At 41.8% G+C, this 121,896-nt stretch overlaps 8 protein-coding genes across 9 annotated transcripts; 6 read left to right on the forward strand and 2 right to left on the reverse strand.

Annotated features, from left to right (window-relative positions):
• Positions 1-18,596: 18,596 nt before the first annotated feature.
• Positions 18,597-34,518, forward strand: LOC311353649 (desmoglein-2.1; the record flags this gene model as incomplete). Its single annotated transcript, XM_084473548.1, has 17 exons — positions 18,597-18,606; positions 19,316-19,323; positions 22,984-23,103; positions 23,263-23,418; positions 23,710-23,848; positions 23,996-24,165; positions 24,663-24,797; positions 25,080-25,265; positions 25,420-25,653; positions 25,915-26,084; positions 26,593-26,735; positions 27,083-27,304; positions 28,615-28,761; positions 29,308-29,441; positions 30,043-30,123; positions 30,558-30,752; positions 34,459-34,518. 17 exons carry the CDS (start codon positions 18,597-18,599, stop codon positions 34,516-34,518), a joined length of 2,310 nt encoding a protein of 769 aa, XP_084329674.1.
• Positions 34,519-36,528: 2,010 nt separating this feature from the next.
• On the forward strand, positions 36,529-45,331 carry LOC311353650 (uncharacterized protein; the record flags this gene model as incomplete). The annotated part of the gene is made up of 2 exons (XM_084473549.1): positions 36,529-37,252; positions 44,694-45,331. 2 exons carry the CDS (start codon positions 36,529-36,531, stop codon positions 45,329-45,331), a joined length of 1,362 nt encoding a protein of 453 aa, XP_084329675.1.
• Positions 45,332-62,810: 17,479 nt separating this feature from the next.
• LOC311353652 (transthyretin-like) lies at positions 62,811-65,743 on the forward strand (the record flags this gene model as incomplete). The annotated part of the gene is made up of 5 exons (XM_084473550.1): positions 62,811-62,822; positions 63,306-63,461; positions 64,529-64,664; positions 64,799-64,821; positions 64,932-65,743. 5 exons carry the CDS (start codon positions 62,811-62,813, stop codon positions 65,034-65,036), a joined length of 432 nt encoding a protein of 143 aa, XP_084329676.1. The 3' UTR covers positions 65,037-65,743.
• A 2,455-nt stretch (positions 65,744-68,198) lies between these two features.
• On the forward strand, positions 68,199-82,472 carry LOC311352972 (uncharacterized protein). 2 transcript variants are annotated; one of them, XM_084472813.1, is made up of 14 exons: positions 68,199-68,695; positions 70,506-70,625; positions 70,732-70,887; positions 71,168-71,306; positions 71,453-71,622; positions 72,145-72,279; positions 72,545-72,730; positions 72,883-73,574; positions 74,083-74,225; positions 74,497-74,718; positions 76,030-76,275; positions 76,709-76,842; positions 77,466-77,822; positions 77,963-82,472. In XM_084472813.1, the coding sequence occupies exons 1-14, from the start codon at positions 68,651-68,653 to the stop codon at positions 81,833-81,835; spliced, it is 6,618 nt and encodes a 2,205-aa protein (XP_084328939.1). In that variant the 5' UTR covers positions 68,199-68,650; the 3' UTR covers positions 81,836-82,472. The 2 variants fall into 2 exon arrangements, with proteins under 2 accessions (XP_084328939.1, XP_084328940.1); XM_084472814.1 differs by lacking the exon at positions 68,199-68,695 and adding an exon at positions 70,137-70,330.
• Positions 82,473-83,856: 1,384 nt separating this feature from the next.
• On the forward strand, positions 83,857-87,732 carry ttr (transthyretin (prealbumin, amyloidosis type I)). The gene is made up of 4 exons (XM_084473092.1): positions 83,857-83,996; positions 85,028-85,167; positions 86,034-86,169; positions 86,913-87,732. Exons 1-4 carry the CDS (start codon positions 83,931-83,933, stop codon positions 87,015-87,017), a joined length of 447 nt encoding a protein of 148 aa, XP_084329218.1. The 5' UTR covers positions 83,857-83,930; the 3' UTR covers positions 87,018-87,732.
• A 1,215-nt stretch (positions 87,733-88,947) lies between these two features.
• On the forward strand, positions 88,948-94,898 carry lrrc41 (leucine rich repeat containing 41; the record flags this gene model as incomplete). The annotated part of the gene is made up of 10 exons (XM_084473551.1): positions 88,948-89,342; positions 90,147-90,233; positions 90,651-90,709; positions 90,802-91,573; positions 91,871-92,107; positions 92,276-92,440; positions 92,844-92,942; positions 93,252-93,380; positions 94,285-94,357; positions 94,679-94,898. Exons 1-10 carry the CDS (start codon positions 89,204-89,206, stop codon positions 94,896-94,898), a joined length of 1,980 nt encoding a protein of 659 aa, XP_084329677.1. The 5' UTR covers positions 88,948-89,203.
• Positions 94,899-95,344: 446 nt separating this feature from the next.
• rad54l (RAD54 like) lies at positions 95,345-102,341 on the reverse strand. Its single transcript, XM_084472437.1, has 18 exons — positions 102,123-102,341; positions 101,937-102,020; positions 101,751-101,861; positions 101,590-101,650; positions 101,375-101,510; positions 101,223-101,292; positions 100,686-100,974; positions 100,295-100,419; positions 100,044-100,194; positions 99,809-99,935; positions 99,384-99,458; positions 99,172-99,302; positions 98,718-98,828; positions 98,314-98,437; positions 98,145-98,223; positions 97,856-98,035; positions 97,220-97,383; positions 95,345-96,885 (listed from the first exon to the last, which is right to left on the reverse strand). Exons 1-18 carry the CDS (start codon positions 102,123-102,125, stop codon positions 96,684-96,686), a joined length of 2,223 nt encoding a protein of 740 aa, XP_084328563.1. The 5' UTR covers positions 102,126-102,341; the 3' UTR covers positions 95,345-96,683.
• Positions 102,342-110,714: 8,373 nt separating this feature from the next.
• Positions 110,715-121,691, reverse strand: artn (artemin). The gene is made up of 3 exons (XM_084472835.1): positions 121,631-121,691; positions 115,248-115,437; positions 110,715-111,140 (listed from the first exon to the last, which is right to left on the reverse strand). Exons 2-3 carry the CDS (start codon positions 115,432-115,434, stop codon positions 110,731-110,733), a joined length of 597 nt encoding a protein of 198 aa, XP_084328961.1. The 5' UTR covers positions 115,435-115,437; positions 121,631-121,691; the 3' UTR covers positions 110,715-110,730.
• Between the last annotated feature and the right edge of the window lie 205 nt (positions 121,692-121,896).

Raw genomic sequence — 121,896 nt, forward strand, 5'->3', positions numbered from 1 at the left:
GGATCAACTGGGGCGTTGATTTAACGGGAGGTTTTTGTTTTTTTTGGCGTGACATTTGTTGCGTGTGCGTGAGAGCGTGAGATTGATGGTGAAAGCGTGAGTGTCACGCCAGATGCGTGAGAGTTGGCAACCCTGCATCTTCCATGTCAACACTGCCAGCAACTGACTGTATGGGTGTTAGATATTGATATTTTATTCTCCTGTACAACGTGATCTCTAATCTAAACAACAGAATAAGTTTGTATAGGTCATCATAAACAAGCCATATGAACGTCTAAGCCCTCTATCCACTCATTGAAGAAATAGCAATAGGCCTACGTCACGTATGTCAAGGTTCTGTCTGCCAAAACAAAATGGATGACAATCAATATATTCTCAGTGGAAAAAGCAACATTTAAAGATATATTTTTTAATTTATTTCTTTGACAGCATTTCTAGCAATAAATGTGCATTTTATTATCATAATCTTCAGTCGTGGAATGTATATGATGTTTAGCTTGGTGGATGTTTTCTATCATTGGTGATGCAATGGTGATTTATGTAGACGCTGCTGTCCCTGAAACCACGCAGCTTGTATTTTGTTTGAATCATTGTCTTTGCATTATGTTCATGAGTCACCTGAGCTGCTATGTTACGTGTTCTTTTATGTCACTGATGTTCTTTCAACAAAAAAGTAGATTTTTGAGTGGCAAAAGGATGGATTGGACTAGGACGACGCATTTTAACTGAAGTTTATGTCCACTTTGCTTCCGCAGAAAAATCGATTCCAATAATTGTATATATAAATTTTGTTTAACAGGATAATCAAGAAAATGAATACCACTGTTTGATTTTTCTTTCTTTCAATAAAAAAGCGTAGAAGAATAGCATATTTATTCTTTGGTACGGACTAGGCTGACTTGTTTTTGTGGGCCAAACCGGAAGTTTATGGCTGCTTTGCTTCCGCCATATAAATTTGATATATATATATTTTGTTGTACAAGATAATCATGACATGGCATTGGAAGTAATGGAAAGTAATGGAAGAAATGAATTAATAAAGTAAAAGGAAGACAAGATTTTCAAAAGACTACTGAAATGATGAACACAGGGGTCATAGACCTACAGGAAGTGATGTAAACATACCATTCCCGGGGTTACAGAATGACTAATAATTTATTTAGACTTCCACAATATCAACAGATGAGTGGAAAGAAGAAAGAGGTTGGAAAGAAGAATGCAGGCAAGAAGAGAAAAGAACGAAGCAGCTACACATTTACATTTGCATTTACATATACATTTAATGCATTTAGCCCACGCTTTTATCCAAAGCGACTTACAATAAGTACATTTGTCATAAAGTGAAAAAATATATCACTGTTGGTGCAGTAAGGATGTTCATAGAACCAAGTGCAAAGCACCAACAATCGCTAGGTTAACCCATTGTCTGTATGCAACAAAGATAGCTAGGATATGATACATATCCTAGCTATACCTATATATATATATATACATTAAGTGCCAGGACCTACAACACCATAAAACAAGAAGGAGGGGTGGGACTTTTGCGGAAGCTCTGCAGTCCTTACATTGGCAGGGAGCTCATTCCACAACTGTGGTGCCAAAACAAGAGTTGTGACTTTGAGGATCGACTTTTACTTGCTCTTAGAGATGGCTGTGCCAGATGTCCAGCTGAAGTAGTTGAGCGGAGCGCTCGAGTTGGGGTGCGTGATTTGACCAACGCTTTTAGTTAGGCAGGGGCAGTTCCACTGACCACCTTGTATGCCATTACCATCATCTTGAATCTAACACGAGCTACTACAAGGAGCCAGTGGAGGCTCTGGCAGCACGGAGGGACTCACCACAAGGAGAGCTGTCTCACGGCGGGAGTGTGCAGTCTTGAAGCCTGACTGATGCAGGTGGTTTTTTGAGAGATAGGAGGACAGTTGGTTAGAGATGGCATGTTCCAGTGTTTTAGAAAGGAATGAAAGAAGAGATATCTGTCTGTTCTGGATGTCGGTGGTGTCAAGGGTTGGTTTCTTGAGGAGCGGCTATATTCTGGATAGTATATTCTATAGTCTTGAAGGACGCTGGAACAAGGTCTGAAGTGAGAGGGGAGTTGATAAGGGCGGTGGGAAATGGCAGGATGTCGCTCCAGACGGCCTGGAGGAGTGAGGAGGGGATCGGGTCGAGGGGGCAGGTGGTGGCGTGGTTATACATAACTATTCTGTTGACATGTTCAGAGGAGAAAGGGATAAAGTGAGTAAAAACAGAGGTGGGATAGGATGTGGGAGAATGGTGGCAGGGGTAAAAGAGTAGCTGATTTCCTTCAGCTCCTATCAACCTGAAGGCTGATAGGTTGATAGAAACTCCATCAATTCGTCAGCAACACGCCCAGTTCGCCAGACTTTACATTATGACCTAGGGCTCAAGGACACTCCCAAGTGCCCTTGTGGACCCTAGGTTCTGTAATTAGTAGGTCCCCTACTAATTAGTAGGTCCCCTACTAATTACAGAATTTCCTGTAGGGATAGATTTATACTATATCATCTACAAAGTGTAATAAACCTAAATGCCCTGATTCATATAAAAGAGACCAAACATATCTCTCTCACTCCCAGTTCATTCTGTGCCCAAACATACAATAATGGGCCTTTCACACACTCCGGATTAACTCCGGAGCTATCAATACTGCATTTATTTAGACGGATCCACAATATCAACAGAAGAGTGGAAAGCAAAAATAGTTTAGAAAGCAAAATACAGGCAAGAAGAGAAAAGAACAACGCAACTACACTCTGTGCTCCCGGTTGCATGATAGAAACGCCATCAACACGTCAGCAACACACCCGATTCTCCTAAATCTATACTGACATTTGTGTTAACACATACAGGCTAGAGGCCTGCAAGCCCGACGGGCCCCGACACAATATGCAAATTCGGGCCGGGTACGGGCCTTAAATTCAATGAATAGCACGGGCTCGGGTAGGGCTCGGGCTTGGCACAAGTAAAGTTGGTTTTATGTATTCATGATTTTTTCAATTATGATGTCAGAATTCAGGTCAGAAAAACATTCACCCGCACAGCTTTTTATTTCTCATTTTCTATTTTGGATCATCGCATTTACAGCGTCATCTTGACAAAGGATGCGCCGTGGCTACTCGCGCTACTGTAGAAAGTCAATTGCGCCGGGCGCAAGATTTGCATACGCGCACAGGACTGTCGGAATGGGAACATGTCGGACTGGCAGCATTACGGGGGCGCGATTACGGGCTGGCGGAGTTACATTTAAAAATCGCGTTAAAGTAAAAATAAATAAGAAAAGCGGAATCAATTTGTGGCGCTCGTTGTTCAATCTGTGGCGCAGCCCCGCACATTGGCCTATGTGTGGGAAACACTGCGGAGTGTTGTTATTTTATAGTGTTGTTGTTGCGGAGTGTTTGTGCGGAGTTATTTAATAAATGCGTTGTTATTTAATAAATATTCAATTCAAAGTGATTTAATTCCTTTATTTCATTCACTCACGGTGCTTACTAAGTTGGCTATGGACAAGGAGCTCATGTGTGCTGCTCATTTATCTACTCCCGCGGCGCATAAGATTTACCGATGTCATATATCCTGGCTGTCCGTTTCATGCTGCTATTGCGACATCCCGTTATTTCGACATTGATGTCTAATTAAATTCATGAAGCTTGTCTTTGCAAGGGTTAATCGTGTGTTAAAAGTATTATTTGTTTAATTGTTCAAGTCGGCTTTCTGAGAAACTATTACGCGACCGAAGTGTCGGGAAACCGGCATGTCTAAATAGCGGACCCTTTTAGTCGGACTCGGGTTCGGGCTCGGGCTCAGTAATTGCTTAATTTGTCGGGTAGGGTCGGGTAAGGGCCTGATTGCCAGGGGTCCGGGCCGGGCCGGGCCTGAAATTTTAGGCCCGTGCAGGCCTCTAATACAGGCCCAGTGTACGGTGGCCGAGAAGGGTCACAACACGTAGGCTACAGCAAACACATATTTTCTTGACCCAGACATCGTGTACAAGCCCATTACTTTATGAGTATTTGATCGTGAGAAAACATAGTTTTACCGCGAGTGAGTGTTTAAAAGAATGCATGAATGCGAGTGATGCTTGGTGTGCGCGTGTGTGTGCGCGCCCATCTGTCTAAACACACGCAAATTAAACACGTAAGTGCATGAGAAGGAAATCGAGTCTAACGCATTTTTAATCAATGAAATGTTAACACAACAGTATATATCTGACCATTTAATTTTCGGTTTTAGGTGAAGCCGAGCTTCCCTTGCAGTAGAGAAGTCGCCACTACGAAAGAATGTATCCAACTAGCGGGATCTAAACAAACTAAGCTCCAGCGAATTAGGCTACTACAATGCAGTAGTGGAGAATGGCGAAACACGGCAACTCTAGCCTACTCTCAAACCAAATAAAAATAAAACTAATCGCAAACCTAAGTTAGGTTACTTTTTAGCAGGATGGAAGTGATGCTGATGCGGCTCTCAGCTGTGCCAGAGCGTTCACAGTTGCTAGGGAGACCACCTGCCGTCGCCGCCCGGTGCAGCAGTGTGAACTGCCCCGTTTTTAGAACGTCTCAGCCCGTCTCGTCGCAAGGAGTCGCAAGCAGTTGCGTCGCGAATCTTTGGTCTGAACGCCTTATTTTAAGGCAATATTCAAGCGGGTTGGTTTCTGACATAGGTCAGACGTGTAATGATAGTAAAAAAAATAAAAATAAAAGTATTTAAAATTTATTTTTACTAGCATTACCACAAACACACGTTTGACCCGACCCGATTAAAGATTTCCTAAAAAAAAAAGGCATTTATTCATTCAGTTGGGTGGTTACCCCGCGGTGAGATGGCGGCGGCATTGACGTATATGTTCCACTGAACAGCGCAGCTCAGGCGATATCTAGTCAGTATATATATCTATGATATCTAGTCAGTATATATATCTATGATTGGATTGTGCTACAATAGGTATGTGTTTCTCTTTTATGACAGACTTGTCGATGTGCCTTGTCGATGCTCTGATAACGAAGTGGTTTTGTGTTTTCAACATATTAAGTCATTGTCCCCATAACGTATTAGTCCATGCAGATAATTGTTGTTATCAGAGCACATCGATAAGTCTGTCATAATAAAAGAGAAACACGTACCTCTTGTAGCACAATCCAATGACTGAAGACGTTCGTAATTGAATAGAACCGCCAACCGGATATGGGTCCGTCACTGATTATGGTCCCCCCGGAAACATTTCCGTTGTCATTACTTGCAGTTCGTTTCCCTATTTGCTCGTGTTGTGATTATGTGCAACGCATGTGTTGTGAAATCATCGCAGGTGTTTTCTGAGTTTGCAGTGGGTTTAATCTGGAGATATCCGATTTACGGTGCATATTTTCAAATGTATTTATAAAAGGAACCTTTGGAATGAATTTCTTTCGGCAGACATTTTGGTCCAAACCCATATAGCCATTAGGATATTTTATTGCATAGAAAATAATACAATGACGATTTTGAATCGTAAAGGCAGTATTTGATTTATATTTAATATTTTTGAAAATGCATTCAGTATTATTGTATGTGATGTATTAGGTGTCCTTGACATATGTGTATTTACATCATTAACATTAATCACATTAAAATGTTACGACTAAGGTTCCGTTGCAATTCATTTTCTCAGACCCAGGGGGTACTACAACACCACTTTGGGTATGCCTGAAAGGTAACGTTTCTAAACAACAAGGTCCAATATTTTATGTAATCAAACATACTCCTCCCATCAGGGCCGACGGACTGCGGGTGTAAGGGGGAATGGCTTGGGGGGGCTAAGGCAGAGGGGGGCTCATGAAAAAAAAAATATATATATATATATATATATATTTTTTTTTTTTAAAGTATTTTTTGATTGTTGTTCAAATAGTTCAATAAATTGAAGTCTGGCTCTCAGAAGAGAAAGGTGAAGAAAGACAGGGAAGGAAGACAAAATTGAGGAAGTTAGGTTCTAAGAAAGGTGAGCACAAACGTTTAAACACAGAAGATGAAACCCCATTCTTAACTCAGTTATCGTTGCTAAAATAAACAAAGACAACCCAAAGCAAGAGCAGACAATAGGCTACACTTTCAAATGATGAGGCCTTGGTTATTAAGGTAAAGGATAAATATAGTGTAGGCCTACGGTAGGCTAATATTGCAACAGCAGGCTACTGATTTAAAGCAACCTAATATAAAATTAATACTAAGCCGTTATTAGGCTAGGCTACATGATAAATAATAACCTATGGCATATATGCTAGGGGGAGGGGGGGGGGGCATCAGGACTTCTTGTATATAGGGCCCAGAATTTGGTGCGACCGACGCCCCTGCTTCCCATTACTGCTGTGATGTTAAGAAGACATTTTATGGATGAGTAAGGTAAAGCGACCGAGCTGCCGCAGGGAAGCTTGTCCTGTTTGGTGTCCGGTGGACTGTGTATGATCATACAATGAATTATAATAGGCCTAAATAACAAAATCAATTTAGGATTAATATTCTTACTGCTATTCTGTACAACTAAACTAAATAAAACAAGAATAGTAACATTTTGTTGTTGGATATTACTTTTAATGTTGAGAAGAGAATTATTTTAGAAATATAATACTATTGCCTCGCTATGTCTATGTCTATGTCTATTCTATTCTTTGCTGAAACCCAACACAATGTTCCAAATGAGTTATGTCTGGTGACATGTCTCTTTTGCGTGAGTTAAAAGCTTTGAACGAGCTGGGGAACTAGCAGAGGAAATGTACATTGTTTGTAGGCCTATTGTAAACGCAGGTTTAAAAATATATTTTGCAGTGGTCCTTTAAAATAGCCATTCTCAACCTTGGGGTCCCGACTCTAATTGGGGTCGCGAGATGATTTCTGGAGGTCGCCAAATCATTTTGGAAAAATATAACTTTATTTATTTATTATTTATTTATTTTATTTTTATCAAAATGAATGTTGCGTCCGACCGGACGTTAGAAGGACGACGAGCGGTTGGGCTCAAACAGGCATTTTATTACTCAAAACCAGTTACTGTCGGCCGTAACTACACCAAAACGACAACCACGAACCTGTCCACTAGTCTCATGTCTGCCCTTCTCATTCACACATACAGACACTAGGGCTGTCAACGAATATTCTAAATTTGAATATATATTCGGATAGTTTTGAAAAACAGACATTTGAAGGTGAAAATTAATATTCGAATGTGGAAAAACACACACCCGCGGCAGCCGCGGCGCGGCTGTCTGCTTTACGAGTGGGCGACCAAAACACTACAAGACAACAGACAAGAGTCGGGACCTTAAATTGCTTGCAGAAAACTCTTGATCAGCACTCAGCATTTGTTTATTGTTGTTCTTTATTTAAACCAGTACGCAGAGAGAGTGTTTTTTCAGAGGGAATATTCAAACGTCATTTTTTTTTTAGCAATTTCGACAGCCCTAGTGTGTGTGTGTATGGGGGGGGGGGGGGGGGGATTGAACCGAGAGGTATTCATTTGACCTATAGCTGATAAACGTGTTTGTGTCCTCTGCAGTAAACTGTGTAACCTGTGTAAGTATGCACAACTTGGAGCTTGAAGTTGAACGCTTGTCTGAGTTAAGAAAAGAAGACCTGCCTTCTGTAAATACAGACATCCACTATCCTAGGTAGTGGTTTTATGAGCTGAGTGAGACGTGTTCCCACGGCATACATTGGGTTCCTCCAGGGTTTCCCTTTCCCACAGCACTTTGTAAATATTATACAAAAGTATAAAATAATCTAAACTTCATTCACTCACTATGTGTATAGGTCAGGCTGCAGGGCAACAGTCTGACAGCCTGCATGAAACCCTGTCCTCCATAACAAAAATACATACATAGGCTTATACTCAAAAACATACTGCATAATCGAAAAACATAACTAAGAAGAAGCTTTTCTCAGGAAGGGGGGTGAAAAATATTTTAGAAAAGCCTCACCTATTTTATGGCCAGACAAAGTTATGTTAGGAATTAATGTGATAGTAATAACCTTTACTCCATGAGGCTGTCGGACAGCCCATGAACCACCAAGCTCATAAACCAACATCTGAAAGACAAATACACAAAATACATCCTAAAAATAACATAAAGATTTATAAAACATAGAATTGATTTCTAAACAATGATTTGCACATACTTCTTTATAAGCACTCCAGTTTGTTGTTGTTGGCATATCATTTTGAATGATGCAGATGATCAAAAGAGCCAAACCTTGAAGTGTCACAACCCGAGGGCATCGCGTTGCACCTGCATCAGACATCACAGACACACCTTCTCGAAGCATGCAGGGGTGTTCCATGGAACGATGAAAGTTCCATGGAAAAGAGTGGTGGGAAGGGTGGGGATTGAACCAGGGTGGGTGAATACCTTAGGGGGCTGTACGTGAGGAGTGGTTGTAGCCTCTCCAGGGGGAGGCCAAGGTTGACATAGGTGTGTCTTAAATTAAGGTGACATTTATTTAAGGCTTTAGACTCCGCGCTTCGTGCTATTGATCACCCATTCCCCAGAACACAAAAACAGGATTTTGCAGAGCCGCTGCACCCAAAAGCAGCGGAGAGAAGGTCTGGAGTGGTGGATGTTAAGGTGTTCTGCACAGGACGATGGCGAGGGTGTTTGGCTTGCTTCTTCTGTTATTCTTAGCCGTGGTAAGTACACACACAAAAGCACACAACAAGCACATAGCTTCTTTCACATATGACCTCCGTCTTTTCTCTGCATTTGTGGAGCAGGAGGTTCGACCGTGAGGGTCATTCACACTTATTCACACTTGATGCCCGATATGCGGAGATTGGTGTCAGTAGAATCTCCGGCTGCTTAGCGTATTTTTTGGCTTAATTTCACATCTAACAAACACTGGGACAAATGTAGTTGATCTCTGTGTTTAACTGAGAAAACAGGGAGTGGAAGGACGGGACCCTATAATGTTCAGCTAACTGTTAATTAACTGTCAATAATAATTGTTACAAGAGTAGCGCATGTGTGTGCGCGAGAATGGCAGTGTGTGTGTGTGTGTGTGTGTGTGTGTGTGTGTGTGTGTGTGTGTGTGTGTGTGTGAGTGGACGAGCGAGGAGAGCCAGTGGTACCCAGATAGCAAAATACATCAATTCAATGTTGGATTTTGGTCAGATTGTTTATTTTTGGTTGAGGTTGTTGATTCAATGTTCAATTATAGTTACCATTTCAACGTTTGAAAAACCATTGTTGAATCAATGTTGTATAGATGATGATTTTTCAATGTTGAAATGCCCTACAATGAATCAACATTTTTTCAATGCTGATGGAGTGCGGGGAGGGGGGGGGACAGGGGGGCTCACGGGACTTCTGTGGCGGGAATTTAGGCTTTTGTGGACAAGTCGGCAGTTGGAAAGGCAGTTGGTCCTTCTGTGTGTGAGACAAACTGGTAAGTCCTTATGGAATATAATTTATTATCCCATTCAGATATTATATATTATATATATATATTATTATATTCACCTGACTGTCATCGTATGACTAAATGTTAACTTTATGAATTATTGCCGTGCCGTGGCAACTTAGTCCGGAGTCTGTGTGTCATCTTTTTTTTGCTTGTATTAGCAATGCATGTAATATAATTATATTAGCTAGCATGCTAGCTAACGTTATGTCCACCATTTCGCTAGCGAGCTTCGCGATTAAAACATATTATCTATCTGTGTATATAAAAGTATTATTGGCGTTTGTAACAGCTACATAAGTCAGTTAGGACGGTTAGGGCCTGTGATTGGTGCATTGTTCGTTGTTGTGGGGCGCCGGTGAGTGAGAGTTCTCCGACGTTTCTGGTTCTTCCACTTCCACGTCAATCTTGAGTACAGACTGAACGGTGACATGGAGGAGAAAAGGATTTTTGCCCGCGATTGTCCGCCGGAGCCCCGCTGCCCAGCGTGCAGCGGGGCTCCGGCTGGAGACAATCGTGGGCAACAATTCCTTCTCAACCATGGCCAAGATAACTCCCGCCACTACGAGTCTCGTTGTGGAAATACCAGAGACGTCAGAGAACCCGACGCAGTCTATAGTCTTTTTACCAAATGGGAGCTTTATGCAAGCTTGCGTTATTGTGTTGCGTGTTATGCGCCAGAAAACCAACAGCAGAACGGTTATCCAAATAGCAAGAAGTGTACAACACTTGCGTTACCAAATCAGCGCGTTTGAGCTATCATTTTTTTCAAAGGCGGAGCAAGATATCTACTGCTCGTATTACACCTAACGCCATTTCTAGCTACTGGGGGACCCTAGGCAGGCTAGGGGAACTCATATTAATGTTAGCAAACCTCATAAAGTGAAATGTTCATGCCATGGGACCTTAAGATATTTTAAAATATTTTGTAATAGCCTGAATAAGAATTAAAAAATTGGCTGATACATATATGTTTATGTTAGTTTATGCATTGTTATTTCTTTTTCTTTGTTTCCCTCTTTTTTCAGGGTTGTGGTAACTTACAAGAGCAAGCAATAATAGCAACACTGTGCCATCAGAGCATGCAAGGAATGGTATGTATTTCTCATCTTAAATGTAGAAATGTTGTCTGTGCTATATGCCCATTTACCCCCCAATACACAATGACCTAATGTGCAATGCAATGCAGAGCTGCCAACTCTCACGGTTTCACGGTTTTGCCTGTTTACACACGCGGTTTCTTAAAGGTTCAGCTCCAGAAACACCACAGGGAAGATTCCATGGGAGGGAGCCCAGCCAAATGTTGCAAGGCAAGTATCATTTTCTGATCAACTTCTTAACCTTACTGATGCCATCTGAATTGAGAAACATGTCCCTTGTGACATGACTCTTTGTTAGGCTTAACATTTAAGTGCTTAATGGTTACTATAAGTTAGGGGTGCAAACATCAGTGAGTTGCTTAGTGTCATTCTAAATTATTGAAAATGGTCAATCTATCCTCAATCTATCCCCTATCTATCTATCTCCCAATCTATCCCCAGCAACTAGCAGGAACTAATTTCTGCAACACTGAAACCAGGCCAGAACTCAGCTCACGGGACACAGTGGGGGAAAAGTCACTGCTGATGCCCGACACTGATGGTGAGGATGTCATACAACCTTGTGTCAAAAAATCAGAACTATCCCTTTAAATGCAATATGCTGTCCATTTGACATGGCACATTGTACACTTTGGCAAACTAACCATTTTCTCTCTAATCTGTTAAGATTACACGCTTGGCATTAGTCGGAGGGACCAATGCCGAAAATATGATCCGGCGAATGCTATCCGCTACCATGGCAAACCGTGTAGCATGCATTTTCAACTGGGCGGGAAAGGGACCGAAGAGGGCCTTCAAGGACACGTTAATGCAGGACTGCATGTTTGGTGAGTCTGCAAATCAAAATACGAGGTTTACTACTTTACAACGGATTTGGAATTTTTGATAACGGATGTTGAATTTAATTAGGTATTTTAATTAAGTATTAAGTATTAATTAAGTATTTTAAACTTCTTCTGAAGTAAATAAGAATGGATGCATTTTCCTCACCATGGAGGGAGCCTGATGAATATATAATAAATAATTAAAAATAAATGAATTAATAAATCACTCAATACCTAAATATATTCCATGAATAAATACATACATTTTATTTATTTATTTTTAATTATGTAGACGTCTATAGAGGTACTCTTATTCTGAAGAGATCGTACGCCAGAAGTCTATTTGCTAGTGGAACATAGGCCTGATTGACACCACAGGAATGATTGTGTTCAGTGAATTTGTCTATATATGACAATTTGGCCAGGTTTTATAGTATAATTTGTTGATTACTTTTGATGCATTAATGGTATTATTTCTTCTCTTTATTTTTTTCTGAGGTATTAAAAATTTCTTAAAAGTCCGTAAATTGCCACTTTCCTGTCATCTGGGGACAGCCCCCAGATTCATGTGGGGGTCCCGACCCACAGGTTGAGAACCACTGCTCACAATAGGATGGCACCACTTCTGTCTACTCGCTCTGCGTCTCAGAGGGGTTCTGTGCCTGGGGACAGTTCTGAAACCGCCCTACCAGTGACATAATTTCAAGCTAATGGACATTGAAAATAACCACTGCGCTCCTCTGAGACACAGAGTAGACATAAACTGTGCCATTGTTTAACTTTTTTTTTGTTTTTTTGTTATAGCGGCTGCTCGTCAATTTGACCGCAATTTGACCGAATTGCAGTACAGGGGTGCACTGCAGAAGTGGCTGCGTTACGCTCCTGAGAGGAGTGGCGGGGTACCAAGAAAAAGCACTATAAGAGTACGATCATTTTATAAATAGTCCTAACTAATAATTAATAATAACTAATAATTGAATAAATAAATAAATAACTTTTTAAATAATGGTCTGTTTTGTTGGTGGTTTTTTTGTTCATAGATCATGCAGTAAAGCAGCTGTTCTCAACCTTATAACGTAATAATAAAAATATTTTTTAAACCATTCAGCGAACAAAAGGCAATAGGCTGATTATCGATTAGGGTGCGGGTGCCACTCAATGACATGCAAACGTAGACCAAAGCGTCATCAACACACCCACTCAACTGGTGTGAAATGTCGACATCCTACTGCTCATTCACATATAAGGTAATTAGCATTTGCTCCAGAGAACATACTACCTCGGGGGTAGTATTTTTTCAGGAGGTCCAACGTCAGGATATGTCATTCACATATACGGCACCTCCGTAGAATTGACGGAGAACAGACGGATGCACGTCCATATGTGAAAGCAGCTCAGAGCTGCTTTCACATATGGACGTGCATCCGTCTGGAGCTCCGACGGTCGAGGAGCTCCGTCGATTCTCTCAGGAGTAACACCCTTCACTTTGACCGGCAGTGGGTCTGCAGTGCTTATAGGTTTGAATATGGTCGGAATGAAGTGGCCACCGATTATTGACAGGCTGTGTACTTTATTCTTAGTTTCACTAACTTTACAGTAGGGCCTACACGTTTGCACAGACACAACCGGACTCGTTCATTACCTCACTAAACCGACACACGCTACTGCTCGCTCTCCTCGCTCGTCCACTCACACACACACTGCCATTCTCGCGCACACACATGCGCTACTCTCGTAACAATTATTATTGACAACAGTTAGCTGAACATTATAGGGTCCCGTCCTTCCACTCCCTGTTTTCTCAGTTAAACACAGAAATCAACTACATTTGTCCCAGTGTTTGTTAGATGTGAAATGAAGCCAAAAAATATGCTCTCTTCCTCCGGTAACGCAGTCGTTCGCGACGCATTTCTTGTTTGTCGTTTCTTCTATTTGTCTGTAACTCATGCTCCAGTCTTTCATCGATCGATGCAGATGTTGTGGATGCAACGGAATATATGCATCACTGCAGCAACATTTGACATGATTGCGATGAGTTCTGCCCGTTCTGCCTGCGTGCTGTCTGCGGTCAAACCAAAACAAACCCGATCCCGCCTCTTGCGACCCTACGTCATATGCCGTCCCTTGCAAGCCCGCCCCCCTTAAGCAGCCGGAGATTCTACTGACACCGATCTCCGCATATCGGGCATCAAGTGTGAATAAGTGTGAATGACCCTCACGGTCGAACCTCCTGCTCCACAAATGCGGAGAAAAGACGGAGGTCATATGTGAAAGCTGCTGGAATGAAGACTGTGACCGCAAATTGTTGTGTATTGTCAATGGTGTTAAAGGATAATGGTAATGATTAGGGATTGCATGGTGTTAGAGTTACAGAGTTACAGTTACAGAGTGTCAATGATCATGATTGTGGTATTAAGAAAATGTAGTACTAGTAAATGTGTCTGTGATTTAATTAAAAACATTGTCTGTATGACCAGACAAAAGTTATAATTGTTTATTTCATAAAATTGCCTATTATTATATTGCCTGTAGCAGCCGATTGTCAAACAGATAAAAGTATCAAATCAAACTTCAAATTATACTAATCAAAGGGCCACTGTTGCACCATGGGTTGTGGTGTACGCGGATGGGAAAAACATAATGTCCAAACAGATGTCCAGTTTCAACAAAAAGCGTGGTTTATTTAACCAAACAGCGAGCAAACAAAGAACAAAGAAAATTCCTGTGCCTCTCCCGCTCCGGTAAAAAACCATTTGCCCACCCAGGTGCATGCTGGTCCCTTACCGACAGCCTACCTATATAACTTCAGGTGCCCCCCTACCGTGCCCAAATGAAACAAAACACAAATAATAAACAAGAAACACCTAAAGTAAACAAATAATAAACTAGAATACTAATAGAAATCTAATCATAATGAAATCAAGCAAATTGACTGAGAATAACCAAAAACTAAATACTCACTAAACAAAATAATAAACTAAACAGCACTAAGTACTACAACTAAATAAATAGCTCCAACACTCCGGCCCCTAATTGTGCACTAAATCACAATTACTTTAATTTATCAAAGGAGCTATTCCCTCCACCCAATCTATGACTAGACAGTTCATGCATTAGCTTCAGTTCACTTTCTTCTTTATGATGTACCTGAAACAACAAAAGAGAGAGAGAGAGAAAAAGAGGGAGGGAGAGAGAGAGAAAGTCCATGGTGTCACATTCCTGCTTCCAACAGCAGGCAGAGCTTCGTCACAGGCCTCTCCAGAATGCTGGTCCTGGTCCGAAGGCGCACAGAGCGTACCAGGCCCTTTGCATCTGCTCTCACATCCAAGATTCTCCCCATCAGCCAAGATCCTCTTGGGGCTGCAGCGTCTGCAATGAGGACGATGTCTCCAGGAACGAGATTTCTCCTTGGTCTTGTCCATTTCTGTCTCTCTTGCATCATTGGTAAGTATTCAGCAATCCATCTCTTCCAAAACAGTTCTGCCATGTATTGTATTTGCTTCCACCTTTTCCTGATGTACAAATCATTGCGATCAAACAGTCCTGGTGGCATGATTGGCTTGCCCTTTAACATCAGAATGTGGTTAGGTGTGAGTGCCTCCAGGTCGTCCGGGTCATCAGAGACTTTAGTGATGGGTCTGTCATTCAATATGGCCTCAGCCTCACAAAAAACAGTTTGGAGCCCTTCATCATCGAGAATTTGCTGTTTGAGAACTGAAGTCAGAACACTTTTCACAGAGCGAATCAGGCGCTCCCAAACACCACCATGATGGGAAGCTGCTGGTGTGTTAAAGCTCCATTTTATGCCATCCTGGACCAACGCTCTCTGAATTTTGCCATGATTTAAACCAGCCAGACTTTCCTTCAGCTCCCGGTTAGCTCCAACAAAGTTTGTGCCGTTATCAGACCTGATGGTGGAGATTGGGCCTAGTCTACAGATGAACCTCCGGACAGCATTTATACAGGAATCTGTATCCAACATATGTGCCACCTCCAAATGCACAGCACGGCTAGTCAGACAGGTGAAAAGCACTCCATACCTTTTAAGAAGACTTCTGCCTCTTTTAACCTCAATGGGCCCGAAATAGTCAACTCCAACATCTGTGAAAGGGGCTCTATCAGGCACCACTCTTTCCTCAGGCAAGTCCGCCATCTTCTGTTCAATGAGTTTCCCTCTGTTGCGTCTGCAAACAACACAGTCAGATATAACTTTCCTTGCAGCAGAGTTTGCATTGATGATCCAGTACCTCTGCCGCAGCCTGGACAGCATGTGATTTCTTCCTGCATGTCCCAGTTGATGATGAATATGACGCAGAATCAGTACGGATACATGCAAATCTTTGGACAAAATGACTGGATGTTTGGACTCTGTTGGTAATGCTGATTTATCCAGCCGACCACCTACTCTGAGGATTCCATTATCCATCACCGGATCCAGTCTGTACAGAGGACTCCCTTTTGCAACATTTTTACAACCATTCTTCAATGAGGAAATTTCAGCTTTAAATTTGTGTTCTTGTACATACTGAATGACTGACTGTTCTGCCTTTTCCAGATCTTCAGGAGTCAAGATTTGTCCTTTGAGTGTGGCTTTAAAGCTCTGAATTTTCCTTTTCACTTCCTGCTCTTTTGGCTCCAGCTTGTCTTGGCTGAGATATTTAGAGGCACACAGCTCCTTTCTCTTCTGTCCCAATAACACAAGAGTTCTCTTGACCTTCAGCAACCAGGCAACAGACCTTTTTAGTCTCGTCCAGGATGAAAAGTAACAGAGCAGGCGATCTGTGGCACTTTTAGAATCCACAACAACAGAATTTACAGTCAACTCCCTTTTGACCTCTGGGTCATCTGCAGGAATAACATGAAGATCAGCATCCAATTTAGGCCAAACCTCCTTTGGCTCACAGAGAAACTTCGGCCCATTTATCCATCTCCTGCCTGTCAGGAAATTATCTGCCGTCATTCCTCTTGATGCATCATCTGCTGGATTCTCCTTAGAACAAACATATCTCCACTGATCAGTATCTGATGCTCCTCTGATGAAGGAGACTCTGTTTGCCACGAAAGTTTGAAATCGTCTGGTTTCATTACAGATGTATTTAAGAACAGTTGTGCTGTCGGTCCAGAAAACTGACTTTTCCAGCTTAAGTTGCAACTCCTTCTGAAGCATCTTGTCAACTCGAACTGCAAGAACTGCTGCTGTGAGTTCCAGTCGAGGAATTGTTGTCTGCTTAAGTGGAGCAACTCTGTCCTTTCCCAACAGAAATGAAACCTGAACGCTGTCATCCTTTTCCAGTCTCAAATAGGACACTGTTCCATATCCAACTTGGCTGGCGTCAGAGAAGTGGTGAAGCTGTGCAGTGGCAGGGTCTCCAAAGTCTCTGGGTTTCATACAGCGATCCACATTGAATTCAGCCACCTTCTGAAGACCCTCCAACCACTCAAACCACTTCTTGGAGAGAGAATGGGGAATAGCTTCATCCCACCCCAAGCTTCTCCTACAAAGCTCCTGTAACAACAGCTTGGCTGGAATGGTGAATGGGGACAAAAAACCTAAGGGGTCATAAAGTGAGCTGACCACTGACAAAATACCTCTTCTTGTCTGTGGCTGTTCTTGCACTGAGGTTCTAAACTTGAATTTGTCCGTTTCAATGCACCACTGTAGCCCCAAAGCTCGCTCCATCGGAAGCTGGTCCACATCCAAATCCAGCTCCATCACTTCCTTTGCTCTGCAGTCTTCAGCAATTGACAGCAGCACTGTTCGGCTGTTGCTGATCCATTTGGAAAGATTAAATCCTCCTTTGTGACAAAGCGCAGTCACATCCTTGACCACTTGTACTGCCACCTCCTCTGAGGCCACTGATTTCAAGCAATCATCGACATAAAAATTACACTTTACTGTATTGACCACTTCATGGGGGAAATGTTCGGCATTGTCATCTGCTGTTCTCCTCAATGCATAATTTGCACAGCTTGGTGACGACACAGCTCCAAACAAATGAACTTTCATGCGATGTTCCACTGGAGCCTGTGAAACGTCTCCCCCAGGCCACCAGAGAAAGCGGAGAAAGTTGATGTGCTTTTCAGAAACATGAACTTGGTGATACATTGCTTGGATGTCGGCCATTACTGCAACGGGCTCTTGTCTAAATCGAACAAGGACTCCAACTAGAGAGTTGGTAAAGTCAGGGCCCTGTAAAAGCTGACAGTTCAGTGACGTCCCTGTGTATGCTGCTCCACAGTCAAAAACAACTCGCAGCTTGCCTTTTCTGGGATGATAAACCCCGTGATGAGGGATATACCATACATTTCCATCACTCTGTTTAAGTTGATCAGAAGGCACCACTTCAGCATATCCTTGAGCCACCATGTTGTTTAAAAATGTGATGTACTCTCCTTTAAATTGACCATTCTTGGCAAACTTTCTTTTCAGGCTCTGGAGGCGCTGTTCTGCAACATGACGATTATTTGGCATGAGAGGGTTTTCCTGCCTGAAGGGTAAGTCAATGCAGTAATGGCTTCCAATTAACTTTGTGGTGTTATTCATAACATTCATAAACTTGACATCCTCTCTGGACATTTCAATCTGTTCATCTGATGACCTCTCATTAAAATCATGGTTAAACTGTTTAACCAGCATTTCTTGAAGATGTTCAACAGAGATCCGGTTGGATGTTACAGCAGAGCAGTCACTTTTATTCTTGTTGCTCCCACCACGAAGTGGACCATTAATGACCCAACCGACCCTGGTTCTGACAGCATAAGGTCCCTCATCCTGGCTGTTTATGAGCTCCCAAGGCTCCATCACTTTTGGTGCATCAGTTCCAATGAGCAGATCAACACCTTCCTCAATGTCATGAAGTTGAACAGCCTTGAGATACGACCACTGATCAACGTCCTCTTGTCGTGGAATATTGAGTGATGAGACAGGCATGTTCTTTTGTGTTAAAACATCAGGTAACTCAATAAAGTCATTCATATTCAGACCAGACACTTCCAGACCTGACAACACATGAGCATTTACTATCTTCTTTTGACCCATTGTTCTTAACAGAATACTTGTCCTTTTACCTCTCACATTCAATTTTCTTGCCAAGTTCTCCGTACAAAATGTTCCTGAGCTCCCAGGATCCAAGAAAGCATACGTCTGCACAGTTTTGTTGCTCCTCTGACTCTTGACTTTGACTGCAACAATAGAAAAAATGGAGGCATCTTCATGACCGGCCCCAATATGGCCACAGGTCTGAAACACTGCAGGTGAAACATTTGAAGAGCTCACAGACTGTTGATCAGAGGGTGTGGCTTTATCCTGACGCTCTATATGAAGGACACTTGGGTGCTTTTGGTGACACACGTTGCAATCCAAACGACTCCTGCAGTATTTGCTAGTGTGGCCTTTTTTCAGGCAACCAAAACAGATTCCTTTTTCTTTAATGAAATTAATCTTGTCCCTGTGTACTGTCATCTTGAACTGTGAGCATTGGTCCATTGAATGATTAACTTGTGAACAGAACAGGCAGTTGAGAGTGGAGGACTTGATCTTGTTTCCTGTATGTTGAGTTATGACTCCATCCTTTACTGTAGTGACGTTAGTAGCAAAGCTGCTTCCCTTTTTCCTTTGTTTGAAGTGACTAACAGTGGAAGCTTTGGAGTTGGTGAGCTGTGGGTCTTGAATGTTGCCAAAAACTGGATCTGAAGCAATTTTGACTTGTCTTTCAATAAAACCAACAAGATCAGCGAACATTGCTCTGTTACCTCTTCGTTCTTGCAGATCACAAGCAACATTTCTCCATCTTTCCCTTAACTTGTAAGGAAGTTTCACAATTATGCTCCTCATGTTAGATGGTAAGTCCAGCTCTTTCATGTTCATCAGTTGCTCTGTTAAGTTTGAACATCCACGTAGAAACAAAGAGAATGATTGCAACCCTTTAATGTCCTCACTTTTTACAGGTGTCCAGGTAAGTATTTTTTCCATGTATGCAGCTGCAATTTTGTGTTCATTTCCAAAGTGCTCCGCAAGAAGACTCTTGGCTCGGTGGTATCCCTGCTCTGAAGGCAAGTGCTGACAACTGTGCACCAGGTCTTTTGGCTGCCCCCTGGTGTACTGTTCAAGAAAGTGCAAACAGTCACTCCAATTGTCTGTTTTCTCCTCCACTCCATTTTCAAAAGCTCTGATGAAAGACCTGTATTGGAGTGGGTCTCCATCAAAAACAGGGATATTCCTAGATGGGAGGTTAGAGCACAGATTTTGTTGGACAAGCAACGCAGCAATGTCATTTTGTCTTTGCATAATGTTCACAATGTCATTTTGATGGTTGTCAGTCAGAGCGGTTTGATGGTGAGCATGTCCCATTTGAGTTCCATTTACAGTTTGCATCACATGAACTGGAGCATCAACCTTTAATGTCATTTCATCCATTTGTTTAATCTGTTTTTGTTTAGGCTTAACCACTGGTGGTTGGAGTTCAGGAGCAGACAAACCAAGAGCATGATCTTTTTTATTCATTTTATCAGGCATAAAGGTGTTGGCATGGGGATTTAATTCACTCGCACCATGAGAGTTGTTCCTTTCAAAATAAGAGTTCATGCCGTTTGAATGTTTTGAGCCACACTGTGAACGGATTTCCAAGACTTGAAGCTTTGCCTTTGTTGCTGCCAGTTCCGTTTCAAGCTCAAGTTGTTCCTTTTCTCTCCTCAGTTTTTCCTGTTGCGCTTCTATTTGATGTTTCCTTTTTTGCGCAGCGATGCGCTCCACAAGCGCTGCCTTATCGGCCTCAGCTTTGATGCGTGCAGATGATATTGATGAACTCCGTGATAGTCGGGAGTGTGATCTTAGCGAACTTGATTTTATACTTGCAACATTGGAGGCACTATCTTCAGGATGTATTCCATCAGCAACACATTGATTGTCAGGATCGTCTTTATTTGTTTCAACATATGGATGACCCGCATCAAAGAGCCAGCCTTTTACGTTGTCAGTGAAATCACAAAACATTGTCATTTTTTCCAAGAAGTATTTGCTTTGCCTTTCAACTTCATCTTTGGGCAAAGGTAGACTCATAAAAGATGTATGGGTTTCATTTGCGTCTTGGTAACATTGCATGAACACAGCAAGCTCATTCTTTACTGAATCAACGTTTTGTATTGATGCCATCAACGCACTCATATGTTCCATGCATCTTTTAGCTTGTTTGCATTTTGCACTCCTTTTTTCCTGATACCTTATCACACTGTATTCCATTCCTTTAGAAGACATTTTAACAACTCTTTTTGATGACGGCTCTTCAGCCTCCGTTGCAGCAACATCAGACATTTTTCCGTTTCTTTTAATTGCTTTCTTTCCTTTTTTATTACACCAATGACAGTCCACAAACGCACATAAGAGCAAGTTGCAAACACACGATGCTTATTGACCAACAGATCCTCTTCATCAAACAAACACACACTGCGGCCGGCTTTTTATGAATGAATGAATGCGCCGTGGCCGTGCGTAAAAGTAGACATGTAGCGATTCAACCATGCACTCATTGAACTCCATGTATTGTGAGATACTGTGTCAAACTCCACTCGTTTGGCCGTTTTCCATTACAGCTTTTTACAGTTATATCACATACCGGTTTCTTTGAGAAGGTTGAACGTCTTGTCGATCTGGGCCAGAAGCAGCATGCGCGCCGTGGCTGAGTCCAAAAGGTGATTAAACAAGTCCAGTGTTGAAGCTTATTTCCTTTGAGTCCAAGGGCAGGTTTTTTACTTATGTAGCAGCCGATTGTCAAACAGATAAAAGTATCAAATCAAACTTCAAATTATACTAATCAAAGGGCCACTGTTGCACCATGGGTTGTGGTGTACGCGGATGGGAAAAACATAATGTCCAAACAGATGTCCAGTTTCAACAAAAAGCGTGGTTTATTTAACCAAACAGCGAGCAAACAAAGAACAAAGAAAATTCCTGTGCCTTTCCCGCTCCGGTAAAAAACCATTTGCCCACCCAGGTGCATGCTGGTCCCTTACCGACAGCCTACCTATATAACTTCAGGTGACCCCCTACCGTGCCCAAATGAAACAAAACACAAATAATAAACAAGAAACACCTAAAGTAAACAAATAATAAACTAGAATACTAATAGAAATCTAATCATAATGAAATCAAGCAAATTGACTGAGAATAACCAAAAACTAAATACTCACTAAACAAAATAATAAACTAAACAGCACTAAGTACTACAACTAAATAAATAGCTCCAACACTGCCTATTACACTAGATAACAGAACAGGACTTTTTGTTTGCATTGAAAATAGAACTTGAGCATTTACCTGATTCTGCTTCAGTTGTGGTTGAGCCTGTATAAATAAAATGTAGCATTTTAGTAAAATAAATAGTAAATTTGTTAACACATTGGACGTATTTCAAATAATGTTTGTCACACGCACACACACACACACACACACACACACACACACACACACACACACACACACACACACACACACACACACACACATTCCTTAAAAAATGTCCAAGAAAAGTTTTTTTTGTCTTTCAAGATTATTCTGTTATAAGCTAAAGCTAATATATGATATGTATGCTTTTTTAGTAAAATGGTTTATTGGTGGATGGTTTATTATAGCACTATGTTATAATGAATGCATGTTTGACTTGGTCTATCCTAATTTATTTATATTAACAAACATTTTACCCTACAAAAAATGAGTTGCAGCTCATATCAACAATATATATTTTCTGTACATAAGGTAATTAAAAACTCAGTAAGCAACCAAATAACTAGTTTAACCATCATAGATTTACATATTATAATGTCACAGAATTCTAGTCACACATTAAAGGGTACAGGTTTAACCCCACTGATGAATTCCCAACTGGGAAAACAGTATTTTCCCAGTCAGCTAATAACCTTTGCAAACGAGTTGTCTTTATCAAGCTTATCTCAACCCACAAACAAAAATTTAATTTAACTCCTGAATTTTTAGGAGTACAAATAAACCTATGACATTGCAGTAAAACAATCCAAACAAGTCTTTTTTCTGTGTTTATTATATGTCTTTATTATAAATCATTGGCCTGTACAGGTTAAATGGAACTTTTTCAGTGTCACTACCAGTGTTGCCACAGTTACCTTGAAAAAGTAATCTGATTACTGATTACTGACTACTCCTTTAAACTTAGTTAACTTAAACTTAGTAAACTTAGTTTAAGTTTAAACTAAGTTAGTTAACTTAGTTACTTTACTGATTACTTGGTTTTTAAAGTAACTAGCTAGCTAGTAACTAACTACTAGGAGTAGCAGGATTGCGATCTTAATGTTAGAAAACCTCATAAAGTGAAATGTTCATGCCATGGAACCTTTAACCCATTGTACATATCACATCATGATGTGCATTTCATGTATGATATAGAATTTTCTTAACTCAAAGGATTGTTCTCTTAAGATAAACCATTGACTCAAAAATCGATAATATAAGGAAAAGGAAGCTGAGAAAATGAATGCAGAAGGAGCACAACAAGTGTTAGAACAGAAGTTCCATGGTTTGTGTTGCATTTGAGCAAACATTGTAAGCTACTATTGTAATTCTGAAGTGTTGTATTAATATCTTCCAGATTCTAGTAACTGATGCAGAGGCAAAAAGCTCAAAAAGAAGGAGGAAGAGGGAGTGGATCCTTCCTCCTGCTAGGCTTATGGAAAGAACGGACTACACTGAGAGAGAATATATTGCCAAGGTATATATCATGGACATGCTTAGCTTTGGCTGATACTCCCCACTGACTTTAGATCACTTACTTTTTCAGCAATATGACTTAATTCCCTGTACACCCCCCCCCCCCCCCCCTGCTTGTTCATACTGTTATAATACTAAAAGCTAATATTTGGTCAACCAGATCCGCTCAGACATGGACGTAGGACACAAAATGGAATACTCTCTTACTGGAGAAGGAGCTGACAAGCCACCCTATAACCTGTTCACTATAGATGCAAAAACCGGCTTTGTACGCATCACTGGTATCTTGGACCGAGAGGAAAGGGTGTGCTACAATGTAAGTTCAACGTGGGTCAATCAACCACAAGACTGAGCCTGAATTTCAGAAAAGTATATCATTGTGATTATTAAAAAATATATGAATAATCATTGAAATCTTATTCAAGGCAAATAACCAGACTGGAACTTAGTTTTAAAAGTAAAAGAGTTTTTGCCAGAAAGAACCAAACAGAAGCTCAATCAATGCTTAAATCAATTAATCCGTGAGAAACTAGCCTCGGATCAACATATTTCTAATCTCTACCTTCAGGCTTACATTGTATAATTTAAAAAACGTGCCATTTTACAGCTTTTGGGAATAGCCAAGTACAGAAACGGGAGCACGGCCGAAGATCCCGTCTCACTGAAGGTCATTGTTGGGGATGTGAACGACAATCCGCCAACTATAAGTTTGCATGAAGGCAACACCACAGAATCCAGCAAAAAAGGTACAGCTGAACTCTACTTTAATCATTCATCATTAAGAAAGCTAGCTGAACTTTCACTTTCACACAAAAATGGAATCTCTTTATATATACTTGAAAATTGTCCTGCAAATAATAGAATTGACAAACACATCCCTCCATTCATTGTAGGAACGTTTATCATGCAAATCGAAGGTGAAGATGCTGACGAAGATGGAACTGAAAATGCTAAAATGGCCTATAGAATAATAAAACAAGAACCCAGACCCCATGGGCATATGTTCACTTTAGACAGGCATACGGGCAAATTATATGTCAAAGAGCCTACATTGGACAGAGAGGTAAGTGGCAGGTGTATCAGTCTGACGATGTTGTCAAAAACCATGCCATTTTTTGCTGCAATCATGGGCTCTATTTCAAGTCACAATGTGTAAGACTGAGCCCCTCCCAGTTAGTATGATTGACAGAATTAAAAAAACTCAATAACAGTCTTCTGTCCCCTCTAACTGCAGCAAAGCTGTGAGAGGTGAACTAGCGTAGCTCTGATGACTCTGTGGCGTGAGAGGGAGGGGTTTTGGGAGATTCTTATACATATTTCTACAATATATCAGAGGTGGTTTTACTGCTAACATTATTGTTACCACTATCAATCAGCATTGCCTATAGATGTATCCAAGGAATATTTTGCCAGGAGCATGTTCGATAGTTTCTAGTAGGCTACTATAATAACTATAATAACTATATAATAATTTGGTCTTTGATGGAACAGGTATTTTGAGATGATTGCTGAGATGTAGATATTTTGGTATAATTAATCTTCTGCCTCTTCCCCTGCCAGACGATTGACTTCTATACACTCACTATAGAGGCAACTGATATGGGCGGGGCTGAAGGTGGGCTTAAAGGGACTGGAGACGTAACAATCAAGGTGTTGGATATCAATGACAATGTGCCCGAATTGGAGCAAGAGGAGGTCAGAGGCACAGATATATGCATTATATTATAAATACATATACACATATATACATACATATACACACATATATACATACAGTATATACATATATATATATATTCATAATATAAATAATGCATACACATACACACACACACATACACATCCTCACAAATCCCTGAGGCAGCTGATCTGCACTTTAAGTAATCGCAAATCAACAATTTGACATTTTGAAATAACACAAGATGATTTTGAAAAGGACTGGCATGTCGTAACTATACAACATATTTCTGTCCACAGTATGATGGAACAGTGGACGAAAATGTTAAAGATGTTGTTGTGATGAGAATCAAAGCCAAAGATAAAGATTTGGAGGGCTCAGACAACTGGCTGGCTGTATTTGATATCATCAAGGGAAACGAAGATGGCCTCTTCTCAATTGAAACAGATAAGGCAACTAACGAGGGTGTCCTTAAACTGATAAAGGTATTCCAAACTATACAGCAATTCTAATCTAATCAGTTTAAGTTTCAACATATTGCTAGTATTAGTGTATGAGTGCTGGTTAACTTGTAGATTTTGCCTCGTTTTGATACACTCTTTTCAAATGGCTTGTCTCTTATGCCTCTTTATTGTACAGGCTGTGGACTTTGAAGAACTCCAGAAGCTGGAGCTGGGATTGAATATTTTTAATGTGAACCCTTTCATCAGTGGCCTGCATGCCGTAGGAATGGAAGTGCCAGTGGAGATTGGGGCTGGTGGACCTGCTGGTGCTGGTGCTGGGGCAGGTGCCGGGGGTGGGGCCGGGGGTGGGGCCGGGGGTGGGGCCGGGGGTGGGGCCGGGGGTGGGGCCGGGGCCGGGGTCGGGGTCAGGGTGGGTTTGGGTGTGGATATAGGAGTAGATATTGGAGTGGATGCAGGGCTCAAGCCAAAATTGGGACCAGGACCAGGGCTTGGACTAGGACTAGGACCAGGACCAGGACCAGGGCTTGGACTAGGACTAGGACCAGGACCAGGACCAGGGCTTGGACTAGGACTAGGACCAGGACCAGGACCAGGACCAGGGCTTGGACTAGGACTAGGACCAGGACCAGGACCAGGGCTTGGAGTTGGGTTGGGGCCCAAAAAACCAAAGAGCTATCCAGTTAAGATCTCCGTTAACAATATGCCTGAGACTCCAATTTTCAAACCCAGCACAAAGCCGGTTCCTGTGTCAGAGGACCCCGATTTTATGCCAGAGGACGGAGTGCTTGTATCATTCGCTGCTACTGATCCAGACACAGGGAAAAATGCTGAAAATGTCAGGTAATTCAAGTTCATATATGCAACTTCCTTTAACCAATTTATTAATCTACCAGTCATCGCACATAATTTTCCCAATTTATTTACTCCGATTTTTTATTTTTGTAAGATGTATATAACTACAGTAACTGAAGTAATGAAAAAACTTAACACTATTTTACTATTTTACTCAAACCAAGAAACCTGGATCATAGCATTTGGGCAGTGGTACCAAACATAACATACATTATTTACTATTGCCATGCCCCATTCAAAATCTGCCTGTTCAAAACATGCCTGTTCGGAACGGGCCTGTTGCATGGCTTCCTGTATTGCTGCTGTCAGCTTTCTCAAGAACTGCTCATCAAATGTCACACTCGACAATGCTCTTTCTTGAGTCCTCAGCCACACACCCGCCAAGTGTGAACTCAGATGAACGATTCTATAGAAAATCTAAAGACAGAGAGACAGTTAGACAGGGTATAATAAATATATGTCATATATTACTCAACTGTAAAACTCTTCCCTTTAGATATGCCAAAATCTATGATCCTGACAATTGGGTGTCAATCGATGAAGAAACTGCTGAGATCAGACTCAACAAAGTCCCAGACAGAGAGTCAAAGTTTATAGTCAATGGAAGCTACGTTGCCAAGATACTCTGCATGACCCAAGGTAACGTGTTTTCCATCTCATTCATATTGAGATTTGCTAGGTTAAACCAATTTTATGATATTTCTCGTATCACTATCATAAGTATCAAATACCAAGATTTGTAATAGTTGCAGTAAATGGGTGAACATTTCCTGCAACCTAAAATATATATAGACAACTCTTTATTTTAGCGTTCAGATGATCAAAAAGACTGTTAGATTCAACCAGTTATACTTTCAACGTTACATAAAATTTAGGTTGCTTTAAGATTAAAATCAATTGGGTAAAATTGTGGTATGTCATATTAATAGCAATGAATAATTATTAACTATTATTAACTATTAACTATAGCAACTGTGATTCTACAGACAACCCATCTAAGACATCAACCGGAACGATAGCCATTAATGTGGTAGATTCAAATGACCACTGCCCTACCCTGACCACCAGAAAAGATTCTGTGTGCTCTGATGAAAAGACGGTATACATCACCGGCTTTGATGAAGATGTGAAGCCCAATGGGGCACCACTGAGCTTTATAATTGTCCCTGAAGGAACACGTGGCGATTGGGACATTGAAATAATCAACGGTAAGTACACGAGTGAATTGAAGAGAGCTGAGGAACCTTTTGTGGATTTTGGAAAGTTTGTTCAAGTCAAGTCAAGTAAATTGTATTTGTCCTTAAAATGCCAATCTCGAGGATCTTCCAAGAGAATGCCACTTTAACCACAGTTGCGGTCTCAAAGGGCTTTACATGCCGCATTTTATGACACAACCTTGTCCCTCTGAAAAGCAAAGAAAAACTCCCTTCCCCTGCATGTTATACTACAAAACCATATTTGTGTCATTTCCATAAAGTCAGACACTGATGGTGGGATATTCAACTTATGGTTGAATATGATTAGTAAATTAAATAATTTGACTCAGAAACAGACTTATAGCTGAAACCCAGCATGGGGTTGGCACTAAAACATGTGCGCACAGGTCTCAGTATGTTACTGGTTGATCGCGGCAAATCAGGCTTATAGATTAGACTAGTTGATTGCGTGGCTGTCTCACATTGACAATGTTTCTAGATCGGTTAAACATCACATAGGCCTAGGCCAAAACATGTTTAAATAGTCTCTGACATGCTATGTCAATACACAGCATGTATGGACATTTTAAAAGACATGACGTAAATAAGCACAAATAGATCATATATGTTCTTATTTCAGGGGGAAGGATACTTTAGAGGCACTGGCTAAAATGTTTGACTACCAGACAAAATGTTCTGGTTGTGATATCCAATGTGCACAGTACAGCTTTAGTCATCCTTGAGTAATTATGAATCATAATATATTGTAGGACCCTTCTTGACGGCAAAGTATTTAATAGTGCATGATCATGGGAGGACACACTGGGACCATTTACTAAGTATCTTCACGTAGACAATGAGGAGGATTCTTTGAAAAAAAATGTTAACCACATTGTAAGAGCAAAGGATTTGGGGTCGGATGTTAACCTTGCTAAAACAAATGTGAGGGAAGTGACCATCGTGGATAGCTAAGGATTAGCTTCCATAGGGGAAGAGGACATTACAGCAAAAAAGCCAGACAACTTGCCAGACAAAGAATCTACAAAATGAAAAGGTCATGAGATTGGCAATTGCCTCCGTTTCAGAATTTGAGGTCACAGTGGCAATGCAAATGTTTACTAACGTAACACCTTTAAGTTGGAGAGAGAAGGTGAACTATATCTAGGCACAAGGATAATTGAAACAAGGGCCTTTTAAACAAACTAGTGTTAAAAATAGCTTATTGCTATGTTAATCTTGGTATCGATATTTCCGCAAGCGGTAAGATGCCCTCTCTGTGCTCTTTACTGAATCGTTCATGTCGGTTCTCTCCTTCTCTCCAGAGACCACTGCAGCGCTTCACTCCCGCGAGTGGCTTTGGCCCGGGGTCTACAAGCTAGTGGTGGAGGTAGCAGATGAGCAGGGCCTATCCTGCCCTGACAATGAGGAATTTGAGCTGGAGGTCTGCACATGTGGACCATCACAGAGGTGTGAGCCAAAAATAGCAGGAATAAGTGACCAGACCACCTCCACACAGCTCGGTGGCCCAGCGCTCGGACTACTTATTTCTGTGATGTGCCTGCTTCTGTGTGAGTGAACCAAGTGCATTTGTCCTATTTATCACGGGAGAATAACTTTCAAATTTTCAATACAGATAAATAGATTTGAGGCCTGTTTTAACATCGAACATCGACCCTATCGATGAATGACAATGGTGTGCTGTAGGGAGGGAGTATTTTGTTCACAATTCAAGCGAACATTAGAGAGAGAGAGAAAGAGAGAAAGAGAGAGAGAGAGAGAGACAGAGAGAGAGAGAGACAGACAGACAGACAGACAGACAGACAGACAGAGATTCCCTTAAATGATTATCTCGATACAAAACCACATAAGTTAAATTGATACATATTTATTAGACATTAAAAACATTTATATTTATTAGAGTTAGTCTCTTTAGAAAAATAAGTCATTATAGCTGGAGATAACTAAAGTTAAGTACATTGCTGGAACATTAACTAAATTAATTGTTTTCTTTGCAGTCATTCCTTTATTGCTCCTGTTCTGCCAGTGTGGCGGCGCAAACTATATCTTCCCAGAACAATTTGTCGACCTACCATTTGACGCAAAAGAGCACCTCATATCATACCATACAGAGGGAAAAGGCGATGACAAGGTGAGCATTTACATTGATTGTACATCGCAGCCAAGGAATACTGTAAATACATACAATGCATTTCAACTACAAGTCAATTTATGACTTGTAAACACAGAAGTGTGGTAACCCGGTTTCTACCCAGAGCAAAACCAGGTTAACCTGAACCTTAGCCTATGTAGAAAAGAGTTTCACATCTCAGCCACAGGTAAATGCATGTAAATACATAAACATAGTTTATGTATTTACATTATGACATTACATTATGACAATTCCACAGAAGGAAGATACAATTTTGAATTCATTGTATATATAGTATCTATTTTCCTGTTAATTGATAAGAAATGTATATGGCAGCATAATAAAACTTATATCAATAATATACACCTTAAATTAATCTTTAAAATGGGTTTGACATTGCTAGGTTACCAGGCAATCATTATCATTCTGTTTTAACATTGGTTAAACAGTGTACACAACGCTGGGCCTCAGCCTTAAAGCAAAACACAAAAATAAAATGAAAAAAGAGAATTCTGAGATTTTTGAGAATAAATTGTTTCCCTGTTCTGATTTACTTTTGAACTATCTATCTACTGATACCGGTCTGTTTTGATATCTACAGGAGGTTCCCCTTCAGAGTATCCCAATAATAATGGGGTCACAAAATACTAAAGGGGCCATACAGACAAAAGACTTCAATATGGTATCCTCAACAATAACAGCATCTTATGAAACAAATTACAATGAATCAAGAAATCACAATGAATCAAGAAATCACAATGAATCAAGAAATCACGATACCAACCAGAGTTTGATGGATGTGGACAATGCTTTTGGTACCTCAAGTGATCCATACGACCTTCGATATGCCAGTGCATCATTCAGCAGAAACACAATGACAAGGTCACAAATGCATGCCTCAGACATGTATGAGGAAATAGCCCTTCCTGACATTTTCCTTGATGACTACTACTCCCAGGTACTAACAATTGTTGTTCATACAATGGAGTTATTCTAATATTGTTATATAAAAAAAAGAGGCAAATGTTTTATTGCTACATAATAGAGCTCAGCACAGAGAGAGATACATTGAAAGCAGGATTAACCTCACCATATTTTCCTTTTGTTCCATTACAGAAAGCGCAATGTGCCCTCCCAATGAAGGACAGTCTGTTGGTATTTGACTATGAGGGCCTGGGCACCCCTGCCGGGTCCGTGAGCAGCATTGTGGAATCTGACGATGAACTGCAATTCCTTGATGACCTTGGAGCAAAATTCAAGACCCTGTCTGAGATCTGCATTCCTAAAATGCCCGAGCCACCTGCATCCAAAGTTCAACATGTTTTCAAACAAACGGTTAATCGCACCATTGAGACCCCTATTGTAAAGCCAAAAATCGAGCATGGGAACAAGACCATTGATGTAAAAATGACTACAGTAAACAAAATGTCCTCCACCAGTAATGTTAATATTTCCAAATCATCTAGTAGCACCTTAAATACTTCCCGGCAGTCCCTAAAGCACTCGCCCTCAACTAGCTCTAGCTCTCAAGTCACCAACGTTAAAAACATTCAGTCTGCCACCCTTCCCCCTCCCGGTCAGATGGTTATGTACCAGCAGCAACCTATATTCTATGCGACCATGCCTATGATGCAGCCTATGCAATACATTCCTGTGGGCCAACCCCAGCTTCAGAATATGCTATTTGCTGGGTCCTCTACAGGGTCCATTGGGGCACAGAGTGTATTTGTAGTCAATGGATCTCAGAACCCACTCACTGGAATGGTGATGAATGATGTCAAAGGCTCTGCAGGCTCTTCAGTTGTCACATCAAGTGCAGTCAGCCCCACGGTGTTTGGACTACCAGGGAGCCCTGGAAGTCCAAGCTGGAATATGATGGCACCAGGGGCTGGTGGGGCCTATACATTTGTAGAGGCTAAGAACAGTTCAAGTGGGGCACAAGGGTTTAGCCCTGTGTCAGCTCAGGGTACTTTACCCAGAGGTGAATTAGTCAGCCCTACAATTCTGATGCAGGGCAATCCAAACTGGAATATGATGGCACCAGGGGCTGGTGGGGCCTATACATTTGTAGAGACTAAGCTCAGTTCAAGTGGGGCACAAGGGTTGAGCCCAGTGTCAGCTCAGGGTACTTTACCCAGAGGTGAATTAGTCAGCCCTACAATTCTGATGCCAGGCAGTCCAAGCTTGAATCTGATTGCACCAGGTTCTGATATGCTTGTAGAGACTCAAGTTTGTTCAGGTGAGACACAGGGATCTAACCCAGTGTCATCTCAGGGTACTTTGCCAGGAGGTGGCAACTTGGTAAAAGAGGCTGCTCCCCCTCAGGGGGCATTAAGCAAAGCAGCCAAGGTCGGTGTAAATGGCATTCTGCCAGAACATACCAATAGTACAGCGGGGCAAGTTATTGTTAAAAATAATGTAGGGGTTGATTTGGTTGGGAATACAGGACAGATAATGTTGGAGTCATGCCAGGAAGTTGTGTCTTGTGCTAAGCAGTCAGGGGAAGGGAATTTTTGGGCTGGGGAGTTGCAGATTGCAGAGGCTGAAGTTTGTCCAGCCGACATTAGTCATTTAGTACCAATAACAGTAATTTCTTCCCAAAATCTCATTCTGGCCTCTCAGCTCACTGAAAGGCCAGTGGATACGGAAGAATCTGTGAAAACTTTTGAGTCTTCGGATACAAATTTAAAGAAAGAAATACCACTCGATAACCCTGTTGATTCCAATACGGAAATCTGTGAACCCCTCGAAGACTCATTAGAATTGAAAGGATTGTCTATATCCGAGCGTGAAACGCTGAAAGCTGATGATGTGAGTCTTGTGGTAATAGAGTCACCTCGGCATTTCACACCCACATCTGTCATTGCTGTGTCTGGAGAGTTTAAAGAAAACATTCAGGAATCCCTTTCAGACGTAATACTCCAGGAGAATAATGCTGATCATGGTTCCCCACTAAATGAAACTGTGTCCAACCAACAGATAAACCAAATACCTGAGGAGCCATATGATAATTTAACAATTGTACAAAGTCCAATTACCGAAGAAGAGTTGATGGGGATCCCCAAAGAAGAACCAGAGCTCTTAATACCCTATCAGACTCTCTCAGAAGATGCATCTATTGTTGCAGAATTATCCCCAATAGAAGGTTCCTTGGATTTGGCTGACATGGCAGATAGCGCAGTATTGCTTACTCCAGAAGATGAATTGGGTTTGCCTTTAAAGTACCAAGAAATATTACAGTATCAAGAAGCTGATGAACATGTAGCAACTAGTAAAGCTAATGAGCTCATACTTGAGAAAGTGCAGAGTAAGGCTTGCATCCCTCCAAATTCAAAGGATTCCATAGCCTGTTCTGAGTACTCAGCTATATTGGCAGAGGAGTCTGTTTGCATTGAATGTGCAGATGATGAATCAGAAGGATTTGAGAATGACCCGAAGAGCAGACAAATTGTTGAGGATATTAACGAAATCCAAGCTTCAGCTCTTACAACAAATGAAAATCAGGAACCTGTTCTTTACACAGATGAGGGGGTAAACATTGAAGACAAAGCAATCATTGCGACTCCCTTAAATCAGATAGACACAGATACCGAAAAGGATTCCCAGGAGGCCAGTGACAGTGAGGAGAATGCAATGCCTGAATTGCAGTTGGATCAAAGTTTAGAAGACAATATGTGCAAAGGTCATGCAATAGAGTATTTGGATGAGGTAAATGCAAAGGCAACATCACTGCAAAATGTGGCTCAGTTGAATACTATCTCAGATGGTCAAATAGAAGATTGTGACAGTGATTGCATGTTAGAATCAGCTCCAATAACAGCTGATAAAAGCATTGAAGAAGTGAAGGGGTCCCTCAATGACATATCAACGTTAGAACAATATCAGCACACTGTGGAAGACATTAGTGGTAGTTGCCCAGAGAAGACTATCTTAGAGTTTAACATAGCACAAAACGTGGCGATGGAACCCGACATGCACTTAGCAATTGATGAGGAGAAAAAATACAGTCCGACATCGAAGCTTGACTCCCCAGTTCCCCCAACATGCTCAGATATCCAAGAAAATGACACTGAAATGAATGGTCAGGTAGAAGATTACAACATGCTGGCAGAAAAGCTTGATAGTGATGTCGTTGAATACCAGGAATTACCAAAATAATTATCTCAATCACCAGGTTGTCAGGCATTGATGAATTTGGATCAGGTAGGAGGTGAGGATGTCATATGTTTGGAAGATGAAGTAGGATTTTCTGATGATGAGCATCCAATTGTTCCAAAGGTTCCAAATGACAATCATGGTGTGGTATCTGGCAATTATTCTGAGGGACAAGAGATCATTTGCGAAGTAGACCAAAACCCTGCTATAGTTGACACATAGCTGACATTTCAAAAGAATTTAGATTTAGACTTTGACTAAGTATGAGCAGATAACTTGCTATCTGTCCAGCAAACAAAGAAGGGCTCAAATATGATTAGTCGATCAGCTTTAAGGATGAACAAAATGTATAATCAACTATTTAGTGCTTTCCCTTTCTCTTGCAACATATAAGACAATTATAATGTGGAGTTGGAGTAGGTGGTGTGGGTGAATTGTGACTTTATTCTGCATTCATATAATCAATGATTTGCTGGTCAAGTGTGAAGTGTATTGAGTGCCAGAGCATATCTTTCAGTAATTTCAAATTCATTCAGATGTACTTTAAGGGATTTTTTCTATCTTTGTTTTTGTATAGAACGTGGTGACCTTATGTGTCCTGGCTTGATGTTCCTTTTGTGAAGCATTGTAACTTTGTTTTGAAACAAGTGCCTTCAATAAAAGTTTTTTTTGTCACACCTCTGTGCAAATATTTACTGCATCAAAATTCTAGTTATTATGCATTCAATTATTTGTGTTCTCGTAAGCACAAAATTAATTTAAGACTAAACGACTCACAGTAAATCACTAAGTGCCTGTGCTTTTTTCATTGTGTTGATGTGGTGTTGACACCTGTGGTGTTGACACCTGTTAACACCTCTAGCTATTCTCACAGCCACTGAAGATCGTTTTTTCCCTGAGGGCTGTGACGTGTTACGTGTGACGTGTTATTTCAGGTTCAGGTTTGTCACGCATAACTACCTAACCTACTTCTAACTAACTACTAACCTTTAACAACAAAGTTAAGAGTGCGCCAATGGGAGTGGCAAAAAACAGATTCTGTCTTCCTAACTGGTTTTTCGCCATGGTTGAGACATCAAGATGTCATTAAACCATCAACAATTACGCATGCATAAGTTAATTTGGCAGTAGCAGTGTCTGCTTTTGTGGATCCTTCTTCATAGTCAGTGGATAAAACCCATTCATTAATTTTAAAAGTTGCAAATAAATTATAAAGTATACCTATTACCAAGTAGACATTTATTTATTATATTATTTGAGATTTTTTGTCTCTATACCTTTATAATAATAATTAACTCACAACAGGAGTCACTTTATTGTTTAGCTTTCAGTCAATTATATGGCAATAGACATGTGCAACTTTCTCAAATTTCGTACCTTCCCCATATTTCAGAACTCACATGCATGAACCAACTGGAAAGGTCCAGGCTTAAGTAAATCATTGGTGACTTAAACAGAATTGTACGACAATCTAAGTCACACAAAAACACATTTTAACCTGAACTTGTAACAATCGATTAAACACAACTTATCTTAAAATATTTGCGGGCATTATTCATAATGTACTAGATGCAGTTACTGAATAGTTAACTATACCTTTATCTAATCAAGGCCATAAATCGTTTGTTAGCAAGACACTGGAAGTAGGTGGAACACAACCATTAAAACACTACAGTGACATAACAGTCTCGGCTTATTTTTTTCCAGATATCTGCTTGTATAAAGTCAAAGACTGAAATAAACACTGCAGGATAAGTGATAAATTGGTGAGGAATGGCGGTCCAGGGTGGAGGTAGGTGTGTAGTGCCCAGTGGGTCCATTGCCAGCTAACGTTTGTTGTTTAATGAAATAAAGCATATTTCAAACATACTTAAACATATTTAGGTAATGATAAATGCAGATTGTTCAATATATGACGTTATATTATATGTATATATATATATATTTACTATCGGGCTAGTAACTCCATGCACTTGCTAGCCCGTGTGTCTGGCAACTTTACAACCCCTTTGCACGGAGCGTCTTTTACAAGCATTGCGGCCATCATCGCGAACCTATTGATTGAGATTGGTCCTATTTAGCACACGCTGCAGACGTGTTTTCATAATTTGTTTATTCAAATGTTTTTTGTCCCTTCTAATAACCCGAAGGGTTCATGCATGTGTTGCTAGGATACCATTTAATAAAGTTTGCGATCAATCTCATGGGTAAGCCACGTAATTTTTACAGTAAACATAATCTTAGTTTCAGAAGTGAAGGTCAAACAGGAGTAGCCTATATTTTTAATGAGTTTGCCTGAATGCTAATCGTGTAGCCTACACTGTTAAATGTTGGGTGATTTGTATAACTAGCACTTTTTAATAATTTATAAAACATGGATGGAGATGTAGCATAGCAATAGCAGTTCGGTGAGGTTCGTGGCTGGTGAGGCGCTGACATTTTCAGTCAGATTCACAAATATATAAACCCAATAGAGTAGCTTAAATCATCAAATCTATTCTTGAGGTTCTAAACATTTTCAAAGAAATTTGGCTTTGAACGTGAATAGTCTATCGAGTCCTATGTCCCGTCACTGGCCGCTTTAGACACCAATTGAAATTAATTCAAAGGCCCACACGAAAGGCTCAAGGTAACAGGAAAAAATCCCAAAAATTAACACAAGAGGCTGTGTTGGTAGCCTACGTAGAGGCTAGAGAGAGATAAGAGACAGCAGAGAGAGAGGTCATGTTTCCCGAAGCTCCGCTAGGCAGTGGCAAAAACTACTTAATTCATCGTTCAGGTCTACTTTATTTTATTTTATTTCATGATCATAATACTTAAGAATATATAGTTTGTTTCCGTCAACCTCCATTGCTCAATTCAACAATACTTTTTGGCACTTTGACTACCAGATCAGACCGCAGCTAAAGCCTTGGACTTCCCTATCGCCAACATGCCTCTGTACTCGGATGTCTCAGGCAGAGAGACTGGGAAATGCACAGACTGCACCAAACTGCAACAGACAGTGGCTTTATTTGAAACGAGGCTAGCAGCATTAGAAAAATGCAAAGAACTCCTCCAGGATACAGTGCCGATGGGTGAGTTTGCTGAGCTAGCTCAGACAAATACACAACAGGATGATCAAAGCTACACTGTATCCTTCCCGAAGCTGGACAAGAGAGTGACAGTTCCAGCTGCTCATTGGCACAGAGTCGGCGCTAAGCCCAAACAACATTCCAAAGTGAATCAACAAGTTCACTCAACGCCAAATGCTAAGCTTCCCAAAGCTAAAATCAGCCGGATTAGCCAATCGCTGAAGTTTACCATGCCGCTGAAGAACCGGTTCCTGCCACTCCAGGAGTCCACGAACGCACCTGCCACCCATGCACCCCTAAGCCCCGAGATGCGTCCAGACGGATGGTGTGGACAGAGACCGACCATGACTCTGTCACCAGAGAGGCCAGCTGCGCATGCATCTGCCACCCGTGCACCCCTGAGCCCCAGGATGCGTCTGGACGGACGGTGGGGACAGAGACGGAACAAGAACCAGTCGCCACGGAGTCGAGCTGTGCATGCGTCTGCCACCGCCACCTCAAGCCAACAAGGGCCCATCTCACAGAAAGCAGATGAACCAGACACTCTGATTGTAGGAGACTCAACCATAAAGGATATAACCGGTAAGAAGATCAAAATATGCTACTTCCCAGATGTGATGGTTAGTGATGTCAACCAGAAACTACCCACAATTATATTGGAAAACCTCAAAATCTCACAGGTTATTGTGCATGCAGGACTTAATGATATTCAAAGAGAACAGTCAGAACTTCTGAAGAGGGATTTCACTGAACTATTGGACACACTGGACAAATTACACGTTAGGTCATTCATCAGTGGACCCATACCAGCAGTTGACAGGGGAATAAACAGATTCAGTCGTCTACTTGCACTGAATACATGGCTTTCAAGAGTCTGCAATGAAAGAGGAAGGGATATCTTTTCAGAGCAGATGGCCTACACTCAAACAGGTTAGGCTCAAAATTGTTAAGGGACAATCTTCTCTTCTCACTCTCCCACAAATCTTCCCTGTCATGCCATGAGAAGAAGCGAGACTACAGCCTCCCCCACACATCTACTGTCCCACTATCTGACACAGATAGCAGACAGACCACAGACCTTGAAGAGAGACAACAGCCTGCCCGACACCATCGACACCATGCCTCCCCCCTTTGCTGATGCTGGCTTGGCGAGGAACGACCACCCCCCTCCTCTGCACTCCCCCATCGACGATGACCTCCAGCACTCCCCCATCGATGATGACCTCCAGCTGTCCCCCGTTGATGATGACCACCAGCCTCATCTCTCCCATAGCCACAACGACAACTCCAGTTCAACTGTCTCCTCCCTTTATGATTTTCCAGATGAATTTAAGAAACTGAGAAATGTTGGCATCAAACTTGCATCTGTGTCAATGATACCATCCCGACGTCATGACCACAGTCTGATAACACCCAAGCGGAGGGCGCCCCAGCCCCCCCTCCCTGTACTGATAGTAGTCCTGATTATTACTGAGACAAAAAAGGGTTCAGCCGTAGACACAACACAAAGGAAGTTTTGCATAATCTGTTGAACCCAAGGTTGCCTACATCAAAACATGGCAACTTTTGCATTCCTGCTGTAATCACTAAGAGGGTAAACAAAGGGAAACTTAGACGCACTGCTAGCCTCTCAAATCTCATACCTATTCCCTCCAAACCAAAATCAACCTTAAAGCCTATCAATAACACCATCAGGATGGGTCTACTTAATGTTAGGTCTCTTAATAACAAATCTTTTTTAGTTAATGATTTTATTACCACTTCTCGACTGGATTTTATGTTTTTAACTGAAACATGGCTAGAACAAAATAACAGTGCAACCGTTCTGATAGAGACAGCTCCTCCCAACTATAACTTTTTTGATGTATGTAGATCTGGAAAAAGAGGTGGAGGGGTTGCTGCTATATTTAAAAATGTATTTCAGGGGAAACAGATGCTATTTGGTGATTTTCCATCATTCGAATACCTTTGTGCTGTATTGAAATGTTCCCCCAGAGTTCTCCTATTAATTATTTACAGGCCACCCACATACGCTGCAAATTTCTTCGATGACTTTACAGAATTATTGTCTAGCATCTCCACAGACTTTGACTCTAGTTATAACTGGTGACTTCAATTTTCATACTGATGATTTTAATGATAAGTGTGCAAAAAAACTTTTTACCATTTTGGACACATTTGAAATGTCTCAGCATGTGAAAGAGGCTACTCATTGTAAGGGGCACACTCTAGACCTGGTTATCACAAAGGGTCTCAATGTTTCAGATCTCTCGGTGACTGATCCTTCACTGTCTGACCATTTCTGTGTTTTCTTTAATATATCTTTTATTCCCGAGATACAGACAAAATCAAATACTGTCAAAAAACGGTATATCAATGAACATTCTCATGTACTTTTTAAAAAGGCCATCTCCTTGCTACCACCTCTCAACCCATGTTCTGCTGATGAGCTTTTAGAAAACTTTAGTTTGAAAATTTTGAAAGTCATAGATGTCATTGCACCTTTAAACGTTAAAACGATTTCTGGAAAGCAAAAGGCACCTTGGAGAAAAGCTGCTTTTGTAACAGCCCAGAAAAAAGAATGCAGGAAGGCGGAATGCATATGGTGTAAAACAAAACTTTATATTCACCATGACATCTATAAAGAGAGCCTCCGTGCCTACAATTTAGACTTAAAAAGTGCTAGAGAAACATTTTTCTCCAATATCATTAAAACCAATACTAATAATGCCAAAACCCTATTTGCAACAGACTGACCAAACCCCCAACATAAATTCCACCTGACCTTCATTCCACTCAGAAATGCAATGAGTTTGCAGCATTTTATACTGATAAAATTGAAGGCATCAGACGCGCCATCAATGTCTCCACTTTAAACAAAAATGTTGGACTACCACCCTATTCAGCCAAAAGTAACATGGCAATGACATGCTTTAATGTTATAGACTCTAAAACTATTGTGGAAACTGTGACACAACTGAAGCCATCCACCTGTTGCCTTGATACTTTACCTACCAACCACTTTAAGAATGTTTTTGACTGCCTAGCAATAGACATATTGCAAATAGTTAACAACTCTCTCCAATCAGGCACTTTCTCAAAAGCCTTAAAAACTGCAGTTATCAAACCCCTTTTAAAAAAGCGGAGCCTAGATGCCTCTATTATTAACAACTACAGACCAATATCAAATCTACCCTTCATAAGTAAAATCAATATCAAAGTTGTCCTCCAGCAACTTGGTGACTTCCTGGCATCAACTGGTTGCTATGACACCTTCCAATCCGGATTTCGACCCCTTCACAGCACAGAGACCGCCATTATTAAAGTTGTAAACGACATCCGTCTTGACACAGATTCTGGCAAAATCTCAATACTAATGCTACTAGACCTCAGTGCTGCATTCGACACTGTAGACCATACAATACTTTTGGACAGATTAGAAAACTGGGTGGGGCTTTCAGGCACAGTCTTAATTTGGTTTAGGTCCTACCTACAAAATAGGAACTACTTTGTTTCCATTGGCAACTTTGTTTCAGAATCAACAAACGTGACATGTGGAGTCCCACAAGGATCGATCTTAGGACCCTCTCTATTCAACATCTACATGCTCCCACTAGGGCAAATCATGCAAAATAACAATATTGACCATCACTGCTATGCTGATGACACACAAATCTATGTATCTCTATCACCAAATGACTATCAGCCCATAGATCTGTTGTGCCAGTGCATTGAGCAAGTCAAAGACTGGATGTGCCAAAATTTCCTTCAGCTAAATGAGGACAAAACCGAGATAATTGTATTTGGTGCTAAAACCGAAAGGCTTAAAGTTACCCAACACCTTCACTCTCTGTCCCTGAAAACTTCAATCAAAGCCAGAAATCTAGGGGTTATCATGGATTCAGATTTACATTTCGACAGTCACATCAAATCAGTTACAAAATCTGCATATTATCACCTTAAAAACGTAGCAAGACTTAGAGGGCTCATGTCTACCGAAGACTTACAAACACTTGTACATGCCTTTATCACTAGCCAGCTTGATTACTGCAATGGTCTCCTTACAGGTCTCCCAAAAAAAACTCTAAGGCAACTACAGCTTGTTCAGAATGCTGCTGCTAGAGTTCTAACAAAGACCAAAAAATGTGAACATATTACACCAATTCTTAAATCATTACATTGGCTCCCCTTATGTCAGAGAATTTATTTTAAAATCATGTTGCTAACCTATAAATCCCTACATGGTTTAGGGCCAAAATATTTAACTGATAACTGACAAAATATTTAACTAATATTTAACTGCTTCCACTACATAAGCCTTCTAGGCCACTAAGATCCTCTGAGACCAATCTGTTAATTATCCCCAGAGTCAACACAAAACATGGGGAAGCAGGATTTAGTTACTATGCAACAAATAGCTGGAATAAACTCCCTGAGGATTTAAGACTTGCCCCAACTCTGACAGCTTTTAAAACAAGACTGAAGACTTTTATGTTTGCTTTAGCTTTCTGCTAAATCTTAAATCTACAATGCTTCTATTTTTTATTTTATTAGTAACTTGTAACAGTAACTGCCTTTATTTTCTCACTTTCTAAAATGCATTTTTTTTAACTCTGCCTTTCTAAAATGTTTTTTTTTTACTTTGCCTTTATTTTCTATCTATTTTACTTTTTACTTATCTATTATTTTCTTTTATTGTATGACAATGTTTATATGTGAAGCACTTTGAGTCTGCCTTGTGTATGAAAAGTGCTATATAAGTAAAGTTGCCTTGCCTTGCCTTGCCTTGCCTACGTAGGTCTCTAAATGAAACAAATGAACAGTGAAGTAAGTGACCCCAGTGAAGTAAAATTAACGTTAACACGAAAGCAGCTTATTGATCAAAAAAATCAACTCTTACCATTGACGGAAGGCCCTTTTCCTTGAAATAACTCTTTAGCCTACATAATCCATCCATCGAAGTTTTAGGCCATAGATCCTCAAAGTCTGGACTCTGGTCCGGGTCCGGACCAGACCACAACTGTGTCCGGACTCTGATCAAATTATACTTTCCATATTAATTCTTTGTATTATCTGCAAGACATTGCAGCGACTAAAAAACCTCTGCTTTCTTTAATGCAAGCACTGAGCAGCGCTCTGAACGTCAACTCTCAATGAGCCACACACAGTGACGGTTCTACACTGAATTGCGCCCCGGGCCAGACCCCCTCCGAGCGCCCCCCTTCTGATACGGAATTATGGGCTGGCGGAGTTGTTGACTGGGGGGGGGGGGGGGTGCACGGCAGTTGTTGCCGCCGCTTCTGTGCATGGCACCTTCTCAGCGAGCAGGGGCGCCCGCAGCCGGAGGGGGCGCCAATAGTGGTGGCTCGTTCGCGAACGAATCACTTCGAACGAACGACTCTTTAAAACGAACAAACCGACCTGATTCGCCGCTCTCGTTCGTCGTCGTTCGTTCTCGAGACTCTACTCCCAGCTCCACCCACTAGTCGCTGAGTCGCACTGACTCGCGAGTCACCGTTCGTTCACTGACTGTGTTTAGCGATGAAGACTCGAGGACTGAGAAGTCACGAGAGTCAGCCGGGCAACAACATCCCGATTCCGAACATGAAGCACTCATCAGCTAAAAGGAACTAATGTTGTGTTGATTGATGACCGTTTGCACCATTGCATGATCGCGATTCGTTTGAACGAGAACGAGGGAGGAGTCGAGTCTGACACCCCCTACCCACTAGTGGTGGATTTCATGATTTGTTTGAAAGAATCAGTTTGCGTCGGTCAGTTCGCCAAGAAGAGTCGTTCATTCATTTGTTCGCATTTCCGGTAGCGGTGAATCATGATTCTCAGTCACTGAGTCGGTCAGACTCGGCTCCTTCCTCGTTCTCGTTCAACCAAATCGCGAATGCACGTTCGCGAATGTCGAGTCGGTCACGCCTCTTGCCCGCTGTACACGTCCGCCGACGGAAGAGAGTGGGCGTGTCCGACGCATGGGGTCAAACACGATCTGCGTATAACGTGCGCATAATGTGATCAGATTGGGTGACGGATCCGTCGCTGCCTGAAAAGTTAAACTTTCCTCAACTTTTGGACGCAAGAGACGGAGCCGATTTGACATTTGGCATTTCGGGAGCGTCCCATGTAAAGTCAGTGAGATCCGTCGACTGACGTGTACAGTGGGTAGGGGGTGTCAGACTCGACTCCTCCCTCGTTCTCGTTCAAACGAATCGCGAATGCATGTTCTCAGCCGAGTCGGTCAGACTCAGCTCCTCTCTCGTTCTCATTCTCAAACGAATCACGATCGTGCAATGGTGCAAACGGTCATCAATCAACACAACATTAACTAAGTTCCTTTTAGCTGAGGAGTGCTTCATGTTCGGAATCGGGATGTTGTTGCCAGGCTGACTCTCGTGACTTCTCAGTCCTCGAGTCTTCACCGCTAAACACAGTCAGTGAACGAACAGCGACTCGCGACTCAGCGCGACTCAGCGACTAGTGGGTGGAGCTGGGAGTCGAGTCTCGGAGAACAAATGATGACGAACGAGAGCGGCGAATCAGGTCGGTTTGTTCGTTTTAAAGAGTCGTTCATTCGAACTGATTCGTTCGCGAACGAGCCACCACTACTACCCACTGTACATGTCAGTCGACGGATCTCATTGACTTTACATGGGACGCTCCCGAAATGCATTGTGGGTCCGTCCGTCAAATCGGCTCCGTCTCTTGCGTCCAAAAGTTGAGAAAAGTTTAACTTTTCAGGCAGCGACAGATCCGTCACCCAATCAGATCACATTATACGCACGTTATACGCAGATCGTGTTTTACCCCACGCGTCGGACACACCCACTCTCTTCCGTCGACGGACGTGTACAGTGGGCAAGAGGCGTGACCGACTCGGCATTCGCGAACGTGCATTCGCGATTCGTTTAAACGAGAACGAGGGAGGAGCTGAGTCTGACCGACTCAGTGACTGAGAATCATGATTCACCACTACTGGAAATGCGAACGAACGAACGAATGAACGACTCTTCTTGGCGAACTGACCGACGCGAACTGATTCTTTCAAACGAATCATGAAATCCACCACTAGGCGTCAATATGCCAATTCCCCACACAGTCTGATATGATCGATAATAGAATAGCGCAGATCTTTTTTTTTTATCATGTCCTCGTGCCTAAAATCGCCAGTGGCCACACACAGCCAACACAATGGTGTTATGTTTGACATTGATTGCTGCGACTCTGCATGTTATGTTACGCAAGTTTACGACATGCCACGTTCTGATTGGTTCTGCACTCTTGATGTGAGTCGCGCATGCACGAATCCACCCTATACAAGGACGCTGTGGAACACCTTGAGGAACATTTTGCAGCCCCTCAGAGCGCTCTCCTATGTCGCTTTAAGTTCTGGCGCCGACACCAACGAGCCGGTGAGTCTGTCTCCCAATACGTGGCTGACCTGCGAGGCTTGGCTAGCCTATGCAAGTTTAATGCATTACAAAACGAATGATACGGGATCAACTCATTTTACACACAAACTGTGAGAAAATTAGGGGCAAATTGTTGCTAGAAAAGGATGACTTGACACTAGCTCAGGCTATTAAGATAGCTCTACAAGTAGAGTTGGCATTGGAATGCGCGGCAAGCCTGTCTTCAGCCCAAAATGACACTCCAGCTGATTCCACCCAACCAGAAACGTGCCCTGTCAGTTCTGTTAGCTTCCCGGACAGTGTCCAAGTAGCCTCACAGCCCCGAGATCGCTCACAGCAGCAATGTGGGAACTGTGGCTCATCCACTCACAATTCTAGAGCACAAGTCTGCCCAGCGCAGGGGAAAGCCTGCTCCAATTGTGGGAAGCTAAACCACTTTCATAAAGTTTGTAGGTACGCAGCCAAAGGCCACTGGCAATACAACACACAAAACACAGTAACCCAGCCAACGGTCATCCACAATGTCCGCTCAGGACGAGTTGCATTTAAAACCTGTTCACTAACAGTTGTCGATGTCACTCTACCCCTACTCCTCGACACAGGTGCCACTGTGTCATTGTTCAACCTAGTGACATGGAAACGCTTCTTCTCGCATAAACCACTGGGACCGCCTTCTACGACATTACGTGGCTACGAAAATGCCGAAATTGACATTGTAGGTTCACTCCAGCTGTCCGTGCGCTACGGTGAAAGGGCTCAGCCAACCTTCACATTCCACGTGTCACGCCATGGGTCCAATCTACTTGGTCTCGACCTCTTTCACAACCTAGGATTTACACTGCTGGACACCACAGGCTCAGAGATCCACACCGTCGCCACCCCGTGGCAGCAACAGTGGCCTGCATTGTTTGAAGGGCTGGGCTGCGCCACAGCCTTTTCTCAACAGCCCCTTGTGGACCCAAACGTCACGCCAGTGGTCCAACCACTCCGCCGTTCCCCGCTGGCATTGCGAGATGACATCACGGCAGAGCTAAAGCGTATGCTTGATGATGACATCATAGAGCAGGTCAACGCTTCACCGTGGATATCCAACTTGGTGGTGATAAAGAAAAAGACTGGTAGCCTACGCATCTGCATGGACCTTAGAGCAGTGAACAAGGCCATAATACCAGACCGCTACCCCTTGCCCACCACAGAGGAGCTCACGGCTCAGTTCCATGGGTCAACAGTTTTTTTCTAAATTGGATCTTCGCCAAGGATACCTTCAAGTGCTATTACATCCTGATAGCCTCAACTTAACAGCCTTCATTACCCAAGACGGGGTGTTCCGCTACAAACGCATGGCTTTTGGGTTAAGTTCAGCCCCAAGTTTCTTTCAAAAAATCATGGCCTCCATCCTGGCTGGGATCCCTGGCGTGGCCATTTACCTTGACGACATTGTTGTCCACGGAATCAATGCCGCTACCCATGATGAGCGTCTCCAGAAAGTGTTCACCGCCTTGGCTGAGAACCACCTTACGCTGAACACTGACAAATGTGTCTTTGCAGCCTCTGTGATCGACTACGAGGGGTTCCGCCTCTCAGCAGGGGGTATAAGCCCACTTCAGTCGAACACGGAGGCTATCCAATGCGTACCTGAGCCAACGTCACCAGCGCAAGTTGCCTCCTTCCTGGGCATGACTGCGTATTATCTCCAGTTCTTACCTCAGTACTCCGACACAACTGCTCCACTGCGCAAACTACTGAAAACCGATGAGCCCTGGATCTGGACTCCAGCATGCTCCGAGGCAGTCCATCGCCTGAAAATGCAGCTCACCTCACCACCAATCCTGGCACACTTCGACCCGGCCAGCCCCACACTTGTGACGTGCGACGCCTCTTCCATAGCAATAGGCGCCGTGATGTCTCAACTGCAGAGTGACGTGGAAAGGCCAATCGCTTTTGCTTCCCTGTGCACTCAGCCCTACGGAGAACAACGGTATTCTGTGGGAGAGCGGGAGGCACTGGCTTGTCTCTGGGCCTGTGAACGCTGGCACATGTACCTGTATGGACGTGAATTCATGTTAAGGACTGATTACCAAGCCCTCTTGGCCACGTCAGGCACCGGCCACAAACCACTCAGATTGCACCGCTGGGCCGACCGCCTACAGCAGTACAATTTTCGTCCTCAGTTCACACCAGGAAGGGACAACGTAGTGGCCGACCTGCTATCTCGCTCCATCATCGCACCCACACCAGAGTCTACAGCCCCCGTGCATGACGAGGCAGAGCATAACATTATACAGCTTCTCCACACGCCACTGCAGGAAACTGTATCACTGAGTGAGCTGCAGGACACCTCAGCCGCCGACCCTGCTCTTTCCTTGGTGGCCTCATACATCAGGAACGGCTGGCCTAACAACATGCCGGACAATCTTTCGGCCTACTTCAGGGTCCGCGAACAACTTGCATGCTGGAATGACTCCTGTGTTGCGAGAGGGCTTTGCACTGTGGTCCCAGGTGTCCTTCGGGCGCGTGTCCTTGCTATGGCGCATGAGGGCCACTTGGGCATAGTCAGGCTCAAACAACGATGCCGGGACCTGGTATGGTGGCCGGGGATCGACAGAGACATTGAGACCCTGGTCAGGGACTCATACCTGCAAACTAGTCACCTTTCGGCGAAATTCGCCGTTTTCAACTGAAAATATGTCATTTACGTGAATCGTGTAGATCCGAAGAGTTTTTTTTTTAAGGGGGGGTAGAAGGTTTCGATAATTTTTTTCCTCGTTGGAAGTTAACGGAGCAAAGAGTCTAGCTCCGCTTTGAACCAGAGGTTGCGAAGCAAGGTTGGTTGCGTGAACAAAGGCACGCGTCCTCTGATACCTGTGGAGAGCAACGTATGGAGCGACACGCCAATGGCCAATCATGTAACAGTATCAAGTTTGGCTGCGCCGTCTCGCGTGTGTGTTTCATAACAGAAACGCGATGTGAGAAACGGAAACGGAGAAGGTTCATGACAGTACTGGACATATCTCCATGTCCCATTTCCCCCTTTGATGGCATTATCATTATTCTGTTTAATGTAGGCATTTTCGTTATAACATGGATAGCAAGCATAACAACAAAATTAAATTCGCTAATAGGCGCTAATCACTAGTTAGCCAACATGCTAACTAGCGATCTTTACACATGGATGATGGTTCATGACAGTACTGGACATATCTCCATGTCCCAACAACAATGACATTCATATGTTCCATGTTCTAGGGACTCCAGGTTGAAGATAAGCTTTAATCCACCTACCAAGTAATGCAATAGTGATCTCATGATCTCATCTCTTATGTTTACATTTAACACTGCAAATGTTTTTAGAACACTTTTTTTGTAGCACATGTTTTTGAGCACTTTATAATTGATAATTGTTAAGTTTTCATTGTGATCTTCATTTTCATTCAGACATATATATATTTATTTGAGTTTTCCATGGTTGTGTTTACATTCCTTTTCCCTGTCTGCCTACAATCAGGGGAAGGTTAAGTTTAAAATAAAACTGTTTACGTTTATATTTTTCTCCTGGTCCTTTAAAAATTATTTTTTATCAATAGACCGATATGAAACACTTATATCGTGATACAGTTTTCAGCCATATTTCCCTGGTGCACATACTGTAACTGGTACGCAAGTACGCATGCACGCCCACAATCAGCGATGCGTATTTTACGTAATTTGTCACCTTTTCCTACCCTTATGAGTTTGCAGGTATGGGGACTGCACTGCCTGCCTTCTCAGCGGCAAGACCAGGGCCCCAGGCCCGCCCCCACCCATGCAGCCCGTGGACTGGCTGTCCCAACCCTGGGAGCATCTTCAACTCGACATCTGTGGTGAGCTGAAGGGAGTGCCTCACCACCAGAGATTTCTTGTGGTGACCTAGGACCTCCACTCCAAGTGGCCAGAGGTGGCAGCAGCCGGCACAGTAACGGCTGGGGTACTGATTAACATCTTAGACTCCCTGTTCGCTCGCTGGGGTCTGCCTAAGAAAATCACCACTGACAACGGGCCCCAGATGGTGTCTCACAATCTTTGTTCCTACCTGAAAGAGAAAGGAATTCACCATATTCGCACAGCTTTCCATAACTCATCAGCCAACGGGGGGGGTCGAACGGCTAAATCAGTCACTAAAGAATGGAATTAGGGCTCACCTGGCTCAAGGGTGCACGTTCAACACCGGTCTTCTCCAGACACTACTGCACTACCATGCTACCCCCCACGCGACCACTGGGGTCTCTCCGGCCTCCCTCATACTGGGGCGGGAGCTACAGTTACCGCTGGACAGGCTTCGCCCTGGTCTGGTCCACACTCGAGTGCACCTGGCCCAAGCAAGGGTCAATATACGTCAGGGCCAGATGAAGAACCGGTTTGACCGGAGGCGGCGAGCCAGACCACCAGCCATTGCCGCTCAAGACTGGGTCAGAATTCGACGACCCCATCGCAACAACAAGCTGGTGTCATTCTGGTCGGAACCAATGCAAGTCAGCCAGCAGCTTGGCCCTGCCACGTTCAGGCTCGTAGATGGTACCTGCTGGCATGGCAGCCATCTGCGCAAGGTTTTAGCTCCTCCTGCACCTGGCCTGAGCACAGCTCCTGCGACAGCTTCTTCAGCCCGGCAGTCAGACCTTTCTGCGGCCTGGGATTCACTGCAAAGTGATGCGCCATTGCCTCCTGCCCAGCAAGGGGCCCCCGGAGCCCAACCCTGAGACCAGTGCCCCACCTGAGCCCCGCCCGGTCCGTACACAGAACTGGCCTGGGCGTCTGCAGGACTTTGAGACTGAGTATCACACTTGAATTCTTGTGAAAATGTTATGTTTGACATTGCTGCGACTCGGCATGTTATGTTACGCATGTTTACGACATGCCATGTTCTGATTGGTTCTGCACTCTTGATGTGAGTCGCGCATGCAGAGTTAGTTGGTTGAATAAATGGAGTAGGAAGCTCCGACTAGAGCTCTGTGACATCACGTCTTTATTCATATATAACAAATGGGTCAACCCATCGGTGAACGTGATTGGTCTGTGATTAGTCCACTTTGCTTTGGTCCACTCACATTCAGCGACGGTTTGACTGGTCAGATTGAGATTGACAGTGCGGAAGTGAACTAGTTTCATAAAGAGTTTTGTCAACAGTTAGTTAGAAACGTAAGCAGTTGATTTTTCAATATCAAAATATTGAACGAGATAACAACAATGGCATGTTCAAAGAGCAAAAGAAAAGTTGACAGTGAAAATCGTCAATTCAAAGATGAATGGTGATATGTAAATAGATGTAGATGTATATACATATTTAGTTTTTGTTTTTGATGGACCTTAATAAACGGACCTTTGACATTTTGAAAAATTTCTTTGTGGACCTTCAAGATTTGTATTTGAGTACCCCTGTTTTAGGCAATCAGCTAGGCTACGTCCTGCGCTGCCTGCCACTGATCCATGTAGCACCGACGTTAATAAGTTCTTTGCCAACTCAATTAAATCCTCTCCTTCAATCGGACGAAATGAATATCCACAACCCTTACATTGGACATAAACAGGTTAATCTCCGCCTTGACTACTAAGTAGAAATACTTCCAAAGTAGACGTCCCTTCGTTTTCCATGGTTAATAAACTCCTGATGCCACCTACGTCTCCCATCATCTGCGCTGCGCACATAGGCTAGACTAGGCTAATTTATGCACGATTTGTGTTGTCATACATAAACAAATTTCATCACACACTCACGTCCTATTTTAAATTAATTTTAATCACAAAAACGAACCTTTATATCAAGTGAAACGACCGACCCCATTGGCTACTCTACATAATGAGCTGTTTTAAATTTTAAATCTTCAATGCCAAAAAATACTAACATTGTTGTGGGGCAATTAAAGTTTCTATTCTATTCTATTCTATTTATCACGCTGATGTGACCGAGCTCTGGTCGGGTTTCCATGCTCTAGTAGGGAAGGGCCTTGAAAGTCCAAGGGCTTGGCCCTATACCACCCTTAGCTCTGCCTCCTCTGCCACCCCTGACCGCACGTCTGTGAGTAATAGTAATATTATCAGCACTAGCATTTAAATGTACTGTAATAAAGAATGAATGAATAAATGTTCACAATCAATCTTATAGATGCTGTCCAAGAGAGGTTTACATCATCATTCTCCGTCAGTGGTGTGGTTTATAGTGGTTTATACTGATAAAACAATCATGCCAAAAATAGCTGAAAACACACATAAAAAATAACAATAATAATGTCCATGATGAAATTCTATCTTTTCTGAGCTGAAAGTCCACGAAATGGCTTCTTTTTAAATTTTTATTCTGAAAATTGTGATGTGTGATGTGAAAACGTGATGCGCATGCCTACGACACACATTGATTTACTTTTACTTACTGCTTACTATATGTTACTGCATGATAGATTGTCCCATATGGCATCCCGTACAGCATGCGCATTAACGGAACAGGAAGCAGTCGTTCAGAATGTAAACACACACACACACGCAGTTCGGCCCGTTAAGTACTTGTTTGATTATTGTTAACATCCCGTGACTTTATTAAAGCGGATGAACAAATGGAATCTTGTTCTTATTTATAATCAAACAACTTGACGCAACCAAGCAGAGGTTATCAGTGCAGAGGAGGACTTAACGTTAGGTGCTCGAACAGACCACGAAGACGTCGCAGCACTGCACCCTTTCGATCCTCCCAGAACACCGTACACCTACGTGTGTCACCGAAAGTAGAACAATTGGTATGGACTAACTTGCTTTTGTGGAATAATCCTATGGAATACTAACTTAACTTCTTAACTTGCAAGATTTATGGAGTAACTTTCCCATGGAAAACTAACTTGCAAGATTAAGGAATATTTTCCTACGGAATAACTTTCCCAATGGCGCTTGTGAATGCAGAATGCCCGATTGAGGGTTGTGACTATGTAGCCGAGCATGCTGAGGCGGTAGTAGTGGCGGCCATGTTGGGTATACACGCTACTGTACACGCTGCAGCCCCCAGGGCACCGGGGGCAAACGCCAAAATGGAGAAACTCAAGCGTCCCTCCATAGCACTGGCTGGGACAGGCGAGGCCTGGTCATACTTCATAACCCGCTGGGGTGAATACAAGACGGGCACCAAGCTTGCCGGACCTGACATAGTCGCACAGCTACTGGAGTGCTGCGAGGAGGATCTGCGGAAAGACCTCACCCGCGTGGCGGGCAGGAGCCTTGCAGACAGCGATGAAAAGGATGTCCTCGCCGCCATGAAGACACTCGCCGTCCGTGCGGAGAACACTATGGTGGCTCGGGTGGCCCTATCCAACATGCGACAGGGCCACGAGGAGCCCATCCGGTCGTTCCACGCCCGCATCAAGGGGCAGGCAGACACATGCAAGTACGAGATGAAATGCACTAAGGCAGGGTGCGACCAGGTCAACGACTTCACTGAAGAGATTCTACGCAATGTGATTGCCTGCGGTATCGCAGACTCAGAAATAGAACTTGACCTGCTCAGCGAAAAGAACCAGGACATGCCATTAAAGGACATGATAGAGTACATCGAGGCCAAGGAGTCCGGAAAACGCTTGGCTTCACTCCTACTCGACCCCCAGAGCACGGACACGATCAGCAGTTCGTATCGGAGGGGGAAACAGCAGGATGCCCGCACCAGAGGGGGAGCCAGGCCAGAGAAGCCAAAGGCCGAGCCCGAAGGTGTATGCATCTACTGCGGCGAGGTGGGCCATGGCAAGACACCCCAATGGCGCTCCAGACGCACTGAGTGCCCCGGGTACGGTAAGAAGTGTCGAAAGTGTGGCCGCCAGAATCACCTCGACAGGGCCTGCCTGGGTGGCCGGTTGACCAGACCCCCATCCAATGAGACAGACGAGATGTGTGACGAGCAGACGGCAGCCTTCGTCGAACTATGTACTGTCACTGTGTCCAGCGCAGACGGCGAGCTACGCACACTCCCCCTCGCTCACCACCTCTACGATGATATGTGCGACAAGTGGGAGAAACGTGCATCCAGCCCACAGCCGTACGTCAACCTCACTCTCACCAACGAGCGTGAGGATTACAAGGTACTGGGTTTTGACCTCCGGAAACGTACCCGCGCAGTAACCCGGCCTGCTATGGCCGACACGGGATGCCAGAGCTGCCTGATTGGCATCAAAGTCGCCCGACAAATGGGCCTGAGTACAGAGGACCTCATCCCCGTATCCATGACCATGAAAGCGGCTAACAACAAGGGGATTCGAATCCTCGGAGCCGCAGTGGTCAGATTTGCCGGTAACAGTGGCGACGCTCAAAGATTGGAGATGCGCCAAATTGCATACGTGACGGACACTTCCGACCGCATATTCCTCTCCCGCGCAGCCTGCGTGGACCTGGGCATGATCTCAGACAAGTTCCCAACTACCGATACCTATCCGCCCCCCAGGGGTACGTGGCGTCGGGGGACGGTTACTCACGACGGTACGATGAGGTCGTTTCAGACATTGGCAACAAAACCAAGTGTGTGGACGACACACTGTTATGGTCGGACACGATTGAGGAGAGCTACTTCCAGGCGGTCCAGTGGCTGGACATATGCGGCCGGAATGGAATCATCCTCAACCCGGAGAAGTTCATCTTCAGCGCACCCACAGTGGACTTCGCAGGCTTCACGATCACCATGACTGATGTGCGACCATGCAGCCGCTTCCTGGAGGCGATCCACGACTTCCCACAACCGCGCAACATCACGGACATCAGATTGTGGTTCGGGCTGGTCAACCAGGTGGCCTATGCCTTCAGTATGGCAGAGCGAATGCAGCCATTCCGGAGGCTCCTGAAGAGTGGAGAGCGCTTCGAGTGGACCGCGGAGTTGGAGGACATATTTCGTGAGTCGAAGGACGTGATCGTCCAGGAGATCGAGCGCGGTGTCCGCATCTTTGATAAGACAAAGCCAACATGCCTCGTTACAGACTGGTCAAAGGACGGCATTGGATTCTGGTTGCTTCAGAAGCACTGCCGATGCACACCAGTCAGACCCTTCTGCTGCACAGATGGTTGGAAGGTGACCCTGGTCGGCAGCAGATTCACACATGCTGCAGAGTCCAGATACGCACCAATAGAGGGCGAGGCTCTCGCAGTCGTGGATGCCCTGGACAAGGCACGCTACTTCGTGTTGGGCTGTGAGGACTTGATTGTGGCGGTGGACCACAAGCCGCTGCTGAAGCTCCTCGCGACAGGGCGCTGGACGACATACCCAACCCCCGCCTCAGGAACCTCAAGGAGAAAACCCTGCATTATCGCTTCCGCATCGTTCATATCCCGGGCATGAGGAACAAGGCGGCGGATGCCATGTCACGCAGGCCGGTCGGCACCACACGGCCACCACTCATGGACCTTCCGGACGACAATGTTGCCGTAGTGACCCACCCCCCACCTAGCACACACATCGACGTCTTGTCTCTCCTTCGCCAAGCTGAGCCGGAGGATGGTGACGACGCTGAGGGGGACAACCTGGCATGGTGCGCCGCAGGCCTTGAGTCGTTGCGGTCAGTGACGTGGGACCGTGTCAGGGAGGCCACCAGCAGCGATGGCGATATGTGCACGCTGGAGGAGATGGCGACAGACGGCATCCCCGACTCGAAGTCCGAGATGCCAGAGACAATCCGTGACTTTCACCAGTACCGCGAGTACATCACAGCGACAGACGGGGTGGTCCTGTACAAGGACAGAGTAGTCATACCGCCCTCACTCCACGGCGAAGTGCTGAGCGCCCCACACGCTGCCCACCAGGGAGTGTCGATGATGACCGCTCGCGTTGAATCATCAGTGTTCTGGCCGGGCATGTCGGCCGACATCAGCGCCACTCGGAGGAACTGCAAGCACTGCCACCGGATGGCACCTTCACAGCCATCCCGGTCGTTTACCCCTTTCAGGCAGTGTGTTCAGACTTCTTCATGCACAGAGGTGTGCACTACCTTGTGACAGTGGACCGATACTCTAACTGGCCGATCATTTCGAGGTCGACAGGTGGTGCAGCCGGCCTCATAAATCACTTACGTCGCGCCTTCGTGACGTATGGGACGCCGGAGGAGCTCACATCGGATGGGGGACCGGAGTTCACCTCCACCGAAACCAGGTCTTTCCTGCATAGATGGGGTGTACACCACCGCCTCTCGTCGGTGGCCTTCCCCCACAGCAACTGCCGCGCTGAAATTGGCGTGAAGACAATGAAATGTCTTATCACTGACAACACCGGTCCTGAGGACGGCCTTGACACTGACGCTGTGCAGAGGGCGATACTGCAGTATCGTAACACACCTGACCCTGACACTAAGATCTCCCCGGCGATGTGTGTATTCGGCCGCCCGATACGCGATTTCATCCCGATTGTCCCCGGGAAGTACAGGCCACATGAGACCTGGCATGAGACTTTGATGGCGAGGGAGGAGGCCCTCCGCAAACGCCACATCCACACGGCTGACACCTGGGCGGAGCACACTAAACGCCTCCCACCGCTCGTGGTAGGGGACATGGTCCGCGTTCAGAACCAGACAGGGCCCTACCCCAACAAATGGGACAGGACAGGCAGTGTCGTGGAGGTCCGCAAGCATGACCAATATGTGGTCAAGATCGATGGCTCGGGCAGGATCACACTTCGGAACAGAAGGTTCCTGCGCAAGTTCAGCCCTGTTCACGACGTCCTGCCGCTGCCCCGGTCTATCTACGACGACCTGGCGACCCGCATCCTTGTACCGGCGCCTATCGTGTCACCGCGCCTGCCTGACCTCAACTGCGACCCTGGGTTGCCCGTGGCACAGACTGTATCCCCACCGCTGCCGGTACTGATGCCGGTGAGCCCACCTCGGCATGGAGCGCCGCCCACTTTGGTCACACCAGCAGCCCCAGGACGGGGCACGCCGCGGCGCGCTATGCTTTGGGCGTCGCCACCTGCCCCTATGGACCCGGGGGCCGCTCCCCCGCCGGGGCCGGACATGTCGCACCCTGCGCCGGGGACGGGTCTGCGCCGATCCACCAGGACAGCCAGTGTGCCTGCTTGGCACAATGACTATTCTCTGGGGTAGTCATAGGGTGGGTTATGTGGACGTTTGTGTTTGGACGTTGGACATCAGTTTCTGGGTGTGGGGTTTATGGACATTTGTTGGTCCATTTGTTTTATTTTTCTCAGCCTTTACCTGTTGGCACATTAAAGACTCGGGGGGAGATAGAGAATATTGTTATATAGCGCCCCTTACTGCTTACTATATGTTACTGCATGATAAACTGCATGATGTCCCATATGGCATCCCGTACAGCATGCGCATTAACGGAACAGGAAGCAGTCGTTCAGAATGTAAACACACATACACGCAGTTCGGCCCGTTAAGTACTTGTTTGATTATTGTTAACATCCCGTCACTTTATTAAAGCGGATGAACAAATGGAATCTTGTTCTTATTTACTAACCACACCAGTAGGTGTGGTTAGTAAATGCAACATGCAGGTTAAACACCATTACAATATATAGTGTATATTAAGGATAACACAACTAGATGTGCAGGACTGAATAATTTTTTAACCATTCTAAAACGATATTTTGAGCTAAAATTGTGATATTATTATGAAAATAACTTCCGTCTCTATGAAACCGCCGACCGGAAATGACGTAGCGCGAGGGAGTCCAGTCAAGTCCAAGCGCGGTTAACATGGATGTTGAGGAAGAAACGCACGCCAACGAGCATACATTGGTGTTATGCAATAAATCTGCTTTAACAAACATACTTACGACCTTGTTCTTGATTAAACATCCATGAAGATTGTCTTAATTTAAGCCAGCAACGTTTTGTCTTTACGTACAACCTGAGATTTTAACGCAGAGACAAGGAAGCTCAAGCTGGTTAGCACTAGCTGCTAGCTATATTGACTACATGCATAGATAATGTCAATACCAAAGTTACAATAACAGTCTAACAATCATATCTCACTGTCTGAAAATCCAGTATACAATTTTGCCAGATTAGAAAGAAGGGTTTCTCCAAACGGCTGATTAGTGTTTTATTGGCTAGGTGCCTTTGTGGACATTGTGAGGCTATGGCATTGGCAGTGGACAGCATGTGTTGTCAAAGGTGGATGCTTACTGAGCCCTAGTGCAGGATTTAGTCCCAGCCACGGACATTACTTGCCTGACGCTCCATCCCGGGTTTGATGCTTGCTGCCTCAACCCATTTTCGCTGCAGGTTGCATACCTCAACTTCAGGCAGGAGCATGGCGCTATCCACGCCAGCAGAGCAGAGTATGTTTACACAAGACTAATTTACAATACAATTATACTACCTTATTATTATTATCCACCTTACACCAATACTTGTCAGTTCTCTACACAATTAACAAACTGTCAAAAGATTAGCATTTGATGCTCAAGTTAAGTGGATATTTAATTAAATGTACACATACACTTAATTATTGAATAGAATGGAAACTGTTACATCAAATACTTTTATCCCCTCATTCTAGGCAATTCCGATATACAGCCTAGACAGGTGGTCCGATGGGCACATGGGTTTCTGGGCAGGGAGATCAGGAAGGCGATAACCGCTTGTATTGTGGCTGCAATCAGGAGACAGTTTCCAGAAGAAGGGGGAACATACAGAGGTTTCAAATGGCCGGCATATGGGGGATGATCAATAAATAAACATACATCTTTAACAAAATGAACACACTAAATGCCTTGGTGTAAACAATGTATTTATTGTTTGAAACGTGAATGACGTTGAAGATAGTGGCCGACTGCCTCATCCTTGGCGATCTTGTGGTGTGTGGATAGGGGGGCAGGTGCAGCTGAGGACAGGATGTTGCTGTCTTCTTGGAGGGACTGTGGTGACCTCATGTATGCCTCTCTTAGTGAGACCATCAGGGCCGATGCATATTCTAGATGAGGGAAAGAAATATTGAGATCACATTTAATGGAATAGTTAATTCATTGACTGAGTCAGGTAAAATTTGACTAGACTTAAAAAAATATCTTTAGAAACTGAAGTTCTCACCATATGATGGTTTCTCTTTTATGGGTCGGACAACCCAGCCACCCTTGCGAAACCTGGGATAACGGACTGCGTAGCGTGCCTCACCACTGTTTGTCCGGGATACGTCTCTGTCTCCATTCTCATTGAAATGGAGGACTGCTAAGAGAAGTCTATAGGAAAAAGGTACACTTCAGTATTAGGCACCACAACTAAAACAAAAAGAAAAGTGGTCTGACGCTGGCAATACAGTACATTCCAGCAAGAGGTTAAGGTTACCTTACGTTTCATGAGGCAATCCTCCATGTGATGTAATTCTAATGAACAATTTGGACCTTTTTCAATGAGGTGTGTGCTACTATGTTACTGCATTAGATGTAGCCAGATTCATCCATTAACCCTAAGCAACATTGTCTGTCAACTTGAGGGGCAAACATATGGGATTTCAGAGAATTTATCAATAAATAAATTGTGAAATCACTTGAGAGTAACACAGGATACAAAACCTAATGGGGAAACGGGAGTGTTGGGCTAGAACTATGCTAACCATGTCACTATGTGCCGTGTTCCAATATCCATACTATCCACACTCACTATGCTTAGTTTGAGTAGGTAGGGCGTTCCAATTCAGATCGGGGCGAATAGAAGTGTACTGAAAGGACCGGGATGGTGTACTCAAAACGGTCAAACCGCGAAGTGTGGACTCAACGAGCATTTTCCACATAGCCTGCATTAATTTAGTTATTTTGTAGCTTTTATAGCTACTACGCGTAAAGAGTTCACCGTTCACAGCGGGATGTTTTTTGCGGGAATTTCTGGGTAGTGCACCATGGAGTATTCGATTTTGGAAGACATTGACATCTGAAAATCAGCGCACTCAGTGAGTGCGGATAGTGTACTATGGAAGTATGGATATCGGAACACACGTCATCAGCTACAAAATGTTTGCTAATGCAATAGCCAAATGTGTTGTGGGCCTATGTTGCTAACTAGCTGGAGGATTGCCCAATGCTCAAATCACTTCTCTATTCCGCCATTAATACACTTAATAACACATTAGGAAATCACAAAACAGCAGTTAAAAGAGGTAAAAGTAAGACTTACTCGGCTAAGAGACAGCTTTCGGTGCAAAGCATTTCTGCTAGTGTAACAGTGTAAATAACAACTGTTTTATTGTTTTTACAGTTTTATGTTAAATTCCTGTCAAACATGGGATTTTTTATATTTTATTTTGAAAGACCACGGCGGAAGTTTGTGGTAATGCTGGGCAATATGTAAATTGCTCAGTCTCATCAAACTTTCGTCGTGGTAAGTCGTCGTCTGTCCGCTTGTATATAAATCAAGTTATAAATTATAAATTACGCATAGGATGGTTGAACTTTATCAGCATTTGATTTTTTCATGTTTGTTGAACTTAATGTTTGTCAAATCCTTTTGTATTATTGGTTTGTAATGAGAATTGCGTGATGTGTGGAGTTCTTGAGCACGAGGTGTACGTGACCTGTGCACACTAATGTGGGGCTCCTCTTTTGTAGTTCGAGCGGAACAGACTGGTCATTATTATTTCCCATTTTGCAGGTATGTCTTATGTTGTACTGTAATATTGTTATGTGCTTTTTGTTGAGAAAAATACCACTATACGATCACAAAATGTAAATGGATCAGTCTCATCAAACTTTCGTCGTGTTCGAGCGGAACAGACTGGTCATTATTATTTCCCATTTTGCAGTAAAAAAGAGTGCTTCAACCAGTCTTTGTGGAGTAATTCAACGAGCAGCGGAGCGTCAGACACATGGTCACACTAGCACTAGCAGTGGTGGCACTTGGTCCTCCAGTCCCGCCCGCGCCAGTTTCAAGTGGATCCTTTGGCTTTGAACTTGAAACCATCAAGTGAACAGCGGGAACAGCATCAGCGATCAGCCTCACATGATCCTTACTCCGAAATCCCATCTGAGACTCCAACAAATCTCCTTTCCTCCTCTCCGGAGTGAAATGAGCGCTACAAATCACAGAGTGTACAGTGACAGACGCTGCCGTGAAGTCTGCTCTCTTCACCTCCACAAAACGCATCCACAAACGAAAAGCCTTGCTTTTCCTTGACGGAAAATGATGGACACGATGTTCTGTCAGGCAGGAATTCGTGCATCCTGCACAAACACAATAATTCACCATGACTAAACTCAATCGCAAACTCAATCTGTCTCTTGCTACCGCTCTCGTACTACGTCGAAACCCAGTGAGAGTGGCGCGCGAAGGGGAGTGCCTCTGCCTACGTCATAGGACTTGTTGCTAGGGGGTTCAACGATAGCTTAAAAATTGGCGCATTTTCATCAAATTATATATTTTACGTTTTGTGTAACATAGTAATTTCTACGTTTACGTTTTTAGAAGACCTTTTCAGACAATATCATGCATTGAGTAGGATATAAATTAAACCTGCAAGTTGCTCTTTAAGCCAATCAGAAATAGGGTAGGGGCTAGTCTTGGGTTTTGGCCAGTCATATCCAGGGCTGTAGTGGTGGCTAAACGCACCTTTTACCCACCTCTGGAATTTTGTAAATAGCGTTTACGCACCTCTGAGTGGCGTTTACGCACCTGTAAATTGGTTGTTGTTTTTTACATGTTTACATGTGTTACGAGAGTAGCGTATGTGTGTGCGCGAGAATGTCTGCGTGTGTGAGTGACGTCAGCGAACGAGTCAACGAATGAGTGAACGAGCGAGTGAGCGAGAGTCAGTCTAGGGAGGAACTACACGAGTCCGGTTATGTTTTGGAGCAGACGTGTACTGTTGTCAGTGACGGACTGGACGGTCTGGCATTCAGGCAGATGCCAGAGGGGCCGCGGCCTCTCGTGGGCCGTTTGGGCCGGCCAATCACAGAGCGGCATGCTTGTCGGGTTCGCGTGGTCCCACACTATCTCTCGGCCCACTATCAAGCATTAATAGTGTTAAACGGCTTCAAGTCACCAATTTATCTCTAAATCCCTAGCCATACCACATACTTAGAAACTGATCAGTATTTATACCAGATATGAGCCTTATTCAATCAGATGTTTAAAAAGTGCATTGTTTGAAATTGAAATACAACAAATCTGCCTGTATTTTATTATTGGTTTACAAAAGTTATATGAAGCAATGACTTCTGGGAATTTCAAAACCGAATCAGATCGCGTCTGCGTGTTAGGGGGTTGTTGGAAGAGTCTGCTGAGCTTAAACTATGAATTGAGGAATTCAGCGACAGAAGGAGAGAAGGAGATTACTGTTGGCTGACAATGAAAGTCTCCTCTAAACGAGTACACAGAGAGACGTCAGAGCGTCGGAATTTGATGAGGCCGCGGAGATAGAGGAAGATAGGCTACTACAGAAATAAACCTGGTGAGCAAGAAATGTGCTACCTGCATTGTGTAATCTGTTGCAATTTCCTTCTCCAGCAGTTAAACCTCTTCACCTGTGCCTACAACAATTGGCATATAAATTCCTACTAACACTGTCATGTAGCCTAGTCAAGTGGCATGCGAACGGAGTTTTTCCACTCTTAAATTAATCAAGAATCGCCTAAGGACACGATTGTCACAGGATAAATTTTCTTCTGCATTGATATATCCATGTTTTTGGTGCAGTCTTTATGCATATTATAGAGTTCATCACCAATGGGGCTATAAAAGTGCGTGTTATTTCCGTGCGTGTGAAGTTATATCTGTGTAGTAGCGGGCACGTGCACGCGCGTGCGTGCGCCCCCGTGTGGGCCGCTGGGTGAAAATGCCAGGGCCGTTTTTTAATCCCAGTCCGTCACTGTCTGAGAGCCAGAGAACAGGAAAGGTGTAACACATGCCTTAACGTCTTCCTAAATACATTTGGTGTAATTTTTAAAGTGGCAACATTCCATGTGTTGTACCTAGGCAATTATCTTTATCTTTTTTATCTTTTATTTTTGCGCTGCATTAAGGTGCGTGTCTGTGTGACCAATCACTGCCTGTGGCGCCGGCTGTCAGGCAGCGGCAGGTTGTCTCTATTGATCAATGGCTCGAGAAACGTTTATGCGGTTTGCGATATAGCCTATAAAATGGATATTCGGCATATTTCTGAAGCGTCCCCGCAGCGTCTCCCCTCCCAAAGATAACAACACAAGGCCCCGATTACAAAGTAAGTCCAAAGAGCAATATTACGTTTATTTTAAGGTTGTTTTGGTTCGCATAAGATGACGCATTCAGTCAGTGACGATAACGTTACCACTAATTGTACACAGCTCTTATGTTTATTGCGTTGCTTTACAGCGTGGAACAAAGCTTATTTTTTTCTTACAATGCAATCTCGGGTTTAAAGTCACAACGGACAGGTGTGGATGAGCTGGTGTCAAAAACTCCGGCAACCAGGAGCATAGGCCTACTTCTGCACTTTGTGCGCAAGGAGAATGCATGGAACTTGCGGGAAAAAAGTGCTGCCACGGCACGAATTCGTCCCTAGGCATCAAGCAGCTGTCCGAGCAATTCAGCACACCTCACGTTTGCTGGGGGCAACAGCCATAACAGATATCCGACCCTCGCGGTCCTCAACCGCGGTAAAGTTGGTTCGTTATTGGATATTGGCTTGACATTCGGTTTTATGTGCTTTTAATCGGAGACCACGGCAGTGTCCGCGTAATTAAAGAGTGTAGATTATAGCATCATCATCATACTTTTCTACTATAAGATTACTGTCAACTATCCTCACGTTTTCAAGTTTTACCAGAAAACAGCGTCTCCACATTGTCAACCTACCGTCATTCGCCGTGGTCCACGTTAGGGACCGTCTGCAAAATACACGTTTCAGTATGAATTTAGTCATGAAAAAATCACTAAAATTACTTTTCCCCATTCTGTTTGCTGTAGTAGATCATATTTGCAATGCTCTAACTACTACAGGTGAGGCTTTTTTCAGAAAACAACATCTATCATGCTATCAGGACGCATTTAATCACAAGCAAGCAAGCAGCATATGTCACACCACCATTCTGCATTTTCAGCCGGAATCATGTCTGGAGTCAACCCAAGGCAATGTGCATGAAACCATCTGAAATGGTGAATTACTTCTTCTCACATTTATGACACTTACCCAAGTAATTGTCTGTGTTTCTTTTTGCAGTGACAGAGGCACCTTTAGGCCACAATGGGAGCAGAAGTCCTCCTTTGAGTCTGAAATAAACAACAAAAGGAACCTATCATGTATTGTGCAGACAAATGACATTCGAACATCACTGGTTTAATATGTTTAATATGATAAAAATTTGCTTGTGCTCCTTCATTGCCGAGTTTGATCTGTCGTTTACAATCGCTCATCGACTCGTCACTTTGTGTAAGAAATTAGCGGAGGATAAACCCGCCCTTACGCATCTGTCTGTCTCGAGGCAGCATGTGAGCTATCTTATAATATCTTATCTTTAGTAAGCTATATATTTTTAGTTTTCTATTAAATAGTATTCTCTTAATAGCAAATTGATTTGAATAAACAACTTTAGGGTTGTAGTATTATATACGTTTGTGTTGCACTGTAACTGTTTCAAAATGTATTTAAAATAAATGGTGCATATTTTGCAGAAAAAAATGTCACCTTGTTCATGCCCTTTAGTCAATGGTTAGGCTACTAATCAATTCCTAGTTTACTTTGGAGTATTATAATTGCCACCTACTGACCTTTCTTGGTATGGCTGTAGTATCTGTAGTCTCAGTATGCGTATGCAGGTAAGTGACTAGTTAAAAGCAGGGATGGATTACTGAACAGAATCTATCATTTAAGGGACTATTTATCAAAAATTTCCTCCAGGGGAGCATACCCCTGGATCCCGCTTGACAATTATGTTGATCAGGGCATATATCTTGGCTTACTGCTTACCTCCCAAGGAAAAAAAGTTCAGGCTCAGGATTTTTTTTCTACTATCACCCCTGCTAGTAACTTTACACCAGGGCTAGTAACTTTTGAAAGTTACTAGCCCTGTGGTCTAGCGCCTATTTTGGCCGAATTTCAGACACTGGTTTTAGCTATAGACTGCATTTATATGCTTAGGTGCTTTTCTTTGTGTTAGTTTAAGTATCCAATATAATGTGCTAATGTTATATGTTAAGCAATGATGAACCCACTATATGGTCTGTGTAAACCCTGTGTGGGTATCTGCTGGGTAGGGTATTTCTCACTGATTTCTACATAGTTACTGGGTAACCGGGTAGGCGGGGGTTGAGAATGGGTACCTGGATAGAAAGCGTGGTGGTGTGGGAGCGTATGTGTGTTTTCCATCTGTTGACTTCAGTAGCTGTGAGATGATGAGGCCACTGCTCTGGCTGCTTCTAGCCTCTATTGCCCTTCCCTGTGACACAGCCCCTGTGGTAAGAGTGAGTCTTTTTTGTTAGAAAAAAGGGTTTATTATCATAATAAAACAATATTTACTATTATTTTTTATTATTATAATATATATGCTTTGTGCCGAATAACATGTTTATTTTTGTTTAATTTCTTACCATTTTGTATTTCAGCCATTTTCCAACATGATTCAAACAAAGTCTGTCATCACAGTGGGCTAAATAACTTGGTGCAAAATTAAAACAAAATATAAATACATATAAACCATGTCAAACGTATAATCTAATAACATCTGATGGTGTGTATATATCTCAATGTCGACCTGATCCACTCTCAAGCTAAATATGAAGTGTTTTGGATTCATAGCCCATTGTTAGACACAAACATGCAGATGGTGTTGACATACCAACATTAAAAATATAGCAGTGTTGCATCTTTTAATGAGTGCAACATCATATAATATAGGCAGTCTATACATTTGAAAATGTTAATGTTAAGATGTAGATGTCAGTTCTTTTGAGCATATATCTTTATTCCTCTTTAGTATCATGTATCTTCTTCAGGACAATACATTTAGATCAGGGCAACAAGTAAAAAGGTTGGCTTAACATAAATGAAATGTAATGAAACCCTGGTATCACAGAGTCCTTAACCTTTATCAAGAGAGTAGTGACTGTGACTCACCGTTTGTGTGGTTTCGCTTATTGCTGAGGAACTCATTTTGAGGCTAGCACCAGCCTGAAGGCTTTTGCTTGTCACTGCACATCACATGACGCATCCAATACAAATAATCTCAATAATAAACGCTTCAATCAGTTTTAACGATCTTTACAATTACATTAATAAATGGCTTTCCAAAATTGAAAGTTTGAACGGTTCCTAAAATGTTCTGCGTACCACTAAATAGTACATTGTGTCCCAGTTTGAGAACATGCACAAAAGAATTGTGTGCTTAAACAAATTCTTCATCAATGGTTTGTCAATCGATAATGCAATTATGTTATGTTTAGTAAAAAAAAAAATATAAAGATAAGTAAACGGGTGTAAATGCTTTCCAAAGGTACAGTATGAGTTGTTTTGTTTGGTGCATCAGGATAAGCATGGAGAGTCAGATACCAAGTGCCCTCTCATGGTGAAGATTCTGGATGCAGTCAAAGGCATTCCAGCGGCCTCTGTGGTACTCAAGTTGTCAAAGAAAGGCACAGATGGCGAGTGGACACATGTTGCCAGTGGCGGATTTAGCGGGTGAAGCGGGCAGCCGCCCGGGGCGGCATTACGGGGGGGCGGCACGAGCACACAAGAAAAAAAATGATCCGCGCATTTTCTATTATTGATAATAGCCTACCATATAATATCTGCACAGATAATCGAACCATTCTGATGCGAGTGACTTAGAGAATGGGAAAATAGTTCTTAGAACAGCAGGCCAAAAGTCACTTGCTAGATCAGGTCCCTAATTGACAAGTATGGGGCTGTCTTTGTTTCTCTGTGTTTAGGTGGTGTTTGAGGCCCATGGGGAAGGTCATCTCCACTACACTTTGGCTCTGCTCCTGAGTCCATACTCCTTCACGACCACGGCCGTCGTCAGCACACATCAATGATCAGTAACAGAAAAAAATTGCGCTAGTCATGTTTGATAGCAGTTTGAGACACCTTTATAGAGCTTCAAATGAAAGCTGTAAATGGTGTTGATTGTTTAAATAAAACTTCACATACCAAAATTAAGCAGCAATCATTTGAATTTAATTCTCAAATATATACATTAGTTGATTACGACTGAAAACTTAATTTGTAATAATTTGTTATGAATAAAAAATGTAATTTACAGTGGGTTTGACTACAACTTACAATGGCTTAGGGTAAAAGTTTCTGCTTATTAACATCATGAAAGTATTTTGAAGGATTTAATTTGTTGTGTTTTGGGGTACATTATATGTGTAAGCAAAATAATCATGCTCATTTTCACAAGACATCTAATTCAAGGGCCTACATTTCATTTGCTGTTACACAGTGAACTTGGTGGATAAGATGAGATAATGAGACCATAGCTATGTGCGTTGCTGTCATCTAAAGGAAAATTTGTTCAAGGTCTACTTGAAGTAGGCTATCAGAGGCTGGGCGGACGGCTTCTTTCGGCAGATATTTTGGTCCAAACCCCTATGATATAGCCATTAGGATATTTTATTGCATAGAAAATAATACAATGACGATTTTGAATTGTAAAGGCAGTATTTGATTTATATTTAATATTTTTGAAAATACATTCAGTATTATTGTATGTGGTGTATTAGGTGTACTTGACATATGTGTATTTACATCATTAACATTAATCACATTAAAATGTTACGACTAAGGTTCCGTTGCAATTCATTTTCTCAGACCCAGGGGGTACTACAACACCACTTTGGGTATGCCTGAAAGGTAACATTTCTAAACAACTTTCTCCAGAGCGAACTCTGATAGGTCCAATATTTTATGTAATCAAACATACTCCTCCCATCAGGACCGACGGACTGCGGGTGTAAGGGGGGGGGGGGGCACATGAAAAAAAAAATATATATATATTTTTTTTTTTAAAGTATTTTTTGATTGTTGTTCAAAATAACATAATTAATAACATAACTAAATGTCATGCGGCAATATGTCACAGCCACAGTTAAATAAATTGAAGTCTGGCTCTCAGAAGAGAAAGGTGAAGAAAGACAGGGAAGGAAGACAAAATTGAGGAAGTTAGGTTCTGACTAACTTATTTTCTAAGAAAGGTGAGCACAAACGTTTAAACACAGAAGATGAAACTTCTGGGCCCAGAATTTGGTGCGACGCCCCTGCCTCCCATTACTGCTGTTATGTTAAGAAGACATTTTATGGATGAGTAAGGTAAAGCGACCGAGCTGCCGCAGGGAAGCTTGTCCTGTTTTAACTTGAAATGCATTCTTTTGTAATAGCACTTTCTTATGGTGGACTGTGTATGATCATACAGTGAATTATAATAGGCCTAAATAACAAAATCAATTTAGGATTAATATTCTTACTGCTATTCTGTACAACTAAACTAAATAAAACAAGAATAGTAACATTTTGTTGTTGGATATGACTTTTAATGTTGAGAAGAGAATTATTTTAGAAATATATTCATACTAATACCTATTGCCTCGCTACGTCTATGTCTATTCTATTCTTTGCTGAAACCAACACAATGTTACAAATGAGTCTGGTGACATGTCTCTTTTGCGTGAGTTAAAAGCTTTGTACGAGCTGGGGAACTAGCAGAGGAAATGTACACTGTTTGTAGGCCTATTGTAAACGCAGGTTTAAAAATATATTTTGCAGCCATTCTCAACCTTGGGGTCCCGACCCCAATTGGGGTCGCGAGATGATTTCTGGAGGTCGCCAAATCATTTTGGAAAAATATAATTTTATTTATTTATTATTTATTTATTTAATTTTTATCAAAATGAATGTAGCGTCCGACCGGACGTTAGAAGGACGACGAGCGGTTGGGCTCAAACAGGCATTTTATTACTCAAAACCAGTTACTGTCGGCCACCAAAACAACAACAACGAACCTGTCCACTAGTCTCATGTCTGCCCTTCTCATTCACACATACAGACACTAGGGCTGTCAACGAATATTCTAAATTCGAATATATATTCTAATAGTTTTGAAAAATAGACATTCGAAGGTGAAAATTAATATTCTAATGTGGAAAAACACACACCCGCGGCAGCCGCGGCGCGGCTGTCTGCTTTGCGCGTGGGCGACCAGAACACTACAAGACAATAGACAAGACTCGGGACCTTAAATTGCTTGCAGAAAACTCTTGATCAGCACTCATCATTTGTTTATTGTTGTTCTTTATTTAAACCAGTATGCGCAGAGAGAGTGAGGGGGAGCGAGAGAGAGCGAGAGAAAAAGAGCGAGCGAGCGCGAGGTCTGCGGTCTTGGCCATTAGTTAATTTAGCCTACTTATTTTTGTGTTGGTAATATGTTGTCAACTATGTTTAAACTTAAATAAACTACCTATATAAGTAGTTATGTCTCGTTGTAGTTTGTCCTGTTATTGACGTAATGCGCGTCATTGACATAATGCGCAAATATAGATATTCGAATAGTATTCGAATATATGTTTTTTTTCAGAGGGAATATTCGAACGTCATTTTTTAACAAGTTTGACAGCCATAGTCTGTGTGTGTGTGTGTGTGTGTGTGTGTGTGTGTGTGTGTGTGTGTGTGTGTGTGTGTGTGTGTGTGTGTGTGGTGGGGGGGGGGGGTCGCGGACAGCAGTGCATGTTAAATTGGGGGTCGCGACTCAAAAAGGTTGAGAACCACTGCTTTAAAAAACAGATTGAACCGAGAGGTATGCATTTGACCTATAGCTGATAAACGTGTTTTTGTCCTCTGCAGTAAACTGTGTAACCTGTGTAAGTATGCACAACTTGTTGGAGCTTGAAGTTGAACGCTTGTTTGAGTTAAGAAAAGAAGACCTGCCTTCTGTAAATACAGACATCCACTATCCTAGGTAGTGGTTTTATGAGCTGAGTGAGACGTGTTCCCACGGCATACATTGGGTTCCTCCAGGGTTTCCCTTTCCCACAGCACGTTGTAAATATTATACAAAAGTATGAAATAATCTAAACTTCATTCACTCTCTGTGTATAGGTCAGGCTGCAGGGCAACAGTCTGACAGCCTGCATGAAAATAAGCATAAATGGTAAAAGATTTATAAAACATAGAATTTATTTCTAAACAATGATTTGCACACACTTCTTTATAAGCACTCCAGTTTGTTGTTGTTGGCATATCATTCTGAATGATGCAGATGATCAAAAGAGCCAAACCTGCCAAAGTGTCACAGCCCGAGGGCATCACGTTGCACCTGCATCAGACATCACAGACACACCTTCTCGAAGCATGCAGGGGTGTTCCATGGAACGATGAAGGGAGTGGTGGGAAGGGTGGGGATTGAACCGGGGTGGGTGAATACCTTAGGGGGCTGTACGTGTGGAGTGGTTAGCCTCTCCAGGGGGAGGCCAAGGTTGACATATGTGTGTCTTAACTTAAGGTGACATTTATTTAAGGCTTTAGACTCCGTGCTTCGTGCTATTGGTCACCCATTCCCCAGAACACAAAAACAGGATTTTGCAGAGCCGCTGCACCCAAAAGCAGCGGAGAGAAGGTCTGGAGTGGTGGATGTTAAGGTGTTCTGCACAGGACGATGGCGAGGGTGTTTGGCTTGCTTCTTCTGTTATTCCTAGCCGTGGTAAGTACACACACAAAAGCACACAACAAGCACATACACACACACAGACTTATACCTCTTAACATGGAATGCAGACCGTGACCGTAAATTGTTGTGTATTGTCAATGGTGTTAAAGGATAATGGTAAGGATTAGGGATTGCATGGTGTTAGAGTTACATACAGAGTGTCAATGATCATGATTTTATGGTATTAAGAAAATGTAGTACTAGTAAATGTGTCTGTGATTTAATTAAAAACATTGTCTGTATGAACAGACAAAAGTTATAATTGTTTATTTCATAAAAATTGCCAATTACACTAGATAACAGAACATGAATTTTTGTCTGCATTGAAAATAGAACTTGAACATTTACCTGATTCTGCTTCAGTTGTGGTTAAGCCTGTATAAATAAAATGTAGCATTTTAGTAAAATAAATAGTAAATTTGTTAACACATTGGACGCATTTCAAATAATGTTTGTCACACACACACACACACACACACACACACACACACACACCCCTTAAAAAATGTCCAAGAAAAGGGTTTTTTTAAGTTTTCTAATATATGATATGTATGCTTTTTAGTGAAATTGTTTATTGGTGGATGGTTTATTATAGCACTATGTTATAATGAATGAATGTTTGACTTGGTCTATCCTAGTTTATTTATATTAATAAACATTTTACCCTACAAAAAAAGGAGTTGCAGCTCATATCAACAATATATATTTTCTGTATATAAGGTAATTAAAAACTCAGTAAGCAACCAAATAACTAGTTTAACCATAGATTTACATATTATAATGTCACAGAATTCTAGTCGCACATTAAAGGGTAGGTTTAACCCCACTGATGAATTCCCATTAGTCAGCTAATAACCTTTGCATACGAGTTGTCTTTATCAAGCTTATCTCAATCCACAAAAAAAAACTAAATTTAACTCCTGAATTTTTAGGAGTACAAATAAACCCACGACATTGCAGTAAAACAATCCGAACAAGTCTTTTTCCTGTGTTTATTATATGTCTTTATTATAAATCATTGGCCTGTACAGGTTAAATTGAACTTTTGCAGTGTCACTACAAAGCTTCACGAATGTTTGGGAAAATTGTACACTGTGTTCTAAAATGTCCAGCACCTGTCAAAGTCTAAAACCCCGAGGCAGAATATTGCCTGGGTAGTTTTTCTTCGTCTCTATGCTTGATTCACTGTCGGTTCAAGGAAGATAGTCCATAATTCTGTGCCTTTCAGCCTCTGAATAATATCATATTTTATATAGATATCTAATATAATATATATTATCACGGCCAAAAGCTGTGTGCGCCTCCGGATGCTATTATGAATCTCAAACGACTGCATCAAGTTCTCCAACGTCTCTGGTTCTTCCACTTTCATGTCAATCTTAAGTAGGCCCTATAGACTGAACTGCGAAATGGAGGAGAAAGGGATTGTTGCCCATAATTGTCTCCCGCTGCCCGCTGCCCGCTGCTTGCTGGCCGCCGCCGAGGCACGGCGGTGGAGACCCACGGCGGTGGAGACCCACGGTGGTGGTGCCTTGGCGGCGGGCAGCGGGCAACAATACCTTTCTCCTTGCGGTTCCCAATTCCTTCTCAACCATGGCCGAGATAGCCCCCACTACGAGTCTCGTTGTGGTAATACTAGAGCCGTCAGAGAACTAGACGCAGTCTAGTCAGTCTAGAAGCTGAGGAATGAATGAAGAAGGAGCACAACAAGTGTTAGAACAGAAGTTCCATGGTTTGTGTTGCATTTGAGCAAACATTGTAAGCTACTATTGTAATTCTGAAGTGTTGTATTAATATCTTCCAGATTCTAGTAACTGATGCAGAGGCAAAAAGCTCAAAAAGAAGGAGGAAGAGGGAGTGGATCCTTCCTCCTGCTAGGCTTATGGAAAGAAAGGACTACACTGAGAGAGAATATATTGCCAAGGTAAATACCATGGACATGCTCAGCTTTGGCTGATACTCCCCACTGACTTTAGATCACTTACTTTTTCAGCAATATGACTTAATTCCCTGTACACCCCCCCAACCAGATCCGCTCAGACATGGACGTAAGAGACACAGTGGAATACTCTCTTACTGGAGAAGGAGCTGACAAGCCACCCTATAACCTGTTCACTATAGATGCAAAAACCGGCTTTGTACGCATCACTGGTATCTTGGACCGAGAGGAAAGGGTGTGCTACAATGTAAGTTCAACGTGGGTCAATCAACCACAAGACTGAGCCTGAATTTCAGAAAAGTATATCATTGTGATTATTAAAAAATATATGAATAATCATTGAAATCTGATTCAAGGCAAATAACCAGACTGGAACTTAGTTTTAAAAGTAAAAGAGTTTTTGCCAGAAAGAACCAAACAGAAACTCAATCAATGCTTAAATCAATTAATCCGTGAGAAACTAGCCTCGGATCAACATATTTCTAATCTCTTACATTGTATAATTTAAAAAACGTGCCATTTTACAGCTTTTGGGAATAGCCAAGTACAGAAACGGGAGCAAGGCCGAAGATCACATCCCACTGAAGGTCCTTGTTGAGGATGTGAACGACAATCCACCAACTATAAGTTTGCATAAAGGCAACACCACAGAATCCAGCAGAAAAGGTACAGCTGAACTCTACTTTAATCATTCATTATTAAGAAAGCTAGCTGAACTTTCACTTATGACAAAAAAATGGAATCTCTATATATACTTGAAAAGTATCCTGCAGATAATAGAATTGACAAACACATCCCTCCATTCATTGTAGGAACGTTTATCATGCAAATCAAAGGTGAAGATGCTGACGAAGATGGAACTGAAAATGCTAAAATGGCCTATAGAATAATAAAACAAGAACCCAGACCCCATGGGGATATGTTCACTTTAGACAGGCATACAGGCAAATTATATGTCAAAGAGCCTACATTGGACAGAGAGGTAAGTGGCAGATGTATCAGTCTGACGATGCTGTCAAAAACCATGCCATTTTTTGCTGCAATCATGGGCTCTATTTCAAGTCACAATGTGTAAGATTGAGCCCCTCCCAGTTTGATTGACAGAATTAAAAAACTCAATAACAGTCTTCTGTCCCCTCTAACTGCAGCGCAGCTGTGAGAGGTGAACTAGCGTAGCTCTGATGACTCTGTGGCGTGAGAGGGAGGGGTTTTGGGAGATTCTTATACATATTTCTACAATATATCAGAGGTGGTTTTACTGCTAACATTATTGTTACCACTATCAATCAGCATTGCCTACAGATGTATCCAAGGAATATTTTGCCAGGAGCATGTTCGATAGTTTCTAGTAGGCTACTATAATAACACACTTTTAATCTTTAATCTCTCGTGCACAGCAACTACAGAATCAACTATTTGGTCTTTGATGGAACAGGTATTTTGAGATGATTGCTGAGATGTAGATATTTTGGTATAATTAATCTTCTGCCTCTTCCCCTGCCAGACGATTGACTTCTATACACTCACTATAGAGGCAACTGATATGGGCGGGGCTGAAGGTGGGCTTAAAGGGACTGGAGACGTAACAATCAAGGTGTTGGATATCAATGACAATGTGCCTGAATTGGAGCAAGAGGAGGTCAGAGGCACAGATATATGCATTATATTATAAATACATATACACATGTATACATACATATACACACATATATACTACATACAGTATATACATATACATATATATATATATTCATAAATATATCTAAATAAATAATAAATAAATAATGCATACACATACACACACACATACACATCCTCACAAATCCCTGAGGCAGCTGATCTGCACTTTAAGTAATCGCAAAGGACTGGCATGTCGTAACTATACAACGTATTTCTGTCCACAGTATGATGGAACAGTGGACGAAAATGTTAAAGATGTTGTTGTGATGAGAATCAAAGCCAAAGATAAAGATTTGGAGGGCTCAGACAACTGGCTGGCTGTTTTTGATATCATCAAGGGAAACGAAGATGGCCTCTTCTCAATTGAAACAGATAACGCAACTAACGAGGGTGTCCTTAAACTGATAAAGGTATTCCAAACTATACAGCAATTCTAATCTAATCAGTTTAAGTTTCAACACATTGCTAGTTAGTGTATGAGTGCTTGTTAACTTGTAGATTTTGCCTCGTTTTTATACACTCTTTTCAATTGGCTTGTCTCTTATGCCTCTTTATTGTACAGGCTGTGGACTTTGAAGAACTCCAGAAGCTGGAGCTGGGATTGAATATTTCGAATGTGAGCCCTTTCATCAGTGGCCTGCATGCCGTAGGAATGGACGTGCCAGTGGAGATTGGGGCTGGTGGACCTGCTGGTGCTGGTGCTGGGGCAGGTGCCGGGGGTGGTGCCGGGGGTGGGGCCGGGGGTGGGGCCGGGGGTGGGGCCGGGGGTGGGGCCGGGGGTGGGGCCGGGGCCGGAGTGGGTTTGGGTACAGATTTGGATTTGGATTTGGATTTGGATTTGGACTTGGATTTGGATTTGGACTTGGATTTGGATTTGGGTGTGGATATAGGAGTAGATATTGGAGTGGATGCAGGGCTCAAGCCAAAATTGGGACCAGGACCAGGACCAGGGCTTGGAGTAGGACTAGGCCCAGGACCAGGACCAGGGCTTGGAGTAGGACTAGGACCAGGACCAGGACCAGGGCTTGGAGTTGAGTTAGGGCTCAAACCTAGAAAACCTAGGCCCAAAAAAAGAAAACCAAAGAGCTATCCAGTTAAGATCTCCGTCAACAATATGCCTGAGACTCCAATTTTCAAACCCAGCACAAAGCCGGTTCCTGTGTCAGAGGACCCCGATTTTATGCCAGAGGACGGAGTGCTTGTATCATTCGCTGCTACTGATCCAGACACAGGGAAAAATGCTGAAAATGTCAGGTAATTCAAGTTCATATATGCAACTTCCTTTAACCAATTTATTAATCTACCAGTCATCGCACATAATTTTCCCAATTTATTTACTCCGATTTTTTATTTTTGTAAGATGTATATAACTACAGTAACTGAAGTAATGAAAAAACTTAACACTATTTTACTATTTTACTCAAACCAAGAAACCTGGATCATAGCATTTGGGCAGTGGTACCAAACATAACATACATTATTTACTATTGCCATGCCCCATTCAAAATCTGCCTGTTCAAAACATGCCTGTTCGGAACGGGCCTGTTGCATGGCTTCCTGTATTGCTGCTGTCAGCTTTCTCAAGAACTGCTCATCAAATGTCACACTCGACAATGCTCTTTCTTGAGTCCTCAGCCACACACCCGCCAAGTGTGAACTCAGATGAACGATTCTATAGAAAATCTAAAGACAGAGAGACAGTTAGACAGGGTATAATAAATATATGTCATATATTACTCAACTGTAAAACTCTTCCCTTTAGATATGCCAAAATCTATGATCCTGACAATTGGGTGTCAATCGATGAAGAAACTGCTGAGATCAGACTCAACAAAGTCCCAGACAGAGAGTCAAAGTTTATAGTCAATGGAAGCTACGTTGCCAAGATACTCTGCATGACCCAAGGTAACGTGTTTTCCATCTCATTCATATTGAGATTTGCTAGGTTAAACCAATTTTATGATATTTCTCGTATCACTATCATAAGTATCAAATACCAAGATTTGTAATAGTTGCAGTAAATGGGTGAACATTTCCTGCAACCTAAAATATATATAGACAACTCTTTATTTTAGCGTTCAATAAAATCACGTAAAATCAATTGGGTAAAATTGTGGTATGTCATATTAATAGCAATGAATAATAACTATTAACTATAGCAACTGTGATTCTACAGACAACCCATCTAAGACATCAACCGGAACGATAGCCATTAATGTGGTAGATTCAAATGACCACTGCCCTACCCTGACCACCAGAAAAGATTCTGTGTGCTCTGATGAAAAGACGGTATACATCACCGGCTTTGATGAAGATGTGAAGCCCAATGGGGCTCCACTGAGCTTTATAATTGTCCCTGAAGGAACACGTGGCGATTGGGACATTGAAATAATCAACGGTAAGTACACGAGTGAATTGAAGAGAGCTGAGGAACGTTTTTTGTACATTTTGGAAAGTTTGTTCAAGTCAAGTCAAGTAAATTGTATTCGTCCTTAAAATGCCAATCTCGAGGATCTTCCAAGAGAATGCCACTTTAACCACAGTTGCGGTCTCAAAGGGCTTTACATGCCACATTTTATGACACAACCTTGTCCCTCCGAAAAGCAAAGAAAAACTCCCTTCCCCTGCATGTTATACTACAAAACCATATTTGTGTCATTTCCATAAAGTCAGACGCTGATGGTGGGATATTCAACTTATGGTTGAATATGATTAGTAAATTAAATAATTTGACTCAGAAACAGACCTATAGCTGAAACCCAGCATGGGGTTGGCACTAAAACATGTGCGCACAGATCTCAGTATGTTACTGGTTGATCGCGGCAAATCAGGCTAATAGATTAGACTAGTTGATTGCGTGGCTGTCTCACATTGACAATGTTTCTAGATCGGTTAAACATCACATAGGCCTAGGCCAAAACATGTTTAAATAGTCTCTGACATGCTATGTCAATACACAGCATGTATGGACATTTTAAAAGACATGACGTAAATAAGCACAAATAGATCATATGTGTTCTTATTTCAGGGGGAAGGATACTTTAGAGGCACTGGCTAAAATGTTTGACTACCAGACAAAATGTTCTGGTTGTGATATCCAATGTGCACAGTACAGCTTTAGTCATCCTTGAGTAATTATGAATCATAATGTATTGTAGGACCCTTCTTGACGGCAAAGTATTTAATAGTGCATGATCATGGGAGGACACACTGGGACCATTTACTAAGTATCTTCACGTAGACAATGAGGAGGATTCTTTGAAAAAAATGTTAACCACATTGTAAGAGCAAAGGATTTGGGGTCGGATGTTAACCTTACTAAAACAAATGTGAGGGAAGTGACCATCGTGGATAGCTAAGGATTAGCTTCCATAGGGGAAGAGGACATTACTGCAAAAAAGCCAGATAACTTGCCAGACAAAGAATATACAAAATGAAAAGGTCAGGAGATTGGCAATTGCCTCTGTTTCAGAATTTGAGGTTACAGTGGCAATGCAAATGTTTACTAACGTAACACCTTTAAGTTGGAGAGAGAAGGTGAACTATATCTAGGCACAAGGATAATTGAAACAAGGGCCTTTTAAACAAACTAGTGTTAAAAATAGCTTATTGCTATGTTAATCTTGGTATCGATATTTCCGCAAGCGGTAAGATGCCCTCTCTGTGCTCTTTACTGAACCGTTCATGTCGGTTCTCTCCTTCTCTCCAGAGACCACCGCAGCGCTTCACTCCCGCGAGTGGCTTTGGCCCGGGGTCTACAAGATAGAGGTGGAGGTAGCAGATGAGCAGGGCCTATCCTGCCCTGACAATGAGGAATTTGAGCTGGAGGTCTGCACATGTGGACCATCACAGCGGTGTGAGCCAAAAATAGCAGGAATAAGTGACCAGACCACCTCCACACAGCTCGGTGGCCCAGCGCTCGGACTACTTCTTTCTGTGATGTGCCTGCTTCTGTGTGAGTGAACCAAGTGCATTTGTCCTATTTATCACGGGAGAATAACTTTCAAATTTTCAATACACAGAAAAATAGATTTGCGGCCTGTTTTAACATCAAACATCGACCCTATCGATGAATAACAATGGTGTGCTGTAGGGAGGGAATATTTTGTTCACAATTCAAGCGAACATTAGAGAGAGACAGAAAGAGAGAGAGAGAGAGAGAGAGAGAGAGAGAGAGACAGACCGACAGACAGACAGACAGAGATTCCCTTAAATGATTATCTCGATACGAAACCACATAAGTTAAATTTATAAATATTTATTAGACATTAAAAACATTGATATTTATTAGAGTTAGTCTCTTTAGAAAAATAAGTCATTATAGCTGGAGATAACTAAAGTTAAGTACATTGCTGGAACATTAACTAAATTAATTGTCTTCTTTGCAGTCATTCCTTTATTGCTCCTGTTCTGCCAGTGTGGTGGCGCAAACTATATCTTCCCAGAACAATTTGCCGACCTACCATTTGACGCAAAAGAGCACCTCATATCATACCATACAGAGGGAAAAGGCGATGACAAGGTGAGCATTTACATTGATTGTGCATCGCAGCCAAGGAATACTGTAAATACATACAACTCATTTCAACTACAAGTCAATTTATGACTTGTAAACACAGAAGTGTGGTAACCCGGTTTCTACCCAGAGCAAAACCAGGTTAACCTGAACCTTAGCCTATGTAGAAAAGAGTTTCACATCTCACCCACAGGTAAATGATTGTAAATACATAAACATAGTTTACACTAGTTGATCTATGATAGCTCGCAATTCCAGACAATTCCACAGAAGGAAGATACAATTTTGAATTCATTGTATCTATAGTATCTATTTTCCTGTTAATTGATAACAAATGTATATGGCAGCATAATAATACTTTTAATTTTATTAATAATATACACCTTAAATTAATCTTTAGAATGGGTTTGACATTGTTAGGTTACCAGGCACCCAATCGTTATCATTCTGTTTTAACATTGTGAACATCCACAGTTCAATGGTGAACGCTGGGCCTCAGCCTTAACGCAAAACACAAAAATAAAATGAAAAAAGAGAATTCTGAGATTTTTGAGAATAAATTGTTTCCCTGTTCTGATTTACTTTTGAACTATCTATCTACTGATACCGGTCTGTTTTGATATCTACAGGAGGTTCCCCTTCAGAGTATCCCAATAATAATGGGGTCACAAAATACTAAAGGGGCCATACAGACAAAAGACTTCAATATGGTATCCTCAACAATAATGGCATCTTATGAAACAAATTACAATGAATCAAGAAATCACAATGAATCAAGAAATCACAATGAATCAAGAAATCACAATACCAACCAGAGTTTGATGGACGTGGACAATGCTTTTGGTACCTCAAGTGATCCATTCGACCTTCGATATGCCAGTGCATCATTCAGCAGAAACACAATGACAAGGTCACAAATGCATGCCTCAGACATGTATGAGGAAATAGCCCTTCCTGACATTTTCCTTGATGACTACTACTCCCAGGTACTAACAATTGTTATTCTAATATTGTTATATAAAAAAAGAGGCAAATGTTTTATTGCTACATAATAGAGCTCAGCACAGAGAGAGATACAATGAAAGCAGGATTAACCTCACCATATTTTCCTTTTGTTCCATTACAGAAAGCGCAATGTGCCCTCCCAATGAAGGACAGTCTGTTGGTATTTGACTATGAGGGCCTGGGCACCCCTGCCGGGTCCGTGAGCAGCCTTGTGGAATCTGACAATGACCTGCAATTCCTTGATGACCTTGGAGCAAAATTCAAGACCCTGTCTGAGATCTGCATTCCTAAAATGCCTGAGCCACCTGCATCCAAAGTTCAACATGTTTTCAAACAAACGGTTAATCGCACCATTGAGACCCCTATTGTAAAGCCAAAAATCGAGCATGGGAACAAGACCATTGATGTAAAAATGACTACAGTAAACAAAATGTCCTCCACCAGTAATGTTAATATTTCCAAATCATCTAGTAGCACCTTAAATACTTCCCGGCAGTCCCTAAAGCACTCGCCCTCAACTAGCTCTAGCTCTCAAGTCACCAACGTTAAAAACATTCAGTCTGCCACCCTTCCCCCTCCCGGTCAGATGGTTATGTACCAGCAGCAACCTATATTCTATGCGACCATGCCTATGATGCAGCCTATGCAATACATTCCTGTGGGCCAACCCCAGCTTCAGAATATGCTATTTGCTGGGTCCTCTACAGGGTCCATTGGGGCACAGAGTGTATTTGTAGTCAATGGATCTCAGAACCCACTCACTGGAATGGTGATGAATGATGTCAAAGGCTCTGCAGGCTCTTCAGTTGTCACATCAAGTGCAGTCAGCCCCACGGTGTTTGGACTACCAGGGAGCCCTGGAAGTCCAAGCTGGAATATGATGGCACCAGGAGCTGGTGGGGCCTATACATTTGTAGAGGCTAAGAACAGTTCAAGTGGGGCACAAGGGTTTAGCCCTGTGTCAGCTCAGGGTACTTTACCCAGAGGTGAATTAGTCAGCCCTACAATTCTGATGCAGGGCAATCCAAACTGGAATATGATGGCACCAGGGGCTGGTGGGGCCTATACATTTGTAGAGACTAAGCTCAGTTCAAGTGGGGCACAAGGGTTGAGCCCAGTGTCAGCTCAGGGTACTTTACCCAGAGGTGAATTAGTCAGCCCTACAATTCTGATGCCAGGCAGTCCAAGCTTGAATCTGATTGCACCAGGTTCTGATATGCTTGTAGAGACTCAAGTTTGTTCAGGTGAGACACAGGGATCTAACCCAGTGTCATCTCAGGGTACTTTGCCAGGAGGTGGCAACTTGGTAAAAGAGGCTGCTCCCCCTCAGGGGGCATTAAGCAAAGCAGCCAAGGTCGGTGTAAATGGCATTCTGCCAGAACATACCAATAGTACAGCGGGGCAAGTTATTGTTAAAAATAATGTAGGGGTTGATTTGGTTGGGAATACAGGACAGATAATGTTGGAGTCATGCCGGGAAGTTGTGTCTTGTGCTAAGCAGTCAGGGGAAGGGAATTTTTGGGCTGGGGAGTTGCAGATTGCAGAGGCTGAAGTTTGTCCAGCCGACATTAGCCATTTAGTACCAATAACAGTAATTTCTTCCCAAAATCTCATTCTGGCCTCTCAGCTCACTGAAAGGCCAGTGGATACGGAAGAATCTGTGAAAACTTTTGAGTCTTCGGATACAAATTTAAAGAAAGAAATACCACTCGATAACCCTGTTGATTCCAATACGGAAATCTGTGAACCCCTCGAAGACTCATTCGAATTGAAAGGATTGTCTATATCCGAGCGTGAAACGCTGAAAGCTGATGATGTGAGTCTTGTGGTAATAGAGTCACCTCGGCATTTCACACCCACATCTGTCATTGCTGTGTCTGGACAGTTTAAAGAAAACATTCAGGAATCCCTTTCAGACGTAATACTCCAGGAGAATAATGCTGATCATGGTTCCCCACTAAATGAAACTGTGTCCAACCAACAGATAAACCAAATACCTGAGGAGCCATATGATAATTTAACAATTGTACAAAGTCCAATTACCGAAGAAGAGTTGATGGGGATCCCCAAAGAAGAACCAGAGCTCTTAATACCCTATCAGACTCTCTCAGAAGATGCATCTATTGTTGCAGAATTATCCCCAATAGAAGGTTCCTTGGATTTGGCTGACATGGCAGATAGCGCAGTATTGCTTACTCCAGAAGATGAATTGGGTTTGCCTGTAAAGTACCAAGAAATATTACAGTATCAAGAAGCTGATGAACATGTAGCAACTAGTAAAGCTAATGAGCTCATACTTGAGAAAGTGCAGAGTAAGGCTTGCATCCCTCCAAATTCAAAGGATTCCATAGCCTGTTCTGAGTACTCAGCTATATTGGCAGAGGAGTCTGTTTGCATTGAATGTGCAGATGATGAATCAGAAGGATTTGAGAATGACCCGAAGAGCAGACAAATTGTTGAGGATATTAACGAAATCCAAGCTTCAGCTCTTACAACAAATGAAAATCAGGAACCTGTTCTTTACACAGATGAGGGGGTAAACATTGAAGACAAAGCAATCATTGCGACTCCCTTAAACCAGATAGACACAGATACCGAAAAGGATTCCCAGGAGGCCAGTGACAGTGAGGAGAATGCAATGCCTGAATTGCAGTTGGATCAAAGTTTAGAAGACAAGTGTTTAGAAGATATGTGCAAAGGTCATGCAATAGAGTATTTGGATGAGGTAAATGCAAAGGCAACATCACTGCAAAATGTGGCTCAGTTGAATACTATCTCAGATGGTCAAATAGAAGATTGTGACAGTGATTGCATGTTAGAATCAGCTCCAATAACAGCTGATGAAAGCATTGAAGAAGTGAAGGGGTCCCTCAATGACATGTCAACGTTAGAACCAGAGCTCTTAATACCCTATCAGACTCTCTCAGAAGATGCATCTATTGTTGCAGAATTATCCCTAATAGAAGGTTCCTTGGATTTGGCTGACATGGCAGATAGCGCAGTATTGCTTACTCCAGAAGATGAATTGGGTTTGCCTGTAAAGTACCAAGAAATATTACAGTATCAAGAAGCTGATGAACATGTAGCAACTAGTAAAGCTAATGAGCTCATACTTGAGAAAGTGCAGAGTAAGGCTTGCATCCCTCCAAATTCAAAGGATTCCATAGCCTGTTCTGAGTACTCAGCTATATTGGCAGAGGAGTCTGTTTGCATTGAATGTGCAGATGATGAATCAGAAGGATTTGAGAATGACCCGAAGAGCAGACAAATTGTTGAGGATATTAACGAAATCCAAGCTTCAGCTCTTACAACAAATGAAAATCAGGAACCTGTTCTTTACACAGATGAGGGGGTAAACATTGAAGACAAAGCAATCATTGCGACTCCCTTAAACCAGATAGACACAGATACCGAAAAGGATTCCCAGGAGGCCAGTGACAGTGAGGAGAATGCAATGCCTGAATTGCAGTTGGATCAAAGTTTAGAAGACAAGTGTTTAGAAGATATGTGCAAAGGTCATGCAATAGAGTATTTGGATGAGGTAAATGCAAAGGCAACATCACTGCAAAATGTGGCTCAGTTGAATACTATCTCAGATGGTCAAATAGAAGATTGTGACAGTGATTGCATGTTAGAATCAGCTCCAATAACAGCTGATGAAAGCATTGAAGAAGTGAAGGGGTCCCTCAATGACATGTCAACGTTAGAACAATATCAGCACACTGTGGAAGACATTAGTGGTAGTTGCCCAGAGAAGACTATCTTAGAGTTTAACATAGCACAAAACGTGGCGATGGAACCCGACATGCACTTAGCAATTGATGAGGAGAAAGAATGCAGTCCGACATCAAAGCTTGACTCCCCAGTTCCCCCAACATGCTCAGATATCCAAGAAAATGACACTGAAATGAATGGTCAGGTAGAAGATTACAACATGCTGGCAGAAAAGCTTGATAGTGATGTCGTTGAATACCAGGAATTACCAAAAGAATGATCTCAATCACCAGGTTGTCAGGCATTGATGAATTTGGATCAGGTAGGAGGTGAAGACGTCATATGTTTGGAAGATGAAGTAGGATTTTCTGATGATGAGCGTCCAATTGTTCCAAAGGTTCCAAATGACAATCAAAGAGGAGAACCTAATCATGGTGATCTGGCAATTATTCTGAGGGACAAGAGATAATTTGCGAAGTAGACCAAAACCCTGCTATAGTTGACACATAGCTGACATTTCGAAAGATTTAGATTTAGACTTTGACTAAGTATGAGCAGATAACTTGCTATCTGTCCAGCAAACAAAGAAGGACTCAAATATGATTAGTCGATCAGCTTTAAGGATGAACAAAATGTATAATCAACTATTTAGTGCTTTCCCTTTCTCTTGCAACATATAAGACAATTATAATGTGGAGTTGGAGTAGGTGGTGTGGGTGAATTGTGACTTTATTCTGCATCCATATAATCAATGATTTGCTGGTCAAGTGTGAAGTGTATTGAGTGCCAGAGCATATCTTTCAGTAATTTCAAATTCATTCAGATGTACTTAAAGGGATTTTTTCTATCTTTGTTTTTGTATAGAATGTGGTGACCTTATGTGTCCTGGCTTGATGTTCCTTTTGTGAAGCATTGTAACTTTGTTTTGAAACAAGTGCCTTCAATAAAAGTTTTTTTTGTCACACCTCTGTGCAAATATTTACTGCATCAAAATTCTAGTTATTATGCATTCAATTATTTGTGTTCTCGTAAGCACAAAATTAATTTAAGACTAAACGACTCACAGTAAATCACTAAGTGCCTGTGCTTTTTTCATTGTGTTGATACAACACCTCTAGCTATTCTCACAGCCACTGAAGATCGTTTTTTCCCTGAGGGCTGACGTGTTGTTATTTCAGGGTCAGGTCTGTCACTCTGCTCTAACAACAAAGTCTTGTCTTCAGAACTGGTTTTTCGGCGTGGTTGAGTCATCAAGATGTCATTAAACCATCAACAATTACGCATGCATAAGTTTATTTGGCAGTAGCAGTGTCTGCTTTAGTGGATCGCTTCTTCATAGTCAGTGGATAAAACCCATTAATTCATTTTAAAAGTGGCAAATAAATTAAAAAGTATACCTATTACCAAGTAGACAAATTTATTTATTATATTATTCAAAATTTTTTGTCTCTATACCTTTATAATAATAATTAACTCACAACAGGAATCACTTTATTGTTTAGCTTTCAGTCAATTATATGGCAATAGACATGTGCAACTTTCTCAAATTTCGTACCTTCCCCAAATTGCAGAACTCGCATGCATGAACCAACTGGAAAGGTCCAGGCTTAAGTAAATCATTGGTGACTTCAACAGAATTGTACAACAATCTAGGTCACACAAAAACACTTTTTAACCTAAACTTGTAACAATCGATTAAACACAACTTATCTTAAAATATTTGCGGGCATCATTCATAATGTACTAGCTGCAGTTACTTAATAGGTAACTATACCTTTTATCTAACCAAGGCCATAAATAGTTTGTTAGCAAGACACTGGAAGTAGGTGGAACACAACCATTAAAACACTACAGTGACATGACAGTCTCGGCTTACATCTGCTTGTATAAAATCAAAGACTGAAATAAACACTGCAGGATAAGTGATAAATTGGTGAGGAATGGAGGTCCAGGGTGGAGGTAGGTGTGAAGTGCCCAGTGGGTCTATTGCCAGCTAACTTTTGTTGTTTAATGAAATAAAGCATATTTCAAACATACAATAACATATTTAGGTAATGATAAATGCAGATTGTTCAATATATGATGTTATATTATATGTTTTAGCTATAGACTGCATTTATATGCTTAGGTGCTTTTCTTTGTGTTAGTTTAAGTACCAATATAATGTGCTAATGTTATATGTTAAGCAATGATGAACCCACTATATGGTCTGTGTAAACCCTGTGTGGGTATCTGGGTAGGGTATTTCTCACTGATTTCTACATAGTTACTGGGTAACTGGGTAGGCGGGGGTTGAGAATGGGTACCTGGATAGAAAGCGTGGTGGTGTGGGAGCGTATGTGTGTTTTCCATCTGTTGACTTCAGTAGCTGTGAGATGATGAGGCCACTGCTCTGGCTGCTTCTAGCCTCTATTGCCCTTCCCTGTGACACGGCCCCTGTGGTAAGAGTGAGTCTTTTTTGTTAGAAAAAAGGGTTTATTATCATAATAAAAACAATAATTACTATTATTTTTTATTATTATAATATATATGCTTTGTTCCGAATAACATGTTTATTTTTGTTAAATTTCTTACCATTTTGTATTTCAGTCATTTTCCAACATGATTCAAACAAAGTCTGTCATCACAGTGGGCTAAATAACTTGGTGCAAAATGAAAACAAAATATAAATACATATAAACCATGTAAAACATGTAATATAATAACATCTGATGGTGTGTATATATCTCAATGTCGACCTGATCCACTCTCAAGCTAAATATGAAGTGTTTTGGATTCATAGCCCATTGTTAGACACAAACATGCAGATGGTGTTGACATACCAACATTAAAAATATAGCAGTGTAGAATGCATCTTCTTAATGAGTGCATCATCATATATTATAGGCAGTCAAGATCTATACACTTGAAAATGTTAATGTTAAGATATAGATAGTCAGTTATTTTGATCATATATCTTTATTCCTCTTTAATATCACGTATCTTCTTCAAGACAATACATTTAGATCAGGGCAACAAGTAAAGAGTCCTTAACCTTTATAAAGTGCGTAGTGATTGCTCACCGTTTGTGTGGTTTCGCTTATTGTTGTGGAACTCGTTTTGAGGCTAGCACCAGCCTGAAGGCTTTTGCTTGTCACTGCACATCACATGACGCATCCAATACAAATAATCTTAATAATAAACGCTTCAATCAGTAGATTTAACGATCTTTACAATTACATTAATAAAAGGCTTTCCACAATTGGAAGTTGGATTGGCTCCTAAAATGTTCTGCGTACCACTAAATAGCACATTGTGTCCCAGTTTGAGAACAACTGCACAAAAGAATTGTGTGCTTAAACAAATGATTCATCAATGGTTTGTCAATGGATAATGCAATTATGTTATGTTTAGTAAAAAAAGATAAAGATAAATAAACTGGTGTAAATGCTTTCCAAAGGTACAGTATGAGTTGTTTTGTTTGGTGCACCAGGATAAGCATGGAGAGTCAGATACCAAGTGCCCTCTCATGGTGAAGATTCTGGATGCAGTCAAAGGCATTCCAGCGGCCTCTGTGGCACTCAAGTTGTCAAAGAAAGGCACAGATGGCGAGTGGACACATGTTGCCAATGGGTATGCATTAAAATACTGATTGTCCTACTTTAGTCTGTTGCTGTCTAGAGGTTACACAGCATGGCTTTATACATTTAGGCTTATACTTTATAAATCATAAATATTTATATGTACTTTATGTGAGAGAATAACAACTACATTTGCATCACTGAAACAACAACAAAGGCAACCAATAGTATTTGTTTTTTTAATCTAAATTTACAATTTATAGACATACAGGATGAGGATACAAGTCCATATCCACTCGAACATCCCACTTAAAAAACAGTTTCCTCCCACTGTAATTGTGGACACTAAAAATAAATATAGTAATATATACACTAATAATAGATATAGTAAATGCCCAACACCTTCTTCCATCGACATCAATTCCATACAAGATGCAGTGCACTTTGTATATATTTATGTGTGTGTTACAGGTGTCATGTCTATTTATAGTCTCTTTATATAGTTCAATGTTGTCTTCTGCCGTACTGTTTCATTTTTTTGTTTAGAGCCAAACTCAAGCTAGTTCCACCAGCCTTGTCTCTGTGGTCATTTTGTTTTTCAATTCCACGTTTTAATTGAATGTAGGTTAAAAGTACATTTTAAGAGTTTATTTAGATTAGATTGCATTTATTTGGCTTATAGTCATTAGAAAGTAATTAATGTAGCTTGTATATATAAAGTATGATTCACAGATTTGCCATCCACATTTAACATTGATGATTAAGTGCCTTGATTATTATTAACTTGTAAATTATAGCAAACATTTCATTTTTTCCCCCCTGATAACTTCTTTCTAAGTATGGAAGAAAAATAACGAACAATCACATAAAGTATAAGATTTAAAAATACAAGATTTTGATCGAGACATGTTTTTGAAGAGTGACAGATGAAACCGGGGAGGTTCATAACCTCATCACGGATCAGCAGTTCCCTGCCGGTGTTTATCGTGTTGACTTTGACACCAAAGCCTACTGGAAGGCGCAGGGTTCAACACCCTTTCATGAAATGGCAGAAGTAAGTATGACTATTCAAGGTTAACAGGATATTCAACAATATATTAAAAAAAATAATCTGTATCATCGAACACATCTTTAAATTCACCACACATGGCAAATATTCCAAAGTAATTGTACACGTTTGCAAAAATATTGCTCAATAAACCAGTTGCACTCACTGAAGACTCACATGCTCACTGAATTATGACAAACTGCATCTGGCCTGATCTTTTGGTCGTTGGCCAGAGCCTGGAGCTTGGCCTGGAGTTTATTACCCTGAGCATTTTGTACTGAAGGGGGAAAAATGGACTGGCAAGGTTCAAAGCATACTTGTTGCGACCAACTTTTGTGATTTATGCATCTATTCACAACAAAGAATACTCTCACAGAAGATGTACTTTTCTAATCCCACATGCATCGGAAATTTGGGAAAACAAATGTATTTGCACAGATAATCTAACCGTTCTGATGCGAGTGATCTCATATGTGCCTAAAGCTTTGTTACAGGAAATGGAAATTGAGAGAGGGCAATCTAAATATTACACAATGTATACATAAATAAGGCAGGCTGGAGGTCAGTGAACTATCAGAAGAAACATGTTTGCAGTACAACTTTGTTGACCATACTCACGTAATACCGTTATCCCCTTACAGAATGGGAAAATAGTTCTTAGAACAGCAGGCCAAAAGTCACTTGCTAGATCAGGTCCCTAATTGACAAGTATGGGGCTTTCTTACCTGTCTTTGTTTCTCTGTGTTTAGGTGGTATTTGAGGCCCATGAGGAGGGTCATCTCCACTACACTTTGGCCCTGCTCCTGAGTCCATACTCCTTCACAACCACGGCCGTCGTCAGCACACATCAGTAACAGAAAATATTTGCGCTAGTCATTTTTGATAGCAGTTTGAGACACCTTTATAGAGCTTCAAATGAAAGCTGTAAATGGTGTTGATTGTTTAAATAAAACTTCACATGCCAAAATTAAGCAGCAATCATTTGAAATTAATTCTCAAAGATATACATTAGTTGATTACAATGACTAAACTTAATTTGTAATAATTTGTCATAAATAAAAAATGTAATTTACAGTGGGTTTGACTACAACTTACGGCAATGGCTTAGGGTAAAAGTTTCTGCTTTGTTTCTGCATCATGAAAGTATTTTGAAGGAATTAATTTGTTGCGTTTTGGGGTACATTATATGTGTAAGCAAAATAATCATGCTCATTTTCGCAAGACATCTAATTCAAGAGCCTACATTTCATTTGCTGTTACACAGTGAACTTGGTGGATAAGATGAGATAATGAGACCATAGCTATGTGCGTTGCTGCCATCTAAAGGAAAATTTGTTCAATCAGGAAGGTCTACTTAATTGTTAAATTAAAAAATATCAATGTCAGTTTACAGAGTTTTACTGTTTATTATTTTATTTTTTTTAAATAGCCAATGAATAGGGATGTTTCTACAGTGGACTGTTAAAAATGTAGTGTTTGCATGCATTGGTTAACTGTAATGAAATGTTAATTGAAATGCAACAGGGCTGAATTAAAACAAATCAACGATGGTGCTCCTCGAAAACCACACATGAAAGGACTGGGGCTGATTAATTAGAGGTACACACCGGAGGATATACCACTATGGATGTATTCCCGTATAAATGATGGCCGTCCATTCATTTCAAATAAAGTTGTGCTGGCCATGGCGCATGCGCCGATAGGGGTTTTTCTTTTTTCTTTTTTTTTCCTAGGATGGTAGGGGCAAGTACCGCCTTTTTCGCCTGTGATTGGTTGGAAGGGCTCTCCTCCGATTGGTTATGGCACAGGGCAGGCTGTCGGCTAGTCTACCAGCAACAGAAGTAAACTGTGGTGTATTTTCTACAATTGACTGACTGCGGCTTCATTCATCTGTGAATGAAAAAAAGAAAAAGAGGGCATGTCCGGGCAAAAGAGGACGTCTGGTTACCCTACGTATGGGAACCCCATTTGATTCCATGTTCCACTGTTAAATAGCGGCGCAAATTGTTGGGCGCTATCCTAGTAATTTCTCTGCGTGAGAAATACGAAGTGTGGCGTGTGAGCGTGTGAATGGGTTCAATTGCGCGTGTCTCACGCCGAATGCGTGAGACTTGAGAGCCCTGCGTTACATTTCTCGCTGCTTTCCATACCTAGATCCCTCTGTGTAATTGTGTGACCTGCACTGCACTGCAGTCTGTTTATGTAGCCTACTCTTTAACTTATCACTGTAGATTGAGTTCGTTTACTTCTGTTGGTGGTAGACTAGCCGACAGCCTTCCCTGTGCCATAACCAAGTGGAGGAGAGCCCTTCCAACCAATCAGTCGAAAAAGGCGGTACTTGCCCCTACCATCCTACGAAAAAAAAGATTCGCTCCCCCGGCGTCCACGTCTGCAACCGCGCCTGCCGTGACGACCACCTCTTATCTCGGCAACGTGAACGCAACACCAATGCCGAACGGGTTATATATCATTATTGTGTAATACCAAATATGGTATTGTATTAGAGTAAGAAACGAATGTTGCTACATAGGGTATATATGCTATATTATGTTAAATACATAAAATAAAAAAGAAGAAGGAATGGGCTTGATACCTAGGCCTACTGGAATAAAACAAAACCATGTCTACTGTTCCTGGCAGCAATGTTATGAGTTGAAGCATGCACATGTATTTATTTCTTCAGTATTATACAATCTTGCACCCTATGAAATAGTAACATGGAATTATGCAGCTTAGTCCAGAAACTTCCAATTTGAACATGAACGCACCAGTCCCATGGTCGTACCAAGGCGTTTATCTCTAAGTTGGTCGTTTGTCATAATTTGGGGTAGCGAACATTGTTTTTGGTTTGCTAAAGCTGTATTCTAATGGATATCTGATCTGTGAATTGTAAACAACACAGACTACTGACAAATTATGAAGTATTTCTACGATACTTCCGATAGCACTTGAAGGCAGCATAATGCCCAGCGTCAGTAGCATCATAATCACACATCCACGAAGTACACCGTTACCGCTGATTGTGATGCCTTTGTGAAGAATGCATGAAGCCTATGCCGAAGAAGTCCTGCAGTTAGCAGCGAAGACTGCGTCCCCGATACCTCTCTCCAGTCTGAAGCTGATCTGCATCCGTGTGGCTAGTCGACATGTAGCTGACATTGACATGGATGCTCTCATAGGTAGGCTATTTGTCACTGACTGTTAGTATTCTATCATCATCAATGTCATTCCTTTGCATCATTACTCCGTGTACAGATAAGCAATGACGACTTTTTGAAACACGAGGTCCTGATGGTGATCACACCAGCAAACGTCAACACAGACCTAGATAGAGTGGAAGTCGATTACTGGCTTTTAAAAGACACTACGATACAAAGACACTGAAGTGGTGTCTCCAGAACATCTTGAATGGGGTGGTCGTGGTTAATGCCAACTCTAATGAGTCTTGGGATTTTACCGGTGCCAGCCAGAGAGTAAAATAATAGACGCGCTAACTCTCAAATTGTTTGGTGTTCCTGTTTAACAGGTATTACGGTAACAGTGTTGCAACCATGGGACGGTAAAAAAGCACTTGTATATGAATTGTATAACCTTATGAGAGACTAAGGGAAATACAATGTCTTTGTACAATGTTTACATCAGATAATACACCCCCTGAAAGGGAGATTTTAATATATAACAAAAAACTCCAGAGAAGAACTCCAGAAGAACCAATCACTCAAGAAGTAGCTGCGCATCTTACTCAATTACGATATTCTTTAATATTGAATGATATTTTGTTTATGAAGTAATTTGGGATCAAAATGCAGGATGGGCATAGCTGACAGTAGATTTTGAGCCGGGATTGCATTATTCATGTACCATCAGTGGTTGATTTCTGTTTACATACCATGTGCGAAGATACAAACCTTGCTGATATCAATAGTTATATAACAAAAAGTATAAAATTATGTCGACGAAATTGATCTACTCGTCCATCACAGGGCTCCCTGCGTCTCTGATAAAGGACATTCTGCCTCATCTGAGTATATATGACCTCATTAGGCTCCAGCCAGCCCTGAATCAAAGAGGTACGTGATACTGTTGAGCTTGATCTGGCTGTTACACATTGGCACAACCTCACCTCCACACTAGTCCCAGGCATACCCTGAAGTCTCCTCTCACAGATCACCGCAAAGTATTTTTACATGTGGATCGTCAAGTGGTTTGAGATAACCGATGTTCCTGATTAAAATTTATATTTTTACATTTTTTACAAGTATTTATTTAACCTACCTGTGTAATTGCAAAATCTAATTTAAAGGGGATTGTACATGGTAGTTTAGTGTACTATTTGCATTAAAAAAGTAAAAAAGTATAATATGAATATGTTTGTGACTAATATTTTAATTCCATTGTACTTTTTTTATAAGGCCCAATGCATTTGTGTTTACTGACTAAATAACTGTCTGTATCTGTAAAGTGTTCTGTATTTGTGTGAATTGTAGGAATATCTACTCAATCAGCCTGGGTTCTGATACTACAAGACATTAAAGGTGCCCACCGTGTAAGTCGAAATCATTTAAAAAAACAAGAGTTTGTAAAGTAAGACCTGGCCAATCCCACATTTATCTCAATCTGTTATCTTTTGCTTTCCAGGTTCTAGACTTGCATTCAGAAGATGGAAGTAAGCAGGAAGCCATGGATACATGTTTTCAGTTAATGTTCTATGGCTTCAAGTACAAAGGGGTTGCCAAACAAATCTTTAACGTCAATATCACCACCTTGTTCTTGGTCATGGCCAAGTACATTAAACGGTTCTACCTTAGACCCTCCCAATTCCTTCAAACATTTGCCAAAGAGCAGAGAGCTCTGTTGACCATTTTAGAGGGTAGTGTAGGCATTGTAGATGTTAAACACCACAAAGATTTGTTGAAAACTGAATCGCAGTTTGCATTATATGTCCTGCATCGGCTCCTCGACCACGGGCAGGCCAAAGAGCTAATCATATATGGCCTGGATCCAGCCATGCTTAACTGGATTCTTCAGGACAGGGGATCTCAGCATGCAGAGCAGCAGCTGACCTCTGTTCCCCGGTCAAGCTTAGTTGCAAACCCAACAGCAGCAGCTAACAATAATGCAACATGCACTGATGGTGATCGGGAAAACGAGGAAGACGTTTCGCCGTGCAAACGCCCAAAGTTGGATGACACATTCCAGGAACGGGAGGCGGAAACACTGCAGTCCCCTGTGGAGCCGGAGCTGCTCTGTCAAGCTTTCACTCTCTACGGCAGCTGTCTGACTGGCTCGTGTCCCCGTGGACAGATCTGTTCATTGCAGATACGAGAGTGTGGAAGGAGCACACTCGGTGTGCTTGTTCCTTTTCTACCCACATGGCTGTGCCTCCGGTCTCTGACTATACAAAGCTGCTGTAAGTACAGAGGAAATACATATTGTTTGCATGAACTGGACTGAATGCTCTGATAAAACTCGTCTCTCACTATGCTGTCGTTAGGCTACATTGTAGGCACAATCTATCAGTCAATATCAAGAGTGAATCCAACTGTAAGTTTAAACTTCTCCTTGAACAGTAGAGGTATGGTCAGGGAACATCTGAGCACTTCCCTAATTTAACTTATTATAATTTGCATTGATTATAAGATGTATGAAATGTATGTAATTCATGAAGAATAAAAATGGTGTATACTGTTTTTATGTTAATGCACAGGGATCTTCAGGGTGTCTGAGGTGCAGTCGTTGGCCAAATCTCTCAAACAGCTGTGGCAGACATCCAGGAGCTCCCTGGTGGACCTGGGCGTGGCTGTCCTGCCCCAAACCGCCCTCATGGAGCTGTTGCTGGACGCCTGCCCTGGCCTGCACTCCCTCTCCCTGGAGATCCATCCGCTGGATGTGGACCCCGGACCACGTCGATCTGGGATGACCCATGAGCCCACTGACCTCCAAGGTATCAGAGTATAAACAAGATATTTATTCAGTGGTCCCAGGCAGGAAATTCTGGTTAAATGTTTGAGAAAATAAAATAGCAGTCTTAGCTTTGCTTTTATGCCTTTCCTATCAAGTAAAGTTTTACTTGTAAAACACTAAACTGACATTTTTCAAACCATTTCAACAGAGTTGTCTCTAAGGAAGCTGTCTGTGAAAGTCCCCCAAGTGATGGCAGATATACACAGCATTACAGCAGTATTGAAGCACTCCCCCCATCTCACGTCACTTCACATCTCCGGGATCAGGCTGCCCACTTCCTCTTCCCACCGTGACCTCCTCACTAGCATCTCAGGTATCATTTGACCTCTTGTGTAAGGTGAATTCATTTATGCATTTGTTGTTTGTTAGTTGGAACACTGTAACCCCCGATACATCTTTGTGAAAGGGAAATCTGGTTTCATCATGATCTATCTATCCTTAAAAAGAGAAAAACAGTAGCCTGACAATCAACCTGAATTATTTTGTCTGAATTTGCTTCCTTGTGAACCGTTTTCAGAGACCATGCAGGCTTAACCAATCTCAAAAGCTTTTGCATGCACAAGCGATGTCGCTCTCTTTTGTTTATTTGAGCCAATATTTCTCTATTTCCAAAGAAGCTACAACAGCAGAATCCATCGATTTCCAAGATACATTGAAGAAAGAATCCAAACTTTTTGACGAGGTCAACTATGTCAAACTGCTGTCTATCTGTTTAGAGTCCAACCATCGCCTACAAACTCTCCACTTGGAGGACCTTAACCTAGCTGATTGTCACCAAGACATCTTGAATTTTCTGCGAAACTGCATGTTGGAAGGTAATGGATCACTCATTACAAGAAGATACATTATTGATATACCTGATATGCATTTATATAATCTTGTTTAAAATCAAGAGGTTGCTTCAAAAAAAAAGTTTTCAATTTTACCAAAGGTACAGCAGTCCACTGATTACCAGTAAATTATCCTTAACTCTTTCTGAATCTGAATCCCTGATCGGGGTTCACAAGATATGTGGTGAAATTAGCAAGATGCTATTATCGGGTACAACAAATTTCCTCTCGTTAAGACTAAAGGAAACCAAGGATACAATACATTGAAATCTGCTTGTTCCCTCTTCTGTCCAGAGCTGTCGTTGAAGGATTGCAGGCTTCTTGAAAGGTGCAGCGACAGAGAGTCCTATTTACAACAGTTTATAGATTCCCTGAAGCAAGTGCGTTCCCTCCGGTCCCTCGGCCTGTCGCAGAATCGCCTCGGTAATCATAATTTGACTGGAAAAATTGTTGATTTATTTAATAATACCAAGTCATTTGCAACAACCTACCAATACACATTGTACTTTCCTTTCCTGCATAAATCCATTTTACTGTAAATCTTGGAAAATCATCTTTATAATTGTTATGAATACATTTTGCTCATGAAAAGTTAAAGGATAACTTCAGTGTTTTTCAACCGTGACCCTATTTTGCATTCATTTTGGGTCTAGCACTTGAGCCATTTCAGCCCAGAACCCTATGGGTTAATAGCGCTCTGTCAATGTATGTCCTCTTAAAGTGCCAGTTTATGCCACTGACAGGCTCAGATTGTCATTAAATGTGTCTGACAACATTCCGGAAAGGATCCTACTGAGTAATATAACCTTTCTTTACCTTAGGCTTGAAACAGCCTGTTTATTATTGTGTCTAACCAAATACTCTTCTTGCTGTGTAGTCCAACACAACCTCTCTTGCCAGACCTCCCCCTCTAACTCTCACTCACCTTTCCACTGTTCGCTTCTTGCAACAACTTAACTTTCCCAAGATTTCAGAGAGAGAATTCTCCCTGAGCAAGACTTGGTTAGACAGAATAACAAACAGACCAGATCAAGCAAAAGGAAAGAAGTTATTTTGATGGAAGGGATCCTTTCATATAGTTGTCAGACACAACAATCTGAGTCAGTCAGTTGCAAAAAAAAAAACAATTTTAGAGGAGATACATGCTGCCCATTGCAGCTGCAACGGCTGAAGCACTCCTGCTTAATACTGGACCAATTTCCAAAATGTTTGTCTGCATTAGTCACTTAGACCCAACATGATGGGGGAAAAAATGTAATCCTTTAAGGGCCTGGTAAATTAATTCAACAGCTGACTACAGAATCCTCATGTCTGCTTGCACCAACAGCAAAGAGCGCCCCAACGCTGGCAGAGCTCTTCACGGGATCCCCTGCCAGTGCGGTGAAAAGGTTGGACATAAGGCAAGTGTTGCGATAGGATATGTTTAGTTGTGACGAAACAAGGGCTTTTTCAAAGGAGAAGATGTTTTTCCTTTACTCCAAATTGGCTTAAGTTTTTTGAACGAAGCAAGGCCCATATTTGGGAATCAATTGCTGCCAATTGTGAAATGCAAACTTAAACTTGTGGATGGTCGCACAAGGCTAGGATAGGATGGCAGCAGCTTATTTCCAGTAGAATTCAGGGGTTGAGCTAATTTGCATGTTTCAAGTTCGTATTCACGCTTGAACCTGATTGTATCCAGACACTTTTTTCCTTAACTTCTGTCTTTTGCACCTTGACAGCTCGAACTTCATACAGCCAGCTGAGCTGTTGGAGTTGGGACAGCGGCTGCGGACGCATCCTCCACAGCAGCGACTGACCCTTGACCTCCGGAAGAACCCCTGGGACCGCGACCGAGAGACGTGGCATGATGCACTACGGACACTTCGCCCACTCTGTGACTTTCAGACTGATGGATGGAAATCCAGAAACACAATGGCTGACCACATAAGCAATATGTGAAACAAAACTGGTGGTCAAATATGGCAGTACAAGTTGTACTGCCATATTTGACCACCAGTTTTGGCTAGTATACTAAAAAACATTTCTTCTTCTAAAAAGACCAATCAGAATGGTTTCAGTTTTTTAGGAGATTCCAATGAGAATGTGAGGAGCTATGAATCTGCAGCTCTCACATCCACCCTGTGCCCCTTTTCTTAAGGGGTAAAGATGTTATTAATTGCTCACTCCATTTTCTGTAATAGAATGCTATTGTACTCATACCATCAGCAATAAAACAAATTAAATGTTATAACATATTGACAACATGAAACCTTAGCATTAATCTGTTATATGCATGTTTAATATTTAGAATATAACAGTCAATTTTGAAGGTCACTGCCTTAAAAGGGAACATATTATACTACCAGGTGGGAGTGTGATTAGCCATTACAAGCAGATTTGAAAATGCACAGCTTCTGACATCCAGGTGGGCGTTTCCACCTAGCTGTGGGCTGGATAGATCAGTCTACCAGCCTACCCAGTGGACTGTAGCAAGCGTTGCTCATCTTTCCGTCATACATCTAGGTGGACATGCCCACTTGTGATGTCAGAAGCTGCACATTTTTAAAACGGCTTGTAACAGCTTATCACACTCACACCTGGTGGTATAATATGTCCCCTTTAAGAAATTCAGCTCAATGTGCCTAAGGTCTGTGCTGGTTGCACACATTTGTAACAGAACAATTTGTTGACAGTTACTATAGTTGTAGAATTGTGCTAGATGCTGGGATGATTTTAGGAATGATTCCAGTAAATGGGGTTTCAGTTGCACTGGACTTTCACAAATCAGATCTGATGGCAGACATCTGGGTGAACGTGGCATTAGACTTTATTTTGCTTCATATTTGTTTGATCAATGGCGTTGTGGAGACTGGGATCTGTAGGCACATAATTGCGGAACACAATCTCGGCCCGCAGTAGTAAACTGTAAAAGGTGTTCATCCAGTTTTACTGGCTTTCTTCTTTAAAATATCTCCGTAGCGAAACAAGAGGCAAGGCGTAACTCCACCCCTTCCCTTCCACCCCTCCCCCCCGGAGTTTCTGGTTTCTAGCCCAGGCTCTGTGACATCTGCCCCCAGAGGTTCTGTTGTAACATAGTAGCTGGATCCCAGATTAGTTGCACGGTAATTTATCGTAATCGTACAAGATTCCACTTCAGTTATAATCCCTTTTCTCTAAATTTCCACACGCCTAGTTAATTTTATACAGTGTGTTTACATTTGTAATAAATACATTGAAACATCGGTGTGGTGAGGCCAATTTCAAATACAACATAATTTAGCCTTGTTTTTCAACATTTTTTAAACACTGGGAAAATGACAGGTGTGGCAGGCAATGTATAGCCTACATGTATTCAAAGTAGCCAACAATGATCAATATTTATCTGATAGCATTTTGAAAATGTAAATAGATCAGTCAAGTTTTTGTGGTCAATTGTTATTTTCCATTCTGTACCTTCTTCTCATATTACCAGATTATCATATGTCACATGTAACACATGTAACATGTAAAATGGGGTTATATATGTGTTTTTTTATTAAGATATAGATAGAAAAAATATATAGAAAAAAAACACTAAACAATTTAAATATTTACAGGAATGGCAAACATGATGCCTCGCTTTTTTTTTTTTGGCACTTTTCTTTGAAGTTTTAGTTCACAAAATAACTAGGAAATGATTCACTCTTTACCTTTGCTTCCTCAAATGTCCAACTCTGTAAAAGAAAACCTAGGCGCAGTCTGCCCTCACACCAACCCTTTCTGGTCCTCGTGAGAGCGCTGATGGAAGACGAAGGACACGGCGGCGTCCCAGGAGGCCTGTAGCACCCGGTCCCTCAGACCCCTCTTGTCGGAACAGTGGTGCCACTGGGACAGGTCGCCGGTGCAGTCCGAGTCCTCTGGGGGCGCCCGCACCTGCCTGCCGTTAACGCAGCGGCGACACTTGAACCTGGCGATCGCACGGTCGCGAGGGGGCGGAAGGAAGGGGAGATGATAACACTGTTACAGGTCTTTAGGGAACATGTATCATACCGTACACAAACACCCCTTAACAAAGGACATCGCTGGTCTGGGTGATCTCGCCTGGCTTCACTAAATCATACATTGGTAATATAATTTGTCAAAATCACCTACTTGTATTGATTCTGCCGAAGAGCATTTAGCATGAGCGACCCACTTCAAATATAAACTGTAGCAAAAGAGCACTTTGGCCTTTTGGAATCCATGTGCATTTATCTTAGCAAAACAATGAATAACTTTTCTCAGGAATATCAGTGTTTTACTTGTCATGGGTATCGCTGGTCGTCTCCTCATTGAGCAAGAACAGCTCGCGCAGCTCGCCCAGGGAGAAGTGGCGCTCTACATCCTGCTCCTCATCCACCACACAGCTGCTCAGGGCCTTTTTATGGGCTTGTCTCTGCAGAATCTTCTCCTCAATTGTTCCCGTCTGGCAAGCAAATAATACAGTCACATGTGAGTATAGCAACAACACACTGTCTATTGTTTCATTTCCTTAAATTTAGTTTTATTCATATACATTTTTATATAAAGTGTAAAGTGTTGTAAAGTTATAAAGTGTTCAGTGTTGTATTCAGTGTTCATATAAAGGAAAGTAAATTCCCAATGAAACCTAGCGGAAATAGGAAAACATGCTGAAAAGGGACATATTGTAGGACCTCTTTCTAGGATGGTATGTTAAATAACTTAAGTGTTGGTTTGAGCAGATGAAAAAGAACAGCAACTTTGCTACATTTTGAAAAGGGGTAGGTCACGAGACCTGACAATATTTAAGTGTGTGTGTGTGTGTGTGTGTGTGTGTGTGTGTGTGTGTGTGTGTGTGTGTGTGTGTGTGTGTGTGTGTGTGTGTGTGTGTGTGTGTGTGTGTGTGTGTGTGTGTGTGTGCGCGTGGTTCTTCTCACAGATAGCAGTCTGTAGATGTAGCAAGTCTTCATCTGACCGTCTCTCCACACACGTGCCATAGCCTGCTCATCGTTGGCTGGATTCCAGTCGGGATCAAACATCACCAAGCGGTTGGCACCAATCAGATTTAGGCCACACCCGCCAGCCTTGCTGCTCAGCATGAAAATAAACTCTGGGTTCTAATGACGAGGACAGGGGGAGAGGAGTGACAGGAGTCACACTAAATTACACCCAAAGCAAAAGAGATTTATGGTGAATGAAGGTAGAGCATGTTGGGGTCTAACTCACGGATGGAGTGTTGAATCGTTCCACAATCTTGGCCCTTTTCTTTATGGACATGGTGCCGTCTAGTCGAACATAGAGATAACTACAAACAATAACAAATAAAACATATGTATTAACCTTGACATTTACTTCATATAACTATTTAAAAGGCACCTTCATGGGTTTGGGTTACCTGCGACATCTGCACAGCTTTTCAAACAGATCCAGAGTTTGAGTGTAGTTGGAGACCAGCACCACTTTGTCGCTTGTTGTGGACCTCGTCATTGCCAGAATGTAGTCAAGAACCAACATTTTACCTGAAATAAGGCATCTAAATGTTGTGTACAGATCATCACTACTGATGATGTTAAATCCTCATCAGCAGTGTGCACATTAGACCATATAAATAACACCCTGCACTTTTGTCCTTCATTGGCTTTGGCTCTTAACTCAAATTAAATATGTATTCACATATCCCCACATTCCCCACAGTTAACACTATGAAATGCCAAATTAGCTATTAAAAGGGTTAGGGATACAAATATGTAACACAAAACTTTAGACAGAGAACGGCAGCATGGTGCTAATAATTATTACCAGAAAGTTGAGGTTCCACAGATTTCGGACTGTATCCGGCAGGGAAGATATCCAACGCTCCTTCAAAGCCCTCCGCACCCTCCATGCACTTCTCATAGATTAAAGCCGGGTCTGGTACAAAAACAAACGCTTCTTACCTTGTTCCTACTTTATATTGGACCTCTTAATGGAACCTTCTATTTTGTATTTAGATGAGCAAAGGAATAAAGGCCATCAGAAGAATGTTGCAGTGACATCTTGGTCCTGTTTTACTTTATTAAAAGGGTGAGCCTTATGCAATATTATATGTATTGATCCAACATATAAATGCCTATGGTGTGTATGTAAACATAAATGTTGATTAGGCAGACTTTTGAATGCAACAGTAGCATGTATTCCTTGTGTCATATATCTGACACTGGTGTAACAGAGAATACAAATGGTATTGTTACTTTGATATATTGCAAAAACTTACGATTGCACAGTTTCTTGAGTGTTGTGATGGAAGACAATGAGGACACACTTATTTTGCCTTCCTGGAGAGTTTCCACTGGCTTGGCCTGCATCAGAAAACGCTTGTAAAGCTCTGACTGAAGTGGGGTCAGCCTGGAACCAAAATAGAGACTGGTTACAACACACATGCACACGCACACGCACACACACTCACACACACACACACACGAATACCTGCAGCAAACAACTTGCTCGATCTTCACAGGGAGATACTTGGAGAGAATATCTGACGTTCTCCTTATCAGGCACCTGTTGTGAAAATTATTTTAGTTTACAGGTGTATATTCTGTATAACAAATTCTACAAGGGTTGATAAGATTAAAAAATGTTACGTCGACATTAGGAATGGAAGGTGGAAGCAGATGGACATGTGACCATCTTATTCCCTCTTTTTAAACCTGACAACTATAATGTTTATTTGCGTGAAATCTCAATGATACAATAACAAGATCATTTAAATAGAAGTGTTTCTGGGTATTATTAGTGTTAGTAGCTGATGCAGTTCATTGCCACAAAACAAAAATTGCACTGTAAAGTCATTGTGAACGGCTGCTAAAATGGGCTTTGTGATTTCCTGTGTTTTATCTTTTCAAGCTCACCTGTTGACTACGCTGATTAATTCTTTGAGTTTCTCCTCTCCAGCATGTCTGTCTTTATCACTGGCATCAGCATCTCTACCCTTCAAAATGGGAAGCTCAAACCGCTTTTTAAACTCTTGGGCTGTACCTGTATGGGGAGGGCAAGATAAAGACAAAAAATATGGAATTGACAGATATCAGAAAAAATGTAAAATTCCCTGGCATGCATTTCAATCAAGTGCACAATGCCACTTACCAAGGATGCCAGCATTGACAAAGTGCACCAGACTGAAGTATTCAAGCAGGTCGTTCTGGATAGGAGTGCCTGATATGAGCACTCTACGCTGGGAACTCATAGCATTGAGAGCCTGGTACGTCTGGTTGTCAGAGTTTTTAAGCCGATGACCCTATAGTTTGCAGATTTGCAAAGGCAAAGATTATCTCCTAAACAACCGAATCATTGGAGCCGGTACTGTAGATATTTGAAGAAGGCGCTGAACAAGTTACCTCATCGCAAATGATCAGTCCAACCTTTCCCTTGTGTAGGACCTCAGCGTGAAGACGGAAGGTTTCATATGAAATAATGAGTATTGGTGTCGGCACTCTCAGGCCATGCTGGCACATGAAGCTCACTGGAAACCACAAATATCAAACCAGTGTGACAAGAGGAACATCACAGGTACTGTTAAATGCGAGGGAGTGCCAGGCCAAACATTTGGGTTTAAAATGATTAAAAAATTGGTGAAATCAGAGACACCGCATCCATGTCCACGCTAACTATATATCTATTAGTTGCTTTTGGGGAAAAAAAGCCTTTTAACGGCACAGTCATGATTTGTCTTAAACACTGTGTACATATATTTGGCCTACATTTGTATGACGCATAAGAAATGCCTACCAAGCTTTCGGTCAATTTCTTCCTTTGAACCTCCATCAATGGCCACTGGAGTGACCCGCCCCCCCAGCCACTTGCCCACCTCGTTGTACCAGTTGCGGACCAGGCTGGAAGGGGAGACCACAATGGCCTTGTCTATTTCTGGCTTGCAGTCGGGGCTCTGGCGGAGCAGTGTCCACAGGAGGGCGATGCACTGCAGCGTCTTGCCCAGCCCCATCTCATCAGCCATGATACAGCCATAAGAGTCCGGGATGCGTCTCCCCGTCACGCAATCCCACAGAAACTTCACCCCCTGAACACAGTTTAGAGTCCATATATTGAAAATACTTGGACTTTGCAGTGACATTTTTTGTCAGATTCATCTCAAATGATTTAAATAGCAAATAACGGGGATGTTTAGTTAAATATAAATATACATATTTCTCCCATTTGCCTTCAGTAAGCACCATTTCATTATGCGACAGATTATTTGTTTAAAAGAGTTAAAATAACCATTATTATATTAATTATATCAGCGTGACAGTGTTCAAATGGCTTTACCTCTCTCTGGTGAGGTCTGAGTACAATTCCCAAAACTGGATCCACAACTACATGCACTGGCATTTTCTCCCTGGAGGTTAAAGACACAATTAATAGAAGGTGATGGTGTATATTACATTAAGTGCCTGTAATCAGCTGTGTATTTCACTCACTTGTCTGCTTTAAGCATGTCCTGAGTATTCAGTGTAGGGGGCTCATACAGAACCAACGCACCCTCTGCAAATGGGTCATGAAGTGCACGCCTCACTCCTGCACGCTTCAAACCTAGTGCCCTGATGCCCAGTGGACCTACAGGTACAAGCCGACATAATCAGCTATTGATAGAAGTACAATGTAGAGCATAAAATGAGAGCTTAAGGATCCTTACCTGTGTAGTTTTGAATGGGGATCTTAAATGGTTTGGAAAGGATACTTCGGATGAACGCTTCCTAAACGAATATTATAAAAGTCAGTTAAGGTGTCTGATGATTATAGGTCAGCCATCGCTGGACTGTACAATAGGACGTGAATAGAGACACCAATCCTCACATGCTGGTTGCTGTCTACACAAAGAGGTGGGTTGGTCAGCTGCGTTAGAGGCTTTCTGAAAGGGGCGACATAACTCTCTCTGAAATTGCTATCCCCTTTCGTTTGTTTGTCCTGCGGAAAACAAAAAGACAATTACATCATGAAAATATAACACTGATAACTGTTCATTAACTTGTCCAAACCCACCTGGGAAGGGCTCCACTCTTCCTCCTCGGATGAATCGTCCGCTTGTTTCCGTTTGGCCACCTGGCTGGGAGCACGACTCCTTCTCTGGAAGCATATATTTTTAAGGTAGATGGTTATTTCTTTATCGTCGTCATCAACGTGGCCATAGACATATAAATAGAGCTCAAGTATCACCCGCTTCCTCACCATTTTTGTTTCGTCTTTCAGTAACTCAATGAGGACGAAAAAAACACTGCATTTGTTAGCATCTCTAATCTACTGTCTATATTCCTGGTAACAGACATGGTTGTCATGGCTTGTTGGCTAGGAATTACACTTGATTTGGTATTCAATTGAATGCTAACGTTTACATGTTAACTAAACTATATTTTTAACTTATTACCGTAATAACCACAACTACGAAGAAACGCCACGGACGATTCACAAATCGCGCGCAGTGTTTACACATCTCTACGGAAAGCTTGAGGGACAACGGAGATGTTTCGCTTTTCTTTTACCTTACCCGTGGCTAAAGGTACATTATGTATGTAACTCTAATTATATATATATACATACATACATACATACATACATACATACATACATACATACATACATACAGGTTAAGATAAATAAATAAATGTTGTTGATTATATGCATCGTTCATGTCATAATTATGAGAATATATTTCCCGCAATTTATTTCAGAATGTGAAATACTAGAGGAAAACTTAATATGTCATAAAATTGTATATGGGGAATAGGTTGACCTAGCGATTGTTAGTGCTTGCACTTGGTTATATGAATATCCTTACTGTATATTCTGACAAATGTAGCCTACTTATTAAGTTGCTTTGGATAAAAAGGTCTGCCAAATGCCCTAAATGTATATGTCGATATTGGAAAAAAAAAAAAAAAAACATTGAACCTGATCATCACAAGTGCCTTTAGCAGCTGTTTTATATAGGTTTAATTGTACAAATGCTATAAAAATATATATACTTTCACTTTCACAACTGTTTTACCTTTCTCCATAATGTCACTGAGTGATATAGGCCTAAACATAAACATCACATAATTTCCAATGTTGAGCTTTTCTACAGAATTCAAACCTTCAAATGATTTTACCTACCTTAAATATATATATATATATATATATATATATATATATATATATATATATATATATATATATATATATATATATTGCGCCACCAATAAAAAAACCTTTCTGTCAGGAATCACTCATGCCATAAACTTACCATTTATTTCATGAATACAATTTTGTTTGGCGGTATGGTTCCGTTGTTTTTCTGATGCTCCCTGCTGTAGGATTTAAAGCATGACATACAGATTAATGGTGGATTTCATTAGCCTGGTGCTACCAGACCATCGTACTTCATTTAATTTGTACAGAAGGTCTGGAACTGCTGTAATTGGCAAACGTTCACTCACTTGGAGGCGGGTGTCTGTTGAAGTTTAAAACTATTGGATCTGCCCAGTGCCACTCTGGATCTGCCATAACCAATCGCAATAGCGTTTGGTCGTGACGTATGTCATACGCCGGGACCGGCCGAAAACAACGTTGCGCGCATGCGCAGGCTGTGTACACAAACAAAACAAGATGAAGCGTGAAGATGTCTGTCAACGATAGCTGCAGGTTTTGTTCATCTAATTTTAGAGTTCAAGGAACAATTACAAATTCTACATTAATATTCTATAGTAAGGACAGAGATAATGTTTGCAGTCAACTGTCGAGGCTGGGTCTTGTCATTGACAATACGTCGCTACTTCGACGTCATCGTTCTCACCCACTTCCTCTGTTCGCTGATTGGTCAGACAGAAATTTGTTCGGGCAAAATCCCACTAACAAGCCCCAGCCCCAGACTGACTACTGAAGGGAAAATTAAATTTGGGCGGAAGTAGGTGGGCGGGCAGAGCCAGGCTAGGATTTCATGATTCGTTTGAAAGAATCAGTTTGCGTCGGTCAGTTCGCCAAGAAGAGTCATTCATTCGTTCGTTCGCATTTCCGGTAGCGGTGAATCATGATTCTGTCACTGAGTTGGTCAGACTCGGCTCCTCCCTCATTATCATTCAAACGAATCGCGAATGCACGTTTGCGAATGCCGAGTCGGTCTGACTCGACTCCTCCCTCGTTCTCGTTCAAACAAATCGCGAATGCACGTTCTCAGCCGAGTCGGTCAGACTCAGCTCCTCTCTCGTTCTCATTCTCAAACAACGGTCATCAATCAACACAACATTAACTAAGTTCCTTTTAGCTGAGGAGTGCTTCATGTTCGGAATCGGGATGTTGTTGCCCGGCTGACTCTCGTGACTTCTCAGTCCTCAGGTCTTCACCGCTAAACACAGTCAGTGAACGAACGGCGACTCGCGAGTCAGAGCGAGTCAGCACAACTCAGCGACTAGTGGGTGGAGCTGGGAGTCGAGTCTCGGAGAACGAACGACGACGAATGAGAGTGGCGAATCAGGTCAGTTCTTTCGTTTTAAAGAGTCGTTCTTTCGAACTGATTCGTTCGCGAACGAGCCACCACTAATGCAGATGTCGGATACAGAATACCAACAGCATGCCAGCATTTGATAACAGGGAGCGTAGTTTTCAACTATGTATAATCATTTTGACACACAATACCACAATACCATCTCTAGTGTTCATCAACAGCCCGCACAGATGTACGCAAAGGCAAGACATAACTTAATTTGTGTTGATACGTTAACTATTTCACTCTTGTGTAAAGCTATGTGTACTACAGACGGAGCGCCCTCTGTTTCCTGGATTCCCAGGGTGTCTGGTCGGATATCTTGAATCGAATCGATGGCTCTGAGACTACATGTCTCAGAAAACGTCTGAGGCTGGATGAACCCAGCCAGCCACCAACAGTTATAAGTAGTATAGCTTCGATAGCAATACCCAACGTTTCAGTGATTAAGCATGTGATGGCCACAACCAAAGTCCTCGGACGGAGCTTTGCAGAGAACCAGTACCTCGAACACCACTTCTCCAGTTGAGGAGGAGACTGATAGACGGATGCTCAAGCAAGCATTTGGGTCCAGGCAGCTTAGGTGGTGAACTGAATCCCGGCCAGCAGAGCTTTATGGAGACAGGTTGCATTTCCCGAGACGCTAAACAGTGTAAAGAAAGCACAGACGATTTTAATATTGATAGGCAAAGTAGCCACTGAAAAGGCGGTGCAAAATGTTGAATAGTGGAAGCAGGCATAATCATACACTTGTAATGTTGAGATTGCCAGTCCGTTTCCAAATATCTTCCTGCTGAAGCCATATTATTTCTATTTTGGGTTTAATCTAAAACAGCCAGTTTGAATGTTGGGCAAGACAAACGGTATGGATTGGCTCCATGGCATAGCGCTCTAAATGCCTTGGTAATACCAAAGAATGTGTAATAGGAAGAGAATTGAAAGTCTGGTAACTTCGGAACTGGTTGCGGTAACACATCTCTATCCATGCGAGGGCGCTCGCGGGCGTGTGCAGAATGAATGGGAGTCGATGGGGTTTCACCCTCAAATTCCACTCTTCTCAGGGTGTGATTTTTTTTGTCAAGTAATTTGAATGTTGCATTCATAAGGGGGGCTAAGATAATACACTCAGCTGAATATTGCGTCTTTTAAGTTCGCTTATCTGTTCTAAAAATCTGTTCCAAAAGATGATGTCATTTGCATACACTCACAGAAAGAAATCATGGTAGAGTTTATTTTTCAGCATATAAATCTATTTGATTTTATTTAAATACTCATATTTTTTAAATGTATGTATTTAAATCAATTATAATCTGTATAATTCTGTCATTTCTAAAATGTATTAAATGTAATTACTTAATATATATTAACATGGTTTAAATAATCAAAGCTGTGAAACAAACAAGATTATCTCATTTAAAATGTATGTGATTGGTTTACATACAATTTAGGGTAAGTGAAATTGGGAAACAGGAAATTACATCCTTATTTTCCAAGTACTAACGACTGCGGCCTGCGGGAAGGCGGAGTTAGACGTCCAACCACGCCCACATCCGGATTGGAAGGTCCAGCCCCGCCCACATCCAATACCTTTATCGTGCTTCATTCAGGACGAAACATGCATTTACGAGACCTGCGAACTGTAGGATTTCGTTTTCTTTTGGACTGTTTGGACCCCCCCCCCTAAATATACATAGGGCCTATTCTTCACATATTCTTTCAGTGAGCGGTGATTATTTGTGAAATTGTGCAAACGACAGCCTGTTCAATGCATTTGAGGAAGGTGGTAGCATGTAGTTAAAGCTCTCAAATTGACGCTTGTCTGAGAAACAGAAAAAATGTCAGCTTCGGCTATACCTGCTAAAATAAACAATGACTCAGGAAGCGAGTCCAGTGACGAGTCCATGGGTTGAATTTGTTATTATCGCAGTGTGCTTTGTGGAATGGTCTCAATGTTTTATTGTTTTATTTCATGTGAATAGCCTTTTTTCAGAAAGCAGATGTTCGTCATACAATGTTTATAATGAATAATAATAATAACGAATGAACGAGAAATTACACTGATTAGAATAGAAAAACACACACACACACACACACACACGATCGGATGGATCCGACCGGGATTTTCATTGCCGTTGCGATGGGTTTCCTCTATCAGCGAAGTAGGCCTATACAATATAAACAAATTATATAAAACAAAACCCCAGCCTCTTTAATTTTAAAATAGTATGTCAATATTTGGAATGAATAGGCCTACATTTTTGTTATATATGTAAAATATTAGTATGTAAGCTATAATAATAGGCTATATATAGGAAACATTTTGTTATATATGTAAAATGTTCCTATATATAGCCTATTATTATAGCTTACACACTAATATTTTAAAACATGAGAATGCGAAATGCATCCTGGGATATTTAATGGTCCCAAGTCCACACGAGTCACCTCCGATGCATCCTTGGTAGAACGGCCTCATCGAGAACGCATCGAGAACACTTCCGGTGCCGTGTTCCAATATCCATACTATCCGCACTCACTATGCTTAGTTTGAGTAGGTAGGGTGTTCCAATTCAGATCTGGCGAAAAGAAGTGTACCTAAAGGGCCTAGATGGTGTACTCAAAACGGTCAAACCGCAAAGTGTGGATCGATGCACACTTTTCGTACTCCAAGCCATCTTAGCTACGTAGCGGAAAAGGCGGCGCCGGGCTGAGCCAACGTCGGCACATTTTCCACATAGCCTGCATTAATTTAGTTATTTTGTAGCTTTTACAGCTTTTTATAGCTACTATGCGTAAAGAGTTCACTGTTCACAGCGGGATGTTTTTTGCGGGGGAGGAGCCACGACGGCAGTCGCGATCGTAATTTCCGAGTAGTGCACCACAGAGTATTAGATTTGGAACGACACTGACATCTGAAGATCAGCGCACTTAGTCAGTGCGGATAGTGTACTACGTGCAAGTGTACTCATGGGAGTATGGATATTGGAACACAGCACGGGTTTTACAACAGTACTCGCGTACTTGGAATTGGAACAGTACTTGGGCTATCACTGATGACGTTTCACGAGAACGCAAGTACACAAGTACAGACGAGAACGTGAATTGAGAAATGGCTTGTGTTTTTCATAGGCGGAATCCGGAAGAAGTCCCGCCTCAAGCGCTAGGATTGGACAGGCAGCCTGTCAGGCAAACTCGCACGCTGACTCCTAACCCTAACCGTAACCCTACCCCTAACCCTATCAGAGAAATGCGTTTGACTAACGTTAGTTTAATATCAGGCATGCAAACTAGTCACCTTTCGGCGAAATTCACAGTTTTTTAAACAAAATTGGCCACTTGTGTGATTCGTGGAGATCCAGTGAGAAAACATTGGGGGTGGGGGGGGGGTCTACAGTCTGACGAAAACGAGACGATAACTAAATAAAAATCAATTTAGGGTGACAAAAACTACGACAAAATCTTTTGACACTTTCGTTAACGAATAAAAACAAGACAAAAATGTAAGCTGGACGATTTGGGAAGCGATCCAATCAGAACTAAGCTCTATATGTGGGGAAGTACTGATCGTCCCGCCCAGCAGGTCAACTAGCAGGCACTTGCTGCGTCACAAGCAAGTGTCCCTTTGTAAACAGTTTGGCGCAACAATCACCGGTTAAAACACAACCAACTTGAAGTCATTGGCAGACGAGTCATCCCGAAATTCACGCAAAGATAAGCATACTTAAACAGTTTTTTTCTTTCAAGCTAATGTTATGTGTGTTTTCGCTAAAATTGGAATACAATACAAGCTGAAAGAATCCACCACTGTCCTGTAACGGTACCGGAGCTCTGTGCTGTCGACACCACAGCAGGGCACAGAAACACAGGATTCACTGTGGTTTCTGTGACATGAGAAACACTAAAAATGAATACTAATGTTTTATAAAGAAAGCTATCTTAGTGGGAAAGCCACGCAACAGATAGCCACGGTTACATACAGTAATGTTCTTATGACGGGAGAAAGGAGCAGAAATATAGTATAGAGACAACTTGGAGCTGTGTGTGCGCATATGTTTGAGTGAGAGACGTGAGTGGATGAGAGACAGAAAAATCGGACCCCCCTCCATTCTACCTCACAGGTACAGAAGGCCTCCGACAAGGATGGGCCACTGAGTGCAAATAAAGCTAGTGCATCCCAGAACAACAACAGACCAAGGAGGACGCCAGAGCAAAATGCATTGTACACACAGGATTAGCAGTCCCAATGATTGAAGATGAGGACTTTGTTTTAATGATCGATACAGTTGATAGGAGGCTGACTGTTGCCCAAAAAACGAATAAGCATCTGATTGACAAACATTATGAATCATCATTGGTGTTTTTGCAATTTTTTATTTTTCTGCAAAGAAAAAGCAAGGCCATATTTCTTTTTTATATGAGACTTGGTTATAAGATAAAGTTGTTTCATATCACAACAGATCAAAAAAATTATGATAAAAAAAATTATTAAAAAATATTTATATTTTAAAAAAAACGGAGAAAAAAAAATTGCATGTTTTTTTGACCTGCGCACATGTTTTTTTTTTTACCTGCGGGCATGTTTTTTTTTGACCTGCACGCGCATGTTTTTTTTTGACCTGCACGCACATGTTGTTTTTTTTTTACCTGCGCGCATGTCCAAAAAAAAACATGCGCACAGGTCAATTTTTTTAAATTTATACGATTACACAATATTTTTGTCCGTTCTTTCACCAGGCATTTAAACACGCTCGAGAATGGGAATTGACCAATTGGAGTGCTTGCTTAAACTTGCGTGTTATTGAATACAATTTAAGTTACCTACCCTGCGGTCACGTCACGGATTTTAGCCTTTTTGGATTGGATTAGGGATTTAAACCAACTTCCGGATTCTGCCTACGAAAAACACATTCGCTACCGGTAAGGCACAGGCTTGGACTTTCTTAATAAACTCCCGGCACGCTACTTGTTGATGCTTTGTTTTATGTGTAGGGAGGGACCCTAGTCATGCTACTGCAGAGGTTTGGTGCTATTTTGAGCAATATTAGAATTAGGTTAAAAAATGCAGATTTGGAATTGTTCGCTGTGCCCCTAGCCAATAACATGGAAGCCATTTGGGCTGTTAGATTGCTCCGGGCAATTTAGGGAAAGCTCTATACTCGATGATCAACGAAAAAAAGTGGCTGGAGGGCTTATTTTATGGGTCTTCATGCCGAAAAGGACCCTGGGTTCAATTTTTCACCGGAATTACACTTTAACTGAAAAATAGTAAATGAATAATAGATTAAAGTGTAGTTAGTCGCCCACTTAGTTATTCAGATGGAATTACAATGAGATTGCTTGTAGGAAAATTATATATATATATATATATATATATATACACACATTAATTTGACTATCTTTGAATATCTGGATTTAGTATATGCTACACGTGAACCTCCTAAGACAATTTGATTGGTTCGCTATCTTGGGATATTGGGCAATATCCCATGATTGAGATCTCAAACTCGGGATGTTGTCCAGCGCGCGTGACGGTCGTCCCGTCACGCTAATAAAAACAAATAAATCCCGGCAAAATGTGTTATCTTGTTTATTTTTGGAGTTTTCACGTGTAGTATATACCAAAACAGTTATTCACCTCAGGCTCCGTGAATAGTGGGGGATAGCCCTTCGGTCTAGGGGGGCTATTCCCCACTATTCACTTCACCTTCGGCGAATAACCGTTTAACATCAACCAAGTAAAATTCACGTATTATATGGGCAATGAACAGTTGAGTTATAAGTTTCCTTCATGCACATCCATAACAAGCAGTGCTCCAAATGGCGTGTGCCAAAGTCACGATCACAATCACAAAAGTACTTTTTTGTTGTTTGAGAAAAAGCTTTTACTTGTCATTTGTATACTTTGTGGCTTCTTCCATGAGTCAAATGGCCGACAGAAAATGTAGTCCTTGATCAACTATTCAACATTGACAACCTCTCAAGCTTGTTTTAAAACAAAACACCACTTTACTTAGCCATTCAATGACTTCATGTGGTGCTGAGGACATCAAACTTTCACACTTTGCTGTTAGTCAAGACCGATTTTTACCAACTGGTAAAATGCTTTGCTGTCTCACATGTATGGTTTATGCACCTGGCAACTACAAACTGGGTATCAACCTCAGACTGACACACTAGACCGTACCCCAGACCCCGGTTGTTCCACTGCTTGGACGGGTTGCTGCTGGTCTCGGGCCGGCATGTCTGCTGCATCCACTGCATCTCTTGTGGTCAGGGTGAGCTAACTGGTGTGTTATGTAGACACTCTCTCCCGACTCCTCAACCCACACAGCTGCAATTGGCTGCTGAGAGCCTCCGGATGGTCTGCCAGATAGTCCGAGCATCCATGAAAGACACAGTCTCGTAGCGGGTGGGACGGCAGCAGGGCTGGGTGCTGACCTTCCTGTGGGACACGTTGCTGTTCTCTATCATGGCCTTGAGGGCCAGGTCGTAGTTGCCCCGTGCGCCCTGGCACGTGCCGACACAGTACTTGAACAGCACGATCTCGTCCGAGTCGAAGCCCAGGCCCAGGTCCCGCACGCGGATCTGCTTCTTCTCAATGCGGCAGTCTCGGAAAACCGTGTGCTTCTTGCGGTTTGTTTTCCGCCGGGAAGTGCTCGGGGAGGTAGGCTCTTCAAGTGGAGACCGTCGCCACCTGCTGCTTTCCTCTCTATCCAGCAGAGGGCGATCTGTAGGCGTCGTTGAGAGACACACAAACACATGTCATTAAAAACATGTAACAACATAGACATCAAAATTGACGCTGAAACTAAGTTGAATTAGATGCCTTTGTGTTGCTGTATCTGCGAAACTAGACCTAAATACCAACAGCCTTGAGAAAGTCTGATATTCTCAGATAATTAAACAAAGCTATGTATATATATATATATATATATATATGCACACACAACATAATAATACATTATATAATGTAAGTCAGCATTGCATTACTTAGTTTACGTTTTACAATTTTTAAGAGGCCCCGTTCACACAGAGCTGATTTTCATGTGACTTATTTTTAAAAAGCTATCTTGTCAGTCTTTACAAGCAGAGTATCTTTATTATTACCTCCACCAAGGAAGTTATTTGTTATATGTCTCAGTGTCTGTGAGGCGGATAACACAAATGTGCACTTAATTTGGTGTGTAGTTTGGTTATGGGCAAAAATAGGAAGTGATTAACTTTTCCAGCCAATCAGCCAAAAGGGGCGTGTCATATCACAAGCAAGGTGCATAACTTTGGTCAAGGGTTCATGATGATTGTTGGGTGACCTCCCCAAAACCCCTGCCACTTCCTCTTTTCTTCGACAACTCGAACAGGGGCCTTGGCGGCAGTGGTGTAGTGCAATAGCAATAGCCAATTAGCCATACAGTTCAGCACATGGGTAGCCAATCCAATCTCATATGAATTAATGCAAAGGTTCCCAAAAAAACACCCAATAAAGAGATTATCTTTACGTAAACAGTGGCTGACATGTACAGAGCCCCTCTGGGATCACATGGTAGAAAACAAAACCTTGATGTGTAAATCTGTGCGATACGGATTTTTCAACCGTGCTCTCTGATACCAAGCGCATGGTTTTGTAAATACGTTCCCTCGCACCATGGATTTGTTTATTATACCCAGCAGGGATTCCCCTTGAAGCATTGTGACGGCGAACGAATAACTAAATCAGACCGACATCTATACAGTATGAATGACTGAATGTAGTCTTTATCTTTTATTCTTTTGACTGAAGTTATGTTGGCTTTACAATCATGTTAGAGCCTTCTCGTGTGCTATAGTTTAATAGAGTTGCAGCATGAGAAAAAGCAACTCCAACCCCAGTTTTCTAATAGTGTCTTTAAACTCAACCAAGAGAGTTTATCACTGCATTACGCCTGTGTACGACCAGTCATATTGCAAATAATGTTAATTTTATAATGGTTGCACACTCTGGCCTACACTGTTGCAAGAGACTTTTTAAAAAATAAACTACTTGCCCATAGACTACTAACAAGGTGATGGAATAGATGTCCACTTTTCACATGTGGATGGACTTAGGAATAAGGAATAGTTCACTAAAATATATTATTATGTAGTTGTCACCCATTGTCTGTGGATTGTGACGATCCCTCCTCCCAGGCATTAGGTGTCCCTGTTTCTTTTGAGTGTTTTACAGATGCTGAGTGGAGGGATCGTCAGCGGCATGAGGAACACCTGGGCCAGTGTGCTCTGCTTATAAAGACCTTCCTCATTCTGTGAAAGGGGCTGGCGGGGAACTGACTCCTGTTCACCGGCAGGCCTGATGGCAGTGCTTTCTTTTTGTTTATTTTGATCTGCACATACACTATCACACATCCATACATGCATTCATGACTGATACTGATCTTTACACGTTTGTCTTGATTGAATTGTTAAATAAATACTGCTTGCTAGTAGCCAGCTCGTGCTTGTTCTCCCTACTTTGGCACAGCCTTGGAGCCGGGTTGTGACAGGATCAGTATTGATTACAAAATATACATCTCTTCTGTGGCTATTGTTAATTTCATATTGATCCTTACTCCATTAAGTCAAGCAGCAGAAGTTAGGTGACAATGTGCAATTACTACTGGCCAATTTTTGGGTGACTAAATATGAATAGTCTTGCATGTCACTTTTTAAAAGACAGGGAGTTTATCCTTTGCTGGACGGGGTGTTGAAGAGTTTATCCCCTTCTCCAGGCACCTCTACAGCACTGCTTGGGGGTCATCATCAGACTCAGCTCATAGCAACAACTTGGCGCCCTCAAAGCCAGGCCCACTTTGATCAAGCTGATTCCCTACCAGAGGCTCCATTGATAAAATATCTCGATTCATTGTGAAGGTATTGTGGCAGCTCTGGTTTGTATGAGGCACTTGAGGTAAGGCAGAGTTCATGCGATTGAAGTAAAAGTAGACAAGAGGAAACTATTGTTTTTTTTATCTACTTTCACAAGCGTGCTAAAATGAATAAAGATACTCTACAATCAATTTTTTTTCTTTCCAACTTGCCCTACAGCGCCACTAAACGCTAGGTAGGATGACCCCCAAGCACTAAACAGATTCTAGTCAGTTCATGCCTCATTGTTGTGTGTGTGTGTGAACAAGTGAAGGTGGATAGAAATCAGGGCATTGGTTGGGGTGTGGGCAGCGTAACTGCACAAAAATGTTCCCCGAGGCTAAGAAAAGAGGGCCTTTTCAGTTGAACCTACACAGGTACATATCAATCCATGTTGAAACATGTCATTAGAGCTTTTACATTAATTCATATAATTATAGAACCATTCCCAAATATTTAGGGATCCAACATTTTGCATACGTCATTTAAAGGAAAGAATGCAACATTATTTTTCATGAAACTCATGTGTCTTTATCTTTGGGGCGTTTTTATCTAATAGTTGAAATCACTTTGTCTCAGAGATTGTGCAAATCATAGATATGAAACAAACCTGTGGCCCCTATTGTACGTGTGATTATCAAGCTGAGAGCGCCTTGTGCCTTTAGTGTAAATAAAGATTTTGCGATCTAGATGCAATCTAGATTAAAAAAATGGTATCATCCACATTGGCCACAGCACATATTTATAGTAAGCTGCGTGCTATAAACCATAAGCATTGTATATTTTATAACATGTTGGAAATCTATTAGGAAGACAGATTTTTTTTTCTTCCATTAATTACAAATTTTAGATATAATTGTATAATTGTTTCAATATTTCAATAAATCAAGCTAATTAATTTATTTGTTTAGTATGTGGGGCCCTAATTGTTTTAGGACTTGATGTTTCCTTTCAATCCTTGGTACTTCATTTGAATTTACAAGGTTAATATCACATTCACATTAAAATCTGAATGTTTGCTTTTAATCAGGTCCTTTTGTATTCAAACTTACATTAGACTAATTTTTTTACATACTTCTCAACTTCTCAACTCCACATGTATTGTCTTTGTGGACATGCTTTATACTCTGCACAAGGCCTTGTGTTACATCAATCTAGTTCAGTGATATAATCCACCATTGACCAACAGGCCATGGTTGCAAAGTACAACATTAAAAGTAAATGTCATGCCCCTGGCTGTCAAGTAGACAAGACAATGATGAATGACAGCAATCAGCACACTGGACAGGTTATTTTTACCTTGTCATAACTGGGGGTCCATTCTATGTTGACCAAGGCTATACATGTGTTATGCATTATGACAACAGCTCCAAGGCATACTTGCTGAGGTTATATTAGTCATGGGGGAGGGACTATTTAATGATCACTACCAGTTGAAATGTGCATAGAACAAGCAGTGTTGCAAAATTATTATGATCAAATTTAAGGATGTACTGAATGTCGCCATCTTAAAAGATAATAAAAAACACCTATGTTTTAAGGGTATGTTACACGATACGATACAATGCAACAAGAATACCAATTTCACAAAAATTATATTTAAGTTGTTATGTGTTTTCCTGTCTAACTAAATGTTCTACATATGTCAGTGCAGTGCAGAAATGAAAAAGCTTTCAGTGGACACCTTGTACTGGACCCCTTTGAGTGATTGTCAACTGGTCTCGTCTCAGGGCCCACATGTGTCATTAGTCAGTGACGACCCAAAGAAAATCAGTATTTGCCAATCATCCATGCCTTTACGTTCTGTTACAAACATTGAGCAAAAAAAAAGCTTCAGCAACGTGGGCTCAACTCAATTCAATGTTACATTTGGCAATGCAATGAAAGATTAAAGTAAAGTGAATTGAATTAGAATGGAATGGAATTTAATTGATTTGAATTTGAACTGAAGCGCTTACCGAGAGCCGGCCATGGGGCATTGGCCCCGTTGTTCATGTCTGCCGTCAGCTCCTCCACCATGGCGTTGTTGCCAGCGGACCAGCTGAGTCTTCTGTAGATGTGGAGGAGCTCTGCAGGTGTCTCCTTCTTCCCTTGCGAAATCACGTCCTCTGCTAGTGTGAGCAGAAAGGCCACCAGCCAGAGCATCACCTAGCAGCAACGAGGTTCATCACAGTCAGAACAACAGTCAGTACAGTACTGTACAGTTAGTACAACTTCCAGGTCTGGCTGAAGGTGAGCATTACAGTCACCGCTGCACAGAAATCCATCTAAAGTGGCTTACTTGTTCTTAAATCATTTGGCCAGTTTGTTAAGACCCCAGGTTAATGGTTGACATCGTCTGTGCCCAGATGTAAATCCGACATGATTTTTGTTCAACTCACCCCGTCGTAGGCGCATTCCGAAACTGGGCAGGTTGTGAGCCATTGACATCCATTATATTCCAAACGAGTGTTTAGCATCTCCCATAGCTGTATCTTGGTCTATCCAACAAAAGTAAGCGCATTGAACTGCCCTGGATAGGTAACTTTCTCCAATAGGGCTCAGAAGCTAACAAATCCACATGTTCAGATTCTGTGTTTACATGCCACTGTGAATGAATGAATTAGAGGCTGAGGCCTGCAGGGCGAAGATAATGACTTACGGGCGTTACAGGCAGTCTGTTAATTCAGAATTCTGAGTGCAGAGTAAAATTTGCTAGGGTAAGTGTAAGAGGGGGTGCTTTTTAACTGATGTGAAGGCAGCCAAATAATATACTTCTGAATCTAAATGAAGTGCTCAGTTCCCGGTTGAAAGAATGTACATAGAACGAGACAACTACAAACAAATTTCACTCCTTTATCGAGCCAGTCCATTGCAACCTCCATAGTGTGATCCAAAATTTAGGACCGTGCTCATGACCAGGAGATTCAAGAATTCTAACTGCTTGTCCCTCAGTCTCTTTAAGTCTGTGAGCATGTGCAGTGGCATGTAAACACTATGCTTATTCTGTGGCCCAATCAAATAAAAAAACACAATCTCCTATTCTTACCCACGACTTATTGAAATGATGCTGTGCACTGCCTTTACCGCAGCCAGTCTCTTCGTAGTAGTTCTAAAGGCGCGCCTCAGTCTCTCAGTCTGTGAGCATGCACATTGGCGAGTAAACACAGAATTTAAAACAGAATTAAAAGAACCGGGGGGTATAGTGGATTTCTTTGTTTGTGGCCACTATTGGAGAAAGCTACCTAGCCAGTGCAGTTTGTGTGCACTTATTTGGGTTTGAGAAAGCAGGATAAAGCTATGGGATGTGCTAAACACTCGTTTGGAATACAATAGATGTAAATTCAAAACAACTGCCCCTTTTTTAACAGCTCTGGTTCTGAAAGTAAATTTCCCATTCATTTCTCGATTGACTTTTCGTACAATCGTTATATGAAGAGTTTTAAGTCTGGAACCAAGCCATCATTTGTCAGGATAGTCGTGACCATAAAACTAAAAACCGGAAAAACCGGAAAAACTGAAGAAAAGGCAAAGGTACAAGACTGTGTACGTTATATAAGAGTGAAGGAAGTACTCATTCCATAAACCTTTTCGCAATGGTTCCAACCCAATAGTTGAGCGCGTTTCTCACATCTTATAACCTTTGCATCATTAGATTGTTTATATTGTTAATACATGTTGTGTCATATGTTCTGTGTGTGTGTGTTTGTTTATGTGTGTGTATGTATAGTATCGACATGGTACGTTCCTTTGTTCCTGTTCGGCATTTAAACACGCTCGAGAATGGGAATTGACCAATCAGAGTGCTTGCTTAAACTAAACGTGTTATTGAATGTGAATTCAGTCTCGTATTCCAGTTAAAGGTTGTATCAGCGATGTTGGGTGACGACAGATCCCAAACAAACAGCCAGCTCGCCCCTCCCTTCCGTGTTTTGTGCATCCAGTAAAAAAGTATCATGAAAGCAGCGCAAAACCCCACAACACCCACCCCTTGTCGGTGATTGGTTGGAATACTATTTATTTTGGTTTTGAGTGGTTGGTAGTACAATTAGATTTTATGTAAGATCGCAGAGCATAGGCTGCCTACAGAGACACGTTTTTTTGACGGCCTGATTATGGGGCAGGCAGCCAGCGGATCGTGAGGAAAGATGTGATCATTTATGTCTCGGCCTAGAATCACTGATACAACCTTTAAGTATTCATTCAACATTATGTATTCCTAGCCTTTATACTACCAAAATTACAAAAAAAAACACTGCTATTGCTGTATCATATATTTGTACTTTTATTTTTTATCATATATTCTATTTCAACATATTTTTCAACATGTACAGCTCATTTCCTCCACAGCTCTTACAACTCTCTAACTTTCCATTAATCGTGTGAAATCATGGTTGCTGTGGTAAGCGATCGAGTTCATGGCAGCAGTCATCGACAACTTGACTTTTCAGGGGTGTGGTAAACGTTTCCATGGTAACAGTGGGCTCCACCAATCAAAGACGCCGTGTTACACTTTAGGATTGTGGGTAGGGTAGTGGTTTCAAATTACATCGCGAATAAAACGTTGGCTTCTTCCATTGTTTCACTATATAATACTATATATACTTTGAATGGTTACGACATTATGGCCTTAAATCAAACCTTTATATGAATGGGATTCTTACTTCTGAAATCACACTGATGCGCTCTATTGCATATACCTTTAATGCACTGGTATCTGAGTGTTGAATTTAGCAAACTGATTATAAGTAACACTTTACAATAAGGGTAATTAATTAACCATTAATTAAGATAAGATAATTCAGTAATTCACATTATTATATAGCATTAGAATAGGGGCCAGGGATAGGGTCAGTGGGTTAGTGTTAGGGTTAGGGTCATCGGGTTAGTGTTAGGGTTATCCCTAATCCTATTACATTTTATAAACATTAATACCGCAATTAACATGAACACCATTTCCTTAGTTAACATTAGTAAAATTAACACAATTATTAATAGACCATAAGATAACTGTATATTAATGCTTATTACTGCACTCATTAATATTAAGTAATGTTTAATTCATGAACCCTTACCAGTTTACCAAATGTATATTCACTAATTTCTATACGCTTGACTCTGTTGTTGTTTTTAAACTAGGTGGTGCAACACCTAGACATCAATTTTGATTGAATGCCTAAATTGTTCTCAACCTCATTTTATATAAAAGCACCAAAGGACTAACTTTAAATGTTGTATGTATGAAAACGTGACCATACCATTGTATTTGATTTGGTGCTCGTTGATTCACAGCCCTTGGAAGTTTGGAAACTGTATTAAGCTAAATTGGCTTACTTGTTCTTACATGTGCTCATATTATTTATTTTTTAACATTGAATGACAATGGGATTTCGCTTTTGTTTGTTGCTTATGATTAGTATATCATGCCTAGTATATATGCCTAGTGGCCAGCCCAACTTAAAAATGACATAGGCCTATTATAGAGGAGTTTAAATTAAGGATGTTGCAGGTAAGCTTCATTATTGACCTTAAAATCCCAAACAATTGAATTGAGGCAGTTTAGTTGCTGTGTAGAATAGTGTTTGTAGTGGCTAGTGGCTAGGAAGAGTAGTCTGTAGCATGTAGGTATCTTTGAGCAAGACAATTTAACCTTTCACCGAATTGCAGGTTTGATTTGTGATATTATCACGCTAGTGATGTATTTAGAAACTGTCACTGTCACTAATACAAATATATAGCTAGTCTGGCTAGTCTGCACTCTGTTGTATTTTTTAACTGGTCGTGCAGCATTTGGATCTTCTCCAATTTTGATTGTATGCTTCGATTGTTCTCACCCTCACTTTGCAGACAAGTACCTGCTAAATGACTACTAAATGACCACATACAACCCTGTGTGTGGTTTAGGAAAACATGTACATACTATTGTAGTTGATTTGGTTATCCACTGTCCTCTGAATTTTGGAACTGTGATCCAGAAATTCTGGCAGGAGGTAAGATAATCTCTGCTTGACATGGAAACTGTTCGGCCTCTATGGTAGCCAGCTTAAAAGGAGGGGCGATCTCTGTCATGACTACATGTCTATTGGAAAGACGGCAGCCAACACCTCAGCGTCTTTAATTACTAAACTGACATGCGATACGTATCTCTGCACTGCTGATGAGGTTAATATTTTAGGGGCACTTGCAAAAATGACTGCCGTGCCTACCTGCAGTGTGTAAAGGGCCTGGATCAGATGTATGGCTCATGTAGTGGAAACAAGACAATGCAGAAACATATATGTACCTGATAAACAGGTGCACTGAGGAGGCGGCACGTTGTAGCATCCTACAGTCTAGTACCTTGTAATGTTCTCATTGGTCTTTTCTGGTTTTGCCCATTTTTACTGTTAATTACACAGCTCCAAAACTGTTGCAATAAGGTCAATTATTTGCCATGATGCTAATTAAAATACTTTGTTATATAAATATTTGAAGCTTCACACTATCTGTTCATAATTTCAGCATGAACTGAACATGAAATGAAGAAGACTTAACTAATATGCATAGATATGATAATTCAAAAATACACGACTGTCCTTCATTTGAATGTAAATGGGTTTACAAGTGGGATACAGGTTCTTGACTGCTAACACAGAATTGGCCACACATTTATGATAAAATGGCTGATTTACTGGCAGACACACTGATTTACTGGCAGTCAGTGGTCCAAACTGTAGAATAGAGGACTATACTACGCGTAGACTATACTACGCTCAGAGGGTTAATCTCAAGGTGCAAACCAATGTTTGTTTCAGCCCTGAAGCCAAGTATTGGAAATCAGAAAAAAAATATACCTTGGGATATATATTTGGGATACCAAGAGAATGGCTCATGTGCACCACAAAGCATGCCACTTCATCTGTAAAACATGCTGATGGTATTTGCAATGACTTCTCATGTAGGGCTGGGACAGTGAACTGCTAGTTCAGAGACATGGTGGCCTGGCAGCTTAAGGTTGCTGGCTCAACCCTGGGCTCCTGCTGGCTTGACTGTCTTGTTGTACTGGAGCCACGTACGCAACTGAAGAGCTTTCTCACCATGCAGTGTTGACACTAGCATCGAACAATGTATGCCCAATGTATGCCTTCCATGGCAAAACATTTTTCTAATTTTCAACTGGCCAAGTTGGATGACCACTCGGCCATCTAAAAAACCAGCTGGTTCATCCCCTCTCCAGGAAGGTGCATCATTTCATTATCAACACTTAGAAATCAGATGAAAGGGTCAATGTCTATTATCATACTTATACCTACATATTTTTCTATGTCTGGATGAATGTTATACATATTCTGCATAAAATGTTAAAAAAAGCTTTGAGTATTTATTCCTCTGTGTGCATTCTTCTGTGTGTTTTCTTTAAAAGCTTTTGACTTTGAAATAGTCACTACTAAGAAATACTAAGAAATAGTCAATATCAACTGTGTTACACTCCTGTACACATAGTATGTAGACTAACCATATGGGGGTTATATTTACCATTCGTTTACCATGTATTTGGTAGGCGCTTTTATCCAATGAGACTGCAAAGAGGCAGGTAGCAATAGAGCCTCTTCCTAAAGGATGCTCACAGATTGACTCCGTTGAATCTAACCCATAACCTTTTCATCTGGAGGGGAAACACCCAGTACATTGACTCACTGTGATCATCTAGGCCTATATCTTATTTGAAAGAGTAATTTTATGTTGAAGAGTAAAGGGTTTTAGACAACCTGCCACAAGGGGTCACATTACCTCAATAAACTATGTGAAATGACCAAACTAAACAAACAGCCGAATTCTTGGTTGGCTAGTTCCTCATTTCTATGCTGCCATCATCGTTGCGCAGTGAATAATCAAATTAAATAACTATTGTAACACTTTTGATATTTAAATGTTGTTATAGCTTGTTGTTAATTAGGTATAGGTCTACTGTGTATTTTCAATTGTATCATCATTTATAACATAGGCGCAACAGAGCCGTTTGTCTTACAGACAGCATATATAACATTATCGACAGTAGGCCTAGGCTATAACATGCAAAAGATGCAATGGCCTAAAATGCTATGATCGTGTTTTATAATCTCTAATTAGGCCTACTGTCCGTTTTTCTGAATGAGGAGAAGGTGGATCCACAATCACGGATTAAGGAGACCATAATCTTTCAGTTAGTAAAAAAAAAAAAAAAAAAAAAAGGCATAAGGCAGGATAGACACTAGTGGTGAACTCTAAAAGTATCGGCTGTTTAATCTATTTTGTCTCACTTGGCAAAGTTTGCTTCCTAAGACAGTATCAAGGTGCCATTTATTGCGTCCCAAACCCCCCTTCCAAATGTAAACGAACTCACCTTTGTGGAATATGTTGAGCCGTCCGATCACGTCGACGAGAGGTGAGCAAAGGTCCCTGATGTTCAACTAATCCACCGGCGGACCAAACTTTATATTTCGGTCTGATCTTCGAGTTGATTCCACCACTGCGCATCGTTGCGTGCTTCCATTCTCCACGTTTCAACCCAGACGTTGAGCCGTTGTGTGATTCCTAATATTAATCAAGGTGTTCAAAGTAGTATCCTGGAAAAATTCGACATCTTAAGACAGAAATGTAGAGCCTACA

The sequence above is a fragment of the Micromesistius poutassou genome (genome assembly GCF_964030765.1).
Source record: "Micromesistius poutassou genome assembly, chromosome: 9".
NCBI classification, from domain to species: Eukaryota; Metazoa; Chordata; class Actinopteri; order Gadiformes; family Gadidae; genus Micromesistius; species Micromesistius poutassou.

What these genes read in the sequence shown, in the direction of transcription:
- LOC311352972 (XM_084472813.1), top strand. Translation starts at nt 68,651, where the DNA reads ATGGCGAGGGTGTTTGGCTTGCTTCTTCTGTTATTCCTAGCCGTG. An exon ending in GATACTCTGCATGACCCAAG is followed by an intron (nt 74,226 to 74,496) that starts GTAACGTGTTTT and finishes GTGATTCTACAG; the next exon opens with ACAACCCATCTAAGACATCA. An exon ending in TGTGATGTGCCTGCTTCTGT is followed by an intron (nt 76,276 to 76,708) that starts GTGAGTGAACCA and finishes TCTTCTTTGCAG; the next exon opens with TCATTCCTTTATTGCTCCTG.
- ttr (XM_084473092.1), top strand. Translation starts at nt 83,931, where the DNA reads ATGATGAGGCCACTGCTCTGGCTGCTTCTAGCCTCTATTGCCCTTCCC. An exon ending in TGGACACATGTTGCCAATGG is followed by an intron (nt 85,168 to 86,033) that starts GTATGCATTAAA and finishes ATGTTTTTGAAG; the next exon opens with AGTGACAGATGAAACCGGGG. An exon ending in CCTTTCATGAAATGGCAGAA is followed by an intron (nt 86,170 to 86,912) that starts GTAAGTATGACT and finishes CTCTGTGTTTAG; the next exon opens with GTGGTATTTGAGGCCCATGA.
- rad54l (XM_084472437.1), bottom strand. An exon ending in GACTGATCATTTGCGATGAG is followed by an intron (nt 100,195 to 100,294) that starts GTAACTTGTTCA and finishes TGCAAACTATAG; the next exon opens with GGTCATCGGCTTAAAAACTC. An exon ending in TGTGGAACCTCAACTTTCTG is followed by an intron (nt 98,438 to 98,717) that starts GTAATAATTATT and finishes GCCTTATTTCAG; the next exon opens with GTAAAATGTTGGTTCTTGAC.
- artn (XM_084472835.1), bottom strand. Translation starts at nt 115,434, where the DNA reads ATGCTCTGGCTGGTGGCCTTTCTGCTCACACTAGCAGAGGACGTGATT. An exon ending in TGCCCCATGGCCGGCTCTCG is followed by an intron (nt 111,141 to 115,247) that starts GTAAGCGCTTCA and finishes CGACGCCTACAG; the next exon opens with ATCGCCCTCTGCTGGATAGA.